General features: G+C 44.2%; 8 protein-coding genes and 1 long non-coding RNA gene across 13 annotated transcripts in view; 6 read left to right on the forward strand and 3 right to left on the reverse strand.

Annotated features, from left to right (window-relative positions):
• Positions 1–6,635: 6,635 nt before the first annotated feature.
• LOC117831242 (steroidogenic factor 1-like) lies at positions 6,636–9,774 on the forward strand. Its single transcript, XM_034709845.1, has 6 exons — positions 6,636–6,737; positions 6,839–6,980; positions 7,708–8,276; positions 8,425–8,544; positions 9,016–9,163; positions 9,347–9,774. Exons 1-6 carry the CDS (start codon positions 6,636–6,638, stop codon positions 9,604–9,606), a joined length of 1,341 nt encoding a protein of 446 aa, XP_034565736.1. The 3' UTR covers positions 9,607–9,774.
• Positions 9,775–11,643: 1,869 nt separating this feature from the next.
• Positions 11,644–16,453, forward strand: psmb7 (proteasome 20S subunit beta 7). Its single transcript, XM_034710117.1, has 8 exons — positions 11,644–11,776; positions 13,664–13,757; positions 13,837–13,934; positions 14,155–14,295; positions 14,505–14,620; positions 15,252–15,310; positions 15,402–15,553; positions 16,176–16,453. Exons 1-8 carry the CDS (start codon positions 11,715–11,717, stop codon positions 16,285–16,287), a joined length of 834 nt encoding a protein of 277 aa, XP_034566008.1. The 5' UTR covers positions 11,644–11,714; the 3' UTR covers positions 16,288–16,453.
• A 2,395-nt stretch (positions 16,454–18,848) lies between these two features.
• nek6 (NIMA-related kinase 6) lies at positions 18,849–35,280 on the reverse strand. 3 transcript variants are annotated; one of them, XM_034710266.1, is made up of 10 exons: positions 32,776–32,835; positions 26,208–26,308; positions 25,902–26,042; positions 24,636–24,698; positions 24,430–24,540; positions 24,248–24,356; positions 23,760–23,867; positions 23,536–23,630; positions 21,506–21,619; positions 18,849–21,269 (listed from the first exon to the last, which is right to left on the reverse strand). In XM_034710266.1, exons 1-10 carry the CDS (start codon positions 32,780–32,782, stop codon positions 21,159–21,161), a joined length of 960 nt encoding a protein of 319 aa, XP_034566157.1. In that variant the 5' UTR covers positions 32,783–32,835; the 3' UTR covers positions 18,849–21,158. The 3 variants fall into 3 exon arrangements, with proteins under 3 accessions (XP_034566157.1, XP_034566158.1, XP_034566159.1); XM_034710267.1 differs by lacking the exon at positions 32,776–32,835 and adding an exon at positions 34,976–35,280 and having other exon boundaries at positions 19,030–21,269; XM_034710268.1 differs by lacking the exon at positions 32,776–32,835 and adding an exon at positions 27,825–28,064 and having other exon boundaries at positions 20,269–21,269.
• Positions 35,281–37,334: 2,054 nt separating this feature from the next.
• Positions 37,335–64,603, forward strand: dennd1a (DENN/MADD domain containing 1A). The gene is made up of 22 exons (XM_034709752.1): positions 37,335–37,524; positions 42,855–42,919; positions 45,423–45,466; positions 47,245–47,294; positions 47,626–47,745; positions 48,661–48,730; positions 52,183–52,263; positions 52,673–52,726; positions 53,563–53,673; positions 53,890–53,990; positions 54,912–54,957; positions 55,046–55,147; positions 55,231–55,356; positions 55,637–55,738; positions 55,867–55,954; positions 56,062–56,102; positions 56,216–56,287; positions 56,540–56,596; positions 56,907–57,059; positions 57,489–57,553; positions 59,852–60,098; positions 60,220–64,603. Exons 1-22 carry the CDS (start codon positions 37,508–37,510, stop codon positions 61,237–61,239), a joined length of 2,832 nt encoding a protein of 943 aa, XP_034565643.1. The 5' UTR covers positions 37,335–37,507; the 3' UTR covers positions 61,240–64,603.
• Positions 64,604–64,985: 382 nt separating this feature from the next.
• crb2a (crumbs cell polarity complex component 2a) lies at positions 64,986–94,593 on the reverse strand. 2 transcript variants are annotated; one of them, XM_034710389.1, is made up of 15 exons: positions 94,446–94,593; positions 93,914–94,015; positions 91,577–91,687; positions 74,937–75,629; positions 72,610–72,805; positions 71,399–71,538; positions 70,848–71,018; positions 70,531–70,644; positions 69,475–70,428; positions 68,685–69,256; positions 68,417–68,582; positions 67,211–68,081; positions 66,978–67,094; positions 66,717–66,843; positions 64,986–66,615 (listed from the first exon to the last, which is right to left on the reverse strand). In XM_034710389.1, the coding sequence occupies exons 3-15, from the start codon at positions 91,641–91,643 to the stop codon at positions 66,394–66,396; spliced, it is 4,410 nt and encodes a 1,469-aa protein (XP_034566280.1). In that variant the 5' UTR covers positions 91,644–91,687; positions 93,914–94,015; positions 94,446–94,593; the 3' UTR covers positions 64,986–66,393. The 2 variants fall into 2 exon arrangements, with proteins under 2 accessions (XP_034566280.1, XP_034566279.1); XM_034710388.1 differs by lacking the exons at positions 93,914–94,015; positions 94,446–94,593 and having other exon boundaries at positions 91,577–91,861.
• On the forward strand, positions 87,542–88,420 carry LOC117831620. Its single transcript, XR_004635038.1, has 2 exons — positions 87,542–87,684; positions 88,156–88,420. It is a non-coding gene; the product is annotated as an uncharacterized LOC117831620 (long non-coding RNA).
• A 1,815-nt stretch (positions 94,594–96,408) lies between the features above and the next one.
• fbxw2 (F-box and WD repeat domain containing 2) lies at positions 96,409–105,160 on the forward strand. The gene is made up of 8 exons (XM_034710386.1): positions 96,409–96,690; positions 99,177–99,469; positions 100,183–100,405; positions 100,531–100,725; positions 101,203–101,336; positions 101,443–101,529; positions 101,621–101,790; positions 102,245–105,160. The coding sequence occupies exons 2-8, from the start codon at positions 99,203–99,205 to the stop codon at positions 102,531–102,533; spliced, it is 1,365 nt and encodes a 454-aa protein (XP_034566277.1). The 5' UTR covers positions 96,409–96,690; positions 99,177–99,202; the 3' UTR covers positions 102,534–105,160.
• A 1,214-nt stretch (positions 105,161–106,374) lies between these two features.
• LOC117831013 (ras-specific guanine nucleotide-releasing factor RalGPS1-like) overlaps positions 106,375–142,013 on the reverse strand; it is a 57,207-nt gene continuing 21,568 nt past the window's right edge. The window contains exons 9-20 of one of the 2 annotated variants that reach the window (XM_034709440.1): positions 125,352–125,489; positions 124,943–125,036; positions 121,753–121,820; positions 114,473–114,599; positions 113,073–113,224; positions 112,886–112,934; positions 111,827–111,907; positions 110,669–110,774; positions 110,481–110,573; positions 109,779–109,884; positions 109,593–109,684; positions 106,375–109,144 (exon numbers count right to left, since the gene is read on the reverse strand). In XM_034709440.1, coding sequence (XP_034565331.1) covers positions 109,115–109,144; positions 109,593–109,684; positions 109,779–109,884; positions 110,481–110,573; positions 110,669–110,774; positions 111,827–111,907; positions 112,886–112,934; positions 113,073–113,224; positions 114,473–114,599; positions 121,753–121,820; positions 124,943–125,036; positions 125,352–125,489 — 1,136 coding nt within the window. In that variant the 3' untranslated portion in view covers positions 106,375–109,114. The remainder of the gene's footprint in view (positions 109,145–109,592; positions 109,685–109,778; positions 109,885–110,480; positions 110,574–110,668; positions 110,775–111,826; positions 111,908–112,885; positions 112,935–113,072; positions 113,225–114,472; positions 114,600–121,752; positions 121,821–124,942; positions 125,037–125,351; positions 125,490–142,013) is intronic. The other variant, XM_034709441.1, reaches the window with a different exon arrangement.
• LOC117831014 (angiopoietin-related protein 2-like) overlaps positions 137,175–142,013 on the forward strand; it is a 9,734-nt gene continuing 4,895 nt past the window's right edge. The window contains exons 1-2 of the mRNA XM_034709443.1: positions 137,175–137,429; positions 141,841–142,013. The exon at positions 141,841–142,013 is cut by the window's right edge and continues 921 nt beyond it. Coding sequence (XP_034565334.1) covers positions 141,875–142,013 — 139 coding nt within the window. The 5' untranslated portion in view covers positions 137,175–137,429; positions 141,841–141,874. The remainder of the gene's footprint in view (positions 137,430–141,840) is intronic.

Genomic DNA, 142,013 nt, shown 5'->3' on the forward strand with positions numbered 1-142,013 from the left:
GAGACGCTGCATGCTCCCAAAGCAGAGGCCTCTCCTGCCATGCTGCTGCTGGGCTGTGGCGTCCTGGTCTTGGCCTGCTGGGATGTGGCGTCCTGGTCTTGGCCTGCTGGGTGAACGTTTGTTGGCCAGCAGCAAAGGTCGGGGCAGCTCGGGATCCAGGGTCTCTGTCACCTCCACAGACGGACATTATAATTGTTCTAATCAATAATCATATTTATTTATAGTATTGTTTTATCAATTCTTTAAACCTCCTCTCAGAAGGTTTAGAGGTCGGGGATCTTTGTTGTCATGGTGATTGTAATAAACAGCTGATTAGGACACGATGGTCGTCACAATTACAGAAATAAACGGGGCTGTAGGAAACAAGAAATGAACAAACGTCTTGGATTGTGTTATTTTATAATCCTGGCAGTCCAAAGTAAACAGAGCCGCTCCACGTGAACCTGACGTTAGCATGTAAAGGTCACGCTCGGTTAGCGGGCCCCGCGGTCTGTCAGAGCCGAGGCCCCGCAGTCTGTCAGAGCCGAGGCCCCTGAGCTCCTGTTGTGTGTAACTGGAGCCGCTGACGCTGATTTGTTTGTTTTATGAGAGCTGAGGAATAACCTCGGAGCTGAAACCTTAGCTCCTGCTTCCCCACATCATCCATTAATAATGCCGTGACATCATCAGCGTGCAGAGAGAGCGCTCTGTCATAAGTATTAAAGATGGCTGACACCTGTCCGCAGACACATTAGCACGCTGCCGCAGAGCGAGGGCGCTGGTACCTGCTGCAGGTGAGACTGAAACATGTTTGTCACCGGTTGGCACAGTCTGCAGGTTTTCACTGAGAGAGCGGAGCTTTGTTTTAGGAACCAGGTTCACACGGAGCGCAAGCTGAAACATAAGAGCCGCCATGATGCATGAGGGGAGCTGAGAAGGATCAGGACCTGCAGGAAGGCTTCAGACAAGTCCTCCAACCGCAGGAAGCCACTCAGGTCCAGGGTTTCCATGCTCTAATAGAGTTTACAGGTTTATCCCTCACCTGATCATCTCATACATCCTGAACTGTAATGATTCATACCTGAACCTGCTGAGGGGGGGGGGGGACCAGATGATTTACTGCACGCTGAAGGAACACGTCTCTCTACTTTCCCACAGTCAGAAAAACGTTTCACAGCTGAGAGAACAGGAGGAGGATAAAACTCACTCATTCGGGAAAAAACAAGGAACGCTGTAAGACTTCCTGATTCGTCCACAGGGGGCACCATGAGGAGGACAGAGGATGTTTAAGTTAGCATAATGAGAAGCTCCTTTAGTCTCCTTTAAGTGCATGTAGGGTAAACAGAATATCCTCTATGAAGGCAGGAGGGAGGATGAGGGTAGGATGAGGGGAAGAGAGGAAGCGTAACTTTGCATAATGAAAGCATCATACACGGTGAGCACGGATCCAAATGGAAGATCCCTGCCGGGCTGTAAATACTGCAGCCTGGGTCCTAAGAGGTTGTTTCAGGGCAGGTCTTTAAGGGAATCATTTCTGCTGTAATAAACTGTGTTCAACAACAACATCCTCAGAGCAGCATCACGGTGGGGAAATAAGGAGCTTCTGATTCACTGCATGCTGTAGATGATCTAAATAATGTTACAATGTCATTTAGCAGACGCTTTTATCCAAAGCAACGACAGTGTCAACAGGCAGAGGGGAAATGGTGACAAACTTTGACCAATCAGGATCAAGTATTAAGCACAGCTGGGTTATAGTTAGTGCTGAATATTTGGTGCAGTATTGATATCTTTTTTCTATCTTAAAATAAGCTCTGTCTTATTTACTTGTACCACCAATACACCAGTATAAGATGCATAAAGAAGTCTTTTAGGAGATGGCGCTATAATTTAATTAAAGCTTCATCATGGATGTGCATTCAGCTGCCATCATCACCCGCTGCAGGTGACTTGAAGAGGTTAAATATTCACTCACATTTCTTTGTGTTTGTGCAGATTCTCAGAGTAAAGCATGCTGGGATACAGAGCACATTTTCTCCTCATCAGGTCACAGTGATAAATAAGTTTTCATGATAAATATTAGTTCATGCTTTGTGTTGAGTAAACAGTTTTGTTCTCGTATGCATGTGAAGAGTTTCTGAGGTGACCTGAACGTCTCAGGTTATCCGAGGCTCTGATTTAATGGACTCAAAGAAAAAGAGACCACGTTGAGTTATAGTGAAAGCTGCTCGCACTAAATACACGTGGTTTGTGTTTTCTCCTCTAAATCCCACTTAGCTGCGTCCCAACCCGAGCGCCTCAGTGCGGAAATCCCGAGTTAGATACACGAGAGATAGATGGGATCCATCCTCCTTCCTGGAGCTGCTGTCCTCCGGACAAACTGCGCTTCTTATTAAAGCATTAAGAACATGTAGCTTGCTTCAGGCACAGAGTTTTACTTTGAAATTTAAAATCCAACATTCACAGAGTTTCAGAAAAGTTCTCAGAAAATTGAGGATTATTTTTCTTACTGCACGTAAGCATATAAACAAACCAACCAATCCATTCACAGAAAAAGGAACAGTTGGACTTTATTCATCTAACAAACATTATCTCATCCAGCAGCTCGGTCCAGACTCTGAAAACTGCTCTTCAAGTTTTCATTTTCCCCAGAGGATGTTTCCCTCTGTTTTTACCGGCTTTCTTTCTTGATCTTTTGTTACGCCAAGAAACGCCCTTTAAACAGCATTTGCTCCAAACTGTTGATTCATAGTCACCAGATGATCTACCTAAGAGCTGAAATGGTACCTGGGGTGTAAATTTAGCCCCACCAGCAGGCCAACTTTTAAACACGTACACAACAAATACTTCCATGATTAACAGGATGTGTGTCCCATCATATCATGGTGGCATTGTCAGAACCTGTGTTAGAGTCGAGTCACCAAACGTCGAGATCGCATCGACTTAAAAATACCTGCAGCCCCATTTTAACCAACCACGTCATCCCTTTAAACATGCCTTTGCTGAAGAAGACAGCAGGTGAAAACATCTCTTCAACACTCGATCCAAACTGCTTTATTGTTATTAGAGCCCAAACTAAAATAAGTAACAGGAACAATAAAAAAGTCTTCATCCAAAGATCAGTCTGAGTCCTCCTCTCCAGCTTTTGAGTCCTGGTGAAGTCAGTCCTCGAGTTTAAGTCAAGTAAACTGCAGATTTTAGCACGTCCACATTAGCTTCAGAGGTTGCTGCTTGGTTTCAAGTCCCTGCATCTCCTTGATGATGTCCCCTGTAGGTCCTCAGTTGAATCAGAAGTTGTTTGGGATCCCCCAGGCTAAGGAGCGTCCCGAAGCTCATACTGCTGCTGGAGGAGAGAGGATCGAGGAGAGAGGAGGGAGATCTGAGGAGGGATAAGCAGAGATACCCAAAAGCAGACTTTAACTGATATAATTAACTGAAATAGAAGACTTCGTTAACAGACATTGGTTCATAGAGAGTCAGAATTCGACAACCCGTTATCATGAAATACTGTACACTAATGCAAGCTTGGTTAGCTAGAAGAAATCTTCAAATTCAGACTTCTTATAAATCTGAATCCTGACATAGTTATTTCATCAGTCCTTCGACTTTATGAGCTTAAACCACAGTAAATCTGCTTATTGTGTTTATAAGCCGGATTTCAGCTGACCTTTGACCTGCTACTCACAGTGATGGTTTCAGAGGAGTGAGTATTTGCAGGTTGTGTTTTATAAATGTAATAAATGAGCACAAAGATCTTTTGGTGAAGCTTGAGCAGTTTACTCTGACCTTCCATCCCTCTTAGTGTGCAGCGAGCTCCTGCAGATAAACGTGCTGCCTTAAAACCACCGTAACACCCTGTCTCTGATGAGTGTGTGTAAACTTTGGACCTCAGCTGTGTGTTTCCTGAGAAAACAAAACAGGCCTCATCCTCTCTCGTCCTCTGCGCGCTCTGTGACCGTGCAGGAGCTGAAGAAACAAGCCTGGATTCCTCAGTCTTTGCACAGGATCACTCACACAAACCACGGGATCTACGGGGTAAGACGGGATCCAGATGAAAAGATGAGCTGGGTCCAAACAGGTGGAAGCACTTTACTGTTTAATGAAAAGATGATTGGTCCGGGTCTGTTCGAGTCATATGTGACAGAAGCTGTAGACTGAACTTGAGGGAACCAAGACTAAGACTTTCAATCAGGACCTGAATGAAACCAACCACTGAGATTAAAAACCAGATCATGCTGCAAGGACAGAAACGTTCTACTCAGACAGGAAGAGGAGAGTCTTCACTTCCGTCCACACGCCTTGCCAGAGAACCAAGCTTGGATAAACTCTGTGCAGCCCGGCGTGACCTCGGCTCTGCCAGAAGCGCCTGCAGTCACCCTGAGCTCCTGGATCTCGCAAAGCCGCCCACATCCCTGCAGATGCTCTGACCGCCTGTGAACTCTGTCCAGATGCTAAAGATCTCAGTTCCTATCTCAGGGATCGACCTGGAAGAGCCCAGAGTTCAAACATCCTCCGCTGCTGCTGCCTCATCTCTTTCAGATCTTCAGAAATATCTGGAGAGGTTCCAGCGTTTCAGATCTCATGGAGTTTGAGTCATAGTTCAGGATCAAAAGGAGGTGTTAAAGTCTGCACAGGAGAGCTGATCCAAGTTTTAAAATCTTCATTCTTCTGATGGAGTCAAAGTCAGGGTGTGAGGTTTTTTATTTGCTGCTTAGATTAAAAACAAGCAGCTTTAAAAAACATCTTATCTCCTCCTGCTGCTTCTGCTGCTGGGGTTCACCTGGATCAGGTTCTGCACCTGGATCAGGTTTTGCACTCACTCTGCTGGAGGTTTTACTTTTGGAAGTGGATTAACCCTGAATGCACGGACTCATCCTTTCATTAACTCCTATCCTGAGTTTTTATCACAGCTTCATAATTCAAAACTAGTTTTCATTTAATTGATTTTTGTTTTTGCAAAATGTTCTTCTATTTTTGGAGAACTTTTATGACGACTTACAAAACTGAAATCATTTGGAATTAAATAAATAGTTTTATGTTGTGAAAATATTTACAGAACACATCTTTAGTAAGAATTAGAGAACAAAGATAAATCAGAAGTTTTGGTCATCGTTGAGGCATGTGATCCATCTCTCTTTCCCTCGTGTGTCCCTCGTGTGTCCCTCTTCACCCCCCGTCAGTCACCATGTGAATGTTTGATTCCTAGAATAAAGGCTTATATTCAAACAAACCGACATGCATGAAGTCTTCCTGGGAATGTGAGCGGAGAGCTCCTGATGCTTTAAATATTAAAGCTGCTCCTCACTCAGCTCAGTCTCTCTCTCTCTTCATCTGGGACTGATTTCAGCTCAGCATGTTAATCAGACGGGGTATCAGGGAGTCCTCTGAGCTGAGGATGAGAGGTAAAGAGCAGGTTCAGATCCGCTCTGATGCTCAGGAATCAAACCAGGACTGAAGAGGAGGAGGTCTTTGGTGCAACAGCGCCCCCTGCTGCTCGCTGACCGCCTGAGTGACTGTGATGGAATCTAACAGGACTGTCTGAGCAGAACTCTTTAAAGTGATCTGTTAGTTAAACACAGGGTCACTGCAAAACCTGGCTCCTGATGATGACCTTTGACCTCCTCTCAGTAGATTTAGGGTTTGATTTTTGTCACAGACGAGCTCCACAAAAATAAAAAGCTCATACATCCTCAGAGAGAGCAGCGTAACAATGATACTTGTATATTTACTGTATATATAATTAAATCAAACAGGAAGTTAATCAGCGGTACAATCTGACTTCATGGTTTAAAAGAAAACCTGCAGAGTCCGTAAAGGTCTGAGAAGTGATTATTTTGTGTTTATGTAATCCGGTCTGTAATCTGTCTTCTTTTTCCTTTTGAACAACCTGGTCATAAGATCTGATCCAATCTGATATCTTTAAACTGATCAGATTACTTCTGATCAGCTCTGGAGATATAATCGATGAAACATCAGAGGATGACAGGACTCTTTTTTTATCCTGTTTCTCCTTCTGAGCTGCGTCTGTTAAATCTAAACTCAGTCATAAATTATTTTAATGTCGTTGAAGTTGAAGAAGATGTAACTCAAATATAAACTATCTCAGTGTTTCCTCATGATCTACTCGTCGTCTAAAAACACCTGAAAAAGAACAAGGATGTGTTCATAGTTTGATTTGATCACCTGAGACACAACAAGACATCACAGAGATCCACATGGACACAGAGACAGGTGAGTCATTGACCGGACATGCTGATTGGCTGCAGCCTCAGACCGGGGCAGGACCTCAGAGTCCTGCAGGATCAGGACCACGGAGAGCGACCCAGGTCTGCAGGAGGACGAGTCTCTGATCGGAGCACACCTGCAGGTACGTTTAAAACTCAGTTTTTTATCAAACTTTAACTTAACAGAAAAAAAACTTCAGTTTCTAACAACACTGAACTCCTCTGGGATTATATAAACTCAGATTTCCTATTTGTTTCTAATCTGGACGGGAACAGGTTTTATTTATTCTGGATCAATATGATCCTTTCATTTTTATGTATTTACATATTTGTTGTGATGTTCACACAGAGCTGTTGTAACCTCTTATAATCTTAGTTTACAGTTCATGCTCTCAGTCAGAGTCTCTCCGTCCTCTCAGGTGTGTTTGCAGGATGGAGCTGAGACCTGACGGAAGTTTGGAGGATCTGTGTCCGGTCTGTGGAGACAAAGTCTCGGGGTATCACTACGGTCTGCTCACTTGTGAGAGCTGTAAGGTACTGTGACACACTCTCTGATTGGAGGAAAGGTTCCCGAACAGTTTAGCTCTTATCTTCATGTTGATGGTGACTCTCAGATTAAATCCTTTCTGTTTCAGGGTTTCTTTAAAAGAACAGTTCAGAACAACAAGACGTACGTCTGTGCAGAGTATCAGGAGTGCAGGATCGATAAGACCCAGAGGAGACGTTGTCCGTTCTGCAGATTTCAGAAGTGTCTCCATGTTGGGATGAGACTGGAAGGTAAAGATGCTTTACATACGTCTGTATCGTCTCTGCAGGATGAGTGCATGTTCGAAAAATCACTGAGTGTAAGCAAAGAAACGTGCATTTCTTTGTTGTTGTTGTTGTTGTAAAGCACCTTGTGATCTCTGTTCTTGAGAGGTGCTCTATAAATAAATCTTACTTACTTACTTACTTACATTTTAAAAATACACAACTCAAGAAAGATGTGATAAATAAATTAATCCCAGAGATGATTGTGTTTTCTTTATCCAGAGATTTAAACTGAAAGTGTCGTAAATTCAGGACCTGAGACAGAGAAATCAGAGAAGTTTTTATTTCATTCTTCAAAAGTCAGAAGTGTTTAAGATAAAAAAGTCTGAAATATTCTGGGATGATTTCCAGTAAACGCTCCCTCTCTCTGTGTTTTTGTAGATTATTTTATTTCTCAAATCTTGAGAAAGCGTGCGTCATGAGTTCTCCTGCTCAAACTCTATTATCATGCTGTCGTCTTAAACTGAAGTCTGTCTCGTGACTGAAGACATCTTTAGTTTGTTGGATCAGAGACAGAAATATGAATTCATTTTAAAGTAGAGATGTTTTGAGGCTGTTGTCTTTCAGAGTTTCATGATGAAGAGTGTGCATCATCATCATCATCATCATCATCATCATCATCATCATCATCCTCATCATCATCCCCTCTATCAGAATCAGAGCGGTGCGTGTTAATCTCTCCTCTCCTTCTCAGCTGTTCGTGCAGATCGGATGCGAGGCGGCAGAAACAAATTTGGTCCAATGTACAAACAAGACCGAGCTCTGAAGCAGCAGAGGAAGGCCCTGAGCCAGGGTGAGGGGTTCATATCGGAGACCGCCCCCCCTCTGGACCTGCACAGAAACTGGACCCTCACTGAAGGCCTCCACCCCCTGCCCACATTACAGCATCATTACATCAGCCTGCATCCTCCGTCACTGAGCCCCCTCCTGCCCCCCATCTCTCCAGCCACCCCCCAGAACCACAGAACCCCCTCTCCAACCTGGACCCTTAAGTCTGAGCCCCCCAGCACCAGCACACGGGGCTCAGACCAGCTGTACCCTTGCTATCCCCGGACCCCTCAGCTGGTAATGGAGCTCCTGCGGGGGGGTCCAGACGAGCTCCAGCTGCAGGAGAAGATCTCAGCCCGCCTCCTGCAGGAGCAGGCGGGCGGGGGGGAGCAGTGGACCCCCAACACCTTCAGCCTGATGAGCATCATGGCCGACCAGACGCTGCTGTGCACGGTGGAGTGGGCGCGCACCTCCACCTTCTTCAGACAGCTCAGAGTGAGAGGAACTCCTGTGTGTGTGTGTGTGTGTGTGTGTGTGTGTGTGTGTGTGTGTGTGTGTGTGTGTGTGTGTGTGTGTGTGTGTTTCATATGTGTGAGCAGAGTAAACCTGGACCTCAGGGCTCACCTGTCTCTCTCTGCTCCAGGTGAGCGATCAGATGAAGTTGCTGCACAGCTGCTGGACTGAGCTGCTTCTGCTGGACATGGTCTGCAGACAGATCCTGTACGGCAGAGAGGGACGCCTGCTGCTGGTGACCGGACAGGAGGTGAAGCCGCTCTTTATTTATAACTTTATTTAAACTTTATTTAAACTTTATTTAAAACTTTAACATTTTATTTAAACTTTATTTATAACTTTATTTAAAACTTTCTGAATAACTTTATTAAAAACTTTATTCATAATTTTATTTAAACTTTATTCATAATTTTATTTATGACTGTAATTAAACTTTATTTAAAACCTTATTTACGACTGTATTTAAACTTTATTTAAACTTTATTTAAAACTTTATTTAAACTGTATTTAAAACTATCTAAAACTTGATTCAAACTTTATTTAAACTTTATTCAAAACTTTATTTAAAACTGTAATGAAAACTGTATTTAAAACTTTATTTATAACTTTATAACTTTAATAAAAATAGAGAACACGTTTGAGTCGTGTGTAGAGTCTGTGTATCCGGTAGTTGTCTCCTCACTGACTGATACTGACATCAGAGCTTTGTTTTTTGGTCCAGATCGAGTTGTCAGATGTCTCCTCTCATGCTGGTCCCACCCTGACTGGTCTGGTCCACAGAGGACAGGAGCTGGTCAGGAGACTTCACATCATGCAGGTGGACCGTGAGGAGTTAGTCTGCATCAAGTTCCTGGTCCTCTTTAACCCAGGTTAGTGTCTGATGATGCGTCATGAACTGAGTTTTCTTTTCATGGTGTGAGATCTGAAACACGTCCATGTTTGTTAACCCTTTACATCAGAGTAAAGTCTTGTCTCTCCTCAGTGATATAAAGAGGTTTGATCATCTTTGATCTCTGTCCCTTCATCGGTTGTGTCCTCTCTTTCTCTGACAGACGTTCCCCAGCTGGAGGATCATCAGTTGGTGTTGAGCATGCAGGAGCAGGTGGAAGGAGCTCTGCTGGAGTACACACTGAGCTCGTCCTCGTCCTCTCTGCTGCTGGGACGTTTGTCTCACCTGCTGCTGTGTGTGACAGAGTTACGCTCGCTCAGCGCCCTCGTCGAAGATTACCTGCACGACAAACACCTGAGCGGAGAGCTGTGCGGTAACAACCTGCTGCTGGAGATGCTGCACGCCAAACACCACCAGAGATGAACTCAGTTTATATCTGAACCATGCAGCTCGGACTGGACTGTTTCATTAATACTCTCCACCAATAATCCCAAACAGACTCCTGCACGCCATCTGAGCAATGTTAATAAAGTGTTTCTGACAGTTAGATGGCGTGCAGGAGTTTACCTGCAGATTTTAAGTACTTTAAATTGTGACACTCCTCTCTTTCTGCTTTGTGCATCTTGTTTTCACTGAGGGATCTTTGACATTAAACCTCAAGTTAAACTTTCTCCGGGTATATGATGTATTTTTAAAGCATTGAGTAGACTTTCAGATGAAGCTCTGTGAGTAAGAGCACAAACCTGACCTCCTGAGGGAGCCTCTGATGAGCTGAGTAAGGACAGAGAGGTTACTTAAGGTCAGCAGCTGCCACATAAACACAAACTGTACTTTAGGAACAGCCTCTGCAGGTGGAGATAACGCCTCCTCAGGTGTTGTGGAAAGAGAGACTCCTGATCTTTAATTCAGAGTGATTTATTGGAACATGAAGGCAGACACTTCCTGCAAGTTCAACATTAAATCTTTGTTATTGGTCACTGAGACCTCGGTGGTTATACCTTCATCCACCTGTTTTATCTGCTTTAATAAAAGGCTTAATCACTTTAATGCACTGGAGACGCCGTATCTGATCTGGAGCCTGTTTCCTGCTCGACCTTGACATCCAGCTGGCAGTTAGTTGGCATCAGTCCTGAGTCACTAACAAAACATGGCAGTGATTAAAAAATAGACGGCTGAGGTTTGAACAGGTTTGAAAGACAGAGATAAAAACACATAAAAACAAGACCCAAGAAGAATAAGATTCATGTACTGGAGACCAGGGGTGATTAAACAGAGGGGAAACAAACTAATTTTCTTCTTTATAAAACAAGACCGAGTGATCACCACAGACTCTGCACATGATGAGAGGAGTTTATCTCTACTTGCTTCAAAGGAGCCCAATTCTGCTGGTAAAAAAAGCATTAACATGTGGCTGTGTTTGGAAGATCAGTATGAAAGCCAGGTAATAACAAGATTTATTACCCGGCTTTCCCACTGACCTTCTGGTTGTGTAAGAAGCTTGATGCTGATTGGTCAAAACCCTTGACAACCCCTTGACAGTGGTTATTAACATTCATAAACATGAGCAACACCAGAGTCAACTGATCACATGCATTCCTGTCAAAACAATCCACTAAAAAGAGTTCCATCACAATTTTCAATTCAATTCAATTTTGCTTTATTGGCATGAACAATGACATATTATTGCCAAAGCAGATTATTTCATACACATACATTCCATATATATTCATCACATATATATTCATTACATATTATATATATTACACATATTATACGCATTAATGAACTATATATATATACATCACAGATAACAGGCAGATAAGAATTCATCACCATGGAACGCTAACTGACGCTGAATCACTGGGATTATTTTTTTAAACTGTAAACATAAATCACTTTAAATCAATAAAATAATATTTCAATCAATGTTTTTGACAACGTGTTTGTATTTGAAGTAGATGGCCGGGTAATAAGCGAGATAATGTATGGTTAGCAGGTTGTTATGGGAAAAAGAATCCCAACAGAGTGAGACAAGACACGATTACTTATTTAAATCATTACTTTAACATTTATTATCTTGTTTAATTATTTAATCATCATCTGATCTTGTTAACGCTACCTTATTTTTAACTTTTCTTTCCACAATTACTTATTTCATTAATTTTACTTTATTGATTTTATTTTATTTGAAGTATTTTATTTATAATCATACCTTTAATAGTTTTTTTTACCATTGCTGTCGTTTTATGTCTCTCTATTATTCTGTGAAACACTTTGGGCTGCATGTTTATATGTATGAAAGGTGCTATTTAAATAATGTTGAGTTGAGTTGAGCAGATAGCTGTTAATAACATTTTAATTACTTTTTTTTGTGACCCTGTTTTAGATTCAGGGGACTGTTGTTGGCGGTTTTCCAGCCCTGAGCCCTCTTCGCGCTCTCTGCCGGGGGATCCAGCGTAGAAGAAGAAACGCTCCCTCTTTGGTTAGCAGCTTCCGCCACTTCCGGGAAACACAACCCTTCATTTTCCAAGATGGCGACGCTAACAGTGAGCCGGCCGCCGCTTTCTGGTTTCAGTTTCGAGAACTGTAAGAGGTAAGAGCCTGCGGGAGTATTTAAAAAGGACCAGGAGATGCTGAACTCTGAGTTTAACATGTTTTTAGTTTCTGTGAGCAGACGATGTGAAGAAAGGAGGAGTTTGTGTCCCTGTTTGTTAGAGATGCTAGCTCATGTTCATACAATGACTCAGGATTTTCCTCCATCACTGCTCTTAAATATCTGCTTCTTATACCGACTCAGAGTTAAAATAACTTCTTACTTTAGTGCTTGATTAATATAAAACAAAAGTATGTTTATGTTTCAATAATGTGCGTGTAAATGATCAGGTTTAGCATTTCTTCAGTTGATATGAGACCCGCTGTGTGGATATAATGCAGATTAGTGTAATTACTGAGGCTGAAATAAAGACATTTAATACAGAAATAACACTGACAATATTATACAACATACTAGAACAAAATATATGAACTATATATTTCAATAGATTTAATTTTAATTTAAATATTTGAACCCCAGATTACACTAAACCATATAATGTAATCTAAATTAACTATAACTCACAGTAATGTTATTAAAACAGGCTGAGACATATTTTAAAAAGGACATATAGACCTTAATAAAACAGCAGAGTATTTTTAATTTATATTAAATGTTTTTGCACATTTTCGTGTAATCACAAGGAAGACAGTTAACCCTTTTGAGGTCGTGGCCTATTTTGAGTAATTTGTTTCTGCTTTTGTAAACCATATGATTTGTTTTTTTAACATGCCCATGTTTCGAATCATTTTTTTTTCAGCACAACATCATCTATATGATCGGACCATTATTTATTCATTTTGACCTACTGTTTCAACATACTTGGAAAAAAAAAGAAAAAAAATCCATTAATTCCAATTAGAAAAATTACATAATTATTTCAGTACAAAATACAAACATGGCCAATGAAGCAATTTACATGTTGAAAATGTACAACTAGGTGGCAACTATGAATAAATTAAAATTTAGATTAAATCAAACTGTTTACAAATAATTACAATACAAAGAAACACTCTTCAAAATAGACCATATTTACAATTTTACAGAGAGCTAGATCACACGATCTGCACTCCTAAAGCTCCAAATAGTACAAAGATAACATTTAGAAGGCAAAATTGAGATAAAATCAAACTGTAAACAAACATTTACAACAAAAAGCATGTACTTCCTTTGGGTGTTTTTTTTCGTTTTTAGCTGCTGCTATTCAAAACTGACCATGTAAACAATTCTACAGAGAGCTACATTGTGTGCTTAGCATCTCTAAAGCTCTAAATAGTCCATTGGAAAGAATGAACATGTAGATAAAATGCTTCGTGGCGTAGTGTCAGGGTCGTCTGTTTTCTAGGGTTCCAAAGACCAGCATGTGGCCGGGCCTGCGGGGATCTGGACCCCCTCATAAGAGATCATTATTTCTCTTTTTATATCAAAATTGAGAATTTGTTAAAGTTTGATATGAAAACTGTATGTCTGTTTTATTCAACATGTATTTAAAAATACTTCTGTTTGAAACTATGGGGCTTTTATTTTGAAATCACATGTCAGGTAAGCTGCTCTCATGTGTCTGCTTCTAAAGACAGGAGCAGGAGTTGTGTTTATTGATTCATGTGATTATTGTTACCTCCGTTACGTAGCATGAAGGCAACAGGCTTTCATGGAGGAACATTTAGTTTCAGAGTTTTCATAAAGATGAAGATTTTTCAGATTTTGTCTGCTTTGTAGGGTAACCAAAAGGAAAGAAGCATGATGTTTGAAGTGCCTTAAAAGTTGAGACAAGAAAGTAAAGATTGTTGAATTATCCTAACGGTTCCAGGATAAGTTTTTGTGGATTGTTTAATAAACCATGCAATTTGATTTATCCTTTACTCTGTTTTTGTTTTGTTTCTCCAGAAATGCTGTTTTGGAGGCTGAAGCCAACAAAGTAGGAAGCAGTTTACCCGCTGCTCGTAAAACAGGAACTACAATCTGTGGTCTGGTCTTCAAGGTGAGTAACACAGACCGGGCCGCTGCAGGTAAAGTAACCTGGGCTGACTGAGATCATTAAAATACTTTGTCCTCTGCAGGATGGTGTCGTCCTGGGAGCTGACACTCGAGCCACTGAGGGGATGGTGGTGGCTGACAAGAACTGCTCCAAGATCCACTACATCTCCCCCAACATCTAGTGAGTGAAAGAGCCCAGTGTCTTAAAACCAGACAGGATTTGAATCTGACCCAGCTTTAATAAACCTGCAGTGTCCAAAAGTTTCCTGACACCAAACCTTTGAGCACTCTGAACAGAGAAGAAGTCTGGTGATCCTTTCCCTGTTAGTCAGCTGTAGTCCACGTGGCCTTTGCAGCATCTTCATCAGAACCAGGTTTTAATCTCACCTTGTCCCCCTCAGCTGCTGTGGAGCAGGAACAGCTGCAGACACAGAGATGACCACTCAGATCATCTCCTCCAACCTGGAGCTTCACGCACTCTCCACGGGACGTGTGCCCCGTGTGGCCACTGCCAACCGCATGCTCAAACAGATGCTGTTCAGGTACGCCGCTCAGACCCAATTATTGCTTATAAAAACAAGTCCTAAAAGTGAGTCTGTCTGCAGAGACGTAACCATACGTGTGTGTGTGTGTGTGTGTGTGTGTGTGTGTGTGTGTGTGTGTGTGTGTGTGTGTGTGTGTGTGTGTGTGTGTGTGTGTGTGTGTGTGTGTGTGTGTGTGTGTGTGTGTGTGTGTGTGTGTGTGTGTTCAGGTATCAGGGCTACATCGGGGCGGCTCTGGTCCTGGGAGGCGTGGACTGTAACGGTCCTCACCTGTACAGCATCTACCCTCACGGCTCTACTGACAAGCTCCCCTACGTCACCATGGGTCAGTCTCACACACCTCCCCCTCTCTCTCTCGTTGCATCATGACCAGGTATCACTTACAGCCTCGTGTTCAGGAGGCCGTTTGGAGACTCTGACCTCGCTGCTCGTTTTTAACCCTAATACTAAAACCCCTTCACATCAGGCTTTTTTCAGAGACCTGTAAATTACTTTAATGAGACAGGTTTCTAATTTAATGACACACACATGAGCTCACACACAAACACATGGTGTGTTGAAAGTTGATTTGACCATCATCAAAACTTTGGCTTGCATCTCATGACAAATTTTCCATTTTTTATTTTTTATTGTACATACTCCAGCTGTTTCATCACTTCAGAAAGGTACACATGTCTGTCATTAAGATTATTTGAAATAAGACCTCCAATCTCCAGCAGCTATGAGATCTTAGTGCAGGATGCTGCATGTTTATCGGCTCTCTCAAACTGAAGAGACATGCTCTTGAGGAGTAGAAGCTGGAGCTTCATGAGAGAGTTTGCAGAGAGACTCGATGTTATGAAAGTTTAGCAGCCAGTAAGCTGACCTGCACTCAGTCCTTCAGACAGCAGCCGTGTTTCTGATCTCTGGTCTCAGATTTGAGCTCGTCAGTAATGTCGGTGACTTCTCTCCTCCAGGTTCTGGCTCTCTGGCTGCCATGGCGGTGTTTGAGGACCGGTACAAACCTGACATGGAGGTGAGTTCAACATTCATGTGTATTTTAAAGTCTCTCTCGAACACGTCACTTTGATTCCACCTCACGATGTTTTCTCTCTGTCCCTCTGAAGGAGGACGAGGCGAAGCTGCTGGTGCGAAACGCCATCGCTGCCGGAATCTTCAACGACCTGGGCTCTGGCAGCAACATCGACCTGTGTGTAATCACCAAAGGAAAGGTGGACTACATCAGACCACATGATGAGGCCAACAAGAAGGGCGTCAGGTGAGAACTACACCAAGGATTCCTTTAGACCTGTAGTTTACAGGTCAGCCTCCATCTTCATCATGTGACCAGAAATAATCCTTCATCAAATGTGGAGATCCTCAGGAGTCAGATTAAATCCTCTCTCCTGTCAGCCGGTGTCTGCTGTGAGCCATGCCGACCAGGACTAAAGGGAGACTCATGAAATAAAATTTTAACACCAAACATCAGAATAAACACTGACAGCCTGCAGGACTCTAAACTGAAGCTGCTCACGGGTGTTACGGCATGCAGTGTATGAGACAGCATCATGTGATCTCTCTCTACAGAGCATGTTAAAGTCATGACGTTGAGTGATTAACTGGCTGACTTGTTGTCTTGTTGTTCTGTTGGAAGAGTAAATGAGGGGGCGGTCTTACAGCTGTGAGTACGGACTCAGAGTGATCTGTTGGAGTGCAGCATTAACAGCTGATTTTAAGTTTTCACTAACCAGCTTTTTAAAGATCTGAACTTAGTCTGCTTAGTTTGAGTGTTCATCACTAACATGTGAATGCTGTGCTGATTAAATCCTCCTGATGTGTGTAACCACGGTACACATTCCCAGCATGCACCTGTTTGATTTAAAGAGTGTTGTCTTCTGCAGGACCGGTGACTACAAATACAAGCGTGGAACCACGGGTGTGCTGACGAAGACGGTGGCCCCTCTGGCTCTGGAGGTGGTGGATGAGAACGTACAGACCATGGACACCTCCTAAACTCACCGGTCCCACATGTTCCTGATGTGACCTCGCTCTGAGCTCCTCACGCACGCTCGCCGTGTTTTTTCATGATTTACAATAAAAGTGTTGAGTCATGTTTGTTTGCTTTTGTCATTCCAGATGATGGACTAAAAATAAACTGCAGATGTTTTTAAAGCTCAGACCTTCCTGTTGTGGAGCGTGCTTTATCAGTCAGTTCATTAAGTAGTCAGTTCATTAAGTAGTTTACAAAAAGGCTCAGTAACAAAAGTTTAATGTTACACTCAAGTATTGTGGTACATGTTTAGTTTGAGTTAACATGTATGTTAACCTTGAGGCACAGCTGGTGTCAGGGTGTTTAAATAAAAACAATAAAAGTTTATTGAAACTTAAAATTCTGTCAGTTTATCAAATAAAAGTCAAACTGCCATGAGAAGTTTAAAGGTTTATTATTCCTGTCTTCAATCAGCAGCCAGGTGCTTGTGAACTTTATAATGATGCTGCAGTCAGTGAGAGTTGGTGTGCACTTTTTACTCCGTTTCCATAAATCCACTCGCCCAATTCCTCCATAAAATGGAGTCCAGAGATTTACAACTCTAATTTTATCAGAAGTGTAGGTGTCTGAAAATTAAATATAATTTATCTCCCTTTCACCTTTCAGCATAAAATTCCCCTTTCATGTGACCAGAGTAGAGATCCCTTTTTCATGCATCTGTAAGAGTAATTTAGAAACAGCCTGAGCATGCAGACTACAGAGGAGCTGTAACAAGAGATAATAAAAATGTCCAGCATGGTTTACTGAGGGTGATAAATAATTAAAATAATTCTTAGGCTTCTCAGTCTTTATTTTTATAGCCTCAGTTCAAATATTAATATACACAAACATCTCTGGACACTTTACAGAGAGAGGGAGTGAAGAGTAACTTCTATTATGTAATTTACATTAATCAGCTGTGAGTGAAGCACGCTGCAGAGATTATGAGTAGAGAAAACCTCTGGAAAATTATATTCAGTCATTGGTCTGAGATGTTGCATCCACCAGGGGGCGCTGCCTTCTGTAGGGTAGATCATTGATTTTCAACCACTGTGTCGTGGCACATTAGTGTGCCGTGACAGATCGCCATGTGTGGGACATTATCCAATTTCTCGTGCTTAGTCCCAAAAAGTCTTAGTCATATATACTGCAAATAATTTTCCGTGTAGTATTGAATTACATCCGTGCAGTGTAATTGAATACTCGTCCATGTACTGACCTGCGCTACCCGCCAACTGGGTGGCAATAAAGCGCACTAATGACCTTGTTAATTTAAGACAATAGAATTCATGATGCGCGTGAGGGGTATATTTGACAAGACATGGTGTACAACAGCGATGGATAAATAATTGAGAAGGAAAAATGAAAACTCCAAACAGGGCCCTGGATAAAATTCTAACCCGGATGAAGAGCGTAATATGGGTGGTGGAAAAGGCAACTTTTATGAGAAAAACTACAACGGTGTCTGCTAGGGCTCTCAAAGCTAGTTACTTAGTAGCTGAACTCGTAGCCAAATCAAAAAAGCCACACACTGTGGCAGAGACATTAATACTACCTGCAAAGACCATTGTAAATAAGATGCTTCGCCCTGACACAGTTAAAGAAGTAGCCAAAGTCCCTCTCTCAGATTAACAGATTCATAAATTGAGAGACTAAATGTGTTATTTTTTAACACTTTTGGTTGGTGGTGTGACTCCGGATTTTTTAATGTAAGAAATGTGCCTTGGCTCAAAAAAGGTTGAAAAACACTGGGATAGATAGTGAAAATATATTATAGGGCTCTGTAGGCTGCTCTGAATCTGTCAGTGTGTTAGTTTTAACAGGGTTCCCACGCATCCTGGAAAACCTGGAAAACAGTTGACCAGTTTTCCAGTACTGGAAAACACCTGGAAAATGGGAGAAAAAGTAAAAAGTCCTGGAAAATTATTCCAACATGACTGCGTGTGACCTGACAAGGTTAAAAAAAACACATCCCCAATCACCTTTTGTGGCCATTTTTCTTCTATTTCGGTCAATTTATGCACTGATCCTCTGATTATTATTATTATTTATTTATTTCAGTAAGGCAGCTTCCAGAGTCCTTTGCAGGCTCTTTTGTTTTTTAGTTAGCTAATTTTATATTTTTTGAGAAAAGAGAAAGCTGAGATGAGAGTTAGCCATCATTGTTACTTGGTTGCACTGATAAAGTGAAGTGCTGTACATCTGTGGTTGCATTGTTCAATTAATTTGCCACCATTTTTAAGCATGTAGGAGATGATTTCTTGGATAGCCATAGACTGCATGTCTTCAATGTAGACTTCCACTGAGAGGAACATATTAGACTATTTATTAACTAAATTAGGAACTAAATTTAGACTGTCATACCAGCTTGATCATCACTGAAAATGTCCTGGAAATGTCCTGGAAAATGATCTCTGGAAAAGAGTGGGAACCCTGTTTTAAAAATACCTTACATTTATTTACACCTCGCATGATTTTTAAACCCTCATGAGAGCAGCTGAACTGTTCAGCTAAATGTTGCTTCAATAAAAGAATTACAAAAGAGTCAAAATAACATTTTATTCTCCTACAGTTGAACATCTCTACGTTTGATAACAAATGTAAAAGCAGGAGCACAAACAGTGACTCCACACAGACAGAGATATAACTTTTGATAAACATTAAAACTCAAGACTTTAAGAGAGCCGGATGAGGACATTTAATGAAAGATGATGTTTGTTATCTGAACAGTTTAAAATGTGTTTTATTAAAATATGAGCCGTTATTAAAACATGTTAATAAAATAATGTGCATCAAATCTGCTCCTTCACATCTTCTCCCTCAGACTTTCACAGCGTCTCATGTCTCTGCAGTTTACAGTTTCACAGTCACACAGGTCCAGATCTGTAAACACTGGATCCTGGTGTTTAAGATTTCATAACACAAAAACCCTCAACAACCAAAAAACCACCACCAAGGAACAAAGAGATCAGTGAGTGAGGACTCTGCAGACACTTCAGGGTTAAAAATCAATACAGGTATTTCTATAACGAGGGTTTCTTTACTCAATCAGGACATGTCTCTTTCTTATTCCACTACAAACACTGACATGATGCATAAAATATAAAAGTATAGACGACATAAAAAAGTTTAAAATTCAAAATATTCTGAGAGAACACGACAGACAGAAAGAAGACAAACAAACACTGAGACGCTGAGAGGTCAGAGACATGAGAGTCCAGAGAAACACAGAGAGGACAGGAGAGAGGGACTGTGATGATGATGATGATGATGATGATAATGATGAGAATTTAGACCTGTTATCTAAACCTTATATCTTCATCCTCCTGTCATAGAGCTCAAACAGAGCGAATATTTCTGCTGCATTTTTGCACCAAACCTCCGAAACCTGCAGAATAATTACTGAATAAGAAACATGATGATAAAAACTAAAGCAGCTGATAGACCATCAAACTGAGTCCAGATCCAGACTATCCTTCTCAGACCTGGTTTAGGAGCGTCCTCTGCTCTGTATTAGAGTTACAACAGGAGCTACAAGGACTCAGGTTCGATGCGTGTGAATAATAACAAAGGTTTCCCTCTAAGCTTTAATGATCCTCCTTTACCTGCAGCAGAAACAGAAATCACCTCTCATCCATCCTGACACCGTTATGTTTACAGCTCATGGTGCTGCCCCATAGTGGACATAAAAATACTACCAATAGTAATACCATTAATAATGAATAGCTGTCATCAAACTGAAACCTTAAACTGAAGAACAACAGCGCTCATGCTGGCTTCAACCAGTCAATATAGAAAGATGGACGACTGACAGCGCCACAAAAGTGTAGCTAAAACATTCAGAACTCCCCCTGCTGACTGTCTGCAGTATAGCTCATAAGCCCCGCCTCCTCCATGTGAACAGACGGGACAAGGGTCAAAGTGTAAAATCAAACACAGGTCAAATAAATGTTTGTCAAACATGGTTTCTGTCATTATAGTTAGTTCTTATCGTGCTGATTTATGTCTCAGTGTTCATGTTTCTGTTTACTTTGAATTAGTTATTGATTATATAAAAAGAGGGATAAAGCAGGACCAGTTTAGATCTGACTCTTCTTTAGAGTGTTGACTTTTCTCTCGGAATTCTGACATCAAAGACAGAATTCTAGAATGTTGTCTTTGATCTTAAATGCAGAATTCTAGAATGTTGTCTTTGATCTTAAATGCAGAATTGTAGAATGATCTTTGACTCTGAATGGGTAATATGTCAGCACTCATTTTGGGAGATATGTTAGCTTCACTTTTGTCCACCAGGAGGATATGGAGGCTTGTTGTCCATCTTTATATTCAGCCTGTAGCTTCAGACAGGAGGTATTTTTAAACCAGTTGTCTCACTGCAAACTGAAAGTAAACAAAGCAGCTGTCCCGTCTGTTAATAAGTTTCACTGATTGTCTTTGAGCCCAGAATGCTGCGTGTTATCTGATGATATAAAAGAAGTAAAAGATTATAATGATAGACGATAGGTGATAATAAGCTCTTTACCTGGCACACAGTGGGTTAAATGTGGAATGAACCCCTGTGCAGGTGAATATAAAAGAAGCTCTGCAGCCTCAGGTCACACCTTCAGAGCATGGGCTGCAGAGAGCAGAGATCTCCTCTCACATGAACAACTTCATAAACTCCTCCTCCAACGCTTCTTAAACCACCCATCCCTCCTCCTCTCCTCCTCCTCCACCTCTAAATCAGGGTCGGGATGTCCGAACATCACGGTCCACGTGTGCAAATTAGTCTGTCTATGGTTCCCTCCTGTCCAGGTGAGACCAGGCAGATCTGACTTTGGGTGTTTCAGGTCCTCGGACTGAGCTCCACCCGGTCTCAGGTGCTGGAGGTCCACATGTGCATCTGTTTGGCGATCTGCAGCACGAAGACGATGTCTGGGCGCTGGTCTGGATCCGGGCTGATGCACATGCTCACCAGCTCCCGCAGCTGTGGAGGCAGAACTTCATTAGCTTCAGAGATAAATGTGATGCTTTAAAATGTAAAGACCAACAATCCATACTCTCTGTCTGCAAATACAACTCAGATATTAAAAAAAATAAGAGCTCCCTTTCACTTAATCTGTACTACTGAGTCTACAAACTAAACCAGGGCACTTCAGACTCAAACGTCTCGTCGCTGGATTCATCTGTAGGAGAGAAGCTTCATCAGGATCCTGTTGTTACCTTCTCAGAGTGATGGTCCGGAGGGAGAGGAGGATAATCACATTTCTCGATCTTCTGACAGAGAGAGAGCAGGTTCATCTTGTCTCCGTAAAACGGACTCTGCAGAGCCGCCATCTGGACAAACAGAGAGACAGCGTGCATGAGAGGTTTTATTCAGAGAGGCAGAGAGGGATGAGTTAAACTTTAGACTGCAGAGGATCCTTTATCATGATGTCTCTGATCCCAGAGACGGAGCTGTTGGTAGAAAAGCTCTGTCACGTCAAGACCTAGGCCTTCTGATCCAGGAGGTCTTTAAAGGGACTGATGGGTCCTGCTCTGAGCTCCAGCTGAGCACAGACAGGTCCTGTTTGTTGTACGTGTTTTGGATTGTTTCTCAGACAGTCAGCATTTCGTGAGTTTAACAAACAGTCTCTAGTTTTATAAGCTGCTTTTTGCATTGCATGCTGGGAGAGGATGCTGACGGGCTCGACGGGATCATTACTCAGTGATAAATCAGTTAGCCTCTGATTGGATTATCCTGCTGCTCCCACAGTTCAGTCCTGATCAAATTAAAGCTTCATTTCTCAGCAGACAGCAGACAGAGTCACTGCGTGTGCACGTTAGAGGAGAGAAGCTGAGCGTGTTCAGAGTGAGAGGTGTGAATATAAAGGGTTAAAGATGTTCAGGTTATAAGAGATGCTGAAACATGATGCTGCTCAGTCAGGCCGTGTCAACAAAGACTCAGCGCTTCAATGAAACACAAGAAACCAGTCCAGAGGGAGGTTATCATGTCTTCAGATATTTAAAGTTTCTGTGTTCAGAGTCTGTAAACTGAGCCTGCACATCTCCTAAGCTCTGTGTTCAGATCTCCTCTTCAGACAAACTGAACCCGTCCATCGTCAGATTCGGCTCAGATGGTGTGAAATAAACGGTCTGTTTTACTCGAGGTGGTCAGACTCACATTGCAGTCTGCTGTCAGCCGGTCTAATCTCAGATTCTGGTCCTTAAAGTCAGACAGAGAGGAAACTGGAGGCCTGGGTGGAGGAGGAACATCCTGTGAGGCAGGAAGCAGGGAGCTTTCATTGTTTCTGTTTTTCTACTAAAACCAGCAGAAATGCAAAGACCACGACTTTACAAACGTTAGACCTCAGACCGGTCTACAGTCTGCAGAGAGAGAGAGAGAGAGAGAGAGAGAGAGAGACTCCACACTTTTACTGTGGAGCAAAGAGCAAAGGTGGGTGGAGACGATCCATACAGCAGCTCCTGATTTCTGCATCACGATATTCAAAAATTACTCTCATCATCTGAACAAAGTATTCATCTTTACTTTTGCAGAAATACTGGAAATAATCTAGAGTCTAATCTAATCTCAGCTGAGGAGATTCAAATCAGAGTTTCAGAAAGAGCTGTGATATCAATCTGATCAGCTGGAACTGTTTAAAATGTCTTCAGCGGTGCACACAGGTCACACCTGACTGACTCACAGGTGAAGTCTGTCAGGTGTTAATGATGAAGCCTTACAGCTGCAGAGAAGTAAAGACTGGAGAGAGACGGCAAACTGGATCTCATTAGATCAAACTGATCAAAACTAGCGGTCTAAGCGTGTGCCCCATGTAGAGGCTGTAGTCCTTGTCGTAGCCTTGTCATGGGCTCGACTCCCCGTCTCGATCATTTGCTGTACGTCTTCCCCCCGTGCTCCCAACACTTCCTGTCTTTCTGCAGCTGTCCTGTCCTTTAAAGGCAAAAATGCCCAAAAATATAACTTAAAGTAAAGAAAAGATGGATCTACGTGCTGATGCAATGCTCAGCATGTTGTTAAACGTTTAACATCATAATAATCTGTCCAGTTTGCTCCTGATGGTTCCTCCCTGAAGTAAAACAGCAGCTGTGAGAGATTCTGTGTTGAAACTCATCTCCATCCACGGCTGGACTTCACCTGTATGTTGGTGTTTGGGGTGTAATACACGTTTCAGCCACTGGGGTTCATTAAAAAGTGTGTTTTATCCACCTGTATCAGACACCTACGAACAGAGAAGGACTCATGATCTCACCTCGTACAGAAGGCACCCCAGAGACCAGATGTCAGACTTGAAGTTGTATCCGTTCTCATGGATCCTCTCAGGAGACATGTAGTACGGAGTCCCGACTGACACAGAGAGAAAGCAGATACAACCATCAGAGCTTAAAGGGTTAATGAAATAACACACACACACACACACACAAACACACACACGCGCGCACATACACACACACACATGACGGAGCCTTGTGTTACCTAGAGAGTGAGCTGCTGTCGTCTTAGAGCTGAAGAACCGTCCTAACCCCAGATCACCCAGCTTCACCTCCCCCGTCGCCGTGATGAACACGTTAGCCGGTTTGATGTCTGTATTGAACACACACACACACACACACACACACACACACACACACACACACAGACAGACAGACAGACAGACAGACAGACAGACAGACAGACAGACAGACAGACAGACAGACAGACAGACAGACAGACAGACAGACAGACACACACACACACACCACACACACACACCACACACACACACACACACACACACACACACACACACACACACACACACACACACACACACACACACACACACACACACACACACACACATTAATATCCTTTAAGAAACCAAAATATAAGGTGCAGGTTTTAAAGTGTGTGTCTGTGTGTGCGTGTGAGTGTGTGTGTGTGTGTTCAAGAGGGACGGGTGGAGGGAAGGTGTGTCCGTTTACCTCGGTGCATCACTCTGCGTGAGTGCATGTGCTCCAGAGCGCTGCAGAGCTGCACAAAGTACTTCCAGATTGTTCTCTCAGGGATGAGCCGCCGCTTCTTCTTAAAGTACTGAAACAAAGGAGAGGAGTGAGTGCGCTGAAACGCAGGAGAGGAGTGCAAGTGTTTTATGTTTCAAACTGACCTTGATCATCTGGGACAGATCTCCGGCGTCGGCGAGCTCCAGGACGATGTTTAGCTCGTTCTCTTCAATGAAGGAGTCGAGGTATTTGATCACGTTGGGATGATTGAGCTGCTGTAGAGGACAGAGAGGATCAGTGTGAGCAACACATCAGTGAGAGGTCATGATTTAAACAGAGCGGGACAGCGAGCACCTGAACGCCTCCTTACCTTGAGCAGGTCGATCTCTTTGATGCAGTCCTGACGAGCCTTAGAGTCCATCATCTCAAAGATCTGCAGATACAAATATAACCTTATTTACCTCCCAGTCGGTGTGAACTTCACCATCCTTTACAAACGCAGAGACTCAGAGGAGGTTTCACAAAAACAACAGAAACAGACACCAAACAGAAAATCAGCTCGGTTAAAGTTCACTGACTCTTCATCTTTAAATAATGTTCCAGAGTAACAAGGGACACGTGGGGAAAGTCTGTTTCTGTAACAATCTGTAAATCATGGCTATCAACAAATAAACACCTGCAAAGATCAGTGTTTTAATCTGTTTACATCATGTCTTCCTCCTCCTCCTCCTCCTCCTCCTCCTCCTCCTCCTCCTCCTCCTCCTCCTCCTGCTCCTCCTGCTCCTCCTCCTGCTCCTCCTCGTTGTGTTTAAGGATTTGAACTCAAAGATTCAGTCTCTGTGGAGGATCTGCAGCCTCTCATCACCCATGCAGAGATCTGAGGGGGGCGGGGCTGCTGTGATAATGAGGCACTGCTTTGATTGGCTGCCAGAGTGTTGTGCACTTGGATGCAGGGGCGGAAAAACACCAAAACAAACTTGGCGAGTGCTGCAGAAGACATGACCCAGAATCTGACCCTCAGCAGGAGGAGGCAGATGTCAACAGCATGTCTCTGAGGGACACGTTAGGATCTGAGTGTTCTTCCTACACTCCTGTCTTAAGAGTGAGACTTTCTGTGGTCGGCCTTCGTTGTTGAAGCGATCTAGAATAAACAAACAAATTAGCTCCAACTGTAGCCGCACTTTGTAGTCGAAAATAAAAAGCAGCCTCTGTTTCCTTCGTTCCTCATGTTTGGGGTCAGAAGATGTTTGATTCGCGTTCACCAAATGATTCATCAATAGAATCAGATCTGTGAGGCGCTAGCGTGTGGACGTAAACATGAGACCTGTGAGGACAGTCAGACCTGAGATCAGTTTTCAAATGAGACCAGAGAGCCGAGGGGAACTTTAGATGTTTGTACATGTTCATTCAGAAAGCTTTAGTCATATCTATAGTCTATAACATAATGATACTTTCAGTAAAGAGTAAAGTTACACAGTCATCTGTGAGTCTGAATGAAAATGTAAAAAGCTTTTAGTCGACACAGCTTCAGAGATGAAGAGAGAAGTGAAAGAGAAGAGCTTAGAAAGAAACCCAACACTTCTATAAATACAGCAAACAGACATCATGTTACCAGAGCAGACAGAGACTTCTGTACCTGGACTTTCTTCAGAGCCACCAGCTGACCCTCCAGCAGGTACCGGGCCTTGTACACCTCACTGAACTGACCCCGGCCGATCTTCTTCTCGATCTGGAAGTTTGCCATCGAGCAGCAGAACATACGGCCCGACATGTTCTTCTGGAGAACAACACAGAGAACATAAAGACTGATTTAATCTGCACAATAAAACATTGTGTGAATGTTTGTGATGTAAAACTGGACCGTCAGAATTCAGAGGAGGGAGAAGAAACCTGTAAGGTGTACCCTGTTCCCTGATAAAACCCTCAGCGGTCCTGGTCCTACCTGGTCGTCCTGAGCAGCAATCTTGTACAGGTTGTTCAGGTTGTCTATCGTCGGCTGGTTGTTGTTCTGAGCCTCCATGGTGACATCACAACCTCCGATTACTGCGACAGAAAACGACATAAAGATGAGTTCACGCGGCGCTCTGACTCTGAGCGCTCAGTGTCAGCAGACAGAGTCAGGACGCGTGTGGTCCACGTGTGTCTGAATCAGAGCAGGAAGCACGTGTGGCTGAATGAGACGCCTCATGTGTTCTCTGTGCCACCTGCCCGCTCTCTGCCACGCGTCTGCACCTTTCACAACCACCGAACATGGAAACTGTGAGCGTGAGAGGGTCGAGGGAAAATGCATGAGATGACATTTACAGCAGTTTCATTAATGAACACAATGAGGTCACCTGAATGTTGATGCCCACGTACACAAATACAGAAATCAAGTATGACAGGCCGTCTGAGTCGGTGAGGATGAAAGTTTAGACTTTAAAATAAAAAACTCATATTAAGTCAAATCCATGAGATAAAGGCTGAAGTAAACAGTCATGATAAAGAGATAAAAAGTCTAAATTATTAAAAAAAAAGTTAAAAAAATTAAGTTTTAATAATGAGGTTTAAACAATATTATGAATTAAAAGTTAAAAAGTAATTATTGTTAGATAAGACGTCATAATTAGAGATAAAAAGTTATGATTCTGACTTAAGTAAAAAAAATCATAGGATTAATAAGTTATGAGATAAAAAGTCATAAGTATCGAAAAAGATTATAGGCATGAAATAAAAGTCATAAATATTGAATTCAAAGTGATTAAAAGTCTTCTTTATGATGTAAAAATATAACAAATAATAATTATGGTGATAAAAAGTCAAAATTCTAACTTTAAAAAGTAATTTTTATTGTACTAGAATAATAATTTTAGATCAGTTAAATAGAGAAATTACTTGAAGATCTTTCAACTTGTATTTTTACTGACCATTTACTTTTTTTGTCATATTGTATGTCTTTTTTATTAATATTTAATTATCTGTTCCCTTACAGTCAGGGATGGTCTCTGCTCTGGAGACATTTCTTAGAGTGAGGGTAAACCTGAGGAACTCTCCGTAGAACGAGCTCCATGTTTCTAAATTACCTCCAGCATCTCTGACATTTCTCTCCTGACATTTCTGTGTTTACGATGGTCCCGTCGCCTTGGGCTCATGCTCACATGTGAGGAATGTGTTCAAAACTGTTCAGGGAATGACTGAGAAACCCCCGAGGACAAACTGAGACGCTCCTCTAAACTCAAAACTCAAAATGTTAAAGTCTAGAGTCTGAACAGAGAGGATTCGTTAAAGTTCACTGATCAACAAGAGAAGAGTCTCTGAGCTGGACTGAAAGAGGACCTTTATCCTGTGCTCTGATACAGCTTTTATAAACAAACGTGTTTCTTTGACTTCATTGTGAGAGCCGACATTTTTCACTTATATTACATATCAACACAACATGGGGCGCACCCCTCAACTCTCCCCGCTCACACAAGATACCAGTTCCAGTGTAAAGGCATTAAAAGTACAAACAATATGCCAACAATCAAAAAAAGGAAATTATCACAAAGTTCTGTCACTGAATGTGGAGTGGAGTCGTTACCTCTGCTGCACCTGCTCAGGTAAATAACCTGCGAGCACAAGATGATGCAGTCGACCACCTCTGAGGGACTTCAGGGCTCGCTGTGATCCTCAGTGTGTTTCTCTGATGGAGTCCTGTAGAGCAGCTGCAGCGTGTCTGGACTCCTCAAAGGTCTTCCTTAACAGAAACTAACCCGTGCATCGAGTGTTGAGTCACGCTGATAGAGGCTCCAGACTTCACTGGAAATAAAGATCCTTACAGTGAGATCTCTGAGGGTCGGTGAGCTGAGACCGTCTGGATCAGCTGAGCTCTGCGTCTCCTCTCTTCTTAGCAAACAGAGCCTCCCTCCCTGCAGAGACACCCATGACCTATTCTCCCCACAGTGAGCTGCTGAAATGTCTGAACTGGGTCAGACTTGCTCTCTGCCCCCCCCCCCCCCCTCAATGACTCAGCTCTGAGCATTCATGTGTTCACCTTCACCCCTCGGCTCCACGAACCAGGAAAATGTCAGAAATGCCAACTGGGCCCCCTGCCAGGACTCTGGTTTCAGCTCAGGAGCAGGCTGAGCATGGTAACGAGCTCTGCCGTTAAATCTCTGACCAGACTCATCGCCCTGCACGTCCTAGGTCTGCTGCTGGACTCCCAGACCTCCTCAGACTCCTGCTGGACTCACAGACCTCCTCCCGAGAACAAACAGCTGAGATTGATGTGTTTTTATGATTATGTGACCCGGCAGTCCTCCTCTCCACCTTCACACGGTCTCAGTCGGTATAATGTGAAATATATCTGAGCACAGAGCTCCGATTGAATCTCTCCAGACAGAGATCATAACTTTTAAAGAGCAGCCTCATAAAGAGCGGGGAAAGATCAACAGAGACCCTGAAGGATCACAGTCTGCGTGTGCTGCAGCCTGTAGGACGCTGTATCACTTAAAACATGCAAATAACCCAAATACCATCCTGTGACCGCTGAAAGCTAAATATCAACAAGAGTCCAGACTCTACTGATAAACTGAAGCCTCACAAAGAGAGCTCACACTGTTTATATCTCATGACTTGCTCTTTCTGTCTCATGTGATTCACCAATGTAAGAATCCAACTCCTGAAAAATGAAACCAATGTTTGTGTTTTTTGCTAAAACACGCCTTACTTTCTCTAACCGCAGGTTTTTACTCTCCCAGCTGTTACACATAAATGCATCATCTCACCACAGACAGTGTGAGGAGCAGGCGGGCCACAGCTCTGTGGGTCCACAGCACTGTGGATCACCCTCAGAGGCTCACAGATCACGGCCCAAGTCGTCACCAGCTTTTTTTTAGACCCCAACATATTCAGATGATGGAGTTGATTCACTTTGCATCGTCTCTATCCACCTGGTCGCTGTGAGAGTGGTTCATTATGGAGAGGATATAAAACTCTAAATATCTTCATCACATGCAAAAGATACAAACAGCAGAAACTGATTTTACATAAATACTAACTCTGTGCTCAGGGGTCTGTAAGTACGAGAAGTATTCTGGTCTCTGTTTGAAGTCTGAGTAGTATAGACCAATCAGGTGTCAGCAGGAAGAACAGTCTGCATGGAGAGCAAAGCAGGAGGAACACAATCCAGCGTGATGACTGCTCCCATGGTTGTTGATGTGAGGAGGATTCATTTCTCTCTATAAACAGATATCTGCATGAAGAGCGTCAATCAGCATTTAGATTTCCTGACCTCCTGGAACGCTGCATCAGAAATGATGAATCCCACCATCAGGGTGGGCAGCAGGTGTTCTAGAATTCTGACATCATAGACAGAATTCCAGAATTCTGTCTTTGATGTCAGAATTCTGAGAACAAATGGAACATTCCGTCAAGAAGGTCAGATCTAAAAAAAAACGTCAGTGTCTCTAATCCTCTTTCATAGACCTCCATTCAATAAACAAACATTGTAACAGTAGTTTTCTTCTCCTCTTGAGGACAGACCTGATAAAGCTTGACTTTTGACTTTTGACTAATCTGCATCATGATGTTGTTATTTCAGCAAACTTAAGACCCGTTAATTACAAGAACATCAGTTTTTGTTTCAGGTTCATACCGCTGAAGGAAGCCAGAGTGAAGCCTCTGTGGGACGCACTGTTTACAGTAAAACTGAGACTCAGCACAGACAGATGAATGGGTGTGATGAACATGGAAGTGTGATAATTGAACCAAGTCATCAGCGTCATTATCCGACTCTCATGTCATTTGCATCGATGTGGAAAAGCATCAGGGTGTTAGAATCCTGACTTCTGAGCAGCTGAGCGGCTGAGCAGCAGCTTTTGATAATGCGATCAGATAAGCAGCGTTATCAGTTTGGCCCTGCTGGCTCTCTGACGTCAGTCTTCACGGTATCCGGAGCTTTGCAGAATTTCCTCACTTCACTTCCATATTTACAAATTTCTTCAGAAGTGTTTACGTGAATACTTTCGTCACATGAGCCAAATGTGAAAGGTGGAAGCATTGGTCCATATCAGAAACCACAGATGTGTTATCTGAACTATGAAGGGTTAATGATTGTGAGAAGTTAGATATTAATGTTCTTTACGTGTGTGGTGTTTATTTCAATTCTCTGGCTTCACTTCCTCCTTTTTTGTTTAAATTCTGAATTAAAGCAGGAACATGAAGTGTCTGAAATCGAGAGTGTTTGATGTGTATCAATGTTTGTTTCTGAGCTTCAGTTACAGATAAAGCGTCCTCCTCCTCCTCGGTCTGGATGAAAGAGTTCTGAAGAATATCAGACGTTTCCTCAGAATCAGGAGGTGTTTGGTGTTTCTTCACACTACTGAAGAAAGTGTAACATCAATAAACTCTGAGTCACTCTGAGGTGTGAACTAACACTGAAACAGACCTTCTGCACAAAGCATGCTGTGACAGATTTCAGCCCCCTGCCATGGACGTCGGTCACATGACCTCTGCCTTTACAGATAACACACACTAACTACATTCCTGTGAGACACAGAGACCTCTGGAGCTGAGACCAGGAGCGACAGAGACCACTGACCGGACAACAAGACACACAAACAATAACCAACCGGACTGAAATAAACACAGGTTCAGAGCGGCCATCTTTAGATAATGGTTAAAGCTGCACACACAACCACACACACACACACACACACACACACACACACACACACACACACACACACACACACACACACACACACACACACACACACACACACACACACACACACACACACACACACACACACACACACACACACACACACAAAGCAGCAGCAGAACAGACCAGGAAACATTCAAACGTTCTTACTCATGAGCGAAACAGATTTCGGTGTTATTCGAGGTCGTAGCTCTCGCAGTCTTTGTCTCCTGCTCAGAGATAAGTCCACACAACGTAAGGACACACCTGGTGAGACCTCAGGTGTCATTCTCACTGGTTTGGCATGCAGAGTTATCGATTTACGAGAGAACACCAGAAACTTGATCTCCTGCTCCTCAGACGTGTTTCCTAACAGCCCCTCCAGGGTCCAAACACTCTCTGGGATTGAATAATCTCTGCTCTGAGGTGACATGAAGGATCAGTTCATGACGCAGTCACCTATGGGTCAGGTTTCACTGATGATGAAAGTCACGAGATGTGACTTTGTAAAGACTTTACACAAACAGACTCTTTGAACGACAGGAATATGATTATTTTGGAGATCTTAATTTCTTGTATTGAGTTTTAACATCTTATTTTACATCCAGTGTTTCCTCATTAAAATATCACGTACAGCAACTTCTTTTTTATTTCTTATTTTATTAATTTCCAAATTTCTAAATCTATATCCTTTTCTTAATTTGTTCTATTTTAAATTATTTTTATGTACAGCACTTTGTGTTACAGATATTGTATTAAAAGCGCTTTATAAATAAAAGTCTGATTGATTGATTGATTGATTGATTGATTGATTGATTGATTGATTGATTGAAGATGGGACTAACTTTTCCAACCTCCTGGTTTGATTCTCCCACGAGGCGTCCATCATGTGTGACACTGTGGATTTTGATATTTTAGTTGGATTGAATAAAAAATAAAAAAAGGAGTCTGTAATCTGAGACTACATAAAGAAGACGCTGCTTGAACCTTTCAGCACTAGATTTCTAAAAAACTTGCAGCAACAGGAAGAACTGACTCAGGACAAAAAGTCCCCTGAAAGTTTCCTCTTTGTGAAATATCTGCAGAATAAAAACAAGAGTGTTTGAAATCCTGTTTTCACACATTAAAACGCTCACCCTGTTAATGATGTATAAATGGAGTCTGACTCACACACAGACTCAGAGTTTAGATCATCACACTGAGTCAGATGCAGAGACGTGTTCCCCTCTCTGCAGCTCGTCCTGCAGCCTGACACTCGCTCTCTGCTCCTCATGGACTCAAGATCTGACATCTCTCAGGAGACCTCATGACGTCCTCTAATCCTGCCAGCCCTCCACTACCTGATCTCTGTTTACCTACACTCTCACAGTGTGGTCTCAGTTCCTGTTGACCCTGTGGTAAAAATGTTAATGTGGTCTCAGTGCATGTTGCCCCTTTGGTAAAAAACGTAGTGTGGTCTCAGGCTGGTCTTGAGAGTAGGGAAATAATGACAGTTAGCGGGCACAGATGTGAGAGCAGCCTGAATAGCTGCTGATCTCTACAAAGTCACTGAAACCAGAGGAGGTCGAGATAACAGACACAATGTTCAGTGTGGACTCAGTTACTGCTCGTGTTAAACAATCCTGGAGCAGAGGGAGCACACAGCACAGGTGTACTCTGCATCACATGGTTAATATGCTGTGGAGGTCAGAGGAGGTCAGACTGACGGTAACTCAGCTTCACTTCCCACAATGACAATACATTAAAGATATTACAATCCCATCCCAGATTATTGATAATCCAATCAACCCAAACGTTCTCTTAATCCGAATGAAACATGTATTTAAACGATGAGTCGTCTTCTTACCCTGCATACATGGACTCTCAGTCTCACAGCGCTCAGTCCTCTCTATCTGCAGCACGTTCAAACACTGAGTTCCTTGTTCTGGACTCTGAAATATCTTAGCAATTAGTCATCTCTCCACTTCCTTTTAAAGCTTTCAGATCAGTTTCATCTTTCGACATCACCCCAGACTGATCCCCGAGTGAATCATGTCCTTCACGGTCATTACTCATCCTGTCTGGGCTTTAGGTTATTAATTGATGAATGCAGGTTAAAGTGTGATATCCTCCTCACAGCAGGGTGCCGTGCTCTGAAACCATCAGATCAGTTTAATGTAAATAAACATCAATCTGTTCAGAGAGTCTGTTTTTTATTTTTAACATAATTTAATGTTTTAATGATCTGGTGATGTTAGACCCATCAAACCATGTTAAAGAGGATGTAACCATCCCCATCCTGCAGAAGAGTCTTAAACCTGCAACAGGGGGCGACTCCTCTGACTGTATCAGTCTATAGTAAATGTTCCTCCTCCTCCTCAGCTGATTGTATTACCTCAGTAAACATTTCTGCACTGAGATGTCTCTGACCTCTAACCTCCAGCATCTCGAAATAATGAAGACCTGATGATACTAACATCAGAGCAGCATGCATAGCTCCTCACAGAGGATGAGTCGTCCTGATGGAAACTGACCGGTCCTTCCTCAGTCCTCCTCAGTCCTCCTCAGTCCTCCTCAGTCCTCCTCAGTCCTCCTCAGTCCTCCTCAGTCCTCCTCAGTCCTCCTCAGTCCTCCTCAGTCCTCAGCTCTCTGTCACAGCTGACACGTGACTAATTTTAGACAGTTATGCGACCTTGTGTGCCCAGGCATCCTCATAACACGCAGCAAGCAGCCCTCCAACACGCCCACTACCAGCCGAGCCCCCCGACACACACACACACACACACACACATACACACACACACACACATACACACACACACACATACAGGCAGACCCCTCACCCTGCACCCTGCTGCTGCTGCATGTGATGCATGTCATGTTCACTTATACACACAAACACCTACATACCAGGGTCACACACACACACACACACACACACACACACACACACACACACACACACACACACACACACACACACACACACACACACACACACACAGACACACACACACACACACACACACACACACACTCAAATGAGGATATGTGTGTAATGTTATCATAGTTTATTGTCACAGTTTATCGACCTACAGCAGAAAGAGGGGAAAGCTGCGCTGAACGATGACTGTCGAGGACGTGTTCAGACTTTTATCACATTTTGGATGAAATAATTTGAATGAATTAAACAAGAAAAAAACTGACGGATGTACCGTCGCAATAACATCTGTTTTCACAGCCTGGTATTCTTTTAGAGTGTTTTTATTCCTAGATATAAATAAATAAAAAGTTAAATGTGATTATTCTGGATGTTTTTTGCTGTGAATGTTTGTGTTATTAATGTAGGGATTTGTTGTCAATTCCTTATCCCGCTTCCTTCCTTGGTGTTTTAAAATGTCATGTTAAAATTTATTTTTTCTCGTTGTTTGTTTGTTGTTGTTGTTGTTGTTGTCTGTGAGTCTCTCTGTTTTCAGGCTTCTAACCCAACGCTCCAGCAGAATAAAAAGAAGTTATCTGATTCATGATTTCAGGTTTTAAAGGTTGTTCCTCACTCCTCTCTGTGTTTATGCGTTCAGAGATAAAGAGTTAAAAAGCAGACAGATAACTTAGGGAGAGCAGAGGTTGGCAGTGTCTCCCTGTTTGAAACATTATATCCCACTTAGTGTGAATATTACCTCATGTTCAGCTCAGTGTCAAACAGCAGCAGAGCCTTACACTGAGACACATGCAGAAGAAACCTGAGAACAGCTGGAGGAGAGGTTCAGTTTGTTAAACCTACATGTGTGTGCTGACAGTTCACCTCTAACACTCAGCTGTTTATCTGAAAACACGTTTACAGGAGGACTCAGAGCTGCACCCTCGTGTCTGCAGGATACAGGGGAAATATCATTTCCATATGTCTCTGAGTCTGACCGAGGAGCCCAAACCTCCACACCTTCACATCGTGCCTCAGAGAGAGTACTCAGAACCACAGATACATGTCAACAGAGCTAAATCATGCACACTCTGCATGTCTTTGAACGCATCACAGAAAGTTCTTCACAATAAGAGCTTCAGGGTCTTACCCGCAGAGGAGTCCAGAGAGTGCAGAGAGTCCAGGACCCGTTTCCACAACTCACATCGGTCTGTGCTGTTGAGCAACTCCACACAGCGACACACTCACCCTCTCCCTCCCCCTGAGTCCCCCCTTCTCTCTCTCTCTCTCTCTCTCTCTCTCGCTCTCTCTCTCTCTCTCTCTCTCTCTCTCTCTGCGGTTTGCTGCCACGCAGGCTGAGTGGGTGAGAGAGAGTGAGAGAGGGTGAGAGAGCTAGAGAGAGGAGGGATACTTCAAAGAGAGAAAGCTCTGCGGAGTAATGTTGTGGAGAGGCTGAGACAAGTGTTTGTTGGAAAGTAGGTCAAACGTCACAGCTCTCTCTCTCTCTCTCTCTCTCTCTCTCTATCTCTCTCTCTCCCTCTCTCCTTCCTTACATGTGGGAGGGGTTGATGATTTTTTGATAAAACATGAGATGTGTGTGTGTGTACACATGTGACAGAAAGTATAAGTCCATCATGTTTTAAATTAATCCGACACAGAGAGGACTCAGAGCTAATGTGTCATAAACACAGAGTTCATCTCCTCTCTCTGACTGAAGATGAGTTTAAGGAGGTGGGGATGAATGTCTATGTCTTTCTCTTGAAGCACTCTGAACTCGTTTCTAACATTTGGTGGTTGTTGAAGGTTTTTCTACACATTGTTGTTGTTGTGACCCTGGTGGCCGTGAAGTGAACTGCAGCCTGTGCTCCCACTCTGAATAAACCCTCATACCAAGACCTTGCTGCTGTGTCCAGCTGTGTGGGAATATGAAATATGTCACATAAAGTCATATATGAACACATTATCCAACAAATGTTTGTCATTTCAGTGTTTCCTGACCGACCAGCAGATAAAAGGTTGTGAAAATCTCATTTCTGAATTATTAATTTTAACACCTGTAACCATTGCCAGGGGGTAGACGTCAGCTGAGGCGGTTAAAGCTGGGGTTGGTAGTCTGATTTAGATACACTTTTTGTTATACTGGTTAGAATGATCTTTATGTCCCGAAGGCAATCAATACATAATGTGTTCTTAAAAAAGAGTGAAAAAAAGCAGCTATCTACAGCTGGAGTAAACCTGGGAAAACATCAACCAATCCCTGCCATCAGGAGCCAAATTATGAAACCAATCAAATCCCGTCCTGCCGTTCTGCCCGCCTCCTGTGCTTACATTTCATGTTTCTTTGTGTTTTTAACTTTCACTATGATAATGTTTTGGTGTTTTCTTACCGCTGATTGAGACATGAGTTGATGTAGTGCAAAACACAAAAGATGTGCTGACGACCGGTTTTGAATCAGTCACGATCGTATGGTCACGAATCAGTGGTGCTTGTGCATGTGAGCGGGGGCGTCATTTTGGAGGAGCTTCGAGTGGAGGGGGGCAGGGGTTAGACAGAGTCCTGAGGAAATGCTACATTCAAATTCATGCTAGTTAAGTCCAAAGTGATCAGCAGGGGTTACAGTCAACTAAAATCTGTTGAAGTTTAAGCTTGAATGTTGTGAGTGGAGTCAAAGTTAAAAGTTTGAGGGTGTTTTGTAAGTTATTCCAGTCGTTAGCTGCTGCAAAACGAAAGAAATTACGACAGAAAACAGTAGAAGTACCGGGGATGACTTTGTGTAGCTGCTTTTTAAATGTCTGAGATTACTTAATCACATTGTAAAATTTTAAAAAAAATTAACATATTAGTGTATAATAGCCTACTTCATCATCAATATCAGGGTTTAAAAAGGGCTCACTGTGTTTATTTCCAGATATTTACCTTTTTATTGTCTCAAAATATGCAGAAAAATACTGCATAGAAAAGAAAATTGCATAAATATCAACCATACTTAAAAATGAATAATTTCTTAGCAATGTTCAAACCACAGTCAGGTTAATAAAACTGTAATAAAAAGATGATTAAACTCAGATAAAATAATTATATATTTTTTAAGATAATTTATTTTTCAAACATTTTCAGGATACAAGAAACGCAGCTCTGTTGCACTGTATTTTTACAAGTCATGGAAAGAAAAATGTAAAAACCCAAAGTAGAATAACAAATAAAATAGAAATAAATTTAAATGAATTTAAAATAATAACAGTAACAATAATAACAATAATAACAATAATAATAATAATAATAATAATAATAATAATAATAATAATAATAATAATAATAATAATAATAATAATGAATTAGAAGGAAGTAGCTACAGTTGCAAAACTCAGATAATTCTTCAGTAAATAACTGTCACAAGTAAATAAATAACGGTAACTTTATGGTGCTCTCATCACGGGACTCGGGTGTTATGGGAGCTGTAGTTCTTAGCACCAGCTCGCCCTTTGTTTTGGCTTTCCTTGACTGTTCAAGGAACTACATATCCCATGACTGCTCGCGAGAAGGAACGTGATCTACGCGTGTAGACAGACATGGCGCTGTGTAGCTCCGTGTGACAGGTTAGCATCTCAACAACAGCTCCGGACCGACGCGTCTGCGCACTGAGCTCCTCCGCAGACAGCCGCGGCGGGCTGACACACCAGGATGGGGTCCCGAATCAAGTAAGAACCCTGATCTGCTGCTTTCACTGAGCCTGTTAGCCTCCTGCTGCTAAGCTAGCTGTGTTCCTGAGAGTCATTGAGGGAGACTGAGCTCAGTGTGAGGGCCGGACTTGTTGCGACAGACTCTGCTGCTGTTCTAACTTCATGTAGCGGAAAAACAAAGCGTTTAAATGTCTGTGTCCGTCACATTACAGCTCATTAAACGTGTGAGCATGAGGCTAACACAGAGACACAGAGGCAGGGGCTTGTTTGTGTGTGCTCATGTAAACATGGTGCCTGTGGCAGGGTTCATTAAACAGGATGTTAGTTTACTGGATGATGTAGATATTGTGACTCATCTGTCCTCACAGAGACAGGCTCAGTGTTTATGGAGCTCCTCTGGTTCTGAGCTAGTCTCTCTGGATCCAGCTAGCTTCTGGACTCATCTTTGCCTCAGACAGACAGGGATACCAGGGGAACGAGCAGAGGGGTGGCCAGAGGGGACACTTGCCCACCTTCATGTCTGATGTGACACCTCAGCTGTCACCCTGAAATCAGACACTGTGATTGGCTGTTTGCCCGGTTAGAGGCAGGGCTTCAGTAGCTTCATTTAGTGTATTAAATCCTGTTCATCGCATGGTTGTCCTCATTTGCAAATTAATCACACATTTTGTATCTTCTCTAAGTAAGGGATAATGTATGGTTAGCAGGTTGTTATGGGAAAAAGAATCCCGACAGGGTGAGACAATTTGCGGCGGCGTCTTGTCTCACCCTGAAGGGGTGTAATCTTAATATCTTCTGAACCGTTAGAAAAAAAATTCACCCCCTGTACAGTGTGTGCTGATAGGGAAGTTAGCTACATAGAGCCAAGCCGTTTCTTGAACCAGGCTGTAAACATGTTTATTTCTGCTGCAAAGATCGTCTTTTTTGAATGGGTGTGTATGTAGTTTCCGGTGTTCCTGCAGCCAGCCTCAAGCGGATTCTTGATGAATTGCAGTTTATAACACTTCCGCATGGGCTTCATATTTTGAGACAGGAGGTTGCCGCTTGGTTCTATGAGGAAGTTCTGGCTTATCGTTAGTGGGGCCGCCACTCACCCAATCAGGACAGAGGGTTGGGGAGTAGCTCTGGTTGGTCCATCATAACCAATGGGGTGGCTGTGGCTCAGTGGGTAGAGTCAGTCATCTATCAATCAGAAGGTTGGCGGTTTGATGCCAGTTTCGGCAGTCACATGCCAATGTGTCCTTGAGCAAGACACTGAACCTTGAATTGCTCCCTCTGTTGTTCAGAGGTGTGTGAATGTGTGTGAATGAGATTAGCTAACACTGATGGTCCCTTACTGAGGCAGCCTCTACCACCAGTGAGTGAATGGGTATGAATGGGTGAATGTGATAAGTAGTGTAAAAGTGCTTTGAGTGGTCAGAAAGACTTGAAAAGCGCTATATAAGTACAAGTCCATTTACCATTTTACCATACTGGGGAATGAGGGGAATAATAACAATGCTTGATACAAAGGCATTGGAAAACACAGAGATTTCGCCATACTCTCAAATTACTTCACTTACCAATGAGTACCGATGGGTTTCTCCAAACCCAGCAGAAAAAAGGTAACGTTTTTTCCTACCAACAGCAGCTTTAAAGGGATATCTTTAAAATGTGTAATATTTGTTTGCTTTATCTAAGTGCATGTGTATTATTAAAGCTGGGGTTGGTAGTGAGATTTAGATCCACTTTTTGTTATACTGGTTAAAATTATCTTATTATATCTTATCTTAATTATAATTATGTCCCAATGGCAATCAATACATAATGTGTTCTAAAAAAAAGACAGAAAAAAAGAAACTACAGCAGGAGTAAACCTGGGAAAACATCAACCAATCCCTGCCATCAGGAGCCAAATTATGAAACCAATCAAATCCCATCCTGACGTTCTGCCCGCCTCCTGCGCTTACATTTCATGTTTGTTTGTGTTTTTAACTTTCACTATGATAATGTTTTGGTGTTTTCTTACCGCTGAGTGAGACATGAGTTGATGTAGTGCAAAACACAAATGATTTGCTGAGGACCGGTTTTGAATCAATTACCATCATGTGGTCGCGAATCAGCGGCGCTCGTGCATGTGAGCGTGGGCGACGTTTTGGAGGAGCTCCGAGGGGAGGGGGGGAGAGGTTAGACTTAGCCCTGAGGAAATGTTACATTCAAATTCATGCTAGTTTTCCATGACTTCAATGCAACAATCCAAAACAACAACAAACGCTGTCCAGAAAAAACTCCAGAGTAACAGTTTGTGTGTCTGAATGTCTCCTCCACTTTATGTCTCTCGTCCTCTCACATGTTGTGTCTCTCGGTCACATTGGAGGCTCTTAAAGGTGTGATGTGAATTATTCCAAACAGACCTTCTTCAATGTTTACGTCCTTCAGACTGCAGCTGCACATTCAGATATCACTGTTGAAGTTTGTTGCTTGTAGATGCGCCCATGCATCTCTGTTGCAAACTATCAACGTGTTGGATAGGAGGAGGAGGAGGAGGAGGAGGCGCTCTGCATCAGCTGTGTGCTTGTTCGGTGGAGTTTTAGACTTGATGTCCTCAGGTGTTAACTCAGCTCACATCAACAGTAAATGACAAAAACTTTGATGTTGTTCAGAGAGAGCTTTGAGGCTGAACTGGTTTATCCATTTCTGCTCACAGAGGTTTGTTTCCTCTTGTCATCAACGTTCCTGCTGCATCGCTTCCTTACTTCCCAAACTACAGGTCAGGCTGAGGGTCATAATTACAGATCCTGAGTGCATCAGTTGCCTTTTATAAAAATAGTTGCAAGCTGAAAAAGTGTAAACAAGCTCTATGCCAATAAATTAATGTATATAGTGAGACACTGTGCAGGATGGAGGCGAAGCTAAATGTTGATTCATCATCATCCAGATTTCTGTGCTACAGACATTACAGTCATCATCATATCACTGTGATCAGTTATTGATTTTAATTGATGTTTCTAATTAAAACGGTACGCTTTAAACAATGTGACCCACTTTGACTCACTGTGTCACGCCATCATGTCTCCTCATGGTGGCGCTAATGAGATGAACCCTGTACTGTACCTTTAAAGGTATTGTGTATTCTTCAGTGGATCAGATGTCCTGATGTGTCATTATATGATTGTGATGAATCATTAGTCGCTGAATCACTGCATTGAGATTTTGATGTGATCACGCTCCGTGTGTCAGGTGTCCTGAGTTCACCTGCAGTGTTTGAAGTATCTAAAGGTGGATTAAAGTCTCCTTTTTGAGTCCTTAGAGAATAAAACTCAGGAGGTTTATGTGTTTGCAGTCTGTGTTGTTGCTCTTAAAGATTATTCTCAGTAATCTGACCTCAACATGATGCTTTAATGTCAGTAGTTTCAATAGATTTGATCAGTGGAGACAGATAAGGTGAATAGGTGATGTTCTCTCCTCCATCAGTCAGAGTCTGAACCGGTCCCAGACTCTGGACCCGCCCCCGACTGTAACTCCACGTGTGATCAGACGGAGTTAATCCAGTCTCAGATCCCGCAAATCTCACTAATCATGCTTTCACTATCAGTACGTCAGCACGTTGATCATTAAAGATCTGAGCAACAGGGTCCGGTCTTCTCTTTGGTCCAGTTGCTCAGAACCTGTAACCCGGGTCAGGATGATCCAGATCCAGGATCATCTGACTCTCTCTCTCTCTGTATGTGTTTCATTTTCAAAGCCATGTTTGATTGGATCAGTCTGATCCAGATCCAGACTATTCAAGATTATCCACTTTGGATTAACAGTGCTCCAAGTGGACTACATCTCCCAGGGTGCACCACTGCCACTGTAAAGATCAAGGGATAGAAAAGCACATATGCATTATTTATCTTAATAATGAATCTCTCTGTATCAGCAGAATCAGGTGGATTAAACAGGTTTCATGATGCAGAGGTTACAGGTCATTATATCGTGATATAATCTGACTCAGAAACAAGGAAACATATTCAGATTCATGTTAGTCAAAGTTTAATTGTTAACAGTCTTGAAGAGGAAACATCTTCATTTATAATCAGAGTTAAAGAGTTAAATTATAATAAATCACAGCGGTGTGATCCCTCTCCGTCTCATCCAGCAGCTGTAGATGAGATTTACATTTATCACCTGCTGTCTCCTGATTGGTGTTTGTCTCTCACCTGTAAACCTCTGGTGAGTTCCTCTCACTAAAGTCGTCTCACAGCTGAGAGGCGTATGGGTGTTTTGCCAACATTAGATAAGAACACTATTCATGAATGAGACTGTTGTTGTTCAAACAAACAAAGTCTTGTTTTGAAGTTCGAACATGTAATTATGGATTAATCCGAGGAATCAGAAGAAATGTCGTCTTTTATTCTTTACGCAGAGAGCTGAAGTCTGCTCAGACTTTCACCCTGCACAGAGTCGCTGAGGACTCAGATGTTCAGAATAAGTTTTATTTAAAGGCTCCTCTCAGAGCACTCAAGGTCACCACTCAGGGCAGAGTTTTTAAATAGAACAATATAAAAGTTAGTCAAGACTTGATATGTTTTTTATATTAATGAAGAGATTCAGGAATATTACCGACCGGGAGAGTTATCATCTGTAACTGGGCTAAATTATAGAAAATATACTTCACTATTAGGTTATTTTGATGGATCAAACTATTTTTAAAACCACACATGAATGGCAGGAATGATCATTTCAGTGTCTGATTTTTGCTTGCACTAAAAAAGACTCTCTAAACTATCTAAATTAAATAAATGTGACATTAGTTTGGATTTTTTAAAACTTTTGGACAAGATTTCAGCTCAGAGTAGCTCCGCATCATAATGCATTTATTCCACACGTCTTATCTGATCTTTATAAGGTGATTGTGATCATTTTGACAAAAAAACATTCATATAAATAAAATGTTTTGCAGATAAAGGGTCTGTTTTGCAAATGAGCTTACGTACTGTACATGCATGTCCTGAACATGATTGCTTTACTGCACATTTAATTCATCTATAGCACCATGATGATGTTAGTTTCACTCTAATCTGGATGATCTTTCTGTTTCAAACTCTGATGCACATTTAAAATGATTTATTTTAAGTCAAAGAGGGAGCTTCACTATTTTCTGTCCTCAATGTTGTCATGTATGTTTGATTACCTGAAGTTTAGTGTTCGTTGAACTGAGCGTACAGTGAATCCAGGTTTTGTTGAGCTTTCAGAGAAGCTTCACACTGAGAGTAAACATTTGAACAGAATCAGAGCTTTGTTTTAACACTTGAAGGTATGTTTGAGAAAGGATTTCAGTCCATAAAGAATCTAACATTATGAACACGCTGTGGTCTGTGTTTCAGGGAGAGCCCTGAGTCCACGTTTGAGGTCTTTCTGGAGGTTTCACAGCCAGGAGTTCACACCTCAGGTAAGTCTCTGAAGGTTATCCTGTTTTTATACTTTATATACCTGCAGTGCATGATTTTAAGAATGAATCCACTTTGGAAAGAAATGAGTATATAATTTACAAACATCATAAATCAGTGTTTGTACTTCAAAGTGCTCTCAGATTATTCTTCCAGTTAAACTCCGACACTGAGCGGTTTGATGCTCGTCACGTTTCATTAATGCAAACTTCACATCCTGAAGACTTCTTCATGTTTGAGTTACAGAATCTGATGTTTAACTTTACACATCGAATCAATTCATCCTTCTTTCTAAAAACATCCTGAAGTATTTAATATTAAAATAACAGCTGTCACTGGCATTAACCAGGTAACGTGGTGAGCTTGGACCACGCTCATGTTTCAGTTCTGGATCATGTTAAATGAGTTGATCTCCCTCAGCTGCTTCCTCAGGGTCTCTTTCTGCAGGTCTGTGACAGGGTGACGGTGCATCCTCAGTAAAACTTCCTCCCCTGCAGCCTGTATGAGTAGAACTTCACGATGCACGGCTCCTTATGAGCAGGAGGCGTTTATCAGACTGAGATGAATGTTTAAGAGAATTATTGGATTTTCATGGACACACAAATGTCTAAAAGAGTTCCAAATGACGAACTGCTTTATGTCTCAGAGATAAATGTTGATCAGTCCGGTGTCTCTGAGGTTTCTCATTCTAATCTGCAGTTTGTGACTAATCAGACTTCCTGGGTTCGCAGGAGTCGGGTTGTTTCTAAGAATTTGTTCCTGTTGGAGTCTTTTTCCTCGCATCACATCCTGTTCAGTTCAAAGATTGTCAACGCACACAAAACCTGCTTCTGATGGTTTTATATATGCACTCTCTTTAGTGTCAGTCACAGAATAGTTCCACATTTTGACATAAGACCGTAATACTTCAGTTACTGTGATATGTATGTTTCTGCATTAATAAATTAAGTCATGCACAGGAGTCTGATTTGTAGAGGGAGTCTGTTTTTACATTTTTTAAGTTTGCAGGGTTTACTTTCTTCATACGATCAGTTTGCATGTGTGAAGGCGTCACCTCAGCTTCCTCACATTCAGATAAAAAGTCTGCAAATCTTTTGTTTTAATGGATAAACTCAGCTGGTGAATAGGGACTTCTATAGCACATTCAGACTAAAACCCCAACATACTAAACTTAAACTCTGAACTGCAAAGAGTGGAGGTGTGCCCTCTGTTTGGCTCCAAATAAGAGATTTATTTCTATGTTCCTGACATTATTTAATCTAAACTCAGCTCAATAAAGCAGAGAAATAACACACTTATGTCTAACTCCACCTGTGGGTGATGTGTGCATGTATTTTATGGACTACAGAAGCGATTAAACAAACATCAAGATAATTCATCATCTGTCCCAATAATTTGTATCCCCCTTTAAAAAGCAGCTCAGACTTCATATCTGAGGAACATATTCTACATCACCAATAACTCCAGGGTCAAACACATGTGCTGCTTTATTACACGGGGATAAAACCTCCGTGCAGACTTTTTATTTGTCCCCGGGGGGCGATCGGTTCTGCTGCTGTCGCTGTAAAAACAGAAAGTCAGGGTGAGCCAGAGAAGATATAACACCACACACACAGAACCATGTGTAATAAAAACCTTTATAAATACTGGGGGTCAAAGGTGAACACATGACACACGCATGAGAGGAGAGGTGCTCATGCTCACTGAGTTAACTTCTGTTGCAGCCGTCTTTAATGTGAGGCGTTCAAGGACTGTTTGAAAGAGCATGTATCAGACTCATATAGATATTTAGATTAACTCCATCAAAGACTTCCTGTTGGTAACAAAGCACGCCGCCCCACCATCATGACCACAACGCATCTCCAGCTCCTCCTGTTGGCCAAAGTGAAGCCAAAATGCCCCAAACACAGGCGCAGTGCTCATTTAAAGTCCAAAGCGTTCCTCCCCTACTCTGATAATCCAGAGCACACAGCGCTGTAGGAGCTTCATTGGTCAACACATCTGTCAATCATGATGTCACACCCCCTCTTTTTATATCATCAATTACTAATTTGAACATCAATGAACACTGAGACATAAATCAGCATGATAAGAACTAACTATAATGTGTAACTATAACACTTTGACCCATGTCCCATCTGTTAACATGGAGGAGGCGGGGCTTATTAGCTATACTGCAGACAGTCAACAGGGGGAGCTCTGAATGTTTTGGCTTCACTTTTAAAGAGCTGTCTTGTCGTCCATGTTTTTATGCACTGCTCGTGTCCTGAGACTCTGCAGAAATATTATTTTCCTGAACACTCTGAGGAGAGAGAATTAAATCTTCTTTCTGAATGCCCATGCTGAAGATAACCTGTGAACAAAGTCATTATCAGCGCAGAAAAGTCTTCTTCTCTTGTTTATATCTGACGGCTGAATTATTACTATTCACTTGAGTTATAATACATGTTGCTCCATAAGCTGTGAGCTCCTCCTCACTCTTTAATGTGTATTTATCTGTAACAGGGCCGGAGGTGAAACGACAGTATCCTGCAGATTACACAGACCAGGTGTGAATACTTTATCTTTCTTCTGTTTGTCCTCACTGTTCATTAGCTTCTCTTTATGTTTCTCTCCTAATGTGTTGACTGTTACTTACTCTATCTAACCTTCTCTAACATGTTGTTTGTGTTTATAAATGTGAGAGAGAGAAAACATCCCTGAGACATCTGACTCAGTGTTACTCTGCTCATTTAGTTTCTCCTTTATTGAGATCATGCCCCTGTTTAACATCTTCACTATTCACCTAACAAATTAGTTTCATTAGAATACAAAGAAGTATTTATTATCAGTTATGAATTTCCAGCTATGTATTTATTTATTTTATTTTACTTATGTGTTTATTCTTTTCTTCCTGCAGTGGTCAGACTTTATAATCAACATCAATAATCTCACCAAAACATACTCAAGTGCAATATCTCCCCCGTCTATTTATTAACAGGCCATCTACCCATCTTCTCACTTCTGTACATTGTTTTATATAGAGATAGACTGATATGTTTTTTTCAGGGCCTATACCGATACCCATTATTAGTAGTCAAGGAGGCCGATAATCGGTGTTTGGAGCCGATATTCATTTGCAGTCAAAGGGGAAATATTGGCGTCAAATTTTTGAATATTACAAACTCCAACACTTAACTTCGTTTAATTGCCTTTAAGCATATGTTCATTAAACAGCTTTTCAGATTTGCAACATGTTAAAGGTTTTTTTTCTTAGACAATAGACATCTTTGTTTTAAAATTCTAATACAAAGTACAGGGAGCTCCCAGGCTCAGCAGCATGTCTTATAAAGTTCAATGAAAACTTAAACAAATAAATAGCTCTCTAAAGCTTTCTACAGTAAATTAATGTTTTCCAAAATGTCAATATAACCGAAATGTTAATCTTTCACTTATCTTTGTTTTATGGGGATATTTTAGTTTTTTTGAAGTGGAGTTGTATGAGTTTTAAATCACTTGTAATTGTACTAGACACAACGGATGCTGCTCAGCTCGTCTCCTGTGATGAGAATCTGCAGGGAGAAATGGAACGCAAGCTAGGCTACGGTTTCTGCAAACGGTGTCATTTCTGCCACATGATTTAAGTGAATTTTGAGCTATAATAATCCAGTTTAATTTGATCTCGTATCGGCCGTCAGACTTTTAAAAAAGGCCAATGCTGATATGTGTCAAAATGCCGAATATCAGCCGCAATAATCGGCCCGGCCGATAATCGGTCTATCCCTAGTTTTATACCTATGTTACTAGTCTGTGCACATTTTTCACTGCATCAATGGTTTTAAAATATTTGTAAATGTACTTATTTAGTTGTGTGTATACGTTGGTAAGATATGCTTTTTTTACTTCTTTAATTTTAATTGCTAATAACTTTTTAATAATTACTATTTTACAGGCTCTTTTTTACTTCATACTGTTTTGCACTGTCTATTTTGCTGCTGTAAGACTTTAAATTTCCCAGTTGTGGGACGAATAAAGGAATATCCTATCTTATCTTATCTGATCTGATCTGATCTGATCTGATCTTATCTTATCTTATCTTATTCTAACAGGGACAGTGAACAGCCGTTTATACTTCTGTTAAAAACAAACAGCTACACAACAATACACAACCACTAAACAACAACATGGGTACCTTCACTGTGACATTCTGATTATTGATTCAACATGTTGGGTCATTTTTGAGCAGTTTTTGAGTTTTTGTTGTTTCTGATTTGAAGTTTATATCTTTGGAGAAAATGTGATGTCAGTGATTTACTGTCCTCTTTTACCCTTTATGTTTGTCTGACAGGAAACTCTGAACACAGTGCCCAAGTTCTGCTTCCCCTTCAGCATGGACAGGTACAAACACACACTCACACACATATACACACACACTTTTATCGCCACTTTGGGACCCATTCTCATCCCTCAGGTCGTTGGGTACCTGTGTCTAGTTAATAACAGCAGTTTTGCATGTTAAAGCAGATTTGATGCAGAGACGTCTGCAGCTTCAGACTGAACTGATCAGCTGAGTTTATATTAATGATCAGATCACAGTCAGCAGAGACTGCTGAACGTCCTTCAAGAGCTCAAAGCCGTCCTCAATACACAGCACAGAGGGTACTGAGGGGCTCTACTTCCTTCATCCATCCCTCCTTCTCTCTCTGTCTCTCTCTCTTTCTCTCTGCAGCCTGACGGTGAGCCAGGTGGGACAGAACTTCACGTTTGTGCTGACTGACATTGAGAGCAAACAGAGATTCGGTTTCTGTCGCCTGTCCTCCGGGGCTCACACCTGCTACTGCATCCTCAGGTCAGTGTGTGTGTGTGTGTGTGTGTGTGTGTGTGTGTGTGTGTGTGTGTGTGTGTGTGTGTGTGTGTGTGTGTGTGTGTGTGTGTGTGTGTGTGTGTGTGTGTGTGTGTGTGATCGACTTTGATCCTTCAATGTCGGCTCTTCCTATCAATGTGAAGCAGAATTCACCAAGCGTTGGATTGTTCACCCACTAATAGGGAACGTGAGCTGGGTTTAGACCATCGTGAGACAGGTTAGTTTTACCCTACTGAGGATGTGTTGTTGCAATAGTAATCCTGCTCAGTACGACAGGAACCGCAGGTTCAGACAATTGGTGTATGTGCTTGGCTGAGGAGCCAACGGTGCGAAGCTACCATCTGTGGGATTCCATCTATGCATTGACTGTAAACTTCACGTTTACAGTCGATGAAGTCACTCTTATCAATGCCTCCTCTAATGAACAGTTTATAGACTTATTACTGTCAGCCTCAAACTCAGCGACTGTTTATAACCAAACTATATCATTAGAAGTGGATACAGCCACCGTGACGTTTCTGGATATCTTTGGGACCCTCATGTTTGGAGTTTCGTCCTCTGCATCTTATTCATGTATATTAAAAACCAGATATGGCCATATTTGGTGAACAGAGTGGAGCTTGAGAGAATATATCATGTTATGATAGTGAACAAGATGATAACCATGACTACCACGAAGAAGAAACTAGAGATTGAGAGCATACACTCATTAGTGTTTACTGAGGGAACAAATCAGCCGAGGAGGAGGAGGAACATTTACTATAGACTGATATAAAATCAGCGGAGTCGCCCCCTGCTGGCTGTTAGAGAGAACGCATGTTAGGAGACATCAGTGCCCTCACTTCTTATAAACAGTCTGTTTGTAACAATAATGAGTAAATAAACTCTCTGCCCCCTCAGCTACCTTCCATGGTTTGAGGTCTTCTACAAGCTGCTGAACATCCTGGCAGATTACACCATTAAAGGACAGGTGAGTCACCAACTCAGGGTTCCCGCGCATCTTGGAAAACCTGGAAAACAGTTGACCAGTTTTCCAGTACTGGAAAGCACCTGGAAAATGGGAGAAAAAGTAAAATGTCCTTGAAAATCACATATAGTCCTGGAAAATTATTCCAACATGGCTGCCTGCGACCTGACCTGATTAACAAAACACATCCCCATTCATTGAAAGTTGAGTGCACGCTGTGCTGGAAAAGACAGCGACACTGCGCAACTTTTTTCACATCTTTTCTCCTTCACTTCATAATCATGCATTCACAGAAAACGGGGGTATATTGTCTAGTTTTATGGTACATTAACCTTGTAGAGTGCTCTTTTGATTCAAAGAGTCTTATATTTAAGTTATAGTGTGACCAGTGGAGTCGGGCCGAGAGCTTGGGGGTCTGTGCCTCACAACTTTCTCTGCAGGCTGAGAGCTCAATTACCGTACTCTAGCTCAGTTGTTCTCAAAGTGGGGTCCTGGGACCCCTGGGGGTCCGTGAACCATAGCGTGGGGGTCCGTGAAATAATTTGAATAATTTTCTAATAAATTATAAAATTGTGCGGTGTCATTACAAAACAGCATACACCATTGTTATGATACCATTTGGTGGCTCGAAGGGATATGTGAGTCTTGCTACTGTTAATTTTTTGAAAGCGTTTAAGATCAATTACTTGAAAAGTATAAATGTTGTCATGTTGAGTCCACAAGGAATGAAATGACCCTCTGTTTTAAAGTATACAAGTGGTATTTACTTGATTCAAATTGAAGTGTTATCTGTTTATCACTATGGTACAGGTCTGAAGTATTTACATTGATACGTTTTACAATACAAATAGTTCCAAGGGCAACTAAGAGTGCAAATGGTAGTAAGCCTGTGCTTTAGTGATGGGAAGTTGGGCTCTTTTCAGAGAGCCGGCTCTTTTAACTCGACTCCCAAAGAAGAGCCGGCTCTTTCGACTCCTGAATGGCTCCTAATTTAGGATCTTTATAGACGTATATTTTAGCTTAACTTTGCAAAAACGAATGGTCTGTATGTTGAAAATCCTTTTACGTACAGTGTTTTTATGAGAAGACTTATAATTGACCAATTTTGTGCATTTATTCTGTTATAGAACCATTCTCACCCTAAACCTAGGGTTATGATTAGAGTTAGGGTTATGATTAGGGTTAGGGTAAGGGTTAGGGTTGTGATTAGGGTTAGGGTTGTGATTAGGGTTAGGGTTGTGATTAGGGTTAGGGTTGTGATTAGGGTTATGGTTGTGATTAGGGTTATGGTTGTGATTAGGAACCAGAACCGAATCAGAACCGAGTCAGAACCGAACTCAAGCAAACCAAACCAGAACCAAACGGAACCGAAACCAGAACCGAACCGTACCAGAACCGTATCAGAACCGAACCGAACCAGAAACAAATCAGAAACGAACCAGAACCAGAACAGAACCGAACCTGAACCGAACCAGAACCAACTTAAGCAAACAGAACCAGAACCAGAAAAGAACCGAACCAGAACTGAACAAAACTGAAACAGAACCGAACCAGAACCAAACCGTACCAGAACCGTACCAGAACCGTACCAGAAACGAACCAAAACCAAACCAGAAACAGAACAGAACCGAACCTGAACCAAACCAGAACCGAACTCAGGCAAACAGAACCAGAACCAAACTCTAGCAAACAGAACCAGAACCAAACTCTAGCAAACAGAACCAGAATCAAACTCAAGTAAACAGAACCAGAACCAAACTCAAGCAAACAGAACCAGAACCAAACTCAAGCAAACAGAACCAGAACCAAACTCAAGTAAACAGAACCAGAACCAAACTCAAGCAAACAGAACCAGAATCAAACTCAAGTAAACAGAACCAGAACCAAACTCAAGTAAACAGTGTTGTGAGCAGAGCTGGGGCTGAGCACTGTGAGAGCTAAGCAGCGAAAGGAAAAAACTGGGAGCCGGCTCTGTCTCGATGCGAGCCGGCTCTTCTGATTCACTATAAAGCATCGTCTCTCAGAGCCGCAGCTTTTGATCATGACACCTCACTAATGTGCTTAATCTGTGTTACAATTATGAGGGGGCCTTGGACAATTTTCTCACCTGTAAGGGGTCTCTGGCTCCAAAAAGTTTGAGAACCCCTGCTCTAGCTAGTAGGAGTGCAAACTCCCGATAGTGAAAACAAACGGAACAAAAGGAGTGACACAGCTGCACAGAAACTCCACATTGTAGACATCGCTGATCATAATAGACATCGCCATGCAGGAAGACAGTTTACATTTTTTTAAATCTCTGAGAGATCTTCAAATACAGAGTGCGTCTTTACACCGGTGTGATTTTTTCAGAGTTTACGGTAACTCAAATAAAAAAACGTGACATTTGCTTTGTTTTATATCGACCACTTAGCAGGATGAATATCATGATTAAGCAGGTATATTATGAGTCTGAGTTGAGTTGAGAAACATTTGTGGCTATTTTTGTCATTCAGATCTATTTAGGTCATTAATGCACTGATCCTCTGATCATTATTATTATTTAATTATTTCAGTAAGGCAGCTTCCTGATTCCTTTGCTGGATCTTTTGTTTTTTTCTTAGATGATTTTATATTTTTTGAGAAAAGAGAAATATGAGATGTTGCCCATCATTGTTACTTGGTTGCACTAATAAAGTGAAGTGCTGTACATCTGTGGTTGCATTATTCTATTATCAATTTGCCATAATTTTTAAGTATGTAAGAGATGATTTCATTGATAGCCATAGACTACATGTCTTTCAATGTGGACTTACACTGAGAGGAACATATTAGACTATATAGGAACTAAATTAGGAACTACATTTAGACTGTCATACCAGCTTGACCATCAATGAAAATGTCATGGACATGTCCTGGAAAAGAGTGGGAACCCTGCCAACTGCAGACACTTCATTCATAAATCTGTGGGTCAGTTTGTCCTCCCTAACACGAGGCTGTGTGTCAGCTCTGAAACTTCTCTCTTTTAACTTCCTGTTTTCACAGATGTGTTGAGTTAGCTTTCGATATTAGAGAAGTAGAAACAGCAAACTAAACATGCTGATGGTTTCTGTCAGAGCGGATCTCTCCCTCTACATACACAGTGGCAGCATCACACTGACATCAAGACATTCACATGATGGTTTTAACAGAGATAAGGAGATGTGTTTTCATTGTGTGATGAAGTTTTGCTTTGAAAAAACAAACATACAAAAGTGCTAGATGCACGGTGCCGGTTTGGCTCAGCGTTTAAAGCATGAGCACCGTGCACAGAGGTTGTTGTCCTCACTGCAGCAATCGCTGGTTTGAATCCCGGTCTTGACCCTTTGCTGCATTTCTTCCCCCGCTCTCTGTCCTGTCAATAAAGACAAAAATGCTCAAAACAATAACTTGAAAGAAAAATCTTGTTGAATTTATCTCAAATCTTGTGGATGTTTCAGGAGAGTAACTGGCACGAGCTGCTGGTGTCTCTGCACACTCTTCCCATCCCCGAGCCTGGAGTTCCTGTTCATCTCGGAGTGGTGAGTCTGACTTTATATCACATCTCTGCAAACAGATGTCTGCTCATCGACGCAGCTGCACTGAAGCTTCAGGGTTTTATTGTACACAAAAATACAGTTTGGAACATTATAAGCTCGGGGCGCAATCTCTTAATGAACACAGCTCACAGTCATTCATCAGGACAGGAACAAACTGATGTGCAAATGAAGGCTTGTTGTATCATGAGCGTTTTAACCTTTAACTGAGATCCTGTGTTTCTCAAACAGATTAAAGATGCACGTCTGCAGGACGAACGCTCTCACAGCAGTTATTACTTAAATCCAGTGTGACCTGCAGCCTGATCCCTGAGAGGAGGGAGACTCTGCTCCTCGTTGTTTTTGTCTCGTTCAGCACATTAACACACTGATCCTGTTGTTTGTGTCTCTGCAGCATTCCTTCTTCACTGTGCCTGACACCGGGGAACTCCCCAGCATACCTGAGAATGTGAGTGCTGTCATTTCACTAATGCACAATGATAATCCTAACAGACCGCAAAATCCACGACGTTCAGCCAAGCAGAAAAACACTCACGTCTGTGAAGAGTCACGTCAGGGAACATAAAAACCAGAGATGAGTTTCCCGAAAGAGGAAATCCATGAAAACAAACCAGAACCATGATGTTATGAGGAGATCAACTCTGGAGATTTTTTTGAGCTTATCTGAACAAGTGTTCACATTAATAAGAGGAAGATGTTCATTTTTTTCATGGGATACTTCTCAGTTTGTCTGCCCTGGTTGCTGCAAACTGAAAATTGAAGTTGAATTAAAACTGAGAAGAAACACTTCCTGTGTTCATGTTCGTTTGTTGGGCTCTATGATCATCACTGATCTGATCATCTCTGCAGAGATTCTGAATATAAACGTAGAATACTCTGAGGTCTGGATTTTGAACTGAGAAGTGTCAGCAGGAAGAACAGTCTGTATGGAGAGCAAAAGCAGGAGGAGCACAATCCAGCGTAATGACGGCTCCCATGGTTGTTAATCTGAGGAGGATTTCTTTCAACAAACAAATATTGTAAAAGTAGTTTTCTTCTTCTCTTGAGGACAGACCTGACAAAGCTTGACTTTTGACTTTACAAGAACATCACAAGAACATCAGTTTCTGTTTCAGGTTCATACTGCTGAAGGAAGCCAGAGTGAAGCCTCTGTGGTACTGTTTACAGTGAAGCTGAAACTTAGCATGTTGTGGTGTTCTGTTCATGTGGTTGATCCTGATGGAGGTCAGCTGGTCTTCATCCTCTCTCTGACTCTGCTCGTCTCTTCTTCTTCTTCTCTTACAGAGAAACCTAACAGAGTATTTTGTAGCAGTAGATGTGAATAACATGCTCCACCTGTACGCGAGCATGCTTTATGAACGTCGAATCCTCATCTGCTGTAGCAAACTAAGCACTGTGAGTACATCCAGCTCACGTCTTCTCTCTGATGTAAACTACAAAGATCATTCATTCAGTCTGATATATCCATAACAGTGTCATTCATCCTTATGTGAAAAATATAATTTTTTTATTCATTCCTCAATGTATTTTTGAATTGTGCAAAGTGAGATCAAAGTTGAGTAAAATAGTGACATTACGTGTCTTTTATAATGACTTTATGTTTGTCCACAGTTAACAGCGTGTGTCCACGGCTCTGCAGCCATGATGTACCCCATGTACTGGCAGCACGTTTACATTCCTGTCCTGCCTCAGCACCTCTTAGACTACTGCTGGTGAGTTCATACAGACTGATGACCTCTGTCCACACAGGTAAGCACAGGAGGGCACCAACGACTAGGACGGAAGGTTACAGAATTAAAGCCCCGGACAGTTTTAGGAAGTGTTAAATATTATTAAAGTCATATCTCCTGCACCATCAGACCTGCAGAAAACATGCTGCTCACACCTTAACTCATCTTTATTTATATATCCCCTTTCATAAATTTGAGCATGCAGCGCAAAGAGCCACACAGAAGAACAGTGAGACAGAAAACAGCAACAGATAAAAGATACAAGACTAAAAAAAGATAGAGGAGAGTGAGATTCAATACTTACAAATATAAATAAAATAAAATAATTATTATAAAATGAATAAATTGAAATCAGATAAATACCAGAAAAATTAAATAAATATAGAATAAATAACAGAAAATAAGAAAGAATAAGTACAAGTAAATCCAAAAAATTACAATAAAATATGATAAATATCAGAAAAATGAAATAACATAAAATAGGATAGAATAAAACAAAAATGATGCTAAAAATGTTTAAAAAGCTCTTTATGCAGTCCAGGGTTTTAAAGAAATTACTCCAAATTAAAAGCCAGATTAAAAAGTCTTAAGTTTACTTTTAAAAACATCCAGAGAAAACAAAACACCTCACCTCATTCTGGCTAAAGTAATGTGAATCCTTTCTTACGGTTGCATGATTTATCAATAACATTTCAAACCCACAGCAAACATATTGAGGCTTTAGAGCTTCACAAAAACCTCTTCATATCCTTTAATCTTGCCGAGTCAATGATCTTCAGCTCAGGTTTGAAGAATAATGTTTGAAACCTCACCTCTGTTTAATCCCTGATGAGTTTGATTTAAATAAAGATCTGATATCTTTGGTGTAACATGTTGTAACGTTCATACCGTCTCTTGTCTCAGTGCCCCCATGCCCTACCTCATCGGAGTGCACTCCAGCCTGATGGAGGTAGGTGTCTGTGACTGCATCATGGAAGATTTAACATGGTTTAAGCTGCTTCTTCTCTCACTGATGTGTTTCCTCCTCCTCTTTGTAGAAAGTCCGAGGGATGGCTCTGGATGACGTGGTGGTCCTGAACGTGGACACAAACACCCTGGAGACCCCATATGATGACCTCCAGAGTCTACCCAATGACGTGGTGAGCAGCTACATCATGCATTATGTTTTAATAGGGATCTAAACATCAGCAGATACATTTAACTCTGACTTCATATCTTTCAGGTTTCATCTTTAAAAAGTCGTCTGAAGAAAGTTTCCACGACCACAGGAGACGGCGTCGCTCGAGCGTTCCTGAAGAGTCAGGCATGTCTGTTCGGCAGCTACAGGAACGCTCTGCAGATCGAACCGGTCAGTACGAAGCAGCAAGGGCGAGACTCTGAGCCCCACACTGCCCCCTGGTGGCCAAGACAGCTGTGTGTGTAAATTATATTAGTATATGTTTACTATACTATATGGAGCTTCACAGAACAGACTCTGACTCGGTGTGTGAATGAGACAAGAGATGTGAAAGAGCTCTGAGTGGTCAGAAGAGACAGAGCGATATAAACACAGTCCGTCTGATCATGTGACTGATCGTCTGATTATGTGACTGCCGTGGCGCTCTCTGACAGTCGTCGTGTGTTTTCAGGGCGAGCCGATCACGTTCAGTGAAGACACGTTTGTGAACCATCGATCCAGTGCCATGAGACAGTTTCTGCTGAACGCCATCCAGCTGCAGCTCTTCAAACAGGTACACAGACACACACACTCACACTCACACTCACACTCACACTCACACACACACTCACACACACACACACACACACACACACCTTTGATTCCCTCTCACTCCCTCCTCCATGTCTCTGATCTCTCAAGTTTATAGACGGGCGTTTGGACCTGTTGAACGCAGGAGAAGGTTTCAGCGACATCTTTGAGGACGAGATCAACATGGGAGAGTACGCAGGTGAGACTTAGGTGGTTTTATTCTGACTTCACCTTCTGTTTACTGGCTGCATCATGCCCTTCACATGCATGCTGTATCACCTGTCCTCATTGTGTCTCCCCCTGCAGGCAGTGATAAGACCTACCACCAGTGGCTGTTCACTGTGAAGGTGAGAGGGTGTGACTCTGCAGAGTGGCAGAGCGTCGCTTCAGATCGGTGCTAAGTTTTTATATCTTATGCCTTTATGTTTAAATAACTTAATATGGTGCATGTGTGTGACAGAAAGGGGGCGGGGCCATCTTCAACACGGTGAGGACCAAGGCAAACCCCGCCATGAAGAACGCATACAAGTTTGTGAGTACAGCCTCATTCATGCTGTGTCAGAAGTTTAATTTTAAAAGCATTTATAAAAACATATTGAGTTTACCTTTTAAAGTTCTGCACATTTAAAGGAACACACCTGTGCAGGTACTATCAGCAGTGAAGGTAGAGAAAGTTCCTCTCAGGGTAGTAAACATGAGTTAGACCAGCTGTGTGCAGAAACATCTCATGTCCTCAGAATCAGTGAGAGACTGAGGAACGATCCTTCTCTGTGTTTGTCTGCAGGCGAAGGATCACGCAAAGATGAGGATCAAAGAAGTGAAGAGTCGACTGAAGCAGAAGGTATGAGGCTCTGTGCTGCTGATGATGATGATGACGATGATGATGATGATGATGATGATGATGATGATGATTTGTTGTTTCTGTAAACATGGTCTGATTGAAGTCAGAATTTAAATCTGCAGCGTCACCAGCTCACCTGGTTAAAGCTCTCGGTCTCTCCCTCACAACAAACACTCCTCTGACTCACCTGTAAACACCTACGTAGCCTCGGCGTGCAGCCTCCCTCCCCCTCCCTCTCCCCCTCCCCCTTCAGATCCACCTCTCCTCTCGCCTGTGTCAACCTCCTCCCCCCTGTGTCCCCCCTCTGCAGGAGCAAGCGGAGAATGGCTTCTCCAGCACGGGATCGGCAGTCATTGACGACGACAACACGGCAGGGTTCACCTCCTCCACAGGCGCAGTCAGGAGGGAGGGGCCACTGAGGACGCTGGAGGACCACCGGCCAATCACTGTGCACTTTGGACAGGTAGGAGGAAGGAGGGATGCAGGGAGGAGAGGACTCAGATGGCTGATATAAAGAAATGTGACTGCAGGATAGATCAGACTCATCAGGGATTATTCTGTACCATTTTTAGTGGAGTTAACTTGAACTACATTTCCATTCTCTCGTAAGGACTACAACCTCCAAGGAGCATCTTTCTGTAACAGTATGCAGATTTATATTGTTTGCATGTTCTGGGTGTCTGAGGTCTGACTCTAAGAAAATGAAGTTAGACTCTTTGAGTAAGTTGCAGCAGTATATAGAGTTATATTCTGTACGAGCTGTCACAGTGTGTGGCTCCTCCAGCAGATCGACCACACTGAAGTAAAAACTCTGATATGTCTGAAGAACACATGCATGCACCCCTGAATTCTCCTGTTGGTAATATCATGTCATGATTTCTTCTTCATGCAGGCTCGGCCACCGATGTTGCTGAAGAGGCCAAGCAGTAATGTGAGTCTGGAGAGCAGCCTCGACCAGTAAGCCTTCTTCCATCACTTACAGACTAACACACTGCTGATTATTATTATTATTATTATTATTATTATTATTATTATTGTATTGTATGTTTTTATTATTGTAATTATCAGTGTTTTATTTATTTATTTATTTATTTTTAATTATTATTATCATCATTATTATTATTATAATAATTATTATTGTTATTATTATTATTATTATTTTGTTTAAACAGAAGAGAGAAGGACTCAGAGTTTGTGGACATGAGTGAGAAACATTGTAAAGAGAGTTTGATGTCCTGTAAAGTTCCTTTTCTTCTTCTTCATCTCAATCAGTGAGACTGATCTTTGTTTGTTTCTTTGTTTGTTTGTTTGTGTTATCTTACTTCCTGTTTAACTAACTGCACATTGATTTGAATAACTAATCAATGATGACTAGGGATGCAACAATAATAAATCTCACGGTACGATATTGTCACAGTATTAAGGCCATGGTATGATATTATGGCAGTATTGTCAAAAAAACAAGATGACTTTGAAAAAATGTCAGTGTGGAATGATAAGGATAAACACACTTACTGTAATTGAACACAAACATAATGCTCAAATGTTCTAATCACATTTATTACTACCAACAGGTATTTATATGTGCAGGCACATCCGGTGTTTCAAGTGACAAGCAAATTAAAAAAACCTTTCGGTTTAGTGTCTTTAAACTGACTGGAATTTTGTAACTTGGCTCAAGTGCGTTCACCAACCTTTTAAATCCCTCATTGTCCACCACTGAAAATGGCTGCAGGGGGATGATTCATTAAGTGGCTTCTCATATTACTTGTATTCCCCGACTCGTAGACGATCGTGGTCTGGCCGTGTCTGCAAACAGGTTTTTTTGCATGTCCGTCATGTTTTCTCCTTGATCGTTTTTTTGTTTACTGCAAAACCAAAATGCGTCCATACTTCTGACTTAAACTTCGCAGGAGGTTCCACTAGTTTAAGTTTTCCGCTCCGCTCCCCCTCTGTGCTTTCCGCCATCTCTTCCTGCACTGCACAGGGGATCATGGGAGATGATGTTTGCTTCTCAGACTGGCCCACTCAATAGCGGCAGAAAAAAAATACACTAGCGGGGGTACTCCGAGTCCCTGTTTGATACTGTCACACGCCACGACATTACTGTGGGAATTTTGAAACCGAGATACCGCAATATTTACAATACCGTTACATCCCTAATGATGACTGATCAGAGTGAAGTGTTGACCCTGATACACTGACTGTGATTTAAAGATAATTCTCTGAGATCACTAACGCTAACCTCTCTCTTCTTCTTCTCTTCTTCTTCTCTCCTTTCTTTAACCTTTATTAACCCCCTTGTGAACCTGTCCTCCTCTCTGTCCTCTCTGTCCTCCTCTCCATCCTCCTCTCTGTCCTCATCTCTGTCCTCATCTCTGTCCTCCTCTCTGTCCTCCTCTCTGTCCTCATCTCTGTCCTCCTCTCTGTCCTCATCTCTGTCCTCCTCTCTGTCCTCCTCTCTGTCCTCATCTCTGTCCTCCTCTCTGTCCTCATCTCTGTCCTCCTCTCTGTCCTCCTCTCTGTCCTCCTCTCCGTCCTCCTCCTCCCCGTCCTCCTCTTCTCTGTTCTACTCTCCTGGCCGTAGCTCTATCCGTCCCACTCGTCACTACACAGTCTTTCTCTCTGAGGATTCGTCTGGAGACGAGCTGCAGTACGACGAGGAAGCCATCTCTGCTTTCCCCGACAGCTTTCTGTTCTCCGTCCCGTTCGAGTGGTCTCCTCTGTACGCAGCTCTCTCTCTCTTTCTGCACCATTCACTCTGTTTTTACTCTCCTCCTCCTCTCTGATGGGATGTGTGCATGCTTTTAGAGAACATTTAGTCTCTGTGTGGGTTTGATCAGACGATGAACTGTTTGTTTATTTAGTTATAGACTTTATTTGAAAAGGATGATGCAAAAAACAATAGAAGCTGATGTATCACACTAAGAGATTTTAACTGTTGATAGTTTTCATCTCCCGCCTCTTGTTAGACTTTTAGTTTATTACAAGCAGAGAGAAAGAAAGAAAGAAAGAAAGAAAGAAAGAAAGAAAGAAAGAAAGACAGAAAGAAAGAAAGACAGACATAAAACAGCATGCAGTAATAATCCTGGTTAAAGAAAATAAATGATGTTTTTTTAAAACACGTTATAGACAGTTTGGATTTTGGAACAGCTAGTGTCTATTTTGGACGAACGTTCTCTCGTAGGTCTCGTGTGTTGACCTCTCGTCTGTGACAGATTCTGAGTAACTAAGTCAGTCCCCGTGCCCCTGCAGGCCTCAGCCGTACCGCTCTCTGAAGGAGGTGGAGCTGATGGAGGGAGATGATCCGGGTTTCGGAGCAGAGAGTCACACGGCTCCTCCTAGTCCGGTCACAGAGAAGTTCTCCAACATCAACCTGCTGGGAGACATCTTCGGCTGCCAGGACGAGCCGGACAGCCAACACATGAGCCTCGCCAAGAGTCTGGAGGACCTGAGGACCCCCAAAGACTCGGACGAGCTGCAGGCCAAGTTCACCTACCAGGTCAGAGGTCACAGTGACGCAGAGACATTTATAGTTAGAGGTGTTTTTAAAGAGACAGCGTCAGGTCCAGGGTCAGGTGGACTCTCTGGTCCTCATGTGAGTCTGTGTTTCTGTGTTTCAGAGGATGGACCTGACGGTGGGCGAGCACTCCCGGACTCTCCCCGGACTCAAACTCTCTAATCAGTCCTACAACAAACTGTGGAGCATCGGGGCAGAGGACTCCACCCTGCCTGTCTCTGTCCCTCCGTCCTGCAGCAGACCTCCTTCTGTCCAACTTCCTGTTCGGTCCGAGGCCCCGTCCCCGAACCGGGATACCTCCAGTCCGGCTCCTGACCATATGGACCCCTCCACCTCCGGGAGCATCACCATCCCGCGCCCCCACGGGAGGAGAACCCCGGAGCTGGGCAGCGTCCTCGCTCCTCCCGCAGCTCAGTCTCGTGCTAAACCTGATGGAGGGTCTTCGTCAGGTAGGCAGGAGTTCAGACAGGCCCTGACCCTGAGCTCAGACCAAGACCTGCTGCAGCCCCAGAGGCCTGCAGAGGACAGCGTAGACCTGCTGAGCCTGCTGGACCCCCTGAGAAACTCTGCTCCATCCAGTTCCACCTCTGTACCTGACGGTGTCGGAGCATCCTCATCGTCAGGGTCCTGTAAACCCCCCCTGCCCCCCCGGCCGTATCCTCAGGGTCTGCCTCCCTTCCCCGTGCACACCCACATATCCCTGAACCCCTTCACCCCGTCCCCCCAGCTGCACTACGCCCCCACCGTCAGCGGGAACCCCTTCAGTTCAGTCTACGGACCTCCACCCGGGTCTTACCTCCACACCCCCCCTCAGACCTTCTCCTCTCTGCCGGGTCTCTACAGACAGCCGTCCCCGGGCAGCTCCACCCTGCCCCCCACCTTTGGACTGATCCCCTCCACCTTCCCCTCCTCCATGCCCGCCTCCTCCTCCAGTAACCACACTCTGTCTAGCCTGATGGACTCCTCCTCCTCCTCCTCGTCCTGTACCAAGCCCCTCCGAGCTGAGGAGAACTCTCAGACCGCTCAGGATCTCTTTGGGGACCTGCTGACTTTAGCCAAACCGGCGACCCCCCCGAAGAAGAAGGTGGAGGACCTGAGGAGGAGGTGGGAGACGTTTGACTGAGAGCTGTGAATATGAACTCTGCCCCCATCCCGTCACCTCACACTGAAGCTCCCTGCAGGACCAGGACCAGGACCGGGACCTTCTGTTGCAGCTCACATAGAATAAAAACACCTGAACATGAAGGGTTAACGTTTGAAGGTGTGAGGACCAAAGCTACGCCACAGGGTTTGAGATTACGAGTGGACGTCTGTAGTTCCACAGAAAACTTTAAACAGGGTCCTGATATCCCAAAACCACCACAGGTTTTAATCTGAGTGAACTTTAGAATCATCGTGTCTTAATCTGAGATTATATGAATTTACATCATGAACACAGAGAGTAGACCAGCAGAGACGGTTCAGGGTAACGAAGGTGAGCTGGAGGCTCACGTCAGGGTCCTGCTCACCCTGTCAGGATCTATCTCTGATTAATAACTACAGGCACAAACCAGCCGACACAAAACACTGATTTAAATTATTTATTGATTGAAAATGATCGATTTACAGAACCTATGATATTGAGGATGAACTACACATGTTAAGGAGTCTTAACCAATCAGGATCAAGTATTAAACACAGCTGGGTAAGCACTGATAACCAGGAAACAGAAGTACACAGCAGGAGGTTATTATACTGGAGAATGAGGTCAGTTGATTTTATGTATTGAAACAAATAATTAATCTGTCATCGTGCTGAACATCCTCTACTTTAACACACAGACTGTTCCTTTAATGAGGTCAGAGGGTCAGCACGTCCTGCAGCAGACTGTAGGTGCGTTCAGGTGGAGCAGAGGTGTCCGCGTGTGGAGGAGAGGAGTTTGGAGAGGTGAGAGATTAGCACACAAAACCATCAGCTAACACTTCACAGGGTTCGTCTGTAACTCTGACTCTGTGGTGATATTTGAGATCATTTTAAGGAGCTACAACAGGCTGAAACAAAATAAGGTGACGATTCCTCAGAGAGTGCTTTAATGTTAATATCATTACAATTATTCATGCAGCAATTTTTAAAATCAAGTTACAAAGTGATTGACAAATGAAAAGCTAAAATAGTAAAGATAAATAAATAAACAAATAACTAATGAATGAATCACTGAAAAACGTCTCACCTGTCAGTCCGAGGTAGCTCCGCCCTGACTCCTCCCCTCTCTGACTCCGCCCCCTCTTCCTGCTCTGTGACTCTAAAGGCTGATTTATACTTCTGCGTCTCCCCTACACAGCAGGGGCTGACACAGACATAAGCACCACATACTTATGCGTCGATGTGTCCGTGTGGAGCAGCAATTGTCTGCTGAGACGCTTGAGGGCAGTGTGGTCTCTCTGATAGCCGATCGCCTCCCTCCGGCCCCGCTACGATCTCTGTTTACTTTTGAGAGAGATTCAGAGCGTGTTATGTTAATCTACGGCTGATACATGTTGCTGTTTATCATACAGACGTGATTACATGAAGAATAGAGAGGAGGAGATGAAATACACAGCCGATGTACGGGATCCCTGAATGGCTGTAAATGCAGGAAACACAATGCCGCCAAGCGGACCAATCACAGGGCTTGCGTTCCGCGTCGATTTAACAGCTCACTACTTCTGCGTCGACGCAGAAGTATAAATCCGCCTTAAATGGACCATCATTCACTAAATGACCATCATGCTGTGTTGAAGAAGAAACTAAACACATTAGTTTTTACTGAGGGAACAAATCAGCTGTGGAGGAGGAGGAATATTTACTATAGACTGAGGAGTTGCCCCCTGCTGGACGTTAGAGAGGCTGCAGGTTTAAGACACTTCTGCTCCTCTGACTTCACTTCAACTTCTTCTTCTTCTTCTTCTTCTTCTTCTTCTTCTTCTTCTTCTTCTTCTTCTTCTTCTTCTTCTTCTTCTTCTTCTTCTTCTTCTTCTTCTTCTTCTTCTTCTTCTTCTTCTTCTTCTTCTTCTTCTTCTTCTTCTCTGCGTGCTCACGTTAAAGCGCTGATTCTTTAAACGCAGACCTGCTTTAGTTCTGATTATATTTACAGCTATGTATTTCTCTTTAGGATTTCTATTTTATATTTAAAGTAAAAACAGAATCACAGTTTGTTCATCGTGACTCTAAAGACAACACTTCATTATTTAAACACATGATGTTAGTTTATTATAATCTAACCTGTGAGACAGAGTGAATCAGTCTTAGGTTCTGCTTAAAGGTGACTGCTTCATGTGGCTCTGCTGCCCCCGGTGGTGAGGATGTGTCACTACAATGATTCAAATCAAAGAGAAGAACTTTATGAATATGATTTTTGATCTTTGATGACTGATCACAGTTCGTCTGGAGGAGCGACGTTATAACCACGTGTCTGCAGTATGAGGTGTGTGAGGAGCATTTACTCTGCAACAGAAGGTCCTGACTGAACACACACACCTCTGCTGACCTGCGACAGACTGCTGAGCTCACCTGGACCCGAGCGTGTCCTGGATCCTGATTGTTTGGCCTTGTTTGAAGACGATGCAGTTTTCTGGACTGAACGCTGACCCGCCTCTCTGTCTTCACTGCACCACGTTAGAGTAGCATCAGTTATCTCTGTGACTCTGAAGCATCATGCAGTATCTGTGAAAGAAACATGACGCGGACTCTGAGTGAGCTGATCCTGCAGAGCATCTCCGTCACGCCGTCACTTCTTCGTCTTTGTTTCTGGCATTCATGATCTTGCTCTCTCTCTCTCTCTCTCTCTATCTCTCTCTCTCTCTCTCTCTCTCTCTCTCTCTCTCTCTCTCTCTCTCTCTCTCTCTGTTTTATAAAGAACATTTTAAAGGTCTGTCCCTGAGCTGATTTGAATCGTCCTTGTTTTGCACTTTATCGTCCATCAACTTGTTTTAAAGTCTTGTTCTGTCCGTCTGCTCACGTCTGCACTTTGACCTCCTTTGTTGTTGTTGTTGTTTGTTGTTGTTGTTTGTTGTTGTTTTTATTTGCCTTACTGTCCTCTCTGTGTTTGGCTGACGGCTCCCAGCTTCCTTTCAAACAGCTGACCCGTCTCTCGCCTCGTCAGGTGTTCTCGTGTGTCGGATGCCAAAAGTCCTCCAGGCTTTAAAGCTGTACAGGTGTAGCTACATGTTTAGCTGCAGGTGTAGATCAGGTGTAGCTGCAGGTGTTAGCTGCAGGTGTAGTTAGTGCTGTGTGTGTTTGTGTACAGATGACACTATATAGAGTGTAAACAGAGAGGTGACTGACCCTCGTGTACTCTTCCTCATCCTCATCCTCAGACTGCGAGCAGGTTAGCTTGTTGCTGTTTTTCCAAAGATGGCAGTGAGACTTCTTAATCTTCTTCTTCTTCTTCTTCTTCTTCTTCTTCTTCTTCTCTTTAAAGGGTCATTCTTTCATTTTTAAACACAAATAAACTCACTGAACCAACCTGACTCCTGGAGGTATCCTCTTTATTCAGTGGACTCGTCCTTTAACTTCTCTCTCTCTGCTCGTCAGACTCCAACAACGTAAGTTAAATGTGTATTCTCTGAGGACCAGGAGAAACTTAGGAGGACAAATAGTTTTATGTCTGCAGACTTTCAACCTGTCGCTGCATCTCACGTCCGAACACTCAGACGTCAGGTTTCCTCTGAGTCTGACCGTCTGGACAATGATTGCTGTTCGTTTCAGAAGCTGAAGGATCTAAACTCTCGTCTTCAGATATACAAAGAGGAGAGGAAACGTTTGATCGTCTGAATCTGTGAAATGAGCCTTTAATCTTGCAGCTCACCCCTGTGCATGCTGGGTGATCCAGTTAAACACTTCAGAGACAGATTGTAGTTTTATTTCAGGTTTATTAAACATTAATAAAGATTTGGATTATTTACACAGAAAGGAAACATGATATTCATCAGAGAGCTGCGGTCCGTCCTGACTCTCTAACAGCTTCACAGTGATCAGACCTCAGGGAGAGACTGGACCAGGTTTCTACTCCAAATTCACATTCAGGGAAATTTTTTTAATTCATTTTAATTCATTTTAAATTCACATTCAGAGAGTCTTCTCAGATCTCTCTCATCCTCGGGAGCTTATCCAGTTTGATCAACTTTATAAAATCCAGTGAATCTGAAGAGTCGGTCTCCAGCAGAGACTCTCTTTGTGACGCTCTAACAGAAGAAACATAAATAAACAAACTGTACAAACAAACCGGTAAAAACCAAACTGTACATCAGGCTGCGTTCACAACCCAGAGACAATAAAACAAAGTTATTCACAGTCTGACTGAGGAGCTGCCTTAAAGGTCTGCAGCTCGAGCTTCAGAGTTTATTTTACTTTGAGTTTAATAAAGTCAGATCCATGTTAGTAAAACTCCTCACAGCTAATGTTTGAGTCCACAGATTTACTTTATTGATCCCAAACTTAGAGACTGTGGACTCAACTCGCACGCTCTCAAGAAACCTCTATGAATCATAATAATCTGAGGTTTGTTTCTCAGCTGATATTTGAGCCCTTTTCACTTTATTGTGCTCTCTTCTTCATATTCATAAAGTTTCTATTTGAAAAGCTGCAAATGAAATGACAAACTGCATGTTCAGGGTGTGAAGCAGCACCAGTCCCTGTCTCTGTGTAGAGTGAAGCTGCAAACATTCAGTGCAGGATCCTCCACCTGCCTCAGGTTTTCAAACTTTACAGCTCGGATTATTTTGTGCAATAATTAAAAACTGCTCATAAAAATAAACTCAGTTTAACCTGCAAAAAAGTTCAGGAAATCAAAGCTAGAAAAATAAAATGTGCTGCTCTGTGTATAACTTCTCAAACAAACACAAAGTTTCAAAGTGTCGAGCTCTAGTGGCCTGAAGAGGAACTGCAGCTTTGCAGTTCTGTATGCTGGTTTGACTCTGCTGGATTCTTCTTCTCACAGGTAACGATGTCTGTGGAAGCATGTTGAGACATAGTTCATGGATTGTCTGTGCAGAGAGTCTGAGATGAAGTCCTTAAAGAGTCCTCTATGGACCAGTCCAGGATGTCAGAGAGGTTAAACCCTGAGAGACGAGCTGCAGCAGGTTCTCTTTGTTCCCTATAAAAAGTTTCTGCGTTTCCTCAGACGAAGCAACACCAGGATTATAATCACATTGAGCAGCACTGTTCCTGCTCTCCTCCAGCAGGGGGGGCTCTACCTGCATCACACACCCTCCAGCAGAGCGCAGGTGTTCAGAGGAGGTCTAAGTGTCGGTCTGAGGGTTCAGATGAGTCTCTCCTCAGGCGGTACCTTCAGCATGCTGTCCATCTCCAGACGAGCCCCAGCCAGCTCCTGAGCGCTCGGGCTGTACGCTCCCTCGGACTGACGCTTCTTCCTCGCTGTGAGCACCATAAAGGTCAGACCGATGACCAGGATGAGCACGCAGCAGCAGAGCAGAGGGATCGCCACCACCAGCCACGGGACGCCCTGATAGGTGGCCTGTTTCTGTAGAGAGGCCGACAGACAGGTGTGTCATCACTAAGGGACTACAGCGTGTTATAATGGTTAAAGCTTATCAGACACCACAGAAGAAGAGTGAGACTTACGTTGGTGTCACAGGTTGGTCCGCTGTACCCGGGCAGACATTCACACACAAACATGTTGAACCGGTCCAAACAGGATCCTCCGTTTCTGCATGGGTTCGACTCACACTCGTCGACCTCCAGCTCACAGCTGAGGGACACAAAGACGAGATGATTAAACACAACATGAAGACATGTCTGAGGTCAAAGTTCACAGATCTGAACACAGTGAGCTGCATGAACACGTAAAGATCTCTTCTTCCTGTCTCTCCTCAGGGAGCTCACCTGGTCCCTGTGAACCCGGGCATGCAGGTGCAGTTGGCGCCCCACAGCCCGTCGGTGCAGATCCCGTCGTTGGCGCACTGAACATCTTCACCGCACTGAACGGGAGGATAGCTCCACCTGGAGAAAGAGAGAGAGCACACCTTACTTTATAGAGCCTGATGGACCCAGGAGCTGGTTTTAGAGGCTCCAGGTGAGCCCGGTCTAAATAGGTGACTTCAGTCTGTGAGACTCACTGGCAGAGGGGTCCCCTGTAGTCCTGGGGGCAGACGCAGGTGTAGGTGTTGTCTCCGTCCCGACAGGTCCCTCCGTGCTCACAGGCGTGATGCTCGCACTCGTCCACGTCCTCGTCGCACAGCGTCCCGACGTACCCGGGGTGACACCGGCACTCAAACCCGGCCAGGTAGTCCTTACAGCTGCCGTGCACGCAGGGCTGAGACGCACACTCGTCAATGTCGTCCTCGCACTGCTCGCCGCCCCAGCCCAGGTCACACACACACCTGACCTTGTTGAACAGGTCCTCACAGGTGGCTCCATTCAGACACGGGTCTGAGGTGCACACGGGGGCGCCACTGCAGCCCAGACGGATCTGAGGTTCCCCGTGCAGGTGGAACTGAGACTTCTGAGGGGCTTTATAGTGGTCCATGAAGGGCAGGTAGATCCCACCCACCCGGACTGCCCCAAGACACCCGGTGAAGCTCTCTGCGACTGCCACCATAGCGCCCTTCTCGTTCAGGAACCCTAGACTCCCTGTTCTCTGCGGGACGCTGCTGGCGTCAGTAATCCCGTCCACGGTGATGACCCACGGAAACGCTGTGCGCCCTCGCTCCGCACGTGAGATGTTCACACGGTGCCAGCTACCGTCAGCAACCCGCCGGACCCCCGTGAAGCTCAGGGTCTCCACGCTGTTTCCCACGTGGATCTCCACCTGCACCGAGGAGTCCAGCAGACCCACCAGAAGCAGGTCTGACCCTGAGGACGCCCTCAGCAGGACAGCGTTCTCTGAGCGAGTCCTCAGCTCCATGTAGATGTCAGAGACCGGCTCGGAAAGAGAGCCCGCGGCGCTGTAATGGACTGGGTTGTTCTCGAACGTGGCGTTGAACACACCTGAGGGTCGACACAGAGACACACGGCTGTTAGAGAACAAAGAACACAGAACCAAGAACCCAGAACAGGACAGGTTTATCTTATTCCGACTTCAGCTATCTGATCTGACCTCTGAACGCCTCACCAAGCAGATAACACGGGACATGAGAAGTGGGCGTGGCCACATTGAGGTCACTCATTGGTTTGACATTTTGACCTGAGAGACTCTGATGTGAGTCAGAAGTGTTCCCTTCAACAGATTCAGACTCTGCTCGTAATATTTCAAAGTAAAAGCCTTCTTAAAGCACGTAGAGAACTCATCAGTATCAGGGTCAAACCCTCTCAGACGTTCTTACACTCGTATCCGTCATGCAAGTCCACGCAGAGTCCTCCGTTCACACATGGGTCGCTGACGCACCACACACGGGTCTCACAGATCTTTCCTCTGAACTCTTCCGGACACAAACATGTGAAGTCGTTGAAAGTGATGGAGCACGCTCCTCCGTTCAGACAGGGCTCCACCTGCAGAGAGACAGAAGGACTTTATTACAGAGTGTGTCTATGTGTGTGTGTGTGTGTGTGTGTGTGTGTGTGTGTGTGTGTGTGTGTGTGTGTGTGTCTCACCTTGCAGGTGTCGTCACTGATGCATCCCGTCTTCACGTTCTCTGCGTCGTTGGGTAAATAAACCTCTTCATCCTCTGAGCTGTTCCAGGAGTCCACGTCCAGGTGCACCGAGTCCAGACGCAGGTCCTGAAGACACCCTTTGTAATGACCACCCCAGGTGTCAGAGTCCAGGTCTCCAGGTAGTCCTCCTACGTAGACCTGATCCCCGCTGTTCACCTCCACCTCAGGGATCTCTCCGATGCCGTACCTGAGCCCAGCGTGCTCAAAGATCACCTGACGCTGTCGGACCTCCACTTGCAGCAGCATCTTCTCCCCGCTGCTCACAAAGACCGGGGCCGAGAGGGGTGAGCTGTGAGGGAGCGAGCTGACCAGGACCCTGCCCATCCCCAGGTACACAGAGAAGTACACCTGTCCCCCTTCCTCTGATGGACTCCTCAGCTGGAACAGAAGACCCTCCGTCTTCAGCGTCCTCAGGAAGAAGGACACGTTGAAGCTGTCGCCGTGACTCTGAGACACATCGTATGAGCTGAAGCTAAGTGAGTCCTCGTGGCCATACGTCCACGAAGGAAACTCTGAGAGAGGAGGAGACCAGAATTAATCACACATAGACAGAGAGAGGATCAAGACCTGATCCGGTCTCTGTGGGAAGGACTCACTGAGAGGCTGAGCTGCTTCGGATTAACATTTATTTATTATCAAATCTCTCTGTGATTCTGATCCGGCTCCCTCTGCAAGGATCAGAATCCTGTCAGTCAGGATCTGTTGGGGGTTCAGGGTTTGGGGGTCTTACCTTCTGAGCAGCTCTCGCTGTGGAACGGTCTGAAGCAGGCACACCTGAAGCTGGTCCACAGGTCCACACAGAGCCCATGTCCGCTGCAGGGGTTCGGGTCACACCAATCGGTCTTACTGCAGCCCAGCTCGTGGCCCTGGTCCTCGGGGAAACTCTGGGGCAGGATGGGTTTGGAGTCAATCATCAAGTCCTCCATGCACCCAATGAACCCTGCAGAGCTGGCAGAGACCTCTAACAGGTCCTCAGGAGCTCCGCCCACAAACACCTCAGAGAAGGCCTCCGAAGGCCGGAAGGGGGGCTCATCAGCACCTCCGTCTACGACCCTGCACCCATCCCTATCACAGCCCGGACCCTTCAGGACCAGAACCAGACCTTCATCATCAACAAAAACGTGAGCGTCCCTCCAGTCCCCATCACTGACCAGACCAGGAAAGACCACGTCCAGCTCTGTGTCCTCAGAGGACGCCTTGGCGTGCAGACCTCCGTCCTTGACCTCCAGCAGCAGGTGTGTGTCCTGGTCTCCCCTGAAGACCAGCAGCATGTCGGGGAGCGTGGTCCTGAACCTGAGCTGCACCCCGTACCCGCTGTGACCCTGATGCTCCACCTCCCTGCGGACCCGCTCGTCCAGCTGGATCTGGATGTGGATGAACCCAGGTGAGGAGAAGGAGAAGGTGGTTCTGGTGGAGCACTGGTCATCATAGTAACCGTGAGGACACAGACAGGTGTGGACGTGGTCCCCGTCCTCCAGACCAGGCAGGCAGGTGGCGCCGTTCTGACACTCGTGGTCCACGCAGCCGTACAGCTTCACCTCGCAGAGATCGCCGCCCCAGGGCAGCTCGCCTGGCTCCGCCTCCAGACAGTGACACGTGAAGGAAGCACGACCGTCCTCACACCAACCGCCGTTCTGACACGGCGAGCTCTCACACTCATCGATATTCACCTCGCACAGCTCACCTGCAGAGAGGACAGGGAGACCAAGACAGGGGGTCAGAGAGAGAGGACAGGGACCAGAGATGGACCAGTTGAAAACATTTCCTCTGATCCTACAAGACTCACCTAAGAACCCCTCTGAGCAGGTGCAGGAGTATCCGTTGACCTGGTCCTCACAGGTTCCTCCGTTCTGGCAGGGTTCAGACTCACACTCGTCGATGTTCACGGAGCAATTCTCTCCTGAAATGCAGAAGAGGTTCAGTCACAGCATTAAGAGGACAAAAGACTGGGGCGCTGGTCCTCATAGCGGAGGTCGCTGGATCCCTCTATCTCTGCTCTCCATATTTCCTGTCTCTTTTCAGCTGTTCTTTGTAATAAAGGCAAAAGCCAAAAAAAATATATAACTTTAAGAGGACTAAAGAGAGACCCTGGAGTCCACTGACCTGCGAACCCGGCCTGGCACTGACAGATGTATCCTGCAGCATCTGCAAAGCTCAGCTCCCAGTCCAGCTCCCAGTGAGACGGGTCCGAACGCTCGAAGCACTCCCCATCGTTCTCACAGGGATGCTCGGCACACTCATCTATGTCCACCTCACAGTTTGGTCCTTCGTAGCCTGAAGAGAACAAAACACAGAGAATGTGATGTTTCATCCTTTAAGACCAGAGACATGACTCTGACAATTACAAGACAAGAACCAAGATGGCTGCTCAGTTCTCTGTGTGTTTATGGTTCTTGTCTAAATATCTCAAGAACTCTTTGATGAATCAAAAAAAAATTGGTTCACCCATTCATCTGCTCAACACGATGAAATGTAGAGACTTTGGTGATCCTCTAACTTTCACTCCAGCGCCACCATCAGGTCAAAGTTCAGTTTGTTTAATGCTTAATGACATGATCATAACATACAAAGCCAGAGATTGTGAGCATTGTAAACATTACCCAAAACCTCTCTGTCTGCTCTAAATGTTCATCATGCAGGGTGCAGTTCCATACCTGGCCAGCAGAGGCAGGTGTATCCATTGATCCCCTCCACACACGTGGACCCGTGCTGACAGGGATCAGAGTCACACTCTGGGATGTCCACCTCACAGTGCTCGCCCTCGAATCCAGTATCAGTGCAGTCACACTCGTAGCTGCAGCAGAGACAGAAACCAGTGAACACTCAGGAGATCAAACGTGGGCGAAGACTAAACCGAAACTGAACAGAGACCGAACCAAGACTGAGCGGAGGAGAGTCAGGAGGAGGTCTACAAAGACTTTTCTTCTGTTTCAGAAGAACAAACATGAAGAACTGACCAAATGTGTCCCTAAATCCAAGTTAACTTCTGATCTGATGTCCCCTATGAGTTTTTGAAATTTTGACCATGGCCATGTTTGTTTTTGGGAATCAAACACGACCATATTTGGAAGAGAGGAAACCAACAGGTTTATTATGTGGCTTCAATTTGCTGAGGTGACACCTGATGTTTGCTTACAGGTGTGATAACCACTGTTGTGGTGCAATGCTGCCACCTACTGCAATGGAGTGTGAATGAACTACCAAACTACTGACAGCCTATTGCATCACAGGAAATACATTCTTCAAAATAAAGGCGCAGAAAATACTGTACGCTACTTTAAATTTTTGTCCAGATGCACATCTACAGCCTTCCTTTAGGTCCCAGACCACGAGCTGAGAACAGAAGATGAAAAGGGATGGCCACGCCCCTAACCCTCCCTTTAACCCTTAACCTGCTGTAAACAGGTGAGTTGTATATGTAGTTTATATTTATGTATATGTTTTTGTACCATGCTGTAAACATATTTATTTCTGCTGTCACATTTTAACATGGGGCTATATGGGGACTGACTCACTGCAGGAGACACACTCTAGTGGACTCAGGAGGAACTGCAGGAGACACTCTAGTGGACTCTGGAGGAACTGCAGGTCTCTCACATCCGTGTTAACTTCTTATTTCAGCCCAGGATTGATGTCAGGGTTAATAAGGAGGTATTTGTGCTCATTCACAGCCACAAGATGTTTTAATGAGAGAGGTGGATTATGAGACTTTGAGCCGCCGTGGCACAAACACAGAAATACTCCAGCCTCCATCTGACTGCTCGTAGAAATCTGAGGCTGAAAACATGGATGCTGAACTCAGAGGTGAAAACAGATCCTGAGGAACACTCAGCGAGACCTTATCACCTGCAAACTGTGACCTTACCTGTTGACCATGTCATGGCACACGGCTCCATTCTGACACGGATCGCTGGCACACTCGTCAACATCCACCTCACAAGCCACGCCATCGAACCCGGGCAGACACTCACATGAGTACACGCCGACCAGGTCGTGACAGGTCGCCCAGTTTCGACAAGGACTGGACTCACACTCATCGATCTCCAGCTCACAGTTCACTCCTGGTGAGAGAGAGAGAGAGAGAGAGAGAGAGAGAGAGAGAGAGAGAGAGAGAGAGAGAGAGAGAGAGAGATAGATAGATAGAGTGTGTGTGAGAGAGAGAGTGACCTGTTCATGTTAAAGGATCAGTCTGTTTTTCTGAGTGTGTGTGTTCTGTCAGCGTCTCTCTGGACAGACTGACAGCGTGACAGACGGGTATTCTGCTGATCTGAACTCTGTCTGATAACACGCAGCTCCTCTGACACTGAGCAGGCTGAGAGAGAGAGAGATGAGTGTAAGAAAAGCAAGACGGAGTGTTTTCCCTTCACGTTATCTGAGCCTGAGATAAGAAGACATCTCAGAGAGCACTTAAAATACTCCTCGTGCTGCGTTTATCAGGAACGAACTAAACACAGAGGGATCAACAGACGACAGAACGAGACGCAGCGGAGGAAATAAAGTCTGTCAGAGAGCAGGACGTGTCTCTGCTGATGATTCATGATGACACATTAAAACATCTTCATTCACACACAGGGCCGAGATGATGAATCAACACATCTGTTTATAAAACATCTGCATCACTGGAGGTTCTGTTTCCAGCTCTCATGTCACAGCTGATCCTCCGTACACTCTGAACATGTGTCAGTCAACATGAAGTTTCAGGCTTCAATCAAACTCCTCTCTGAATATATCTCCAGGTGATTTATCTCAGCTCATCTTTTCTCTTATATAATGTCTGAATGAGAAATCATACTAAACTTTAAAGTGTTCGCAGCAAAACTAGACAACATTATAATGTGAAGCTGAGGCATGTGCAGTTAGCCAGCTGAAAAAATGAGCTGTGTGCATGAGATGATCTGAAGGAAAAGAGACACCTGCAGTGGTAACAGGTACAAGCTGGCTTTAGTTAATGCATCTTAGCTATCACCTGTGAATCTCCAGAGGTGACAAACATAGGGGAAGCTCTTAGAGCCTGTTGGCTGCAATTAGCATCAAGAAACTGAGCTCCTTCTCAGAGTCCAGTTACACACATGACTTTTCCTGGATTCAGTGTTGCTTTCATTTCTGGTTGTTTCCAAAATCTGAAGTAAATCTACATCAATGAATCAGCTACGAAATCAAAGACTAAGGGCCTGTTTCCGTTTACAGTCTTTATAGTGTAGCTGGTCCTGTTCTCTAAATAAACCCATGTAGCTCAGCAACCTCAGAGAAATCAACAAACTACGTTGATTCACCTTTTTTTTAATTTATGCAGCACTCTCAGTTCAAAATAGTTCAACTTTAGGAACAACACCCCAGCGCTCGTTAATGTAACTTCTCCCTCAATGAACAATCAAAAACAAGAAGGAGCGGGACTTCTGATAGCCAATTGTCGTCAACGGTGGTAGAGTAAGTAAGTAAGTAAGTAAGTAAATTTGTTTTTAGTATAGCACTTTTCATAGAATAAAATCATAAAGTGCTTCACAGGAAAAGTATTCAAATTAAGATGAAATCATAAAACAGTAAAAGAAACAGACAACAGCATAATTAAAACATTAGACTGTACAAGGTGAGTCGAAGGCCTGTTTAAATAAATGTGTCTTTAAGAGTTTTTTAAAAGTGACAACAGAGAGAGCCGAACGAATATTTACAGGAAGAGCGTTCCACAATGTTGGTGCCACCACTTCAAAAGCACGGTCACCTTTTGTCCTTAGACGAGCTCGAGGGACAACCAGCAAGCCCTGATCAGAAGACCTGAGTGACCAACTGGTGAGGTAGGGCTGGAGCAGGTCGGCGATATATTCGGGAGCCTGACCATGCAGAGCTCTACACACAAAAACAAGAACCTTAAAAAGAATCCTAAATTTAACTGGAAGCCAATGGTCCATAAGGTGGAGAAACTAACCAAACTGTTACTCTAAAGCAAATTTAGAGCACGAGGAGCATTTAGAAACAGACTCAACCATCACGACAGCACTGTGGAGAGGTGTTCTGAAATTGAGGCGACAGGCGCTGCCTGCACAAAGGGGCTGTTAGTGGACAAGCCCTTAAGAACCTCCATAACCTGGATCTGACAGCTGAGGTAAACTTCCTGCACTGGTTAAATGTTTCTTTCTGTCTCAGTTTGCAGTCAGACTGTGTTGAGATACGTTTGGGTGCATCATGTGTGCGTACCTGTGAACCCCAGCAGGCACTCACACTGGTAGTGGTCCTTCTCGTTGATGCAGGTCCCGTTGTTCTCGCAGGGTCGGGACGCACACTCGTTGATGTCGATCTCACAGTTGTACCCCTGAAACCCGGGCACACAGAAGCAGTGAAACTGGGCCACGCCGTCCACACAGATGGCTCCATTCTGACAGGGCTCTGATGAACACTCATTCACGTCCTCCTCACACGTGTTCCCTTCAAACCCAGGAGCACAGTGACATTCAAAGCCCTCAGGCCTCAGCACGCAGGTCCCGTTGTTCCTGCAGGGTTCATCGATGCAGTCCGTCACATGAGTCATACAGTCCCGTCCCCCGTAGCCTGCAGGACACCTGCAGAAGTATCCGTTCAGCCGGTCGACGCACAGAGAGCGGGGCTCCGAGCACGGGTTACTCTCACACTCGTCCACCTCCTCAGTGCAGTTATCACCTGTCAGACCCTCCGGACAGGTGCAGTGGTACTCTGGGGTTCCTGGGATGCTGGTGCAGTTCTCACAGGGAGCGAAGGAGCAGGCATCATACAGTTCATCACAGTTTTTACCCATGAACCGGACCCCCCCACTGGGACAGACACAGGCGTAGTCGTCCATGTTGTCCACACAAGAAGCTCCGTTCTGACAGGGCGCAGACAGACACCGATCTGACGTGGCGTTACACAGGATCCCTGCAGAGACAAGGACAGGGTCAGGGATTTATACATGGGGAGAACATTCAGGACCAAAGACCTCCCAGACCAGTTGTGAGGAGGTCTCAGGTGGTCCAGAAAGAACTCAGTCACCACAGAGTACTTGGCTTTTTTCCATGGACATCCCTGATTGGTTGATGAGCTAAAGCTTCAAGTTCAACATTTTGACGGACGTTGTCTTTGTTTCTTTGATCTGGAGGAGACACATTTAGACAAGAGAGAGGAAACTAAAGAGCTTAAGTTCAAGGACTAAATTAGCAATCAGCTAGTAGTTTCCACCTGTCACTCAAAGAGGCCATGCCCCCAAATCTACCTCTCTTTAATCCTTGATCTAATGTAAACAGGTGAGTTGTATATAAATGCAGCCGTGCAGTTGTCATGGTCGTCCCTGGTGTCTCTTTTTCTGTCTAGAGTTAATCACTTTTGTTATTTGGCTTTGATCAATTACAAGCATTCCAATCGATTCTGCTTTGATCTGTTCCATTCAGTTCTATTCTGCTTTGATCTGTTCCATTCAGTTCTATTCTGCTTTGATCTGTTCTGCTCTGTTCTATTCTGCTCTGATCTGTTCTGCTCTGTTCTATTCTGCTATGATCTGTTCTGCTCTGTTCTATTCTGCTTTAATCTGTTCCATTCCATTCTATTCTGCTTTGATCTGCTCTGTTCTATTCTGCTTTGATCTGTTCCATTCCATTCTATTCTGCTTTGATGTGTTCCATTCCATTCTATATTCTGCTTTGATGTGTTCCATTCCGTTCTATTTTGCTTTGATGTGTTCCATTCCATTCTATTCTGCTGTGATCTGTTACATTCTATTCTCCTCTCTGCAGATTGATTTGATATGTGTGATCAGGTTGTCCCTGGTGTTTATTTCTATTGTTACGGGGTTTCAGCCAATCAGAATCAAGTATTAAACAGGAAGGAGGAACTGCAGGAAACACACTCCAGTTGACACTGGATGAACTACAGGTTTTTGGGTCTCCAGCTTTGATTTCAGGGGTTCCTGCTCAATGCAGACTAGTTGATGATGATGTTTCAATTCTGAATGATCATTTAAACCTGATAACTCAATATGAAATATTTCATAAAACTTTGAAATCATTTTTGTGACTTTTTGTAAACTGTGATAAATTCATCTGAAGCAGGTCGATGTAATCTGTGTGTTTTGTCTTTAACACTGCAGACTGCTACTCTCCCGTCTGAGTGTGGACCTGCAGCAGGTTTGATCTGGACTCATAATGAGACCGTGGTTCACGTCAGGTCAGTCACATGACCCTCAGGGCGCCGCTGGGACACGTTTAAAACGTCTCCATTCAGCAGCAACAAACAAGCTGATGAACTGAAATGACCAAGTGAGTCCGACTGCAGGTAAAGCTGTTACACTCATTCCTTCTGACATTCCCACTAATCTGCTCACACTCCTTCCTGGCACTGATGATCAGGAGTGTTAAACCCTCACACACTCACACACACACACACACACACACACACACACACACACACACACACACTGTACACCTAAACGGTCACATACGTCACAGTGTCTGTTCTAAGTGTGTATTCTTAAATCTCGTGGTCCAGCTTTAATTGAGACTCATCATGGATCACTTCAGAGAAACTCTTCTGATTACCGTTTTTAAATCAGTGAATTATTGAGAACTCTTTAATCCTGAGAGAAAAGGTCTCTTTAAAAACACAATAATAAAGTGAACCTGGTCTCATGTTGACCTCTGACCTCTGCAGTATATCTGTTTGAATCAAGCTGCTGTAACACCGGTCTCATGTCTCTGGAGGACCGCTGAGTTAAAGTAATCCCCAAACACAGACGGACTTCGACCCAGCAGACTGACACACAATTCAAACTAAACCAGTTAGATCTTGGCCCCACAAAAACTGAGATGTAGACCATTAATCCTCCTTCAGGTCCTCATGCCTGTGCTGGTTCCTCATGTTTCTGGTGGAGTGGTTATATGTCAGTTTAACCAGACACAGCCTACATACAACTTTATCTCCATTTACTAGATCAAACAAACCTGACAAACCTTGCCCACTACAAGGTGACATCATCACCTGTGCTCCCTTACATCCAGGTAGTAGAGCTGCAGAGCGTTAAGGCAGCACACATTAACCAGAGCTACAGCTAGTGGAGGGAGGCTGAACTACAGTGAGGACACAACATGTGACGACATTAATAAAAATATGAATAACTGATTTAGCTGACCGATGAGTCTTGTGCCTACATTGAAATAGATTAGGAAACAAACATGCACATCTCTAGCTTACGTCCCACAACAGGGTTTTTGATTGTAGGGGGGCAGGTGGAGGATTGTCTTGAAGTCTGAATCTGGTCCACATTTGACTAATCTCTGTTTCGTGTCATGACAAAGAGGAGGGGCAGAAAGCTTTGACACAGCTCGGTGTCTCTGAATGAAGTCAGCTGAAGTTTCTCTTCCACAGAGACGACCATAGATCAGTGAAACCCCTGTAGAGACGCTGCAGGTGTGTTATGAACCTGTCCTCAGGGACTCATGTGTCATGGTCAGTCCTCCAGGATCCATCAGGAGCTTCGGTCTGGTTCTCACAGATTGATGAGTCTCTATTAATGATCTTTGAGTTCATTTCTTGGACATGGATTAATTGTCTCTGGTGTCCATCAGCCTGTACTCTGAGTAAATAATGACCACAGTGTGTATTCTGCTCTGTGAGTAGCCCCCCTCAGCCTGGGACGCTCTCTGAGTCCGTTCACAGAGAGATAAACACTTTAATTTGAGGAGGAGGAGGAGGGGGAGGGAGAAAAATACAATACTAATGCTGTCTCCCCCCAACAGCCACGACCATGAGTCTGTGGAAACACTCCACATTCCTGTTATTAGGCCAGGCTAAACCCCTTACACACACACACACACTTTGATCATTGTCCTGCTTCCAGGTCCTCGCTGAAGTGGAAGTTATTAACAGTGAAGGGAGTTATGGAGGGGGGGGGGGGCTAATGAGGACCCTCAGTGTGAGAGGAGGTCACTCTTTCTATTTTAGCAGTGTAACGTCATCAGGAGCGACGCTCTGATCGACAAAGTTCACAGCTCATGTGAAGATATAAACATGTGGAAAGGTGAAATATAACCAATCAATACGCATGGAGGGGAAGTGAAAAGACATCCCTGTATTAAAGACAAAACAAAGTAAAAAAAGATAAAGTGTCTCAGCTTTATTCTCTCCTAAAATAAACAACAACAAATAAACCGGTCTAAGGTAGCTGGTCCAGTTCTACGGAAAGGAAATAGGGACGGGCATTTCAAGACAAAATACTATTCGATAATCATTGGCATCTATCGACGATTATTCGAATAATCCCCATATTACAACCAGGCAATGTGTGATAACGATAAAAAAATTTACTTTTAAAATGAGAAAATATTCGAAGTAACTCTTTTATTTTTACAAAGTGAACGAATATTCAAAAAACATTGCCCATCCCTAAGAGGAAACATGATACGTCAGAGCATCCAAGATTAACTCAGAGAAGAACAACGAGAAGCAATATGACATAAAACACTGTTACACTAACCAGCACAACGTGAACAAACTCAACAACAAACGAGACGTGAAACAATTAAACATTTAGCAACAACACATGAAACCATGGGATGTGAAACGACCACACACACAACAATTAAACGTGCTACAACGGGACGTAGAACAACGGGAGGTAGAACAACAGGACCCTAATCCTTCGGCTTAGATAAATGAAGCTGATGCAGAAGTGCTAAAAACTGCAGTTCTCTAAGCGTCCACTAGAGGCTGGCTGCAGAAACACCAGAAACCACATACACACCCATTCAAAGAGACGATCATTAAATAAATATGTTTACAGCCTGGTTCAAAAAACTGTTTAGTATGAATAGTTCATTTCTCTATCAGCACACACTGTACGGGGGAATTACAAACTTTAACACAAAGTAGAGTTCAGGAAGTAGAAGAACTTCAAGTGGCTGAACATCAAATAACAGAACACCATGAAATGTTTCTTCCGTTAACGTGATGTCAAGAGGCACAGCTTTGAATACTGGTATTATTCAACACCTAGGTTTCACAACTTTAGGTAACATCGAGCACTGTAACATCAACCCAGGTAGCACAAAGTCAAGTATCATAACCTTAAATGTTTGAATGTCAGGGTAAATATAAAGTTACTGTGACATGAAGTCAAATTAAACATATTAAAGGTCCTTCGACCAAAAATACAACTTTACTCTCAGCATGACAAACAGCCTCCATATCACAACCAAATCCAGACATACTAAGCTGATGGTATTTGAGCTTATTATGATCCATCGCATGCGCACACACACACACACACACACACACACACACACACACACACACACACACACACAATACAAGCACACACACACACACACACACACACACAATACAAGCACACACACACACACACACACACACACACAAACACACACACACACACACACACACGTGTGACCTTGGCGATGCCTCTGTCACTGATGGTGGTCTCACCTCTCTCCCTCTGTGCTGCTCACAGCTCAGGATGTCTGCAGACCTCCTCCAGCTGATCTCAGAGGATTACAGAGGTTACCCTTCAGTTATGGAGTCGTTATAACCACACCAAAAGTCACAGATTATACGAGCTGAGGCGAACCTAATCTAGCGGCCTGTCTGAAAACAAAGATCTGAACCTGTAGACCATCAGAGAACAGAGATGTGTATTGTTGTATAATCTCTACTTCAGACATCATGTGATCGACTGCAGTCACTGAGGGGTCACCTCAGCCGTCACTGTAAGGGTCAGACAAGGCTTCATACAACCAGTATGTAAACACACAGAGTTACAGTCTGAGGGGAAATTATGGATTATGATCAGAGATTATTCAGGGTTCCCACTCTTTTCCAGAGATCATTTTCCAGGACATTTTCATTGATGATCAAGCTGGTATGACCGTCTAAATTTAGTTCCTAAATAGTCTAATATGTTCCTCTCAGTGGAAGTCTACATTGAAAGACATGTAGTCTAGGAGTCTAGGAGTTTCTGTGCAGCTGTGTCGCTCTTTTTGTTCCGTTTGTTTTCACTATCGGGAGTTTGCACTCCTACTAGCTAGAGCAGGGGTTCTCAAACTTTTTGGAGCCAGGGACCCCTTACAGGTGAGAAAATTGTCCAAAGACCCCCTCATAATTGTAACACAGATTAAGCACATTAGTGATGTGTCATGATCAAAAGCTGCGGCTCTGAGAGCCGATGCTTTATAGTTAATCAGAAGTCCCGGCTCGCATCGAGAGAGAGCCGGCTCCCAGTTTTTTCCTTTCGTTTTTTTCTCACAGTGCTCAGCCCCAGCTCTGCTCACAGCAGAACTTTGTGTTGATTGGTCAGCTTGGCAGCCATGCAGCCAAATCACATGTGAGGATATAGGATACAGGTGATGGAGGGGAGGCTCTGTATCGTGGCTTCATCTGTTCCTTCCAAGAGAGTCTTCTTGAAGACCAGGCAAATACTCGGCATCGGATTTTTCTCAATGCCAACCTGAGGACATTAATAATGTTTGCTCCAGTTTGGTTCTGGTTCTGTTTGCTTGAGTTCGGTTCTGGTTCTGGTTCGGTTCTGGTTAAGTTCTGGTTCGGTTCTGGTTCGGTTCTTGTACGGTTCTGGCAAGGTTCTGGTTCGGTTTGGTTCTTGTTCGGTTCAGTTCTGGTTAAGTTCTTGTACGGTTCTGGCACGGTTCTGGTTCAGTTCGGTGCGGTTCTGGTTCGGTTCGGTGCGGTTCTGGTTCGGTTCTAGTTCGGGTTAAGTTCTGGTTCAGTTCTGGTTCGATTCTGGTTCGGTTCTGGTTCGGTTCTTGTGCGGTTCTGGCACAGTTCTGATTCGGTTCGGTTTGGTTCTGGTTCGGTTCTGGTTTAGTTCTGGAACGTTCTGGTTCGGTTCTGGTTTGGTTCTGGCACGGTTCTGGTTTGGTTCTGGCACAGTTCTGATTCGGTTCGGTTTGGTTCTGGTTCGGTTCTGGTTTAGTTCTGGAACGTTCTGGTTCGGTTCTGGTTTGGTTCTGGCACGGTTCTGGTTTGGTTCTGGCACGGTTCTGGTTCGGTTTGCTTCGGTTCTGGTCCAGTTCTGGTACGTTCTGGTTCGGTTCTGGTTCGGTTCTGGTTCGGTTCTGGTTCGGTTCTTGTACGGTTCTGGCACGGTTCTGGTTCGGTGCGGTTCTGGTTCGGTTCGGTTCTGGTTCGGGTTCAGTTCTGGTTAAGTTCTGGTTCACTTCTGGTTCGATTCTGGTTCGATTCTGGTTCGGTTCTGGTTCGGTTCTTGTGCGGTTCTGGCACAATTCTGGTTCGGTTCGGTTTGGTTCTGGTTCGGTTCTGGTTTAGTTCTGGAACGTTCTGGTTTGGTTCTGGTTTGGTTCTGGTTTGGTTCTGGTTGAGTTTGGTTCGGTTCTGGTTCGGTTCTGGCACGGTTCTGGTTCGCTTCGCTTGGGTTCTGGTTCAGTTCTGGTACGCGTTGGTTCGGGCCTGGTTCGGTTCTAGTTGTGTTTGCTTGAGTTTGGTTCTGGTTCTGTTTTCATGAGTTTGGTTCTGGTTGTGTTTGCTTGAGTTTGGTTCTGGTTCTGTTTACTTAAGTTTAGTTCTGGTTAACCCTAACCCTTATCCTAACCCTAATCCTAACCCTAATCTGAATCCTAACCTTAACCCTAATCTGAACCCTAACCCTAACCCCAACCCTAACCCTAACCCTAACCCTAATCCTAACCCTAATCCTAACCCTAACCCTAACCCTAATCTGAACTCTAACCTTAACCCTAATCTGAACCCTAACCCTAATCCTAACCCTAACCCTAACTCTAATCTGAACCCTAACCCTAACCCTAACCCTAATCTGAACCCTAACCCTAACCCTAATCCTAACCCTAACCCTAACCCTAATCCGAACCCTAACCCTAATCTGAACCCTAACCCGAACCCTAATCCGAACCCTAATCCGAACCCTAACCCTAACCCCAACCCTAACCCTAACCCTAACCCTAATCCTAACCCTAACCCTAATCCTAACCCTAATCTGAATCCTAACCTTAACCCTAATCTGAACCCTAACCCTAACCCTAACCCCAACCCTAACCCTAACCCTAACCCTAATCCTAACCCTAATCCTAACCCTAACCCTAACCCTAATCTGAACCCTAACCCTAACCCTAACCCTAACCCTAACCCTAATCCTAACCCTAATCCTAACCCTAACCCTAATCTGAACCCTAACCTTAACCCTAATCTGAACCCTAACCCTAATCCTAACCCTAACCCTAACTCTAATCTGAACCCAAACCCTAACCCTAACCCTAATCTGAACCCTAACCCTAACCCTAATCCTAACCCTAACCCTAACCCTAATCCGAACCCTAACCCTAATCTGAACCCTAACCCTAACCCTAATCCTAACCCTAACCCTAATCTGAACCCTAACCCTAATCTGAACCCTAACCCTAATCCTAATCCTAACCCTAATCCTAACCCTAACCCTAATCCTAACCCTAACCCTAACCCTAACCCTAACCCTAACCCTAATCTGAACCCTAACCCTAACCCTAACCCTAACCCCAACCCTAACCCTGACCCTATCCCTAACCCTAACCCTAATCCTAACCTTAATCTGAACCCTAACCCTAACCCTAACCCTAACCCTAATCCTAACCCTAACCCTAACCCTAATCTGAACCCTTACCCTAACCCTAATCACAACCCTAACCCTATCCCTAATCCTAACCCTAATCACAACCCTAACCCTAATCTGAACCCTAACCCTAACCCTAACCCTTATCTGAACCCTAACCCTAATCACAACCCTAACCCTAATCACAACCCTAACCCTATCCCTAATCTTAACCCTAATCACAACCCTAACCCTAACCACAATCCTAACCCTAATCACAACCCTATCCCTAATCACAACCCTAACCCTAACCCTAATCACAACCCTAACCCTATCCCTAACCCTAATCATAATCACAACCCTAACCCTATCCCTAATCCTAACCCTAATCACAACCCTATCCCTAATCACAACCCTAACCCTAACCCTAATCACAACCCTAACCCTATCCCTAACCCTAATCATAATCACAACCCTAACCCTAACCCTAATCACAACCCTAACCCTATCCCTAATCCTAACCCTAATCACAACCCTATCCCTAATCACAACCCTAACCCTAACCCTAATCATAATCACAACCCTAATCACAACCCTAACCCTAGGATCAGGGTGAGAATGGTTTTGTAACAGAAATGCACCAAATTTGGCAATTATAAGTCTTCTCATAAAAACACGGTACGCTAAAGGGTGTTTCAACACACAAACCATTAGTTTTTTCAAAGTTAAGGTAAAATATACGGCAACAAAAGATCCTAAATTAAGTCGAAAGAGCCGGCTCTTCTTTGGGAGCCGAGTTAAAAGAGCCGGCTCTCTGAAAAGAGCCGAAGTTCCCATCACTAAAGCTCATGCTTACTACCATTTGCACTCTTAGTTGCCCTTGGAACTATTTGTATTGTAAAACGTATTAATGTAAATACTTCAGACCTGTTCCATAGTGATAAACAGATAACACTTCAATTTGAATCAAGTAAATACCACTTGTATACTGTAAAACAGAGGGTCATTTCATTCCTTGTTGACTCAACATGACAACATATACTTTTCAAGTAATTGATCTTAAACACTTTCAGAAAATTAACAGTAGCAAGACTCACATATCCCTGCGAGCCACCAAATGGTATCATAACAATGGTGTATATGCTGTTTTGTAATGACACAGCACAATTTTATAATTTATTAGAAATGTATTCAAATTATTTCACGGACCCCCACGCTATGGTTCACGGACCCCCAGGGGTCCCAGGATCTCACTTTGAGAACAACTGAGCTAGAGTACGATAATTGAGCTCTCAGCCTGCAGAGAAAGTTGTGAGGCACAGACCCCCAAGCTCTCTGCCCGACTCCACTGGTCACACTATAACTTAAATATAAGACTCTTTGAATCAAAAGAGCACTCTATAAGGTTAATGTACCATAAAACATAAACAATATACCCCCGTTTTCTGTGAATGAATGATTATGAAGTGAAGGAGAAAAGATGTGAAAAAAGTTGCGCAGTGTCGCTGTCTTTTCCAGCACAGCTTGCACTCAACTTTCAATGAATGGGGATGTGTTTTGTTAATGGGGTCAGGTCGCACGCAGCCATGTTGGAATAATTTTCCGGGACTATATGTGATTCTCCAGGACATTTTACTTTTTCTCCCATTTTCCAGGTATTTTCCAGTACTGGAAAACTGGTCAACTGTTTTCCAGGTTTTCCAGGTTTTCCAGGACGCGTGGGAACCCTGATTATTGAACTTACTGAAAACAGATCCACTGTATCTCTGATCAGAGCGTCACAGTTTGTGTCTCTGTTTCATCTCTTCTTCCTGAAGGTTCTGTCTCTTTCTTTAATCAATCTTTATTTCTATAATGCCAACACATGTCTGATCTCATCTTAATCCACCATGAGCAGAGCACTTTGCAGCATTCAGGAAGTTACAGTGGCAAGGACAAACTTCCTTTAACAGGCAGAAACCTCCAGCAGGACCAGACTCATGTTAGACAGACATCTGCAGAGTTTGACTTTATTAAAGTGTATTCTGTGAGGAGGAGGATGAGGAGGAGGAGAAGGAGGAGGAGGAGTGGTGTGTCCTCTGCTGAAGTCTATCTCTGAGGGTCTGTCCTGGTCCAGAGGGTTTCAGGGATTCAGGTGTTGCTCAGACATTAAAGCCAGTCTTCTTGGAAAGGTGGTTTTACCTGTGTGTCCCAGCATCCCCTCACGGAGCAGAAGGTTTTGTCATTGTCAATTCTGCTCCGCTGATATAAACTGTATCTGAACTCTCAGATTATGCTCACTGACTGTGTTTGAACTCACAGATTACAGTGGTCGGCAGGGGACCGAGGGCCACCCGCAGACAGGACGAGTCCCAGGTGGCTGTGGACGGTTCAGATTAGGTTCTGCTGGATGTAAGAAGGAGCTCAGGATAAACACGTTAATTGAGTGAGGTGGTGATCCTTTTGCTTGCTTGATAAGAAACTTAAGTTGAGGTTGTTGTGTCAAACATGGAGTCAAACGGGAACACCGTCCAATCAGGAGTCACCGGGGATTAGATGTTTTCAGGGTTCTGTTTCAACATCAAACCAGATTAAATCTTCTGTCTCCGCCTCAACACCTCAACCCTAAACCACATCAATCACCCTCACAGAGTCTGAGAACATCAGGCTTCAGGTTCATCCTCTGTGTTCCTCAGGGGTCCAGTGTCAGCCCACTCCTCTCAGTCCTCTGAACAAACCTAAAAACTGTCTCTCTCTGACGGAGCAACATCAAGCAGATTTGTCTCTCAGTGTAAATGTTTGATCTAGAATAGATTGTTAGCTGCTCTTCATGCAGATATCTGTTTTTAGAGAGATAGAAATCATCCTCAGATTAACAACCATGGGAGCCGTCATTACGCTGGATTGTGCTCCTCCTGCTTTTGCTCTCCATACAGATTGTTCTTCCTGCTGACACCTGATTGGTCGACACTACGACTGCTAATTATCATCGTGTTTCCCTCTCTTTTATCCTCAGCCTGCAGAGTCTTGTCTCTGTAGAAGAGAGGGGATCAGATTATTCTGAATCAATCACTGGAGGGAGAAGTGAGATTTAAAGGGGGACGGTTTAGGTTAAGGGTTAAAGTTAAACTCTTTGCTGCATGTCTTCCCTCGCTCTCTTCTCTCTACACTTCCTCCCTCCCTCCGTCTGTCTGGTCTGATGAAGACAGAAATAAATCAAATCAAACAGAGATAGAGATGATCCCCTCTCTGGAGACTCCGCCTCGTGTCTGATCTGTAACTTGTTTCCTGTTTCTAAATCAGAGGAAATAAATCATCTCCCTCATCCTTGATCCCTCTCTTCAGGACCTTTTCCTTGTCCTCCACCTCGTCCTCCTTTCCCTCCCCCTTTCACCTGAGCAGGTCTGACGGCCTGCCTGACCTCTGCAGTGTTTCTCTGTCGTAATCCCTCTGGCCTCTTTGAGTCAATCCCCCCCCCCCCCCCCCCCCCCCAGCTCCTCTAATCTGCTTGAGGCAGATACCTGCCCAGATTACAGCTCCCAGCTTCAGACAGAGCATGTGTCACCTCTGTCACCTCCTCTATCCCCCTCACAGGATCCTCCTGCTCCTCCTCCTCCTCGTCTTCTTCTTCTGTTCTTCCAGCTTCCCTTTCTACAACATGGCACAAACTTTTTATTTAACCCTCTGTGTTTAATTTGAAGTCACTAAACCTGCAGAGCTACTCATGCAAAGCGTGATAGATATAAATGAGAGACTTGATGGGACTCACCGCTGCCCTCAAAGACCTGAGTCTTGACTTGGCTTTAACAAAGTGACTTGTCTCTTTCCGTAGTGTAGACTCCTTAGACTGAGCTTAAATGAGATGGTCTGCAGAGGAGTTCCTGTTCCGGCCCTTACAACTTAATCACCTTCACCTACATCTTAAAGATGCCTCAGGTCTCAAAGCGTCCGTCTTTGTAACATCGCTCTCTGTTCCACTGATTGAAGTCCACTGATTGAAGACAAACACTAATATTTAACAGCATATTAATTTGCCCGCTCGAGAGTCGGCCATCTTGTCCACATAAAGACTCTTGGTGCATCCTTCTTGGTGTAAGTTGAGCCATGAAGGATGCACCTGATGATCCTCATGGGAAAGGGAGAAAGCATTTGTGGCTTCATATGAAGGAGCCTTCAAAGTGAGACGCTGTGACACAGTCGGTCTTAAGACGTGTTCTTTAAAGGAAGCAGCTCCTGAGACAAACGCCATGATGACATCACTTCTGTTGCCTTTTGAGTTGTGGTTGAAATCTGACTTTAATAACAGAAAAGACACTGGATCAAAACATCTCTCTCCTATCCCACCCCCTCTGTACCTGATTACAGGTATCTGTACCTGGGACTTCACAGCTACAGGTGTGTTTGAGATCTAATCTGTGAACGTTTGAACTTTTGACCTGATGAAACACACACACACACACACACACACACACACACACACACACACACACACACACACACACACACACACACACATGGTTTAAACCTGTCAGTGAAGTGACGGTCAGAGGGAACAGGTGTCATTCACCTGACACAGATACTGTTAATACAGACATAACTTGTAGTACCATCTCACACACACACACACGCACGCACGCACGCACGCACGCACGCACGCACGCACGCACGCACGCACGCACGCACGCACGCACGCACGCACGCACGCACGCACGCACACACACACACACACACTCACTCACTCACTCACTCACTCACTCACTCACTCACTCACACACACACACACACACACACACACACACACAAAGCTCAGTGTGTGATGATATCATCTCTTAATCTGTAATAATCTGAGTCTGACCTCGCTCTTAGATGATGATCAGCTCATCAATTAATGAAACAGAACGTGAAGACGTCTGGATCGATCCTCGTCTCCTGGTCGATCAGGAAGTTTCTCTCCGGTGAAGCAGAGACGCTCCTGATGGCGTTCAGACTCATGAACGTGTGAGAATAACTGCTGATGTATAAATAAATAAAAGGTTCCTCCAGCTGATCTGCGCCTGATGATGAGATTATCAGTCTGAAGATCACTGACTTCAAACATCTGAAGCTGAAATAAAATGCTCAACCAATCAAAGAAGCTCAGTACTGTAAGCCCTGCCTCTTAAGTTTCTCTAAAGGTTCCTGGTTCCTGGGGAAAGTTCCTGCAGACTAAACTTGTTTGTGTTAAAATGCTGCAGATTTTTTTCATCATTTAAATGAATCTGAATTTTGAGCATCATGGTTCACATATTGGGCCTTATTTAAGCAATCTAATACCCCGGTCCAAAGTGCATGTTATAAAAATGGTTCTAACGTGTTAAAGGCTCATTCACTATTAACACGACAGGATCATAGACCTGATGACGACAGTTTGGATGGAGACAGTAAAGACAGTCGTGTTGCACGCTCTGCACCAAGTGTACGACAGCTCAGCGTCTCTGTTACATAATAAACCTTCACACAGCTTCTGCAACACGCTGCAAACCTTAATGCAGATTTCATACACAAAGACGGATATTGTACATTTATATGATAATATTCTTAATATAATATTATTTTCTGTCCATGCTATCATTTGACTCTATTTGTTTTCTAGTTTTATTCTGTTTGTAAAATTATTTGAATGCAAAAACTCCCTGTATGTTTAAACTTACTGTCAGTGAACGTGATTCTGATACAGAGACACAAATACAAATATTATAGATATATTAAAGTTATATACTAATATAGACAGGCAAGCTGCATCAGTATCTTCTTTTAAATCACAGCTGAAAACATATTTTTATCAAAAGGTCTTCCTGTAATATTGCTATATTCACTCATTGTTTTTATTTGTTGATTTTAAATATTTTATTGTTTTGATTGCTTTAAGTCGTTTCTCTTTTACTCTTTTAATCAGCTGTTCTTCTTAAATTGTCTTGCAAGCTCTCTCTGTCCCCCCATGCTTTGCTTATTAATGTGGGTTTTTATGATGTAAAGCACTTTGTAACATCTGTTTTGATAAGTGCTATATGAATAAACTTAGTTATTATTATTATTATTATTATTATTATTAATAATATTAAAATCCTGAGAGGTGATCACTTTAAAACATTAATGTTCTCACTCAGTGTTGCTTTATTTTCAGTGTTTATAAATGTGTGAAAGCAGCTGTCACTGAATGTCTCTGTTCTTCGGTTCATCGTAAATATGAGGCATAAAAAGTAGAACTAGTATAAATGTTCTTCTGTTATATAAGCCGAGGAGTAGCTCAGATACGAAGGCTCACAAATGCACAAGCTGCAGCAGCTCAAACTATGTCGGTTGCATTTCATGAGTTTTCTTTAAATGCTTTTATTCCACCTGTTTATTCCTCTGCAACTTGTTTCTGAATTTATTTCTGTATCTGCTTTTGAATTTGCACCTCGTCTCTGGGCTGGTAGAGCACCTTTGCACTCGTTAGCCAACATGTACGAGGTAGGAGGGCCTCACCGCTTCACTAACTGCTAATGATCCCCCATACGGCGCCTCTGAGCAGCAGGAGGAAACTTCTTCGAGCTTCTGTTTGAACACGTTCTGTTTTCTTTGTGTTTAAATCTTTGTTTACTTTAATTTGACATGTTTTTGTTTTTATTCTGGTTTAGTTTTTTTATCTACTTTTATTTAACCAACATATTATTTAAATGTCGATAATTTGATAATATGAAGAGTCAGACTCATATATTAAAAAATCCATCATTTAGAACATATATAATACTAACCTCCTAAAGATCAGCCTAAACATGTGCAGTACATTATTACATCATATGAGGAGTCTGTACCGTTAAAATCCTTCAGTAAACACGGAGGTAAGAAAGTAAACCCTCATCAGTTCATGAAGCTGAAGCTCATCTATGATCAGGAATTACATACCAAACATTCAGGGGACAGAAACAGTGATGTGTGATGTTCACAGAGTTCCTGCACCTGTGACTGAGTTCCCCCCAGGACCTGAAACAGGGTCCGGTCTGAGTCAGGGAGTTCGAGACTCTGTGTGACCCGGTTCTGAGTATGCGTTCATGCACAGACGGTTATGAATGAGCTGATCTCATCCCTGTTTGTTCTGAGTGAGTATGCATGACTGAGGATTCATAGCCGGTCATGTGTCTCATCCCACACAAAGGGCGAGTAAAAACCAGGAGATATGTTCAATATTAGTCACGCCCCCTACAACCAACATCCAATCACAGGGAAGCTTCTTCAGATAAGATCAGAGCAAGGGTCTGCTGCGATGTGAACTCATGAATACGATTGAGTTTTAAATTATTATTGAGCTCCTCTGTGTGCAGCATGAGGAACTTAGATGTTGAGACAGTAGTTTAAATAGTTCTCAGTTTACAGCTGTCTTTACTTTAATCTGCAGCAGGTGCAAAACTTAAATGTCCTTTAATTCAATACAAATAATCTGAGGATTTAAGTACATGAAAGATATATCTTTAAATGTTTAACACTGCATCTCCTGTGATATTTTATAGGTGTATGTTTTATAAAGAGAACAAGTGTACATACATTTATCTCGACACTGTTCTGTCTTTAATGTTTAAACTCTATGAGTGATGCACAAAACTTCACCTGTTCTGTCCTCATCTATGCAAATAGAAAAAAACATCCCCTCTATTTAATCTCTGAGCTCTCCTAAAATTTACAGATTATTTTAAGCATCAGGTTTAAATTCTTGCACCTCTACTTTTTAACATCCTAAACGTCTCCTTGCTCTCTCTCTGATGATCTCTCTGTCTCTGCTCTTTCGTGGTCTGAACCTCAGTGTCAGAGTACCTGAGCGTCCTCCTCCTCCTCCTCCTCCTCCTCCTCCTCCTCCTCCTGCTCATATGTGTAGTTATTATCCTCCCTAATGATCCCTGAATGCCTGTAACAAAGTGTGGCCCCCTCCCTAACTGTTCTGCATCTATTTGAGTCTGTGGGAGCTCACACCGCTCCATCCTCCCAGAATCCACTTGTTCTCTTTTGTTGGAGCATCTCTGAGAGCGGCGCTGTATGAGAGAGACAATGAGATCTCTGAAGGATCCTTAATCACAGTACAGTGAGGGGAAACTTCCTCTGCAGGTATTAATGTCTCTCTGTGTAAATCTTTCTCTGCAGCCTGTTGCTTTCACAGAAACAGGATTAAACTTTAAACTCTAAAACAAGCAGCAGGAGGGATTTCTGAGGATTTACACCCCGAGGTTCCTCCAGAACACAGAAAAGAGAACAAACTGAGAGCTCGTCCACTCACCCCATTTAAACATCATCATGGTCAGCAGCAGGGTCTTCAGGTTCAGGTGAACTTTCCCCAGCTCCATTCTGAACCCTGGCTCACCCGGGTCCACCCGGGACCACAGTAAATCTGTAGAGAGAGACAGATCCTAGAGTCCGGACTGCATGCTGCTGAGAGGTGGAGGAGCTCCGTGCTGAGAGTGAGCTCTGTGTTCACAAGCTGGCATTCTGCTCTGTCTGTGTTTGGAGTCTAATGAAGAGGAGTGACACAGACTGCCCTCCCTGCTCCAAACCCTGAGTCTAATCAGCCGAGAGGGACCAGGGACGGCACGAAAACACGGACTGGTGCACAACAAGCAGGACTGACAGGAGCTGGACAACAACAGGAGCTGGACCAACAGGAGCTGGACTAACAACAGGAGCTGGACCAACAGGAGCTTGACTAACAATAGCTGGACAACAACAAGAGCTGGACCAACAGGAGCTGGACTAACAGGAGCTGGACTAACAGGAGCTGGCCTAACAGGAGCTGGACAACAACAGGAGCTGGACCAACAGGAGCTGGACTAACAGGAGCTGGACAACAGGAGCTGGACAACAGGAGCTGGATCAACAGGAGCTGGATCAACAGGAGCTGGATCAACAAGAGCTGGACTAACAGGAGCTGGACAACCACAAGAGCTGGACCAACAGGAGCTGGACTAACAGGTGCTTGACTAACAGGAGCTGGACAACAACAAGAGCTGGACCAACAGGAGCTGGCCTAACAGGAACTGGACAACAACAAGAGCTGGACAACAACAAGAGCTGGACCAACAGGAGCTGGACAACAGGAGCTGGATCAACAGGAGCTGGACCAACAGGAGCTGGCCTAACAGGAACTGGACAACAACAAGAGCTGGACAACAACAAGAGCTGGACCAACAGGAGCTGGATCAACAGGAGCTGGACCAACAGGAGCTGGACCAACAGGAGCTAAAAATGTTTGCTAGTTTGTTTGTTTGTGTGTTTGTTTGTTTGTTTGTTTGTTTGTTTGTTTGTTTGTTTGTTTGTTTGTTTGTTTGTTTGTTTGTTTGGGGAGAAAATTAAGGATATAATTAATATTTTCAGACATGTCTAGGTTTCTTTGGTCCAGACTAAAATCAGTGATCATTTGTTGAACTGACTCCACCTTCTTTTGATTTTGAGCCTCGTTTAGCACATTTAAAGAGTTTCGACATATTTTTATCCATTAAGGAAACTAATCTGGACTTTGTGGAAAACAACAGTTTTAAAATAGGCTAAAGATGTTTGTTTAACTTTAAATATTAAATATAACCCTGGATATTAAAACAATCTGTACATACTGTGTCCTGGTCTGAACCTGGTCTGAACCGTCTCTCTGGCGTTGCATACAATCACAGACTAAATGTGTTAAACTCGTGCCGTCCAGTGAATCCAGTCCAGGTTTTGGGTCCAGGCTCATCAGAGTCTCGGCAGCATTAGCAGTTCTTTATAGGGGAGCTTAGCAGCCCAGCATCAATCACTTAGCCTGTTAGGGTTAGGGTCAGGGTAAGCCTGACACCCCCTCACACACACACACCAGCTGCACCTGACACCCCTCAGCCCAAAGACTCACACCCATAAACTTTAAATCATAAACTCTCACATGATCTCCATAAACTACATTAATATCAGAGAGGAAGAGAAGAGGTGAAGTTACTGAAAGAGTCTGATTATCTGACCTCAGAGAAACAGGTGGTCCAGAAAGCAAAAGGAATTATCGTCCCATCTGAGCATCTTCTGAATTTTCCCTAAACCCCCCGTCCCGTGTAAGAGTTAACAAACCATAAATCCCTCAGTCCTTCTGCTGCTCTGTGACAAGCTGCTGAGATACTTCAGTGATAACAAGCAGCACACAGCAGAAACCACAATGTGCAATAAAGAGATTGAAACTTTTACTGCGTAAATATAAATGTGCAAAACGTAAATGTGAGAAACATTTTCATGTGCAATAGCAGAAATTAAAAAAAGTCACATTCAATAACAGATGATAAAGTGTCATGCGCAATTTTAAATTTTGATGTACAAGATGTTCAATATATATGTATATATATCTGCAGTGAAATATGTGCAAAAGGTTCATTAGCATGATAGATTTCCAAAGACTTCATGTGCAATAAAAGATGTCTGCAAAATTTGTATGAGCTTCAGAAAATGTTCATGTGCAACAATAAATGTGCAAAGTTTTCATTTGCAATAAGAGATTTGCAAAATTGGCATCTGAATTTTTAAATGTGTAAAATGTTGATGTGGAATAACAACCTGATAATGAAAGAGATCCATTAGTTGTTCATGAGGTAAACAGCTGACTGACAGAGTTCAGGTCACAGAGATCATCAGGGATGAGATGTTTTCTGGAGTTTGAGTCAAACTGAGTCAGAGTCGAGTCACACCGTGTCCCCCGATTGTTTTCATCCTGTATTTACAGAAACATGAAGTAAACTGAGTTAAATCCAGGATGATTCATGCTGAACTGCAGAAAGAGCAGCAGCTGATCTGACGTTCTGTCCTTCAGAGGTTCTTTTATTATCAGTCACAGATAAGAGCGGAGTGTAAACCACAGAGGGAGTGAGGGACCAACATGTTACTAACATGAACAATCTGACTGAGCTTCTACTCATCCGACAGCGATAACATTACAGATATTTGTATTTTAAACGTGAAGTTTCTGCTCACCTGAGGGTCAGACAGATCATCGATGATGACTTTCCAGGTGACTTAAAGATTATTTGTGTTAAACTCCTCCTCTCTGAATACTTACAGCATGTTTAGTAAGTTTCAATCATGTTTTCCTCTGAAACAGAAAAACATCCACACCGGTGACACCATTTTGAATCTCTCCTCACCTTGTTGCAGCTGTGCTTGTTGACAAATCCCATGCTGCCACCTGCTGTGTCTGAAACTGTAGGATTTGTAATGAGTAGAAGAAAGCAACTTTTATCTATCAGATAAAAAACTCCATTACTGGAATAATACATAGAAAATAACATGTTGCTGTCATCAGGCTGATATACCGGTGTACTTTGCACGTCTAAGTATTATAGATGAAGACAGTTTGGACTAAAGGTAGAAACAAGTGATAGACCGGCCTGATAATATGTAATAATGGACAGATGAACTGATCAGGATGACAGTTTTGTGTGGTGCTGTGGTCCAAGACAAATACGTTTATTCTTTTTAAATAAAAATAAAAAACATGTCCTTTTCAATTAAATATATTCTTTTTTTTACATTGAACAATGTTAGTCTTGGTTCATTGTTTTTGTTTATTTAATTATTTTTTTCATACACTTTTGCCTGTGTGCACTGCAAAGCTCTTAGATAATTGATACATACATATTTTTTTCAGTAATTTAAATCAATTAAAGCATGATGTAAACACTGTGGAAGTCTGATTTTTTTCTGACTTCATGCTAACACCCAGGCTTTATTTCACACAGCGGCATCATTACTGAGAGAAGTGTTTCTATATTTGTGATTATTTTGCCCCCTGGTGGAAAATATTCATTATCACATCTCATGTAATTCACAGCAGGCTGCTTGACACGTTTTTATGTCGTTTCATGTTTAATTATTCCACTAAGAATTCTGAGGAAAAAACAGTTAGAATTCTGGTGGATTTCCAAAATAAAAGCCATCTCAAATATAAAAATATGCCTGGTAATTAAATATTTGACATTACAATAAATCTCAGTTTCCACTGATATGTTTTGATTCAGCCTGAAAGGAAAAAAACTCAAAATGTGATGCTGCCTATTACAGCAACACCTGATTTGGAATTTTAAAATGAAAGCCATTGGAAATGTAAAATATTAGAATCAGAATCAGCTTTATTGGCCAGGTATGCTTGAACACACAAGGAATTTGACTTTGGAAGTGGAGGGGGGCTTCTCCTGAAGTCCACTGTCATCTCTACCGTCTTGAGCGGGTTCAGCTCCAGATGGTTCTGACTACACCAGAGAGCCAGCTGTTCTACCTCCTGTCTGTAAGCAGACTCGTCTCCGTCCTGGATGAGACCGATGACGGTGGTCCAGCAGGGGGCCTGTGATGTCATTCAGGTGGCTCAACACCAGTTTCTCGAAGGACTTGATGACCACAGACGTCAGGGCGACGGACCTGTACTCATTGAGTCCTGTGATGGTGTTTTTTCTTTGGGACTGGGATGATGGTGGAGCTTTTGAAGCATGAGGGCACTTCACACAGCTCCACAGCTCCAGCGATGTGTACTAGTGATGATTTTGGATATTTTCAAAGTGAGATTCTTTAAAAAAAATACGTTTCCACTGACTAATTTCAGTTCAGACTAAAAGTAAACAGAAATCTGACTTTAAACTCAGAATTCTGACTTTTTTCACAGAATTATAATAATAAAAAATAATTTTTACTTTTTTTTCAGTTGCCCTAATCCTCTTCTGTAACAAGCAGCTCAAATAAACAAACTAAAATAATAAACTAACAGTAACCGAGTCTGAAGGTCTGAACCGGCTTCGGGTCTGGACCGATCTGGCTCCGGTCACATATTTCACACCGCTCCACATTGTACGCGACACCGGAAGTTACAGTATCTGCGCTCTCATGTTAAGTGTGACCTCAGCTTTGTCTCACAGACACAGAAGAGTACATCAGCTGGAATTACAAAGGCCACTAAAAAGAAACAAGACAAATTAAATCAGAATGTAAGGATAAATATGACTGTAATTTCTATTTTTCTTCCTTGTGTGATAGTTTCTCCCTCCTGTTCGTGTTTCCTTGTCAGAGTGAGCAGCACGGCGCCTCCTCCTGTCAGACCGCGGAGAGGGTGGGAGTTGCTCCTGGGCAGGGAGAGCGTTTCCATTATGTTCTGGTTTTCATGCTGTCACAAGCTGCCATCCTTATATCTTATTACAGTAGCAATGAGAGGAAGACTCCACCGTTAGAAACATAATGTGACACACAATCAACAGAATCAAGTTCTGTCACCATGTTACTGAGCTAACGTTAGCTACGAGGCTACTTTGACAATCCTTTTAAGTTGCTGACAGGTTAGCTTGCTGCGGCTAACTCCGCTATGTGACTAACTCAGGCGATAAAGAAACTCCCTGCAACTCCCAGGTGGGTGCACGTTTTGGGTTTATACTTACATATGATGATGTCCACTCTGAGATGATGATGTTTGTGTGCGTGTGTGTGTGTTAGTAAAGGCTAACGTGCTGTAATGTTGGAGTGAGGTTTCTCTGCTAACGCTGGAAAGTTGCTAACTAGCCAGGTGGCTAACAGGGACTGAGAGGTGCAGAGGATAAAAACATCCTTATTACTCTGTATCATACTGACGTGGTGCAGAGGATGAACCCTCTTTATTACTCTGTATTACACTGACCTGGTGCAGAGGATGAACCCTCTTTATTACTCTGTATTATACTGACATGGTGCAGAGGATGAACCCTCTTTATTACTCTGTATCATACTGACATGGTGCAGAGGATGAACCCTCTTTATTACTCTGTATTATACTGACATGGTGCAGAGGATGAACCCTCTTTATTACTCTGTATTACACTGACATGGTGCAGAGGATGAACCCTCTTTATTACTCTGTATCATACTGACGTGGTGCAGAGGATGAACCCTCTTTATTACTCTGTATTATACTGACCTGGTGCAGAGGATGAACCCTCTTTATTACTCTGTATTATACTGACCTGGTGCAGAGGATGAACCCTCTTTATTACTCTGTATTATACTGACATGGTGCAGAGGATGAACCCTCTTTATTACTCTGTATTACACTGACCTGAAGCAGAGGATGAACCCTCTTTATTACTCTGTATCATACTGACATGGTGCAGAGGATGAACCCTCTTTATTACTCTGTATTACACTGACCTGAAGCAGAGGATGAACCCTCTTTATTACTCTGTATTACACTGACCTGATGCAGAGGATGAACCCTCTTTATTACTCTGTATTACACTGACCTGGTGCAGAGGATGAACCCTCTTTATTACTCTGTATTACACTGACATGATGCAGAGGATGAACCCTCTTTATTACTCTGTATTATACTGACCTGATGCAGAGGATGAACCATCTTTATTACTCTGTATTACACTGACATGGTGCAGAGGATGAACCCTCTTTATTACTCTGTATTACACTGACCTGATGCAGAGGATGAACCCTCTTTATTACTCTGTATTACACTGACCTGGTGCAGAGGATGAACCCTCTTTATTACTCTGTATTATACTGACATGGTGCAGAGGATGAACCCTCTTTATTACTCTGTATTACACTGACGTGATGCAGAGGATGAACCCTCTTTATTACTCTGTATTATACTGACCTGGTGCAGAGGATGAATCATTATTGCTGATTCATTAATAATGTATATTTTCTCTTGAAGTAATCTGAGATTAACAGCAGAATACTACAAACATTATCCACTTTATTTATCTCATAACCTCAGGACATTATGTCTGTGTTATTACTCGGGATGTAAGGATACACTCAACCCAAGATTTGATTCGAATCCCGATTTTGGTTCACGATACGATTCACTCACGATTCTCAAACTATTTTCAAGAAAACTGGATTGAACTCAAATTTAAATAACTATTATTTCATTTAAATTCTCAGACATGGACATTTGGGATATATTTTTTCTCTTATATTTATTTGTAAACAAATTAATCCTTTTTAAGGTTTGTTATAACTCAAATAAAACCATTGCACACTTTTTTTCCGCAACTTGCAAAAAAACTAAAATCATCATACAAAAATACTTTGTTGGAACATTTCAGAACAATTAACAAGAAATAGAAAGTGAACAATTCCCAAATGAAAGTATTAAATATTAAAACAAATGAGGTAAATCTCTTTAAATTACAGATGTCAATTTCAAGTATTATCTATGATCAATCTTTGGAAATGTTAATAATCAATTATCGTTTCATCATTAAAAAAACATAACTTTTTCCATGTCAAAAATAATGCCATATGCATTTTATCCACTAAATCAAAATTTCCTTCACAACACAATGTCATAAAAGGATCTAATTGAGGTGTTCAAAATGTTAACACGCTGAATATCAACGTGAGGAGAAGGCTTATAAATAATCTCAGTGGATGCATGGTCATAGAGTGAAGACTCAGACTACAACATGTGGATGGAGTCTGCATTTCGTTTACTCATGGTCACGTGATCAGATTCCTTTATACGGTCAAGCTGCGGCTGAAACGTCTGAAGCAGTCAAACACACCTCAGGAATAAATCTGAGTAATGTCAGCTTCAGAGAATAAACAGCAGTTATAATAATCAGATCTGTGTCATGACGGGACAGACTCAGTTTGTAATCAGCCATGTTGTGGATGTGAGTCTGGATCAGGTCTTTAACCTCATGTGTGTGATCTCACAGATTGATAATCAGCACCATGAGACTCTCTCTGGTAGGGTTAGGTAAGTCTGATAACCTGAAGATACTCCAGGCCTCTGCTCTGAGTAGGAGTCTGAAGCTTGTGTTGTGTTTGCATGCTGTGCTGCAGTCTCTCTCCTGAAGTCCAGACAGAGCCGTGACCCCCGCCTCTCTGTCTCCCTGCAGGTGTTGCAGGTCGCTCTCATGTGCCCATGGAGAAGGTGGCCTTTGAGGGGTGGCTGGAGACAGTCTCCGCCGCTTTCCTTACTCTGAATGACCAGCAGAGGAACCAGTCTCTGGACCACCTCATCTCGCTCAGCGGTGCGGTTCAGCTGCGTCACCTGTCCAATGGGCTGGAGACGCTGCTCAAACGGGACTTCCTGCGCCTCCTACCTCTGGAGCTAGCCTTCTACCTGCTCCGCTGGCTCGACCCGGAGACCCTGCTCATCTGCTGCCGCGTCTGCAAACAGTGGAATAAGGTAACTGCAGGACTCTGGAGGCTCAGAGTCTGGACCTGCCTGCTTCCTCACTTTTATACCTGTGCCTCCAGTAGGTGGCACTGTGATTAGTTAGACTAGTCTGCAGTATCATCTGCTGATCAAAGTGATTGACGATAGTTAGCTGGTTTTGTAATCAAGCAGGTTTTTAATGTCGTGAGCCATCTCTCATTTTTACTATCTCTGCTCAGAGGCGCACGTTCAAAACAAGACCCAGAATCTTCAGGTAAACAAAACAGCAAACTCTGGTCAGCTGATGCAACAACAGAGTCCTTAAACTTCTGACATCTGGTTTTATTTCACCTAGAACGCTGCAAAGAGAAGAGCTGCCTGTAAAGTTTGTAACCTCGCCCATCATTAGAGGGTATCAGTAAAGAGCGAGCGCTTGAAGAAGCGCTGGACGTCTTTCTTTAAATACCGACCGTGACGTTAATTTGTCTCTTTCTTCCTCTCTCCTGATTCAGTTTCAGGCTTCCTAGAAAAATGAGCCTTGCAAATTTGCAGCCAAAATTAAATTTAGATACCAGCCTGGCCTCCATGAATCAGAGCAGGAGAGAGGAAGACAGGAAGGAACAGAGCAAACATGAAAAACATCTTCACATAGTGTCTGTGTTTGAAAACATGAAGGAGGAGAATCTGCTTTTAGTTCAGGTGTGATTGTGGAGCCAGTATTTAAAGCGTCCCTCTCCTCTCAGGTGATCAGCTCGTGCACAGAGGTGTGGCAGGGTGTGTGTCGAGAGCTCGGCTGGAGGATCGATGAGTCCATCCAGGACGCAACTCACTGGAAGGGGGTTTACCTGAAGGCCAAACTGAGGATGGTGCAGCTGAAGGACCAGGTGGCCTTCGAGACGTCCTCCCTCATCGGACACAGCGCTCGAGTCTACGCGCTCTACTACAAAGACGGACTCCTCTGCACAGGTACGCTAACCCTATACAGGTACGCTACTCCCACACAGAGACACAGGTTGGCTAACTGTGATCTCTACCTATGTGATGTGATGTGACGTGAGCTTGAGTGTTAACGTGGACTCCTCTCTCCTCAGGTTCTGACGACCTCTCTGCCAAATTATGGGACGTTCGCACAGGGCAGTGCATTTATGGGATCCAGACACACACCTGTGCCACGGTGAAGTTTGATGAACAGAAGCTGGTGACCGGATCTTTTGACAACACCATTGCATGCTGGGAGTGGAGCAGCGGTGCCAAAATCCAGCAGTTCAGAGGTCACACAGGAGCAGGTCGGTTCATACGGTGAATTATCTGAATTATTATCAGTGACATACCAAAAAAAACTTTATCAAACAGATCGTCTCTTTACAGTCTGTGATAATGTTAAACCATCACTCAGAGAAACAAACTCACAGAGTAGACTGGAGCTCTGCTTCTAAAAGCATGAATTATTACTGCTGTTATTACAAGTTTACACAAGTCAAACTGTGTTATTCATAAAGTGTTTGAGCTTCCTCTAACGGGTGATCTCTGCAGCATGAGTGTTTATATCGTCCTCTATGAGATCAGATGTTTGGGCTCTGAGCTTAAAAAGAGTGAGCCTGTGATCGTTTGTGTTTCATTCTTTTGAGCCAGTGCTGCAGCTGTTTTTGAAATGTTTGTGTGTTTCTTTGTGTGTGTGTGTGTGTGTGTGTGTGTGTGTGTGTGTGTGTGTGTGTGTGTGTGTGTGTGTGTGTGTGTGTGTGTGTGTGTGTGTGTGTGCTCAGTGTTCAGTGTGGACTACAACGATGGGCTGGACCTGCTGGTCAGCGGCTCTGCAGACTTCTCGGTGAAGGTGTGGGCTCTGGCTGCAGGAGCGTGTCTCAACACTCTGACGGGACACACCGAGTGGGTCACGAAGGTCAGATCATGAACCCACAGAGATGATATTTGTAGTTTTAGAATGTTTCATGTTTCTGCAGCCAAAGGGAGCTGAAGGTGAATCTCTGTGCTGGTCTCTCCCTCAGGTGATCCTGCAGAAGAGTGAGGTGGAGTCAATGGTGCACAGTCCCGGTGATCACATCCTCCTAAGTGCTGATAAGTATGAGATAAAGGTAAAGCTCCTCTCACCTGCACTTTCATGTTGTTATGCTGCAGTACCTGAAGAGTCCATGAGAGGGTGCTGACGCTGTGTGTCCTCTGCAGGTCTGGCCTTTAGGCAGAGAGATAAACTGTAAGTGTCTGAAGACTCTGTCTGTGTCGGAGGATCGCAGCATCAGCCTGCAGCCTCGTCTGCAGTTTGACGGGCGATACATCGTCTGCAGCTCCGACCTCGGAGTCTATCAGTGGGACTTCGCCAGCTTCGAGATCCTCAGGTAACACACCACCTGACGGAGTGAGGCTGTATGAAATACAGAGAGCAAGCTGCAGCTGAGACTCTCACATGTACACCTCAGGACTTACCGTACAGCTCTCTTGTTAAAACTAAGGAGCATCCACAACAAGCTTCCAAAGACCCCTGATCAGGGTCTGTAATCCTCCACATTTAAAACGACAGTAAACAAGGAAACATGTCAGAGTAGATAAACCTCTCATGACTTATTTATTGTCTGTAAGTTACTTTCTGTTATTAAAGATAAAGTAGATACACACAATTTAACTTCACTGTGTATAAACGATAGCCTCACCTGTATTTTTATCTCTCCAGCAGCATCCCGAGGTGGAAGCGTTAAATAAAGTGTAGAAACAGAGAATTAAATTTAGTTCTTTAGATCCTGATGTTCTTTCAGTGTGATCGTAAGTCTCTCTAACCCTCTCGTCCTTCCTCAGGGTGATAAAAACACAGGACCCAGCGAACCTGTCCCTGCTCAGCTTCGGCGAGGTGTTCGCTCTGCTGTTTGATAACCACTTTCTGTATGTGATGGACCTTAGGACTGAGGCGATCTCAGGGCGCTGGCCTCTGCCCGCCTACAGGAAGTCTAAACGCGGCTCCAGCTTCCTGGCTGGCGTGACGTCCTGGCTGAACGGGCTGGACGGGGACAATGACTCTGGACTGGTGTTTGCCACCAGCATGCCCGACCATAGCATTCACTTAGTCCTGTGGAGGGAGAACGGATAGAAGGACGCCAGGCGCCGGCACGGTGCTCCAAACAGCCAAGATACATCATGCATGGACCAAAGCATTTTGTTTTTATCTGTCTCTTCCTCAGCGTACCGTCCTCCTCCTCACACACACAGGAATGCTCACAGACTGAGAACCACGCTCAAACGGATTCTGCAGAACCCTGTGAACCTCTGAGTGGTCTTCAGAACTGTGGACAGGAACAGACGTGATGAAAGCCAGCGTGTGTCAGCGGCTTCTAAAATGTAAAACAAAACCACAGAAACTCTCTGGTCAGAAGCTGAAGGGGGGCAGTTTCTGTCAGATCTGCTCTCTGCTCACTCCAGCACCGTGCTCTGTGAACGTTTGTAGCTAACATATGATTCATGAGGCTAATGTTAGCCTCTGAGCTTTCTCACCAGGTAAACACTACGTCACCTGTAGCTCCAACAAGCACCATGCTCAGCTGTTCATGGAGCAGATCTGCAGAAACATCTGAAGAAGAGAAGAGTCGCCTTAAATACAGACTCTGTCAATTATGGAGGACGTCTCTGAAGACGTCAGAGCTCCAAATTAAAGGGACCTCTGGGACTTTTTTCAAACTGGAGCTAAAACTTTACAGAGCTAAGATCTAAGTGACTCACAGGTTAAAAAGAAAGCAGTTTTAAGTTTCACCTGGTCGAGTTCTTCCTCCTGCAGCAAGTAAACAAGCTGTAACGTCTGCAACTCAATCACCTCTTTATTTAACAGAGTTAGAAAGTTTCTCCTTGACACGATACTCGATGATTAAATCATGATAGGTCCTTGAAGCAGACCTACTGATATCAGTTGTATTATCCACATTGATGGTATATAAAGATGGATGGATCTTCACCTGTAACTGATGTACTAAAGTGAAGCCAAAACACTCCCTCCACAGATTATGTATTCAGAGTCAGTCTGTGCAGTATAGATTGTAAACCCACCTTTACCTTGTTGCTAAAGCATCATGGCTCCCTCAGGTGGGTCCAGACCACAGAGTCACAGGTTCTTGTGTGGGTTTGAAGCAGACTCTCACGGTTATAGTGTGTTCAATGACTCTTGTGTTAGTGTTTGTTACGTTTCCTCTTGCCGTTCCTCCTCTACTCTGATAATCTGGAGCATGCAGCGCTGCAGGAACCTGATTGGTCAACAGAGCTGTCAATCATGGCCTTACTATGGAAGAGGGTTTTGGCCTCTGATTATTTTTAAGTCCTAACCTTTTTTCTCAAAATTCTGTCTTTAAGATCAACGACAACATTCTAGAATTCTGTCTTTAGAATCAAAGACAACATTCTAGAATTCTGCCTTTAAGATCAACGACATCATTCTAGAATTCTGTCTTTGATGTCAGAATTCCAAGAGAAAAGTCAACGTTCTGAAGAAGAGTCAGATCTAAACTGATCCTGTTTTATCCCTCTTTTTTATCATCAAGAACTAATTCAAAGTAAACTAGTCATAAACATGAAAACTGAGACATAAATCAGCACGATAAGGACTAACTATAATGACAGAAACCATGTTTGACAAACGTTTATTTGACCTGTGTTTGATTTTACACTTTGACCCATGTCCTATCTGTTAACATGAAGCAGGCGGGGCTTATGAGCTGTACTGAAGACAGTCAGAAGGGAGAGATCTGAAGGTTTTGGCTTCACTTTGAGGAGCAGTTCATGTTGTACATCATTGTATACAGTCTGTGCTTTGCAATCAAGGAATCCACCTCAGTCGTTACAGCCTGTTTGATCCTCTGAAATGTTCTGAAACATTTATTTATCAGTTAATTCGACGCTAACATATTAAGAAGATGGCCAAGGTTGAAAAAAGTCAGAGTCCCCTTTAAGGAGACGTCCCTGAGAGGTTTTTAGATGGTCCGCAGAGAGCTGGTCTGGTACATTGTGGTGAACAATGTAAATCTTGGAGAGTTCCTCGTGGTCACAGAATCTGCTTTTTTAGGGATGTGTGGTTTCATGTGGGCTTGAGAAAATGTGATGTGCCTTTTCAGTTGGTTTGATGTTACAAACTAGAATTCCCGGGCACATGGCAGCGAGCTGACGACTGCATTGTAACTCTTACTTTCATGTTTTCATATTTACTGTGCTCTAACAGTCCAGGATGTCTGTATTTTATAGTGCTCTACCTGACGTGCTCAGTGAGACGCTCTCTGGGTCTCTGACGGTGTGAAACATCAGGGGTTTATTTTTCTAAAGGACTCATCGCTCAGCGGAGGAAGTATCTAAATTTAATGTTTTAGGCAGAAAATTGAAAAGAATAAATCTGCTCGTACTAAAGTGAAACTTAAACCATGAAGGAGAGTTCCCAGAATCCTCTTTGTTGTCTTCCTGCAGCAGCACAGATTGACTCTAATGTGCACAGAGTAGATGTACAGACTGTTCTTAGTTTAAACAGCAGTATGATAGTCTGTCTCTTGCAGCTCACACGTGATCTGTACATACAACGAGGAGCAGGACATGAAGCGTTTGTTGATGTGTATCTTCAGAGTCGATTGCATTGAACCACTGCACACTGTTGTTTCTCTCACTGCACCGTCACAGCTCTTTGGTCACCTGCATCAGTCTACAATCAGCTCGAGCTGCAGTCTTTAATAAATACAGAAACACACCGACTCTCTCTCTCTCTATCTTTCTCTCTCTCTGTGTTTGTGTTGTTATTTTATGATGTGTTCATGTCTCAGGACGTTCAGTTTGGAGCCAGCAGTGTCTGTACGGAGGAGACTGGAGTCTAACATTTCATCACAATCCAGCAGTTTTTATGTTGGTCAGTGCGGGTTAGAGTTATGAATAGGGTTTGGGTTATGATTAGGGTTATGGTTATGAATAGGGTAAGGGCAGGGGCGGAGCTAGACTCTCAGCGCAAAGGGGGTGGAGCATCCTCAAGGAGCCCTTCTGATAGTCAAATTCACAACTGTAAAACAGCTGATATATTTTCTCCCCTACTTATCAATAAAAAAACATAGTCTCACTTATTGATCCAAGACAGCCCATAAAAGGCAACAGGCCTTTCAATCTGATGGTTGTGGGTTTAAATCCAACTAACGCCTCCTTATACCTCATGTCCCTGACATGGACTCTTCATGGGAGATGGAATTGAAACACCTGCCTAGCACAATTTTATATTGGCTGATCTTTTGAAGTACGATATACAAATGGTGAAATGAAAACAGCTGCAAAACTAAGTTCTTCAAAGCAGCCCTATGATACAATGGATAGAGTGTCTGCCTTTCACTCTGACGGTTGGGGGGGTCAAATCCCACTGACACCCCCTTATGCCAGGGGTGCATTTTTTTGTCCTGCACTTTCATGATTGCCCTTTTCCCATTATGAAGTAGGATATACAAATGGTGAATTTGTGAAGAGGCGGCCCTTCAGTTGATAACATTAGTTATATTTCTTCTTATGGAGTTTTTCTTCATTTTGAGCCTCAAACTTTATTGAAAAAGAATAAATCAGAGAGCCGTCTTGTTTTACTTTAAAGAAATAACACTGATGAAACAGACGTGTTCCTACAGACAGACATATTTCTGCTCCAACATTTACCTTCTTTGAAACTGGAGCTTCTGCTGAGTCTCTGTTTGTCTGAGGTCAGCCTCTGGAACTGGACCTGTTTGCTGACAAGTTAAATCAGGTCTGCAGCTTCATCCTCCATCACATCGTAGACTTCACACCGTGGCTCTCTCACTCTGACGTTGATGCCTCTGCTCTGGATAGTTTGCGGGCAGCTCCCCTGAGAACTTCTATAACATTCAGATGAGTGTGTGTGACAGAGGCTAACATGTTAGCACAAAGTGTGTGTGAGCTCCACAGAATGACAGGAGCTCAGAGACGTTCTGTACAGAAACTTTATTCCCAATGATCCGAGTCTGAAGCTGAACACAGCGACACGCAGCGACGCCATGGTCAGAAATAAGTTAGCAAAAGAATCACAGACCGATAATCAGAGACCTGTTCACAGTTACAACACTACAAAGTTTATACACAAAGAGACATGCAACGTCCCAGACCGCCTCGAGTCTCTGCCCACAGGACCAGGGACAAGACTGTAAGAACTCAGAGGGACATGATCGGATCAAAGAAACAAAGTCTGAACACTGAAGCTGCCTCCAAACCTTCATTTGGCAAAAACTTCTGCTGAGCTCGAGCTGAGGACACACACCGAGGAGGAGACATCAGAGACATATCTGAGGACACACACAGAGGAGGAGACAGTCTTCACGTCTCAGAGCTCTGAGGGAGACGTCCTCTTCATGTCTCAGAGCTCTGAGGGAGCCATCCTCTTTACGTCTCAGAGCCCTGAGGGAGACGTCCTGTTCATGTCTCAGAGCTCTGAGGGAGCCATCCTCTTTACGTCTAAGAGCCCTGAGGGAGACGTCCTGTTCATGTCTCAGAGCTCTGAGGGAGATGTCCTGTTCATGTCTCAGAGCTCTGAGGGAGATGTCCTCTTCACGTCTCAGAGCTCTGAGGGAGATGTCCTCTTCACGTCTCAGAGCTCTGAGGGAGCCATCCTCTTCACGTCTCAGAGCCCTGAGGGAGATGTCATCTTTACGTCTCAGAGCTCTGAGACATGAACACTTAATACTCCGAATTAATAATCTGTGTTTGACGGTTTTGGCGCCCCCTTGGACAAAGTACAGACCTCCTCCTGGACCTACGTCAGATGAGTTTCTGACTCAAAGTCTCATCACTGTTGAGGAAAGGGTACCTAAAGGTGTTCTTTCACCTGTAGATCACCTGACCTCTGACCCCTCCTCTCAGTGTCATTAGAGATGATCGTACAAACATGATCAGACTGATTGCTACTGCTTCTTTACGTCATGGAGACACTTCAGTGATCCTTCTGGAGCTCAAACGTCCTCCACATCTGCTGTCAGAGTTCATCTGTCCTCATATCGGTGCAGCGGGGTCAGAGGTCACTGTGAGGGATAATAAAGAGTTAAATGATGAATCCTCTGAGACGATGAAGCAGCAGCACCAGCTTGGAAATGTTTTAAAATGAAAGGATCTCTGAGTCAGAGAGAGTCTGTGTTTCACCTTCAGGTCCGTCTCTGCAGACAGACGTCTCTCTTAGGACAGACGCACAGACGGACTTCATTCAAGAGTTCAGAACAGAGAACTTTAGATTTCCTTCATAAATTACACAAACCAAAGTTTACAAGAGAACCAACAGAAACATGACTCTATTAAATATCTACACACCACCCAACTGAAGGATTCTACTCTCAGACCGGCTCCCTGCAGCCAAGAGCTGCTCAAGGAGCTTAGACTGAGACCTGGGAACACCTGGAACAAGTCTGAGTAGAGACACCAGTGATCTGAACTCAGAACAGTGACCTAGTTCATCATCTCTCTGAGCCGGTCCCGTAAAGGTTCATCCTCTGAGGACTCCATGAGGAGCAGATGAAGGTGAAGGTCTCACTCCTTCATTCTGCTTGACAAGTTCCTCAGAGAGACGGATTCACCTGAACGCAACGCGGCTCGCTCTGATTGGATGATACAAACAGTACACAGGCATTACAGTCTCACCTGCAGACAGACAGACAGACACACACACACAGACACACACACACACACACACACACAGACACAGACACACACACACACACACACACACACACACACACACACACACACACACACACACACACACACACACACACACACACACACCACACACACACACACACACACACAGCTATTTAACCCTTCGTGTCCCCAGGTCTCGGCCCTCACAGATTAATACTGTTCTTTTTTTGTAAATTAATCACTGAACCTTTAAAGAGTAAAGTAAAGTGGACTGCTCCTTTAAAGTCCACATGGAGCTTTGTATTAACAGCACAGACGTGATGGAGTCTTCCCTTCTTCCTCGTCCTTCACTCTGAAGTTTTAGGGTGTCTTCCACCGTCAGTCTGAGGAGCAGCTTCAGGAGACTCCGAGCCGCCTCGGCACCTTTCCCTTTTTATGGCTGTTTGAAAAATAAACTCTTTTACAAATAAATACATATTTACACACACGCACGCACACATGCACGCATGGGGACACGGGCAGTTCAGCTGTTCTCCTGTAAACACAGTATGTACACACACAAACAGTCTGTAATAACACAGGGGCTCTTATTCTGAAAGTTTGTCCGGCTGCGATTCTGAAGGGTTTCAGAGACGCCGCTTCCTGCGGGTCAGAGTTCATGTGTCCTCGTACACGTAGAAGTCCTCACCCTCAGACTCAAACACACACAGATCTTCATCCTGACACGAGTCTGCAGCCTGAACCTCAAACTGAGTCCAGTTCTGAGCGCTGACTGGAACCCGGCGTGTGTCGATGAGTGATCCACGTGTGTTCACATGTTTTAGCAGCTTAAAGAATCAAAGTGAACAGAGACGCTCAACCGCAGTGACCTTCACCTGACCGGAGTTCAAAGAGTTCACACGCCGTCCTGCAGAAGAAGACGTCGGCTCTGTTTACAGTCACATTTAAAGAAACCACCACTCCTCCTCCTCCTTCTCCTCCTTCTCCTCCTTGTTCAGTCAGACGTTTGGCACGTTAACATCCTGCTGAGTCAGCTCGCTGTCACTCAAAGGACATGAGGTTCGCTGGTATCTGCAGAAAAACAACACCAGGTCATTTGAGACACGTCGACCTGTTTCTGACATTTCAAACTGTTAACACTGGATCATATATGATATTATAGCCAACAGGTCGTGTGACCCTGCAGAGGCGGCTGCAGATCCAGAGACGATGTAAACTCAAACACACAGAAAGTCCAGAAGAAGACAGACGGAGGAACTATTCTGTAAAACATCTGAATCACCTGCAAACGTGCTGCAGAGACTTTAAACGATGCAATATCAAAAAAACATGATCAGAAGACACTCTGCACATCCAGTCATCAGAACATCTGGCCTGTAGGGGGCGCTCACGGAGCACAGCAGCTGTTTCAGACTTTAAAGAGTGTTCTTTAATCTGAAGAACATGTATGTAACAGACTCTGTGTGAGAGCTGGAATCTGTGTGTGTGTGTGTGTGTGTGTGTGTGTGTGTGTGTGTACCTGAGGTCTGCTGCTCCGACACGCCTCCTCCAGGTTTTTGTGCCAGATAATGGCTGAGAATCTGGATCCAGTCTGGAACTTGTAAACATTACCTGAAGAGGAGACACACCTGAGGTTAGGACAGGTGTGTGTGTGTGTGTGTGTCTGTGTGTGTCTGTGTGGGTGTCTGTGTGTCTGTGTGTGTACCTTTATCCGGGTCATTGAGCTGGAAGATGTTGGGTCTAGCCGGGTCGTCAGGCAGGACCACCATCCATCCGGTCACACACACCTTCTTACAGGGACCGGTCTTATACTGAGAAAGAGACCATATAAGAAGATCAGAACCCCACACAGAGACCACATCAGAAGATCAGACCCCCACACTGAGACCACATATTAGATGTCCAGATAAGACCACTTGAGATCTTACCTTCAGACCTTCACTTTCCACCAACCTTTCCTTGAAACCTTTCTTTCAGACATTTCCTCCAGTCATTTCCTTCACTTCAGTCCTTTCCTTCAGACATTTCCTTCAGTCCTTTCCTTCACTTCAGACCTTTCTTTCCAACCTTTCCTTCAGACCTTTCCTTCAGACCTATCCTTCAGACCTTTCCTTCAGACCTATCCTTCAGACCTTTCCTTCAGACCTATCCTTCAGACCTTTCCTTCAGACCTTTCCTTCAGACCTCTCCTTCAGACCTTTCCTTCAGACCTCTCCTTCAGACCTTTCCTTCAGACCTTTCCTTCAGATCTTTCCTTCAGACCTTTCCTTCAGACCTCTCCTTCAGACCTTTCCTTCAGACCTTTCCTTCAGACCTTTCCTTCAGATCTTGCCTTCAGACCTTCCCTTCAGACCTTTCCTTTGAAAATTCTGCCATTCACGTAAACGTCTCCTGGCGTCAGACTCACGTGTTTCCTCTCGGAGGCTCTCAGGGATTTGGCTCCGTAGAAGGTCAGAGTGGATCCAGACAGAGCGATCCAGAACCTGGTCCAGGAGGAGAGCTGAACACAGAGACAGAGACAGGTCAATCCATCTGATCATATCTACACTGAACTCACATGAGGGACTAACAGAGTCAGGGCACAGAGGGACTCACCCGGGGTTTCCGACCCTCCTTCAGCAGGGTCTTTCTCCTCAGAGGGCCTTCGATGGTCACGCTGCCCGCATCGCTGCAGCCGTAACACGAGGTGGCAGCAGACGAGCTGAGGAAGGAGACAGGAGACATCACAGGAGAGAAAGGGAGGAGACATCAGAGGAGAGGGAGAGAGGAGACAGGAGACATCGGAGGAGAGGGAAAGAGGAGAGATGACACATCAGAGGAGGGGAAGAGAGGAGAGAGGAGACATCAGAGGAGAGGAAGAGTGGAGACATCAGAGTAGAGGGAGAGAGGAGACATCAGAGGGACAGGGACAGAGCCAGAGCCAAAGGCAGAGACAGGTACAGGAACAGGGACAGAGACAGAGACAGCATGCAGAGAGCAGAGTGTACCTGACAGACAGACAGACAGACAGACAGACAGGAAGCACACACCTGAGCAGTGACACAGACGGCAGCAGACACAGACCTGATCACCTGTCCTCTCTCTGAGCTGCTTCATCACCGATCAATTACTAACCTCCATGATCCTGCTCTGAGGAACTCCTCACCTGAGGAACTCCTCACCTGAGGGACTCCTCACTTGAGGAACTCCTCACCTGAGGAACTCCTCACCTGAGGAACTCCTCACCTGAGGAACTCCTCACCTGAGGAACTCCTCACCTGGGCTCAGACGGCTGCAGGTGTGAGGACAGGTGTGCCAACAGATCAGATCTTAAAATACAGACACGCTCCGCCCTGCAAAGTATCAACAGGAAGCATGTCTGCAACTTTGTGCTAAGCTAGTCTGCTTGGTAAACAACAAAGATACGTCTACATTAAACTGACTGCTCTGAAGTTTCTGTTTTTAAAAACCCTCAGAGCTTGTGTTGTTTATCTAACAATAACAGAGCTAATGAACTAACTTTACTATAAATAAACTTTACTTCATATGAACTAAACTGAGCTCAGTGAACGGTGTGGTCTCTATATGCCTCGCTCTCAATCTGCCTTGGTCTGGGTCTGGTTAGTCTGCGTGCTGACCCTCAGTGAGCTTCTCAGGTGGATCAGGTGTGGGTGAAACACAGAGCCCTCCTCTGACCCTGGAGCAGCATGCAGTGAGAGGATGAGGTGAACAAACAGTCAGAGGTCAGAGGTCAGGTGAGTCCTGGTTCTGTACCTGTAAACATAGCTGCGGCTCCGCGGGGAGTTCCGGAGAGGGACCCTCCAGTTGGGGCCCAAAGTGGCGTACATGCGGCCCCTGTTTGTCACACAGGTAACAGTCAGTCTGAGTCCACGTTACCAGATCAACCTGTTCACCTGAGCTCGACCAGGTCACAATTAAATATGCCTCTCTCTCACATCATACATGTTCTATCTGAGACCAACACAGAGACACAACCTGACAGGATGTTACATTCATAAACACTGATATCACAGAGTCCAGGTCTGAGAGAGACCCAGGTCACAGCAGGTTCTCATCGTCAACAAATCCCAGGTTAGACTGTGTGTGTTTGTGCATGTTTGTGTGTTTGTTTGTGTGTGCGTGCTAGTGTTTGTGTGTACGTGTGTGTGTGTGCATGTCTGTGTGTATGCGTGTGTGTTTGTGATTCCAGGACTGTTGATGTTTTTAGTTGTAGTACTCTGTGCTGCCACATGGGGGCAGAACTGCTCTGAAACACAGACTGAAGAGCTCCTAAGCTTGATCACCTCAGGTCCTTACAGTGGGATGGTTTCGGGTTATTCAATGTTTATTAAATGTCTCACAGTGAAGTCTTAGAAATATATTTACAGTCAATTATTTTTATTTTTACGAGTGGCTGTGAGCGGTGTGTGTGTGTGTGTGTGTGTGTGTGTGTGTGTGTGTGTGTGTGTGTGTGTGTGTGTGTGTGTGTGTGTGTGTGTCTCACACACTGCAGTGTTTCCTCTTCATGTGAATGTCTCCGGTCTGTGTGTCTTCATAAATGAATGTGTAGATGTATAAGTTATAAAGTGTTTAGAGTCTGCAGCAGGCTGAGAGTGTGTTTACAGACTGACTCAGATCAGGATTTCAGTCTCTTTCTGCGATTTGTGGACAATAAGAAAAAGTCTTCCTGGTTTCAGCAGCTCTGAGTTAATAAAGTCTATCACTTTAACACAGGACTCACTCTTTATCCATCATTTAAAATACATGAAGCCTTCACTGATCATCTGTGAGGTTTATATAAAGGTAACTCAGTGTGTGATGATTGGCTCTCACCTCTCCATCCCAGGTGATAACTCCTCCCCAAAAGAGCTCTCGCTGCTTCCTGTTAGAGGAACAACAACTTTACATCAGCCTCAAGTTCACAAGAGATGAGGTGACTCAGAGCAGATCACATATTCATATAGCACAGTGTCACCGTGTGTCTCAGTCCTACAATACAGAGGAGAGTTTGAACACTGACCCAGAGAGAGGCCGTTGGACACAGACGTGCTCTGAGGATCGTTCCTGACTGGACTCTGAGATTCCAAGAAGCTGTCGTCTAGCAGGTGGCGTGCTTTCTCTATCGGGAACGTGGCGCTCCGGCTCTCTGACATGCCGTACTGACACATCATGCTGTGGACAGAGTTTAACTGTTAAATGAGGTTGAGGAGGAGGAGGAGGGTTTCAGACCTACTGATAAAACACATTCAGAGTTCATTATCTCCATGTTAAAAAGATAAAAACATCAAATAAACCATGAGGAGGTGAAATAATCAGAATATAATCCATCTATAACACCACGCTCCAGATCATTACAGAGTCATATAACCGTCACAGGGCTCAGTGTGTGAAGTGAAACACACCAATCATCTCCTGATCACACCTGACACTGAGATCTCGAACATGAGAACTCTCTCAGCGGGTTCTTTCTCCTCTCTCTAAAGTCAAGCTTCTAAATATTCCTCCGTCTCTGCCTCGATTACTTCTTGGCTCAGTGCCGGCTGGCCGGCCTCGGTACTGCAGCTGTTTGTTATATAAAGTTGTGTTTTCACAGAGTAATTATCTTTTCTACCGCTCCGCAATCAGTCCCAATCACTCCGACATCCAGCTGTGCTCACATCAGGACTACTTCTCTCCAACGTTAAAGGATTAAATAAAGAAATCAAGCAGTGAAGTTAAAGAGAGCAGACAGGAGATCTCTTCCTGCTGCAGCTCTCAGTGGCTCTGCTTGTTGTTGTTGTAGTTACTTGGTCTCACCACCAGGTGTTCCACATGTACTGCATGTCATCATAATGGATCACTTGTCGCTCACACTAGTTCCTGTATCAATATATTTGTTTTATGACTGAAGTCCTGACTGTGTCTTTAAGAAAGACAAGGACACTTTAACTCCCATTAAAGTGTCCAACCATAGACCTTTCTGGAGTCCCTGAGCTCCCTTGTCTCGTAAGTTCCTCTGGATTTCTGCTGCTGTGGACTTGCCAGACTCCAGCTGCTACAACTACTACTATCTGTCTCACCACTATCATCTCTCTCTCTCTTCATCTCCCTCTATCCCTCTCTCCAACATGGTCTCAGCAGATGGCTGTCTAACATGAGTCTGATCCAGCTGGAGGTTTCTGCCTGATAAAGGAAGTTTGTCCTTGCCACTGTAACTTGCTAAATGCTGAAAAGTGCTCTGCTCATGGTGGATTAAGATGAGAACAGACTGAGTCCTGTCTGTAAGATGGGACTGGATCTTATCCGGTCTTGATGTTGGGTCTTTGTTAATAATAGAACGGAGAATAGTCTAGACCTGCTCTATTTGGAAAGAGTCTAAGAACATTTGTTGGGATTTGGTGCTTTATAAATAAAGATTGATTGAATGCCAGTCACACTCACTTGTTCCCCAGACTGTGGCTCTTCCTGTGGTGGGAGGGAGGGGGCGTAGGGATGTGGACTCCCACGGAGGCGTCAGGGCAGGTGGGCCGTCTGTTGTACCTCATAGAGGCAGAGACCTCGGACAGACCTGAAACACAGGAAGCACGCCATCACTGCAGACTGATCTGAAGCTGTAAACCTGGTCGGGGATAGAAACTTCAGCTTGAACTGAAACAATAATAAAGTTAACTATGAAATCAATCTTGATCTATGTTGATCATCAATGAGGGGATGAAGTGTGAGATAATCTGACTCTCTGACTGCTCACTGTAGATCTACGTGTTGTGGACTAAACCAGATGTTTGAGAACATGACTTTGGACTTTAAGAAACAGTTAATCTTTAAGCAAATATGAATCCACGATAGTTAGACTCTTTTTATAAACATTAAAACATTTAAATAAATAAGAATAAAGAACTATCTGGACTGAAACTTACAGGACCACTCACAGGAGCTGTGTGAGATCATGCAGGACTTAAATGTACTGTGTTAGACCTTGCTGGATTTAGCTAGACCATTCAAGATCTTGCTGGACTTGCACAGACTTTGTTTGACCTTTTTAGACTTTGTGAGACTCTGTTAGATGAAGCCAGACCATTGTAGACCCTGGACTGTGTTAGTCCTTGCAGGATTTAGTTGGGCTGTGTTAGATTGTATAGACGATGCTGGGCTGTAGGGACTCTACAGATGTGACCTTGCTGGACTTAAACAGCTGTTTTAGTTTTTGCTGCACTATACTGGACCATGTGAGACCTTGCTGTATAGTAAACAGTCTTAGACCTTGCTGGACTGTCCTACACTCTGCTGGACTGTGCTGGATGGATGGATTCATGCAGTTTGATCACGTGCTGTGTCATAGTGGGAACATCTGAGTCACTCTCTGAGGAACCCTCCCCGGATCAATCGATCATCCAGAGCGGATCAGTCTGAGTCCAGCAGCACAGACTGAGTTAGACCCGCTCCCTTCAGGAACTTAATTTGGTTTATTAATTTATACAGGCCCTCAGAGCCTCATGAACACACGCACACACACACGCATGCATGCACGCACGCACACGCATGCACGCACGCACACGCATGCGCACGCGCGCGCTCACGCACGCACGCACGCACGCACGCACGCACACACACACACACACACACACACACACACACACACACACACACACACACACACACACACACACACACACACACACACACACACACACACACACACACACACACACACACACACACACACACACACACACACACACACACACACAGCTGGTTGTGATTGTGCTGTCTGCTGGTTTTGGAGGGATGGGGGTTCAGGATCTTCCAGCTGATGGCGTCAGGAGTTAGTTTGAATCTGTCCAGAGAACATGAGGGAAATATTTACTCATGTGTAATTTAGTAATCATGAAGAACTGTGTGGTGAGTGTGAGTTAGAGGAGTCTGCGCAAAGAGCTTAATGTGGTCCCAGAGGACAGACTGCATCCTAATGTTCCTGCACTGTTTACTCGTAAACACGCGCTACTTTCCTCCTCTAGAAAACTGCAGACTCAGCCTCATGCTGCTAAAACTGGATGTAATAATACTAACCATATAAACTTTTTTTCCACTATCCCTCCATCTCTCAATACTTCCATCTCTACAGAGGTGTGACTCAACAGACCTGTACTCTGTTTGGCTTCAAAATATCCATGTTACCAAAACTACATTTAAAAAACTCAACCTGTTCATTAAACTGAGGTCGGCTAAAACGATCACAGCTGGAAACAAATCTGAAGACTAGTCAGACAACATGAGAGTTCCTAAAAGTGAAGCCAAAACCTTCAGATGTCTCCCTTCTGACTGTCTGCAGTACAGCTCATAAGCCCCGCCTGCTTCATGTTAACAGATGGGACATGGGTCAAAGTGTAAAATCAAACACAGGTCAAATAAACGTTTGTTAAACATGGTTTCTGTCATTATAGTTAGTCCTTATGCTGATTTAAGGACAGAATTCTAGAATGTTGTTTTTGATCTTAAAGGGAGAATTCCAGAATGTTGTCTTTGATCTCAGAGACAGAATTCTAGAATGTTGTTTTGATCTTAAAGACAGAATTCTAGAATGTTGTCTTTGATCTTAATGGCAGCATTCTGAGGAAAAATGGCGGGACTTAAAAATAATCAGTGGCCCAAACGCCTCTTCTATATTAATGTCATGATTTACAGCTGTGTTGACCAATGAGGCTCCTGCAGCGCTGTGTGAACCGAATTATCAGAGTCGAGGAGGAAAGTTGAGAGGAAACGTAACAACGGTTTGATTTAGAGGAGGATGTGATGTCAATCCTGCAGCTCGACCAGCCAGATTGCATCCACACAGACTCCTAACCATTATGTCAGTGTTTGCTGCAGGGAGTATTTTGGCTTCACTTATGTGCAAAGAGAGGTGGTGGTGGTGCGTCATCTATTTCTACTTGCAGTGACTGGTTTATGTCTACTTCAGAAGAAAAGCTAACTCTGATTATAACACACTATGTTGTTTTGTACTGGTCAAGACTCTCCTTCAGGCTCTTACGTGTTGGCTCTCTTCCGTTTACATAAGCAGACCTGAAGCACTCTGAGTGTTGGAGCAGCATGTTTGAACCATCAGGACCTGAACGTGTTCCCATTCAGCTCTTTGAACAGTCTGCTTCCAGGTGATGGATGTTAGCTTGTGTACACGTGTGCTTACTCAGCTACTTAAAGTGCAGCTCGAACACAAACAGGCTGGATGAGTTAAACAGAGCGAGAGTCACGAGAAGCTCAGTCACCACAAACACATGATTTATGAAACACCATGATTTCAGTCAGATAATATTTAGAGGATGATCCCGCTCTCATCCTACACACACACACACACACACACACACACACACACACACACACACACACACACACACACACACACACACACACACACACACACACACACACACACACACACACACACACACACACACACACACACACACACACACACACACACACACACACACACACAGTGATGTATGAGCTGATGAATTCATCAGGTCACATGTGGTTTCTCTTGTTTGTGTCTGTGCACATGTTCCGTGCACGGTGCCATCTCTCTCTCTGTGAACACGGAGAGAGTGAGAGCAGCGGATTCCTGTGTGACTGAATGACACTTGTTTATACTGAGCGAGCCCACAGGCTGCCGGTTACAGAACTTTCCTGCCATGTTACATAAGTCTGACTGATGGTCTGACCAGCAGGAGGAGAAACACTTACTCTGTGGTGAGAGGACGCTCCCGAGGACACACAGCCGGACTCTACAAACCCAACCGGCTCCTTAAACACAGTTCGGATTTCTGAACAAGGACCAGTCCAGAGAGACCAAAGACACAAACCTCAAAGGTCATATTTTACATCAGCAGGAATAAAGAGACAGACTCTGTGAGCCTGACTGTGCAGAGGGATGGAGGGACTCAGGAGGTCATCAGAGCTTCATTTAGATGTACTGAGGTGCAGACATGAGGACGGTTAGGAGTCCCTTCTTCTGTCTCTTCAAACCTTCACTCCTCTTCATCACAGAGAGACAAACTCCTCTACAGCTTTTATAAAACATGAAGCAATGTGTTTTTGTTGTTGTTGTTGTGACAGACTGAGGACAGCTGGAGGAGGTTACAGGTAAATAAAGTAGAGGTAAGCTAAGCCTGGAGTTAAATAAAGCAGATTGTTAAAGGACCTTCATCCCGAACCTTTCTTCATCAACCTCAGCAAAAAAATTCATCTTGTGTTTTTAAACGTGGGTCTGACTTTGACACAACTCTGTCTGTAAATGACACCGTACTCCATCAGCGCGCATGAAGTAACACAGGACTTCCACCAGATCCATGTCCGATCCGTCTCCGATCAGCTGCGGTCCGGCTCCATGCTCTCTCGAATATCAACACCCACCGGTTGTGTTTTCAGAACGCAGCACTGAGCAGAACCGGCGGGCAGCTGGAGTCATGTGACCGAGATTTTCCCGCTGTAATCACTGAATCAATGATTCTCCTCCTCCTCTCCTCATCCATGTTGTTTTTACTGTCCTCTGAAAACCTCTGACCTGTTGACTCCAGGCCTGGCTCTGCTCATCATGACGGTTTGTTGTTGTAGTTAAGTGAAATACGATCTGGTGATAACACAGATTGCTTTATTTTGAAAATTAACCGGATGTTTTCGTTTTGTTTTGGTGCCTGACTTCCTGTCCATCTGCTCTGTTGAGATTGCTCCGGCATCCGGAAAAAGTAGAAGTCTTGCGTATCTGATCCTCTGCGTTCCGACCTGCCGGATCAGAGACGCAGCCGGAACGAAGCGGATCCAGAGGAAGTGAACAAATTGGCTATAACAGAAACCTATCAGATCTGGTGCTGTGACGGATTAGAGACAGATCTGGTGGAATTTGGCCGCAAAGAGAAACCACGTGCCATTTAAACCCCAACATCCTTCCTTCATTAACTCATCAACTTAACGGAGGTAAATCATGGAGTCCAGGTGATACCTGGTCCACACCTCCTTCTTTCACTACACCTGATGAAAGTCTCAGCATGCTGCAGGAGATTTATAAACTCTCCTCTGACAGACTTTATATAACAGAAACTCTGAAACTACCTCATTATCATTCATCATAATGATAAAAGTTGTGCGACAGGCTGTTGTGTCAGGATGATAAAAACGTCTCTATGAAGACGTCTTTGAGTAAAGTCTGCTGTTAGGAAAACAAAGAGCTGTCACAGAGACACAAACCAAACGTCCCCCTGAGGACTCCTCCAGCTCTGCAGACAAACGTTTCCATGCAGTCACACACACACACACACAGACACAGACACAGACACAGACACAGACACACACACACACACACACACACACACACACACACACACACACACACACACACACACACACACACACACTTCCTCTGTCATGACTCAACGATGCTCTGAGTACAACACACACACACACACTGCAGCTCTCCGAGAGACCAGGCTGTGATTAAAATCCAGAGGAGGCAGCCCTGCAGAGATCAGTCCAACAAACACCTAATGACTCTGTCAGCACGCAGAGAGACAAACACTGAGGATATAAGTATGATCAATGATGAGAGAGAGGGAGAGAGAGAGAGAGAGAGAGAGAGAGAGAGAGAGAGAGAGAGAGAGAGAGAGAGAGAGAAAGAGAGAGGGAACAGTCACTGCAGGCCCGGTACAAACAGATCCTGTGGAGGTCCGGTCTGCAGACATGACCGTATGGAAACAGGTCCACGTGTTGGCTCTCACAGGACTCAGTCGAGGACAGGCGGCGATTATCTGCATCATTAACTGAACCCATGGGACGCTTTAGTCAACTTTTACCACGAAACCTTAACCTCCATGCAGAGCTAACTTTCCTAACCGCGGTGACTGACGGGACTTTATTGTTTCCCATAAATGAATAAATCCAGCCTCAGTCAGCGAACCCTCCTGATGAGAACTGACGGAGGTCTAAGACTCCAACACTAAAGTCACTTCAGTCCCTGAGTGGAGACTTTACTCCGTCTACATCACCGTGAAGTCTCTGCAAACCAAATTACATCAGACCAGACTGCAAACAGAGACCCAGCACGTCTGAACTTAAGAGTCATAGTGTCTGCAGAAAAAGATTCATATCAACACACCTTCATCTTTAATGACATCTGGAGGTAAACTGATGTTTTGACCTCTCATTAATAAAATATGCTCGGACTCCCTCAGTTCTTCTCTCAGCTTCAGTGTTTCCTCTGAGTGATAAAGATGATTCAGTTTTCTCTCAGATGATAAAGAACTGTATGAAACATATCTCTGTGAGCTGTGATGATCTGTTCTGGTCTCTTGGACATGACTTCATGTTGAAGGCGCCCTGCTCATGATGCTCTCAGCTCGCTCTCACACAGCTGTTCACTCTCTGACTCGGCCCGGGGGTCTCCTCTCGTTATCACCCTGACCCGGATCAGCTCTGAGCCTCCTCCAGCTGCATTACATCACCTATCTAATAAAGCTTCACTCTCAGCATCACATGGAGGAAACTACAGACTCCTTCTGACACATGTCCTCATGTAACCTTTAGGTCAGCGGTCTGAACACAGAGGGGGAGGAGCCTCTCTGACTGCAGGATGACATCACAGATCACAGAGAGGTGAGGAGGACGAAGGACGAAACTGTGACTAGTACAGAAGTCAAGTAACTGAACACATCAGATCGGGCAGGCCGTTCTTCCCAATCATGCCCCTCCAGGTCTCACTGTCATTGCCCACTTGAGCGTCGAAGTCCCCCAGTAGGACAATGGAACCCCCAGTACGGGCGCCCTCGAGCACCTATCCCAAGGACTCAAAAAGGGGTGGGTACTCTGAACTGCTGCTTGGTTCCTTCCTCACCAGAGAGGTGACGTCCCATGTCCCAAAAGCCCCCTGCGGGTGGTGAGCCCACAGGAGGATGAAACCATATCACCCGACCGGGCCCCATGGATGAAGGCCCGGCCATCAGGCACTCGCCTGCGGGTCCCAACCCCAGGTCTGGCTCCAGGGGTGGGGCTCCGGTTGCCCTCCAGACAGGGTACACTCGTTCTGGTTGTTGTCCTTCATCAGGTGTCTGGGGGCCGTATTCTGTCTGTCCCCTCACCCAGGACCTGTTTGCCTAAGGAGACCCTACCTGGGACAACATAGCTCCTAGGATCATAAGGGCCACAAACCCCTCCACCATGCTAAGGTGGCGACCCATGGAGGGGTTTCAAATCTAAAGATTAGACTTTAATAAGTTTACCTGTTGGGATCAATACAGAATCTATCTCCACATCTATCCCTCCATTAATCAACCATTCATCAAACTATCCATCCCTCCATCCATCTTCCACCCTCTATCATTCATCTGTCATCCATCTTTCCACCACTCTATCCATCCATCATCCATCCTTTGAGTTTTCAGTCCATCACTCATCAAGCTATACTTCCTGCAATCTATCCATTCATCCCTGTGTCATGCCTCTATGCATCCATCCATATTATTTCCTATTTCTTTGCCTCCATCCATCCCTCCCTCTCTCTCTCCATCCCTCTATCATCCTTGTATTTTTTATGAACAGCAGGTTCTGAGGTGAATCATCATGAAGCTTAAATCTGATGGTTTGATGAACTTCTGGTTACAGAGACGGATCACTGAGAGAGTTTCAGTGAGACACAAACCAAACAACCCTGCAGCCCCTCCACAGGTGAGTCTTACCTGCCAGGTCTTCTTTAGAAGAGGCGATGCGAGGGGAGCTGTTCCCTGGTTCGATCTTCAGAGACAGCCTGAAACACAAACACAGACACGTTCATGGATCAGATACTGTAGAGGTCTCAGACAGAGCGGGTACAGAACAGTGACTGAGTCAGGTAGAATAACAGAGACATGTCAGGTGTGAACTCTCTGTCTCTGCAGCTCGGCCTCTCAGATGACCTGCGGGTTAACTTCAGCGGATGTTAGCGCGACATTATCTCACTCGGCTCTTTGATAATCTGTCTTGATGTCTCTGCAAGACTTTAATACATGAGGTCATTTATTTATCAGGATGAACTTTAGTCTCTCAGATTAAATCTAATGAGTTCGTCTGGAGATGAAGTAGAGGTGTTTTTATTGGACTTCAGCGCTTCCTCACTGCTGTCATTTTAACATCAGAGTTTGGAGCTTGGTTGTAAATCAGTCTGATTGTATATCAGTCTCTGTAATGTCCAGCAGGGGGCGACTCCTCTGATCGTATATCATAAACGTGTTCAGAGTTGTTCGTACTAATGAAACAAAGATTTGATTTAGTGTACGTTAAGTCCTCTGGAGGCTGATATCATGCAGGCTACGTCCACGTCTTCTGCTCAGTCTGTGATCTCCCCACACACACAGGAAGATAAATGCTGTATGCAACAGTAAACAGAGGCCATGTGGTCTGTGTTCCTGTACTCTGGCTTTATAGTTTTATTTAAAGATCATGCAGATCTTTGGCTTGCTGTGACGATGAGGAAATAGAAACCTTTGAGTTTCAGTGAGTCTGGAGCTGAGATCATTGAGTCTCTGTATGAACAGCAGCTCTGTGAACAGAGCAGGCCCGATGGTGCTGTCAGCAGGGTCTGGGTTTTTCCACTTAGTGTACCATACTGGTCCTTCAGGTCCTCCTGAGTCTGGAGACCGTGGGTCTGAACCCGGCGTCCTCAGTCTGTCTGCACACGCTCAGTCTGCTCCACCATCACATGGAACAGTCTCATAAATCTGCTGCTGGGAGTGTGATTCTGCCACTCAGCAGCACATTAGGAAAGTATTTATGGACTCTGTGTGTGGGAGGAAGTGAGGGAGCGCTCGCCTTAATGAGAGAACGAGTGTTCAAGAGAAACATAGGAGGAGAGGACGACAGTCGAGAAAACCTCAAACCGTGTCCACATTACATCATCCGAGTCTGTCTCATCACTGCTGACAGGATCATCACTGTCCTGAGCTGCTGTAGCATATTTAAGTTATCCACAGACTTATTTAACCAGAGGAAGAAGAAGATCACAAATACATCAGATTCTGTTTCAGGTTCATACAGCTTTATGTCGGCGTTTCTGTGACACAGTGTGGAGTGTGTGTTTATATTTCACAGCCATGCTCAGTCTCTGGAAATACGTGAGATTCAGAAATGGAGAAAATCGCAGCGACTGTCCCAAATGTTTTCTTCTTCTTTTGCTATTTAATGCAGTTAGCATTCTTCTTCTTCTGTTACTGAATGCAGTTATCAAACAGTTTTAAGACGCTCTATAGCCACCGTCTTGCGGGAATACTGTATTACAACCAGGCACCAGTGAAAACTATGAAAAATGTTACTTTTAAAATGAGAAAATATTCAAAGTAACTCTTCGATTTTTACTAAGTGAACGAATATTTGAATATTCGGAAATCATTGCCTATCCCTAGTGGAAAGCACTGTTTACAGTGAAACCGAGACTCACCACAAAGAGATGAACGGGCGCTACTGCAGACGACGTAATGTGCTGCAGAGTGTGTTTTTATAGATTCTTTGGAGCTCTGAATGAGCATCAAAGTATCAGGGGAGAGGTCCTCAAAACCCCCAAATCCTACAAACTGCAGCTTCACATCCTCCAGCATGTTTACCCTTAATGTAGGAATAATCTGAACATCCCAGCAGTGATGTAACCCACTCATTTTGAATCAGTGATTCAGAGGATGTTTTCATGTGTTCATGTTTTCATATGTTCACACAGTAAAGGTGGAGAGGAGCTGCTACTGTCTCTATGTGTGTAATTTCAGGATCAATAGGATCAATATTATCAGCCTCAGAGTCTCTGATGTGTTTAACAGTCAGTGATAAAATAAAAGATGATGTGAAATCCACTCTGCTCGTAAACGCAGCTCAGCATCAGTCCACTGTTTGATCCCTCTGAAGTGGATTTATGACTTCAGTTACATCAGTGGAAAAGCAGAGTTACTGTTCAGATCTGCTGCATGCATCCTGATCCTGAGGACACACCTGACACACACAGATACACACATTTCCCCTCTGCCTGTTGACACTGTGGTCAAACCGTTAAAGTCGTTAGTGCTAAATGTGATGAGGTCAGTCCTCTGAGACCTTGAGCTGTATTTATGGTCATCCACATTTTACAGATTATCTCTGCTTTGCCTTTCAGTTTGTGATTTGTCATGGTGAGTTTGTGTTTCAGAGAGAAAGGGACAGGAACAAACTCAACCTGAAACCAGAGCCTGAAACAAATGCCGATGATGATGATGAGCTGAGTTTCTCAAATCTGGAGGACATCCTGAATAAAGAGTTCACATTAACCTTCATGAGGAGACGTTCGTATGAAGCGGTCTGAGCTGCAGCTCAGCGTCTGATTTATGAAGTTTCCTTTCAGGAAAGGAAGAACGTGTCATTTCCTGTTTTAACGTTACATAATTCAGCACAGAGCTCCCCTTCAGCAGAGACATCTCAACCTTTCTGTCCCAAAGGAAACATCTTCATGTTGTACTTTACACGCATCCTGAACCGCAGGTTACAGTCAGCTCATCGAGAAACACAGACAGTTTACACAGTTTATACAGAGACACACAGACAGAGAGACACAGAGACACACAGGGACGTCCTCTCCTCTGGTAGATGGACAGACGTGTTTCAGTCGAGCTCTGAGAAAGTCATCAGAGCTTCTTCTTTATCTTTCATCCCGTGGAGACTTTAAACCTGCAGCCTGCTGAGCTCATGCTGTTTCCTGTGATCTCTGACCTGTCCCCAGAGGTCATAGGTCAGAAGACGGAGCAGGCTGTGAGCAGAGCAAGTCTGAGGTCACGTGTTTGTGATCCGTGTCGAGGATGAGGAGTAACCTTCAGTTGTTCTCCTCCTCCTCACCTCCTGACCTTTGACCTCTCTTTACTGTCAGAGACAGAAACTTACTTGAAGTTGTCGTCTTCTACAAACTTCTGGAGCTCCTCGATGTATCGTACGGAGAGCAGGTACTTCTGAACGTGAGGGAGGGTCACCAGGTGATCTGAGGAGGCACAGGTAGGAGAGGTCACATTTCATTAATCTGATTCGGTGAATATGTACAACATGAAAACATCTTTAAACAGAGTCAGAGGATCTGGACTAGTTTCTGGGTCCTGTGACTCAGAATGAGCGACGCTGGCTCTGAATCAAATCTGAACATCGGCTGGCAGTAGAAATATCAGCAGAGCTCAGAGTCACCGATACATCAGAGGTTATATCAGAACATTTAGAATAAAACACCTCCCCCTCGTCTGAAGGCTAACTCGGACATCTGAGGACTAACTCGGACGTTTGAAGACAAAGTCAGACATCTCACCGTAGTTGCAGGACACCTGCAGGTCGGAGATGACTCTCAGCAGGTTGTTCATCTGATTGGTCCTCTGCTCCGTCTCGATGATGCTGTCTGATGCCGGATAGGCCGAGTCGATGTAGATGATGTCTAGCAGGTAGATCCCTGAAACAGAAAACAGAGAATCTAGCTCAGACATAAAGAGCCAATGATCAAGTGAGAGGAGATCATCTCTAAGTTCAGCTCCTTATTTAGACGACTGAGGAAGAATCATTCAGTCTTCTATTATCAACAAAGACCCAACATCAAGACCGGATAAGATCCAGTCCCATCTTACAGACAGGACTCAGTCTGTTCTCATCTTAATCCACCATGAGCAGAGCACTTTTCAGCATTTAGAAAGTTACAGTGGCAAGGACAAACTTCCTTTATCAGGCAGAAACCTCCAGCAGGACCAGACTCATGTTAGACACACATCTGCTGAGACCGTGTTGGAGAGAGGGATAGTGGGAGATGGGAGAGGGATGAAACCTTTTTAATAAAGTTGGAATGAGAGTATGAGTCCTGGCGTCGTATCTAAAGGACGGAGAAGCAGAGAGCACCAGGAGAGTCCAGAAGGATCTGAAGAGCCTGATCTGAGTCACAGACTTTCCTCCAGTCTGTCTTAATTACTGTGAAATAACCGTTTCTAAAGAGCTGCCAGAGACCGGCTCTGATCCTCAGGACTCACCGCAGAGTGTCTGATGTGGTGTATACACACACACACACACACACACACACAGACACATACACACACACACAGACACATACACACACACACACACACACACACAGTTTTCCACGTGGTATTCCTCGAACACATTACGGTTAGGAGCAGGAATGTGACGCGTGGTTTATCTGAAACGACTTTAAACAGATTATTTAAACCTGAACCAACAGGAGCGCTCCGCTTCTCATGACAGCAGAGTAAGAGTCAGGATCACACCACTCTGCTGAACAAACTGCAGGTTCATCCTGAGGTGGACTCTGAGCTGAAGACTGTGTCCTGGGGCGGATGTTGTGAGGAGTCGTGAGCGTGTCTGAGTCTGTGAGCGAACAACAGGGTCCGGTCTGAAGAGGTCTCCTCATGTCTAATTAGCAGCTCCACGTTCACAGCTTCACTCAGGAGAAACTTCTCACAGCGTTCATCTGACCTCAGAAACAAGAAGCAACCGACGTCTCTGTGAGTCCTGACCATGGTCCTGACACATCCTCATGAAGCTCAGACGTAGACGATCTGCTCTCTGAGGTCTCTGCTGAATTTAAAGACCTCTTCTGATAAACGCTGCTGTTACATAACACGGATTAAAGCTGCATGTGGTGAGGACCACTGTACGAGTCCATAAATCACTACCAGATGGAGTAAATAAACACACACACACACACACACACACACACACACACACACACACACACACACACACACACACACACACACACACACACACACACACACACACACACACACACACACACACACACACACACACAGAGTTAAAGTGAAGCTCAGTCCCTGTTTGTCTGTTTAACATTAAACTTTCTTCAGACACAAGGAGGAGGATTCAGTAACTTTAAATACATGTTTAAATATTTTGGACTCTATTTCTCACAGTTTGAGCACAGACTGACTCGGACTCGGTCTCGGACTTTGACTCAGACTCTCACATGTTCTCTGAAAACAAACTAAAGGCTTCTCTCATCATCAGGTTCATGTTCACGTCTCTGTATCGTTCCCCCCCTCAGAGGAGAGATGGTCGTCGCTCTGCTGTGTCATCATCAGAGACAGTTATTAATTGAATTATTGATTTTATTTTGAAATAATATTTAGGGTCATATCTTTTATTATTTTACACTCTCTGTTATTTCCTGTCCCTCTGTTCTTCATGGAGCTCTTTTGGCTGCATGCTCGTCTGTGTGACTGGCCTGTATGAACGGTAATGTATAAATTCCACAACACCGTAACGTAACAAGCAGTCACACGCTGAGACGCCGCCTGTCAGCTGTTCAAACGGAGATCAGAGGGCGATCTCAGAATAACTGCTTTAGTTTGTTAAGATGGACATATGGATTGTTTTTAAAACACAAGATAAGGATATTAAAACGTGTATAAATGTGATGAATGAAGGAGGATGATGCTTTGATAGCCCTGATTATTCATGTTACATTAATAATGAGTAAGATTTAGTTCTTTATTTACAGTCACAGCAGCAGAGTGGACGTGCAAACATTACAAATTAAGAGTGTATAAAAAATATGGACTATTAAATTATTAGTAATTAAAATGTTAATAATTGTATCTTTAGATAAATATGTGCAGAACTAATAAATAACTTTACAGTATATTAACAGAACCAATGATACAGTAAGAAATGCTCACAGACTATGACACAGGAGAAACAACATACTCAACTAAGACAGGTAAAGATGATCTCATGTGTAGGAGTGAAGTAAGGATTACACATTAATAATAAACAGGTGATATTATTACACCTGTGTCTGTTTGATGAGAGATTATCGTTTGTTATAAAGTCTGCAGGAAGAAAATAGATCACTGTTTACACACTGAAGTCTAAAAACACAGATCAGATTTGAGTGCGTGTGTGTGTGTGTGTGTGTGTGTGTGTGTGTGTGTGTGTGTGTGTGTGTGTGTGTGTGTGTGTGTGTGTGTGTGTGTGTGTGTGTGTGTGATGTTATCAGACTGTGATATCTGCAGTCCGCTCAAACCTCAACATGAAAGACGCACCGCAGACAATAAGAGGAGGATTACTGAGTATTTCCACCATGTGTTTCTCTTTACACCAGACTTTAAGTTTAAAACTCCACAGAGATATCTCACAACAACAACAACAACAACAACAACAGCAACAACAACAGAGATGGAAACTCTTCTAGTCATTAAGCAGCTCATTACAGAGAACAGTTCAGTCTGAGTCTCTGGTTTCGTTATATCAGATTAATGAACTCTTAAGATAAATCTGTGTCAGTAAATTTCTGATTATTGAACGCGACTGACTGAGGTTTTGTCCTCCAGGTTAATGAAGGAAGTCCTCTATCTGAGGTGGTCCTCTGAGTCTGCGCTCGATGCTGCTCATCTTAAACCCGCTGGAACCCCTGCGGCACCTCGCTCTGAGGGAGTCTGCTGCTCCTACAGTTTGATAAATGCAGAGCAGATGTGGAGGCTCTGCAGAAACACATGTCCTGCTCAGAGAGCGAGCTCGACACCTCCAGATCATACGAGGACACCAGAGATCCCCCTCAGAGGAGTCCTTAAACACGTCAGAGGAGGGGGCAGCACGTGGGCACCACACGCTGATCCTCCAGCTCAGGGAGACATCTCTGACAGGACTGAAGGTTTCCGGAGAGCACAGCTGAGACCTGCAGAGCTTCACTGGAAGAAGTCGTTTAAATGCACAGATGGTCTCAAAGCTGTCAAGTTTTTAAAGTGTCTGAGCGGAAACGAGAGCGCTGACTGAAACCCAGCACTGAAGACACTGGGGCTGTCAACGAATATTCTAAATTCGAATATATATTCGAATATTTAAAAAAAACGGAGATTCGATTCTGAAAATTAATATTCGATTGTGGAAAAAAACACATCAGCGGCTGCTTTGCGAGTGGGCGCACTGCATGACGGGTCAGGGACAGGTCACAGGAGTCACACATGCACAGCGTGAAGTAGACTGCAGAGAGAAATCCTTCCGTCCCCAGATCCTCAGTGCGCTCTGAACGCGTCTTTTCCTCCGCTGGGAATATAGTGAATAAAAAGAGATCGGGCCTCTTCACATGTGGACTGTCTTGTGTTTATGGCAAACAACCTGTCAGGCCTAAGACCCTACATTGACAGTCGACTAAAAGAGCCCGACAATCAGTGACACTGTGATAAAATGCAGTTTTTCCTCTTTTTTTTTTTCATACTAGCGTCAAGAATGTAAGTGGACTACTTTTTCATTTTTAACTTTAACTTCAATTAATGTTATTAATATTTGCTTCAATCACTGAATGAAGCCTGCCTATATTAGGGACAAGAATCGGGACCTTTAATTGCTCGCACAAGTCTTGTTCAGCACTCACTCAGCGCATTTCGCACAGAGAGGGGAGGGGGGCTAGCGAGCGAGCGAGCGAGCGAGAGGCCTTCAAAATGTTACGGTATAGACCATTAGGTCATTTACTTGTTTTGTAATGTGTAGGTATGTTTTAGGCATGTTATATCTTAAATAAAATACATATAAAAGTAGTTATGTCTCCTTGTATTAGTTTATCCACCTGTGATTGACATAATGCGCAAATATAGATATTCGAATGGTTCGAACCTATGGGATTTTTTGGAGCGAATATTCGAACGTCATTTTGGAGCAGTTTTGACAGCCCTAGAAGACACCCAGCTGCAGAGAGAACCAAGGAGCGTCAATAAGCAGGACTCAATAAGAGACCGAGATCTGATCTGACAGAGAACCCCCTCCTGAGGTCTCCAAACCGGCCTCTTGTAAACCTTCATTACACATACAGTGGGGCAAAAAAGTATTTAGTCAGCCACTGATTTTGCAAGTTCTCCTGATTATAAAGATGAGAGAGGTCTGTAATTTTCATCAGAGGTACACTTCAACTATGAGAGACAAAATGAGAAAAAAAAATCCAGGAAATCACATTGTAGGATTTTTAAAGAATTTATTTGTAAATTATGGTGGAAAATAAGTATTTGGTCAGTAACAAAAGTTCAACTCAATACTTTGTAACATAACCTTTGTTGGCAATGACAGAGGTCAAACGTTTCCTGTAAGTCTTCACCAGGTTTGCACACACTGTAGCTGGTATTTTGGCCCATTCCTCCATGCAGATCTCCTCTAGAGCAGTGATGTGATGCGCTGTCGCTGGGCAACACAGACTTTCAATTCCCTCCACAAATTTTCTATGGGGTTGAGGTCTGGAGACTGGCTAGGCCACTCCAGGACCTTGAAATGCTTTTTACGGAGCCACACCTTCGTTGCTTGAGCAGTGTGTTTGGGATCATTGTCATGCTGGAAGACCGGGCCACGTTCCATCTTCAATGCTCTCACTGATGGAAGGAGGTTTTGGCTTAAAATCTCACGATACATGGCCCCGTTCATTCTTCCCTTAACACGGATCAGTCGTCCTGTCCCCTTTGCAGAAAAACAGCCCCAAAGCATGAGGTTTCCACCCCCATGCTTCACAGTAGGTATGGTGTTCTTGGGATGCAACTCAGCATTCTTCTTCCTCCAAACACGACGAGTTGAGTTTTTACCAAAAAGTTATATTTTGGTTTCATCTGACCACATGATATTCTCCCAATCCTCTTCTGGATCATCCATATGCTCTCTGGCAAACTTCAGATGGGCCTGGACATGTACTGGCTTAAGAAGGGGGACACGCCTGGCGCTGCAGGATTTGAGTCCCTCTCGGCGTAGTGTGTTACTGATGGTAGCCTTTGTTACTTTGGTCCCAGCTCTCTGCAGGTCATTAATCAGGTCCCTCCGTGTAGTTCTGGGATTTTTGCTCACCGTTCTCATGATCATTTTGACCCCACGGGATGAGATCTTGCGTGGGGCCCCAGATCGAGGGAGATTATTAATGGTCTTGTATGTCTCTCATTTTCTTACAATTGCTCTGACAGTTGATTTATTCACACCAACCTTCTTGCTTATTGTAGATTCACTCTTCCAAGCCTGGTGCAGGTCCACAATTTTCTTCCTGGTGTCCTTCGACAGCTCTTTGGTCTTGGCCATGGTTGAGTTTGGAGTCTGACTGTTTGAGGCTGTGGACAGGTGTCTTTTATACAGATAACGAGTTCAAACATGTGCCATTAATACAGGTAACGAGTGGAGGACAGAAGAGCTTCTTAAAGAAGAAGTTACAGGTCTGTGAGAGCCAGAAATCTTGCTTGTTTGTGGGTGACAATTTACAAATAAATTCTTTAAAAATCCTACAATGTGATTTCCTGGATTTTTTTTCTCATGTTGTCTCTCATAGTTGAAGTGTACCTCTGATGAAAATTACAGACCTCTCTCATCTTTCTAAGTAGGAGAACTTGCAAAATCAGTGGCTGACTAAATACTTTTTTGCCCCACTGTACATCTTTCCTTCTGAGCCACAGACTGAGGTTAGACCAGACCAGATAAACCCAGACCAGGGTCCAGACTCTGTTCCAGACCTGGGTCCCAACTCTGCCTCTGGAAACTGCGTGTCTGAGGTAGGAAGTGGAAAGCAGCAGACGCAGCGTTTAATGGTTCTCTGGAAAAGTCCGGAGGGCCCAGGTGGACGTGTTGAAGAATGTGTTTTCATAAAACTTACAGCCACTCCAATAAAAAACCCACAATGCACCTGTGCCGAGCGGGGAGCACTGGCATACGGAGAGAACAGATGTACTCATGTAGTCTGTTTCAAAGACAGAGATCTGGAAGTCAGAGCCCACAGAGAGACAAGTTTACAGACCTCGTCACCTCTTCAACTCGTTCATCAACATGAAGCTGAACAAACATTAAATCATTTATTTTAACAAATGTTTTAAATAGGGACGTAAATTTCAAGTATTTTCCGTAATCGATCCTTGGAAATGTTAACGATCAATTATCGATTAATCAGTCTGGTTCACAGACTCTGAGGAAGGCAAGCTGAATCCTGTTTCTATGGAAATGTCTCCATGTGTAATGTCAGTTCACTTTGATCCTACAGGGTCCGGATCACACCGAGAAACGACTCCGCTTATAAACAAGACTTCATTTATTATAACTTTAAACTCCTGATCCTTCAGACACCCTGATAACCCTACGATGTGCTAATGAAGACAAAACCTGGTGTGAACAAACACACACACACACACACACACACACACACACACACACACACACACACACACACACACACACACACACACACACACACACACACACACACACACACACACACACACACACACACACACATTCTCGTGCAGTGACAGACGTCTTCAGTAGCAGAGGATACACGCCCCACAGGAGGTCAGGCATCACAGAGGTCAGAGGTCAGGGCAGCTCAGCCTGCTGCAGCCACACTGAGAGGAGAGCCTCGAGACCCTGAGACACAAACCAGTTCACTGAGGACAGGACTCTGTCTCTGCACGTCTCTTAGTCCAGCAGGCATGTTTCTGCTGTGTTTCCTCCTCTGCTCAGTGCGTGCGTGCATGCGTGCCTTTTGTTTTGCTGGTCTGTTAGAGAGACCTCAGCCTGAGCCTGGAGGACTCTGGGGTCTTTACAGGAGCTGAGTCTCAGAGACGGATTGAGGTAGTTACAACGTTTTAACGCTTTCCATCGGGGTCAAAGGTCACTTCTGCAGGGCTGATCTTCATCTGAACCAAGACAAGACCAGAGACTGACTCATAATCAGGACCGTACCTGAGTCTGCCACACACATTGAACATACGTGACAGTAACATGTTGTACGAGCAAACACAGGGAGTCCTCAAACCGGTCTGTGATCCTGAACCTCAGAGAGTCTGAGATCTGCTCCTGTCTACTCTCTTATCAAATCACCCTGAGACTCTCTGTCTCTGTCTCTGTCTCTGTCTCTGTCCTGAAGTCTGCACATGAATGACTGAGCTGAGACCAGGAGGACGGTTCCTTCTTCAGGTCTGAAGGAAGAGGACCAGAAGATCCTCCTGGAGGTCAAACTAAAGAACAGGAACACTTCAGGTCTTTGCACACAGCGCAACCTGAGAACATAAACCTCTCCACAAGGAAAGTTTGATTTCATCCTAAAAAGACCGGGAGCTCAGGAAGAGGGGGGGGGGGGGGGGGGGGGGGGGAGAGACACACACAACATGTGCAGCAGCATCAGGGCCAACATCAGGACTGTAAAGTTAAGGGGGGGGGGGGGGGGGGGGGGGGCTGTGGAAATGTTGAGCAGCTCCTCAAGCAGTGATGCAGGTCTACAGCTCAGAGTACAAACCTCGACGAGTTCCAGAGTTCAGCTTTTAGAGGAAGAGAAACGTGCAGCTGTTCAGATATGAGCTTCACATCCAGAATCTCATGGTCCTTCCAATGTGAAACCCTTCTCTGTTACATTCCTCCGCAGGTTCCACCCTGACCCCCCTGAGACCCTCCATGATTTCAGCTGTGCTGGCAGCTCCAGGATCAGAATCACATCTGCTCCAACCAACATGATAACAAATATTTGCCGCTGATGTCATCCTGACGGACACGACTCAGCTGTCCTTCCTGTCTCCATCCATCAGCGCTAAGCTAACAGGCTTCATTACATCACTTCAGATCGGCGTCCAGAAGCAGCAGTCAGACCGAGTCCAGCCTCAGAGACCCTGACCACAAGGTGCACTGACTCTGAGTCCAGGATATCAGAAACACTCTAGGGACCTGCAGAGAGCAAACACAGCTCTCTGTCTGCGGGAAGGGGTGAAGAGTGAGGAGCTGCAGGGTCAGGGTCTTTCTGTCAGTCACACAAACCACAGCTCACACCGGGCCTGATGAAGACCTTATAAGGTCTCAACATGTCAGCTGTATTAAAGAGATCTTAGCATGTTCAGTCTTGTTGGAGAGCTCATTGAAACTGAACACACAGCTTTATGAAAGAGGAGTGAGACGTGCAGTGAGACGAGCAGTGATACGAGGAGTGAGACGTGCAGTGAGATGAGGAGTGAAACGAAGAGTGAGACAAGGAGTGAGATGTGCAGTGAGACGTGCAGTGATACAAGGAGTGAGACGTGCAGTGAGACGAGCAGTGATACAAGGAGTGAGACGTGCAGTGAGACGAGCAGTGATACAAGGAGTGAGACGTGCAGTGAGACGAAGAGTGAGACGAGTAGTGAGACAAGCAGTCAGACGTGAAGTGAGACGAGGAGTGAGACGAGGGGTGAGACGAAGAGTGATATGAGTACTGAGACGTGAAGTGAGACGTGAAGTGAGACGAAGAGTGAAACGAGCAGTGATACTAGAAGTAAGACGAGAAGTTAGACGAGCAGTAAGACGTGCAGTGAGACGAGCAGTGAGACGAGCAGTGAGACGTGCAGTGAGACGTGCAGTGAGACGTGCAGTGAGACGTGCAGTGAGACGTGCAGTGAGACGAGCAGTGAGATGAGCAGTGAGACGTGCTCTGAGACAAGTAGTGAGAAGAGGAATGAGACGAGCGGTGAAACGAGCAGTGAGACGAGAATTTAGACAAGTAGTGAAACGAGCAGTGAGACGTGCAGTGAGACGTGCAGTGAGACAAGTAGTGAGAAGAGGAGTGAGACGAGCAGTGAAACGAGCAGTGAGACGTGCAGTGAGACGTGCAGTGAGACAAGTAGTGAGAAGAGGAGTGAGACAAGTAGTGAGACGAGCAGCGAAACGAGCAGTGAGACGAGGACTTTGTTGGTTTAATGATGAAGTTTATTTATCTGCTCTGACTCTGCGTTCGTCCCGGATGTGTGGTTTCCTCTCGTCTCTGTCCTGCAGGTGATTTCAGGCTGAGACACGTCCTCTTATAAACCTCAGAAATGAGCAGACTCAGGGTGGCGTGTCCGTTAAAGAGGAGTCTCCGTGTTCCAGCACTGATACAGGAAGCAGCGGAACAAAGAGAAGAAGAGTCAAGGTCCTGGTTTAACGCTCTGCTGCATCTCTGAGAGCTCTCAGCTTTCAGCTTCAATCACAGAGACAGAGTTCCCTTCAGGAGGGGAAACCGTCCGAACAGGTGACGTACAGACGAGCCTTCAGCTTCTGTATTTGAGAGACAGGATGCTGACTGATGATCTGCACACACTCAGTATGTTGTTTCCTCATTAACACAAAGACCTCAGAGGGAGGCCGGCTGAGGAGGAAACTAAGAAACACACAACATTGTTTAGAAACACACAACATTGTTTCTTTGTTTGTTCATCTCTGACCTCATCAATATCTGTCTCTGTTTCTGTCGTATTCAAATATTAGAGACAAACAACAGCCAACCCAGACTTAATGTCCCGCAGGCTGCATTTTTTTTACTGTCCAATCAGCAGAGGAGCATCTGTTAGTGCCGAGTCTCAGTTTCACTGTAAACAGTTCCACAGAGGCTTTACTCTGGCTTCCTTCAGCGGTATGAACCTGAAACAGAAACTGATGTTCTTGTAATTAACGGATCTTAAGTTTACTGAAATAACAACATCTTGATGCAGATTGGTCAAAAGTCAAAAGTCAAGCTTAGTCAGGTCTGTCCTCAAGAGGAGAAGAAAACTACTTTTACAATGTTTGTTTGTTGGGGCGCAGTTGGCCTAGCAGTCTACACACGTGCCCCATATACAGAGGCTATACTCCTTGTCGCAGAGGTCACAAGTTCGATTCAAGCCTCGACTATTTACTGCATATCCTCCCCCACTCTCTACTCCCCTCATTTCCCGACTCTCTTCAGCTGTCCTGTGTAATAAAGGCAAAAATGCCCAAAAAATATCACTTTAAAAAAATGTTTTTTTGTTGAATGGAGGTCTATGAAAGAGGATTAGAGACACTGATGTTTTGTTTAGCTCTGACCTCCTTCACGTAATGTTCCATTTGTTCTCAGAATTCTAGAACACCTGCTGCCCCCCCTAATGGTGGGATCCATCATTTCTGATGCGTTCCAGGAAGTCAGGAAATCTAAACGCTGATTGTTTTTAGTGACACAGCATCGAGCAGATTTGTGTCTCAGTATAAATGTTTGATCTAGAACAGATTGTTAGCTGCTCTTCATGCAGATATCTGTTTATAGAGAGAAAGAAATCCTCCTCACATTAACAACCATGGGAGCCGTCATTACGCTGGATTGTGTTCCTCCTGCTTTTGCGCTCCATACAGACTATTTTTCCAAATCCTGTTGACCCCTTATTGGTCAATACTACTCGGACTCCAAACAGAAACCAGAACCCTCCTCAGACTGAATCCAGAGCTCAGAGTCCAGAGTCTGTGTTTCATGTTAACAGAGACAGCTGCTGTCCTTCAGAGAAATACTGTTTCTAATCACAGGATTAAAATCTCCAGAGTTTTACTAAAAAACATGAACAAAAAAAAAAAAACAACAAAAAGGACTACCCCCCTTCTCCCAGAGTCTGGATCTGAACTCTGACCTCAGCGTGTAGTTCCCTGAGCGTCTCAGAGGAACATGGTCCTCCATGGTCCTCCCTCGTGTGACCTCTCTGAGAATAAGCTCAGTTTCTTATCATCCATCAGCAGTTAGAGATTAAAAACAAAGCGGGTGAGTCACTGTGTGTTTGTCCACAGCGTTATGTAAGACGTAATTACTATGACAACACAACAAACTGGAACCAGCTCCTCGCTCTGCAGGCTCTCACTGATTCAGGTCTCAGTTTACAGATGAAGTCACGGGCAGGACAGGACAGATACAGAAGACCTGAGTCAAGCAGGAAACTACCACCTTCTGATCTCACACGAGACCAGGACCAGGCTCTGAATAAAGGTTCATGTTCTCTGCAGAAACATGAAGATAAACCTATTCACTGTGGATCTGTGAGGCAGGAGAGGGACATGTTCAGACTATCAGAGACCAGGATCAGGAGTCTGCAGTAAGACCAGTTGTTTAAGATCCTGCAGAGAGAAGTGACTCAGAGAAAAGCAGAAACAGGGAAACATCTTGTTTCCGGTCTCTCCCTGCCGTCAGGTCAGGATCCACATGCTGGAACCTGTGATCTCCCTGCAGCTGCTGCTCAGCCCTCCCAGTCCTCCCAGTCTCCTCCTCAGTGGGAGGACTGGGCCGGCCGTGGAGGAGGAGGGCGGAGGGGGGGAGAGGCTTTCTCAAAGAGGAGAGGAGGGGATGGGGCGTCTCTGAGCTCACAGCTTCATTAGAGTCTCAGTGATGGCAGAGAGGAGGAGGATCTGAGTCCGGCTGAGCACTCCGTTAGAGAACATCAGGTGGAACTGCAGCCGACTGAAGGACTTCGATCTGACCGGACTCTGAGACTCAGAGAGACTCACTGCAGCCTGGACACTTCCTCTCAGGTCTCCTGTTTGATCTCAGGACGCAGGATGAAGACTAAGTGACACACAAAGGACGTGTGGACGGACTGAGAGCTGACTGGAGCCAGACTTACAGAGACGGAGACAGAGACAGAGACGCTTGGTGAGTCAGATCATCGTTCACACACAGCTCCTGCAGCATCACTCAGAAAGTCTTTAAAGGGTTATCCCTCTCAGAGAAGAGAAACAAACCTGACCCGCTCTGAGGACAGAACTCTGCTCTCTGACTTCAGCGTCCTCAGAGTTTGAACGGTCAGATATTTTAGATTCCTCTCGGACCGTCCTGACATCCTCTCTCTCTTCAGTTATTAAAGTTTATTATTCTGCAGGTTAACAGACTCCGAGTGAAGCCTGAGGTTGCACAGGAAGAAGAACTTCCTCCTCTCATGCAAAGTTAAATTGAAGAGAAGTTGTATCTCTTATCTGATGATGAGGATGATGAGGATGAGGATTGTCCCTCTTCGTTCTGTGGTTTTATAACATGTCTCAGTGCAGATAGATCTCTTTACCCAGACTTTATATCAGGATGAAATACAAACTGATAAAGTGTTTGACTTCGGATTACATGACTCAGATCATCAGAGAGCAGCATGTAGAGAGTTTTACTGTAACATGATGAACAATGACAGAGTCTGAAGACAGGAACAGGTGGAGGAAAGTTTCTCCTGCAGTTTAAACATTAGAGCAAAGAAACGGCTGATCAGGTCCACATGGACTCGTTCAGGTTACATACTCTTAATCTGATCACTTTCTGCAGCAGGCCCGAGAACAGAGACTCTGTGATCAGACTGAAGAGGAGCTGCACAAACAGCTGACGTGTTTATGAGAGATGATTAGATACCTGATAATGTGAAACCTAAACCGCCCTGGTCTCAGTCTCAGAGAGGAACAGGTCTCTGTGTTTGAGAGTTTGGGTTGATGGATCAGGATCTGATGAGTCCGATCAGGGACTCTGAGGTTTTGTTAACCCTGTGTAGTCCATCCTCAGCTCTCTCTCTCTCTGTAGTTGGAGGAGAGAGAGGGATTATGAAACCGTTGGCAGGACCGTGCATTAAGTCACGGGTGGCAGCATGTGTGTGCACGTGCGGCCTTGTGTGTGTGTGTGTGTGTGTGTGTGTGTGTGTGTGTGTGTGTGTGTGTGTGTGTGTGTGTGTGTGTGTGTGTGTGTGCGTGTGTGTGTGTGTGCGCACGAGACTAACAGTTAAAAAAGTCCACATGATGCTTTAATCCTCCTGAAGCTCAGAGGATGCTGGATGTGGTTAGTGTGTTTCTACAACAGCAACAGACAGACAGACAGACAGACAGACGCACACACGCACACACACACACACACACACACACACACACACACACACAGGTCCTCCACAGCAGGTTGAACAATCGGGTAGCTCAGAGAGGATTCTCCAGAGATTAAAGATGATCCAACAACAAACCACAGAGAGGAGTCACAGACTAAGTCGGAGACAGAGAGGACCAGCTCAGGTCCACACAGAGACTGTCAGTCAGTTGTTTAACTCTCTGACTGAATCTGCTGAACATGGAGAGACGAGCGTCTCCCCCTCCTCACCCCCACGGGTTAAAGAGCTCCACAGAGCCATCACCTCTCTGAGACCAGACCAGACGAGCCGCAGCCAGGAGCAACTGTTGCTACTGAGCCTGGTGTGTGTGTGTGTGTGTGTGTGTGTAGTGTGTAGTGTGTGTGACACCTTTTGCACGTGTATAACAGATGGTGATCTGAGTCTGAGCTGCTTTTATGAGGTCAGAGTTGAGAGCTCAATCCGACAGGTGACACTGCAGCTACACATTGACCTGCAGCCTGTTTGTTTGTGTGTGTGTGTGTGTGTGTGTGTGTGTGTGTGTGTGTGTGTGTGTGTGTGTGTGTGTGTGTGTGTGTGTGTGTGTGTGTGTGTGTGTGTGTGTGTGTGTGTGTGTGTGTGCGCGCGTCCGTCCGCGTGCTCGGTGCGTGCGTGTGTTTGTGCGTGTGTTTGTGTTGTTTCTTGTTGTACCGGCTGTCAGACAGAAACATGATGTTTTCAGGATGACGTCATGTGTGGTTTTTTGCATTGATGACATCCTGTCCGGCTCCCTGATGCGGGGTCTGGGTGGTGGTTTTCGTGGTTGGAGGCCTGGTGGGGGTGGGGCTGGTGTTGGGGGGTGATTACAATGTGTGTGAGTAGAGAAATAGGAAATGAATTGTTGGTGTGATCAGAGTTGGGCGGGGGACAAACTCTGCAGAGCTTCAAACTGAAGTTTCTAAAAAGTGATGTCACATGTCGCAGGAAGAACTGTTTCCTGTTTACCGATGACATCATCAAATATCTGAGCGTGCGATTTAGCGATAGAAGAGTCTCACCATCCTTAAAGTTTACAGACAGTAAACTAAGACTAGTAAACTTAATGAATGTCTGTCTCAGAGGGACCCTGCTCGTCTTTAATAAACTTTATTACAGTCAGAGTCTGACCGGCTGATGTGTTCCTGAGTCTGAAGTGTTGGTCATGTTGAAGAAAATATTAAAGATCACAGCGGGAGGACTGCGGGATCACAGCGGAAGTCTGCGGGATCACAGCAAAGACGTCTGCAGGATCACAGCAAAGACGTCTGCAGGATCACAGCGCGTGCGTGCGTGCGTGCGTGCGTGCGTGCGTGCGTGCGTGCGTGCGTGCGTGCGTGCGTGCGTGCGTGCGTGCGTGCGTGCGTGCGTGCGTGCGTGCCTGCTTGTGGGGTGACCTTTAATCATTATCATTATTTTTATAAATATTATAATAATTATTACGATTATTGTTGTTATTATTATTGATTATGAATCATCTTTTATTAAACTACTGTCCATCAATCTATCAGCTTCCTCACAGCTTCAGACTTTGAGAGCCAAAACGTTAAGATGGAACAAGTGTTAACATGACAGACTACCAGAGTCATAATGCAAATCATGTGTGTGTGTGTGTGTGTGTGTGTGTGTGTGTGTGTGTGTGTGTGTGTGTGTGTGTGTGTGTGTGTGTGTGTGTGTGTGTGTGTGTGTGTGTGTGTGTGTGTGTGTGTGTGTGTGTGTGTGTGTGTCTGGGTCTATTTGAGTGTGTCGAATTGAATCAGTGCTGCGGAGAGCTCCAGGCTCAGCAGGAGATACAGGAGTGATATGAAGTCTCCTGATAAAAGAGCTCAACGCTCTGGACTCTTCAGGTCACTATGCTAACAATCTTAACTCTTTTATCTGTTTCACTGTAAACAATTCCATAGAGGCTTAACTCTGGCCTCCTTCATGTGGATTCAGTAGCAGGTAGTTAAAACACTGTTAGCTGCAGACTGAGCGTGTGATGTTGTGAGTTAAAGTCACTCTGCCTTTAAACACGCAGCAGGAGCAGAGACTGAGGCTCTAAATCTCAAGTATAAAAGACTAAATAACCGATCCTGCCGAGAGCTGAGCTCACTGAAGGTTTGTTGTGTTGGTAATAAATGTGATTTACAGTCTTCATAAAAAGCTCCACATCCTCAGAGCCCACTGCATGATGGGAAAACAGTGAGGTCCGCTCACGGCGAGCTCAGCCGCCGATCTGAGGCAACAGTTGGCAGCAGGACGGAGTAATGATGCAGGAACATGTGGAGATAACCGAGCGAGGGAGCGTCCTCTCGCTCGGTTACATTCCTGAGGAGTGAAACACTTCAGCCCGAACACAGACGACTCGAGATCCAAACATGATGTTACACAACGTGAGGGACGTCAGAACAGAGCGTGAGAGGACTTCTTAGTCATACTTTAATAAAGAAGACACATGGTTTCACTGAGCCAGGGTCACTGTGAGGACACGTTTACTCTAAGAGGCTGTCTTATCACAGAATCATCACTCTACATCTTCATCTCTGACTGAGTCATCACTCTACATCTTCATCTCTGACTGAATCATCACTCTACATCTTCATCTCTGACTGAATCATCACTCTACATCTTCATCTCTGACTGAGTCATCACTCTACATCTTCATCTCTGACTGAGTCATCACTCTACATCTTCATCTCTGACTGAGTCATCACTCTACATCTTCATCTCTGACTGAATCATCACTCTACATCTTCATCTCTGACTGAGTCATCACTCTACATCTTCATCTCTGACTGAATCATCACTGTACCTCTTCATCTCTGACAGAATCAGAGAGCTGATGAGATAATCTGGCAACACACCGAGTGAGGCTGACTGAGGAGAATCATTTTAAAGACGAGAGTATCAAACTAAAAATATAAACAGACGTTCATCCTAATAAAACCATAAAACAATCAGAGTCCTCAGTTTCCTGCTCTTCTTGTTGTCTGACCTCTGAGCGGATCAGGACAGAGTCAGTGAATACAGGATGTTTGTTTAAAGTCAACCTGAAGATTTTTCTTGTTCTGTCACTTTAAGAACAAAATCAGTTTAAAGCTCCTGCGGACCGTTAGGTGAGCGATGAGCAGAATGCTCATTTATACGACATAAAAACACTTCAGTTTCTTCATAACTGAACGTCTCCTCCTTCTCTTCCAGATTCCACTTATTGTCGGTGCAGCAGGCCTGTACCATGATCCTCCCTGTGTTTGTGTTGTTGCTGGTCCTGGTTCTGTCTGGACCAGAGTCGTCTCTCCAGCAGGACGCTCAGGAAATGGGGACCAGCGATGACATCCTGGAGAGAGACTTTCTGTACGCGTCATCCCGTCAGA

The sequence above is a fragment of the Notolabrus celidotus genome, chromosome 19 (assembly GCF_009762535.1).
Source record: "Notolabrus celidotus isolate fNotCel1 chromosome 19, fNotCel1.pri, whole genome shotgun sequence".
NCBI lineage: Eukaryota > Metazoa > Chordata > Actinopteri > Labriformes > Labridae > Notolabrus > Notolabrus celidotus.

What these genes read in the sequence shown, in the direction of transcription:
- LOC117831242 (XM_034709845.1), top strand. Translation starts at nt 6,636, where the DNA reads ATGGAGCTGAGACCTGACGGAAGTTTGGAGGATCTGTGTCCGGTCTGT. An exon ending in CCTTCTTCAGACAGCTCAGA is followed by an intron (nt 8,277 to 8,424) that starts GTGAGAGGAACT and finishes TCTCTGCTCCAG; the next exon opens with GTGAGCGATCAGATGAAGTT. An exon ending in TGCTGGTGACCGGACAGGAG is followed by an intron (nt 8,545 to 9,015) that starts GTGAAGCCGCTC and finishes TTTTTGGTCCAG; the next exon opens with ATCGAGTTGTCAGATGTCTC.
- psmb7 (XM_034710117.1), top strand. Translation starts at nt 11,715, where the DNA reads ATGGCGACGCTAACAGTGAGCCGGCCGCCGCTTTCTGGTTTCAGTTTC. An exon ending in GGTACAAACCTGACATGGAG is followed by an intron (nt 15,311 to 15,401) that starts GTGAGTTCAACA and finishes GTCCCTCTGAAG; the next exon opens with GAGGACGAGGCGAAGCTGCT. An exon ending in GCCAACAAGAAGGGCGTCAG is followed by an intron (nt 15,554 to 16,175) that starts GTGAGAACTACA and finishes TGTCTTCTGCAG; the next exon opens with GACCGGTGACTACAAATACA.
- nek6 (XM_034710266.1), bottom strand. An exon ending in GACAGCAGCTCACTCTCTAG is followed by an intron (nt 23,631 to 23,759) that starts GTAACACAAGGC and finishes TCTCTGTGTCAG; the next exon opens with TCGGGACTCCGTACTACATG. An exon ending in TGGGGTGCCTTCTGTACGAG is followed by an intron (nt 21,620 to 23,535) that starts GTGAGATCATGA and finishes CTGTTTGTCCAG; the next exon opens with ATGGCGGCTCTGCAGAGTCC.
- dennd1a (XM_034709752.1), top strand. An exon ending in GCCAGGAGTTCACACCTCAG is followed by an intron (nt 42,920 to 45,422) that starts GTAAGTCTCTGA and finishes TATCTGTAACAG; the next exon opens with GGCCGGAGGTGAAACGACAG. An exon ending in TGAAGAACGCATACAAGTTT is followed by an intron (nt 56,288 to 56,539) that starts GTGAGTACAGCC and finishes GTTTGTCTGCAG; the next exon opens with GCGAAGGATCACGCAAAGAT.
- crb2a (XM_034710389.1), bottom strand. Translation starts at nt 91,643, where the DNA reads ATGGAGCTGGGGAAAGTTCACCTGAACCTGAAGACCCTGCTGCTGACC. An exon ending in CATGATGATGTTTAAATGGG is followed by an intron (nt 75,630 to 91,576) that starts GTGAGTGGACGA and finishes TTGTCTCTGCAG; the next exon opens with GGATCCTGTGTAACGCCACG. An exon ending in CTGCTCAGAGGGGTTCTTAG is followed by an intron (nt 70,429 to 70,530) that starts GTGAGTCTTGTA and finishes TCCTCTCTGCAG; the next exon opens with GTGAGCTGTGCGAGGTGAAT.
- fbxw2 (XM_034710386.1), top strand. Translation starts at nt 99,203, where the DNA reads ATGGAGAAGGTGGCCTTTGAGGGGTGGCTGGAGACAGTCTCCGCCGCT. An exon ending in TCTGCAAACAGTGGAATAAG is followed by an intron (nt 99,470 to 100,182) that starts GTAACTGCAGGA and finishes CTCTCCTCTCAG; the next exon opens with GTGATCAGCTCGTGCACAGA. An exon ending in CAGAGGTCACACAGGAGCAG is followed by an intron (nt 100,726 to 101,202) that starts GTCGGTTCATAC and finishes GTGTGTGCTCAG; the next exon opens with TGTTCAGTGTGGACTACAAC.